Source organism: Phallusia mammillata, chromosome 1 (assembly GCF_965637545.1).
Source record: "Phallusia mammillata chromosome 1, kaPhaMamm4.hap1.1, whole genome shotgun sequence".
In the NCBI taxonomy this organism is placed as follows: domain Eukaryota; kingdom Metazoa; phylum Chordata; class Ascidiacea; order Phlebobranchia; family Ascidiidae; genus Phallusia; species Phallusia mammillata.
The window spans coordinates 1,051,516-1,186,303 of NC_137252.1; the positions used below are offsets into that span (position 1 = coordinate 1,051,516).

At 36.3% G+C, this 134,788-nt stretch overlaps 9 protein-coding genes, 5 long non-coding RNA genes and 1 pseudogene across 16 annotated transcripts; 2 read left to right on the plus strand and 13 right to left on the minus strand.

The window, feature by feature from the left end:
• Positions 1–45,568: 45,568 nt before the first annotated feature.
• Positions 45,569–47,503, plus strand: LOC145209242 (uncharacterized). Its single transcript, XR_013855039.1, has 2 exons — positions 45,569–46,503; positions 46,713–47,503. It is a non-coding gene; the product is annotated as an uncharacterized LOC145209242 (long non-coding RNA).
• Positions 47,504–48,835: 1,332 nt separating this feature from the next.
• LOC145232450 (uncharacterized) lies at positions 48,836–52,885 on the minus strand. 2 transcript variants are annotated; one of them, XM_080097086.1, is made up of 14 exons: positions 52,762–52,885; positions 52,516–52,692; positions 52,242–52,374; positions 52,032–52,156; positions 51,552–51,716; positions 51,276–51,470; positions 51,013–51,113; positions 50,849–50,953; positions 50,593–50,689; positions 50,400–50,500; positions 50,210–50,314; positions 50,049–50,115; positions 49,662–49,729; positions 48,836–49,525 (listed from the first exon to the last, which is right to left on the minus strand). In XM_080097086.1, the coding sequence occupies exons 1-14, from the start codon at positions 52,835–52,837 to the stop codon at positions 49,442–49,444; spliced, it is 1,599 nt and encodes a 532-aa protein (XP_079953212.1). In that variant the 5' UTR covers positions 52,838–52,885; the 3' UTR covers positions 48,836–49,441. The 2 variants fall into 2 exon arrangements, with proteins under 2 accessions (XP_079953212.1, XP_079953204.1); XM_080097078.1 differs by having other exon boundaries at positions 49,922–50,115.
• A 3,485-nt stretch (positions 52,886–56,370) lies between these two features.
• Positions 56,371–57,309, minus strand: LOC145232761 (uncharacterized). The gene has a single exon (XM_080097440.1). It carries the CDS (start codon positions 57,114–57,116, stop codon positions 56,382–56,384), a length of 735 nt encoding a protein of 244 aa, XP_079953566.1. The 5' UTR covers positions 57,117–57,309; the 3' UTR covers positions 56,371–56,381.
• Positions 57,310–58,523: 1,214 nt separating this feature from the next.
• On the minus strand, positions 58,524–62,735 carry LOC145207335 (receptor-type tyrosine-protein phosphatase alpha-like). Its single transcript, XM_080078670.1, has 14 exons — positions 62,598–62,735; positions 62,406–62,502; positions 61,910–62,112; positions 61,266–61,397; positions 60,942–61,081; positions 60,744–60,879; positions 60,490–60,590; positions 60,229–60,317; positions 60,099–60,172; positions 59,737–59,862; positions 59,557–59,673; positions 59,181–59,326; positions 58,910–59,045; positions 58,524–58,842 (listed from the first exon to the last, which is right to left on the minus strand). Exons 1-14 carry the CDS (start codon positions 62,733–62,735, stop codon positions 58,768–58,770), a joined length of 1,710 nt encoding a protein of 569 aa, XP_079934796.1. The 3' UTR covers positions 58,524–58,767.
• A 1,120-nt stretch (positions 62,736–63,855) lies between these two features.
• On the minus strand, positions 63,856–65,257 carry LOC145207463 (uncharacterized). The gene is made up of 7 exons (XM_080078684.1): positions 65,248–65,257; positions 64,853–64,953; positions 64,692–64,796; positions 64,465–64,561; positions 64,250–64,350; positions 64,088–64,192; positions 63,856–64,005 (listed from the first exon to the last, which is right to left on the minus strand). The coding sequence occupies exons 1-7, from the start codon at positions 65,255–65,257 to the stop codon at positions 63,856–63,858; spliced, it is 669 nt and encodes a 222-aa protein (XP_079934810.1).
• Positions 65,258–72,499: 7,242 nt separating this feature from the next.
• On the minus strand, positions 72,500–77,185 carry LOC145207586 (receptor-type tyrosine-protein phosphatase epsilon-like). Its single transcript, XM_080078723.1, has 16 exons — positions 77,075–77,185; positions 76,783–76,991; positions 76,533–76,588; positions 76,305–76,417; positions 76,054–76,135; positions 75,410–75,612; positions 74,767–74,906; positions 74,569–74,704; positions 74,387–74,487; positions 74,081–74,169; positions 73,946–74,019; positions 73,558–73,683; positions 73,382–73,498; positions 72,971–73,143; positions 72,640–72,775; positions 72,500–72,574 (listed from the first exon to the last, which is right to left on the minus strand). Exons 1-16 carry the CDS (start codon positions 77,183–77,185, stop codon positions 72,500–72,502), a joined length of 1,941 nt encoding a protein of 646 aa, XP_079934849.1.
• Positions 77,186–77,300: 115 nt separating this feature from the next.
• Positions 77,301–77,761, minus strand: LOC145232870 (uncharacterized). The gene is made up of 3 exons (XR_013860934.1): positions 77,727–77,761; positions 77,395–77,491; positions 77,301–77,336 (listed from the first exon to the last, which is right to left on the minus strand). It is a non-coding gene; the product is annotated as an uncharacterized LOC145232870 (long non-coding RNA).
• A 4,809-nt stretch (positions 77,762–82,570) lies between these two features.
• Positions 82,571–83,258, minus strand: LOC145232862 (uncharacterized). The gene is made up of 3 exons (XR_013860933.1): positions 83,156–83,258; positions 82,818–83,032; positions 82,571–82,656 (listed from the first exon to the last, which is right to left on the minus strand). It is a non-coding gene; the product is annotated as an uncharacterized LOC145232862 (long non-coding RNA).
• Positions 83,259–90,049: 6,791 nt separating this feature from the next.
• LOC145232754 (receptor-type tyrosine-protein phosphatase alpha-like) lies at positions 90,050–93,397 on the minus strand. Its single transcript, XM_080097429.1, has 12 exons — positions 93,195–93,397; positions 92,502–92,633; positions 92,182–92,318; positions 91,984–92,119; positions 91,731–91,831; positions 91,524–91,612; positions 91,393–91,466; positions 91,032–91,157; positions 90,852–90,968; positions 90,470–90,615; positions 90,197–90,332; positions 90,050–90,125 (listed from the first exon to the last, which is right to left on the minus strand). The coding sequence occupies exons 1-12, from the start codon at positions 93,255–93,257 to the stop codon at positions 90,051–90,053; spliced, it is 1,332 nt and encodes a 443-aa protein (XP_079953555.1). The 5' UTR covers positions 93,258–93,397; the 3' UTR covers position 90,050.
• Positions 93,398–99,093: 5,696 nt separating this feature from the next.
• On the minus strand, positions 99,094–99,401 carry LOC145207815 (uncharacterized). Its single transcript, XR_013854229.1, has 2 exons — positions 99,341–99,401; positions 99,094–99,281 (listed from the first exon to the last, which is right to left on the minus strand). It is a non-coding gene; the product is annotated as an uncharacterized LOC145207815 (long non-coding RNA).
• A 4,261-nt stretch (positions 99,402–103,662) lies between these two features.
• Positions 103,663–105,544, minus strand: LOC145232794 (receptor-type tyrosine-protein phosphatase alpha-like). Its single transcript, XM_080097474.1, has 7 exons — positions 105,429–105,544; positions 105,293–105,366; positions 104,894–105,019; positions 104,715–104,831; positions 104,346–104,491; positions 104,055–104,190; positions 103,663–103,984 (listed from the first exon to the last, which is right to left on the minus strand). The coding sequence occupies exons 3-7, from the start codon at positions 104,945–104,947 to the stop codon at positions 103,910–103,912; spliced, it is 528 nt and encodes a 175-aa protein (XP_079953600.1). The 5' UTR covers positions 104,948–105,019; positions 105,293–105,366; positions 105,429–105,544; the 3' UTR covers positions 103,663–103,909.
• Positions 105,545–105,676: 132 nt separating this feature from the next.
• On the minus strand, positions 105,677–106,856 carry LOC145207884 (tyrosine-protein phosphatase 2-like). The gene is made up of 4 exons (XM_080078817.1): positions 106,456–106,856; positions 106,142–106,281; positions 105,947–106,082; positions 105,677–105,781 (listed from the first exon to the last, which is right to left on the minus strand). Exons 1-4 carry the CDS (start codon positions 106,591–106,593, stop codon positions 105,677–105,679), a joined length of 519 nt encoding a protein of 172 aa, XP_079934943.1. The 5' UTR covers positions 106,594–106,856.
• An 8,453-nt stretch (positions 106,857–115,309) lies between these two features.
• Positions 115,310–116,222, minus strand: LOC145232846 (uncharacterized). The gene is made up of 3 exons (XR_013860931.1): positions 115,901–116,222; positions 115,740–115,807; positions 115,310–115,684 (listed from the first exon to the last, which is right to left on the minus strand). It is a non-coding gene; the product is annotated as an uncharacterized LOC145232846 (long non-coding RNA).
• LOC145232772 (uncharacterized) lies at positions 116,181–120,410 on the plus strand. Its single transcript, XM_080097451.1, has 2 exons — positions 116,181–117,596; positions 117,880–120,410. Exon 1 carries the CDS (start codon positions 116,287–116,289, stop codon positions 117,013–117,015), a length of 729 nt encoding a protein of 242 aa, XP_079953577.1. The 5' UTR covers positions 116,181–116,286; the 3' UTR covers positions 117,016–117,596; positions 117,880–120,410.
• Positions 120,411–123,129: 2,719 nt separating this feature from the next.
• LOC145232721 (receptor-type tyrosine-protein phosphatase epsilon-like) lies at positions 123,130–126,042 on the minus strand (annotated as a pseudogene). Its single transcript, XR_013860926.1, has 12 exons — positions 125,921–126,042; positions 125,652–125,783; positions 125,340–125,479; positions 125,142–125,277; positions 124,881–124,981; positions 124,608–124,696; positions 124,479–124,552; positions 124,104–124,229; positions 123,927–124,043; positions 123,555–123,700; positions 123,271–123,406; positions 123,130–123,204 (listed from the first exon to the last, which is right to left on the minus strand). The product of XR_013860926.1 is annotated as a receptor-type tyrosine-protein phosphatase epsilon-like (transcript).
• Between the last annotated feature and the right edge of the window lie 8,746 nt (positions 126,043–134,788).

Consider the following 134,788-nt stretch of genomic DNA (forward strand, 5'->3'; position numbering starts at 1 on the left):
TATGATTATCTGTAACTTGAATCTGTATTGAGCGCACGTTGGTTCAGGACGATTTCTGTAAAAGCACAGTTTATACTAGTCACTCAACCGTGCTAAATAAACCGAAACCGTCCTGTATAAGGCATTGTCTATTATTACCCATCATGTATGCCTTCTCTATTGTTCGTTTTAGCCGTACTTTTTGTGGGATTTCTATGTATGGATCTGTCAATCAATCTATCGGGTTTTAACCGGCTTTTCAAAACCAATTCGGCATCGGACTTAAATTTTTGGGTAAAGTGTCAAAGGTCAGGGCCTCTTACAATTATGTGGCCTCAAATGTATGCAAACTGCAGGGAAAATAATTTTACAAACCGTGGCTTGTAATTGAATGCGTACGACGTTTAATTTGTAAATCATATTATTAACTTGAGCTAGATTCAAGCCAACCAACTCGCCATATTACTCACGTTTCACTTGACAAGCGTAGTGGGCCTTTCTTTTGCATTTTATGGTTGATTGCATATATATTGTTCTTTTTATAATTACTCACATTTCACTTGACAAGCGTAGTAAGCCGCTACATCACTGCAGTTTATGCGTGACTGCTCCCATCCGATCCCATAATGCAACGCTTTCTGCTGGCAGGTTATAACGTTGGAAACGGAAAAGTTTGCCGGAGATCCGTCGCTCCAATACCAACCATTCAATAAAGTGTTGTAACGAGCTCCAATAATGACATTTATATCTTTGAACATAAAAGTCACAACAGATTACAATAGTCTAAAGAAATCTCTCTAATACTTTGTGGCTAAATATCAAGAGAAACAAACCTGGTGTTCGGAACGATCCTTTGTATGTTGTAAAGATGTCATATGACTCTTTCACACTTCGCAGTTTGTATGCATTTCGTCCACCAAAATAAATGAAAATTCTCTTTTGGCGTTTTCTGGTATTGTCAGCAAATAATGTATATCGTGACGTCCACCCTACAAACCGACATTCAATAAAAAAGTGGATTTTAGTAATATGTAAGGTATTTCATCCTGCATTTGTTTGTAAACTATGTTTATTTTGACTTTAACACAAAAACCTCAGTAGGTTAGGTTTCAAATGTAACTGTAAATGAGTCTAAACGCTAAAGAATTTTAGGAATAAAACGTAATGTATTAATGTGCAAACAAGCTGCTCAACACAAACCGTTCCAATGTCCGTTTTTATCCGAGCCTTCGCAAGTTTTTCCGACAGTTACTCCCCACTTGTAGTTGGGTTGATTTCTCCAACAATCACAAAATTAGATCGGTTGTCTTCTGTTTTGCTGATTGCTAAAAAAATATTGTCAATAGTAAACGTAGCAACCTCCAATAACTACGGTTTAGTTAATAATTCAGCCTTCATTTTATTGTTGACTATTAGTGGATAGTTAATGCCAGATGTTATTACCTTTTATACAAGTCAAAATACCACAGATGTCCGAGTAATTTTGTACTTTTCCAAGTTCCATTTTCAACCGGACTTTTCGAGTATTTGTATTGTTGATAATCAGGTTTGTAAAAAACATAAACCCGTTGCAAATCTGAAAAAGAATCTTAAAAATCACATGATATTTGATCATAAAAATTCACAGAATGAAAAAAATTCATATGTTTGCAAACAGCTGATTTGAAACGAAATTAAATTATCTCGTTTTCTTGCATCCATCTTAACCTGTCGTATATTTGTCTGTCATGAGTTGAGTGAGAGTTGTGTTGATTTGTGGGTCATCAGTCATTGCAAGATTTCCACCCAGCAAAGAACATTTCTTATGTACATTTTCTGCCTTTCTTTGATCGTCAGATAATATCAATATACTGTCCTTCACTGTTTGGAAAGTCTTTCTGCAACCTGTGATATTTATTGGTTTTAATTTGACCTGAAAATTTTAGCGGCGTGTAAATTTGTTTGTAAGCGATTCTGAATGAATAATGTCTGGCACTTTAGATACAATTGTTACTAAATCTAAAATGAAAGTCACAAAGGTCAAAAATCGAGGCCCGTTTTCACTTGACAATCTGTTTGAATATCTGGATTTCAAACACAAGAATACAAATAAAAACAAAAACTTTTCATTATTGGAAACATGGTTGTACTTACTGTTGATTTGTCCTTTCGAATAATAAACCAATAGGAATATTATGAAAATATTGCTTCCTGTCATATTGCTGACTTTAAGCTAAAAATAAAACTAAATCAGTTTGTATATTTCTGCTGGTTTTATTGTTTTTTTTGTGTGCAAAGTCTTCTTGCAAGTAAGAATTAAGTTCGATTCAGTAACATAAACGGTTCTAAGTCGTCCAAGTAGATAAATATAGCCAAAACTTATAAGTCGAACGCTGCCCTGGAAAATACGACATAAACATAGGGAACCACTTTAGAATAAAGTAACTGATACTGGTCCTATTGTTTTCATCTTGCTTGGTGGTTATTTGTTTACTGCAACTACGTCCTGTCAAACTCAAACCGCAAACCTATGTGCTTCTGCAAACCGATCCTCTAACGCAGTGGTTCCCAACCTATGGGTCGCGACCCAAAGTTGGGTCGCCTGAACATTCTGTTGGGTCGCTTGTTTTAGTGACAATTACAGCATCTACTTTTTGACGCCTCGTAGCATTACTTTTATATTACCCAGGGCTTCAAATTGTTGCCCAATAATAACTTCATCACAACTTGTCGTGATAATGGTTAAAACTGTTTGTGACGTCATAAAGTGATGTGTTAGCTCACAGTAGAGCGTTGTCTGGCTAATAATGCCTCGATTCAGCTCCAAGTTCGAAATAAATGGTCGTAAAAAACAATAGCGTTTGTTCGTTATAAGCAGGGTTGTCATCGACTTGAAACCAAAAATAAGGACAACCGAAAAATTAAATTTTTATGCGAAATAAAACAAACGTTTTTGAACAAACGCCGTGACATATCATATGCAATATTTTGGCAGAAACGATCTGTTCCAGCCACTCCTTGTTCGTAAAAAATACTTCGTGCATCTCGCAACAGCTCAGATCTAGGTTTACTTTTACTTGTAGCAGGGATTTGACCAGTAATTGTTGAAAATAAGACAAAAGAAGGACTCAAGTCAAAAATAAGGACATTTCTTAGAAATAAGGACAATGAACTTTTCTAAGACATAGCCCTTCAAAATAAGGACAAATCTTAGAAATAAGGACGGTATGGCAACCCTGGTTATAAGGTTATTGATTTGCTAGCGTAGTAATTTTCAAAAAGCTTTCCTAACTTACAGACAAAAATGCAGCTAAAGTAGCATGTCCATGGGTCGCGAGAAATAATAACATTGTCAACCAATAGTTTAATATACTCTGAGATACCGCATTAATTCAGAACCGAACAGGTGTGGCGCCACACTCTCGGCACCCTACTATGTTTCTTGCTTAATCTTATCAACGCCAAGTGTGATTATACCACATTTTCCATTTCAGGCCCTAGTATGGCGAAACCATGTAAGACCCATAGAAACAAATATGGCGTATGCTATGTTAAGTATCGGCCGATCCTGGCATAAACAATAGATAAACCAGTGTTAGTCGAGCCCGGGCATTAGGTGTAGAAAATGTTTGACTGGGCATCCCCAACGAACTTTGAGCAAACAATTGTATTATTTGTGTTTTCAACAACATGTACATATCGCAATTTTATCGCATGGCTTTGTTAGTTTTTGTTCGTCCAATTACTTAATCTAGTTGTACAAACATTATTCGATGAATGAACTCTCCCCAACGCGCTTGGTCGATCCAATTTGAGGGTCCTGGCAATACAAACCAAGGAAATTAAGCCAACGATTTCCGAGCGCACAGTGACATCAGTTTTGACTACGTCAAGCCCTTTGAGGGGCCTGACAAACACGATTGCCGAGCGCACAGTGACATCAGTTTTGACTACGTCAAGCCCTTTGAAGGGCCTGACAAACACGATTGCCGAGCGCACAGTGACGTCAGTTTTGACTACGTCAAGCCCTTTGAGGGGCCTGACAAACACAATTGGCGAGCGCACAGTGACGTCACAGAACGACCTGCAGGTTCCCATACAAGTGCCCTCAATAGCAATGCAATTCAGGAAACAATTTCCGCAAGCGCGGACAATGGTGAAATATAGCACACCACAAACGTAAAGATTATACCATCTTGGTGTAAGGATATTTGCCCTCTAGGGTTATATCATTCTGGTTAAACAAACATAGAGTTATAAAAAAAAAATCATTTAGGTTATAGTTACGGTTATTCAATCATCTATAGGGTTAGGGTTATTATCGTCAAAACTTAGGGTTATAGGGTTAGCGTCTCAACTCAGGGTTAGGGTTAGCATCAAAACTAAGGGTTATTAGCTCCTAAACTTAGGGTTAGCTCCTAAACTTAGGGTTAGCTCCTAAACTTAGGGTTAGCTTCTAAACTGAGGGTTAAGGTTAACGTTTAAACCTAGGGTTAGGGTTAACGTCTAAACCTAGGGTTAGACCGGAAGCAATACCGGAAGTAATTGTGCATACTTGGTGGGTCAAAGCCACAATATATACTACTCATACGTCTTTTGTAAACCGACCCTGCGATAAATTTCGTGCTGTCAAGGTTTTTTGCTGTGGTTTTACTGTAAGTGAGAAACTTAATAACTAAAAGCTTAACAATGCAATAACACCATGTCTACTAACCTCTGTGTTTAAACATTGCTTACTTAGTCTGACTTTCCTTTAAGGCTGCAACTATATTTCCAGGTTCCAGTGCGACTACAACAAAGCGTAATAGTTAAACAATAGCAATACAGCTATTTACTGCCACCATACGTTAAAAGCATCGTCAAACAACACCAGAAAGTTAATCAGTTAGTAACGTACAACATTAACACAGTTTCAGAAAACAAAAATACCTAAACTAGCTGAAATGACTACTGCAGTTAGTAAACTTGACGCGTATATGTGAACATGAGTATAAGAATATGTCAGAATCAACCACAGAATTTTCGCTAGCTAAAATAAACATGTAAAATTTAACTGCTTAATTACTTCAGTATGTTCAAAGTAACAGGCAAAAAAAATCTATGTCACCAGTTTTGTTCAATGCCACAACTGGGCCTGAACCGCAGAGAAAACTCAAATAAAACAATCCCGAGAAGGATAGAAGACATGACTTTAGATATAAAAGATCAAGTTATAGAGGAGATTAAGTCTGCTACATTTGGCTAATTTTCGATTCTACTGGATGAATCTACTGATGTGGCATCGTGTTCCCAGTTGATGGTATTTGATAAGTAAGCCCATTCAAACGTATTTAAAGCGAAGCTTCTTTTTTGTTCCTGTCTCGAAACAACTACGAAGGCTGTTGACGTATTTGAAAAGTTTCTTCTTTTTTTAAATCCGAAGATATTTTGTGGAAAAACTTATGTGGGTGTGGCACAGACGGAGCCCCAGCTATGTTAGGAAGTAAATCAGGATTTCAAGCTCATAGATTCCATCCTGCAAATATTTGTAAGTGATATCCAAGACATGAAACGAAAAAGAGTTTGTATCATCGTTACGAAGTAAAAAACCTGACAAACCTAAACCATAAAGAGTAGAAAAAGGGTTTGGCTACAATATATTATTGTGATCCAACAAACGTTACTGAGGTAAGTGGAACTCCAACCGTTCCAATTTCCTTTGTTGTCTAGCCCTTTACAATTGCTTCCAATGGTCACATTCCACTTTTCCATTCCGCAGTTTTTCGAAGTCTCGCAGACGTAAATTGGTTCCATCGCGTTTTCAAAATTCCTAATCAATATAAGTCGGTCTAATTAATAGTGACAAGTTTGTAATTAACTGTTTTTCACTTTTTGTACAAGTCGAAATACCATAGATGTCCAAGGCATTTTGTACTTTTCCAAAAATCCACTTCAGCCGATTTATTTGAGTGTTTGCATCGTTCATATGTGACGGGGTCATAAAAAATATAAACCCGCTGCAAATCTGAAACAACGGTTTGTTACATGCAGTTAATTTACACCAGTAGTTTTTTTCTATCCAGTTTATTTTCATTTATTTATATAAGGGTTGTTTTAAAAATATCACAGTTTTTACCAACTTGTTCTGTATTTGTTTGTCATTTGTTGAGCGGGAGTTGTGTTGATCTGTGGGTCAGCAGGCATTGCAAGATTTCCACCCAGCAAAGAACATTTTTCCTGTGCAGTGTTTGCATCCACATTATCGTCAGATAATATCAACACAATGTCCTTCACTGCTTGAAAAGTGTTGTTGCAACGTAGGTAATAACTTATAGTTAACTTCAAATATTTCGCCAAACAAGTCTTCTATCGCATTTAACACGCATTGACACACAACTTTTAGTTCAAATGTAGAACTGAATAAGCTCACCTAGGATATAAACCAAACAAACAAACAAGCGGACAATAACACTTCTAATAGTAGCAGAGAAACTTACATTTAGTTTGTGCGGTCATAAGATGAACCATCATGGAAATAACCACAATCTTGCTGATACAAGCCACAATCATCACGTTTGGTTTGTCACAATAAACAAATATGGTCAGTTTTTTCTTTACTTGTCGTTACCATAAACTTTTAAACGCACAGTTGTATATGCATACGTGTTGTCATTAGCTGCACCGACGAGACCTTATCTGTCTGCAGCTTTCAACTGCAAACGTTTTAAATTGTATTATTCATAGTTGCACTAAATCGTATTGTTTTTCTTCTCAATCACAATTGTTTTTCAGCTGTACCAGGCCTTTACTGTAGCCTACTTAAGCGTTATGACTAATGTAAGTCCATCTACAATAATACCACGCTGTATTGGATAAATGTTTTCCAGACAATGTGCTGTACAAAGCAATATATATAACACATTTACGCGAATCAACTTTTCCATGCTTCCAGTGTTAACCTTACAACAAGTATGACTACACACTGTACGTCAACTCAACCGACATCTGCGCAAGGTGCTGATTTGTCACATCTTGTAATAACAATCAGTTTCCTGTGTGTGTTGAAAGGAACACCGTCTCTAAAAGAAAGAGAGCAGATTGGGAAAGCATATCACAACGCTGCCTGTATCAAATGCATTCATTGCTTTGATTTTCCCAGAACATTTTGTCCTCTATACACTGTCTGACAAAAATAAAAATTCCATTTTAATGACTAATTTTAATGACTTCGCGTGTCAATACTTTTGTTGTGTAGTTAAGGAACTGATATAAACAGTATGTAAGGATTTACGATTTTAGTTTGTCACTTGTATTCGAAAAAAATTGTGATGCGAACGCATGAAAGAAACCAACGAAACTTGCACGAACACAATCACTTTCTAATGTTACCCTTGTCTTTTGGAGACTTTGAGACACATGCGTCAGAATGGTCGACTGAAAGACCGCTGCAGTGCGGACATATAGGGTGAACTTAATGTGGAGAAATGCTTGCTCGCATAAACAATCGATCTAATAGCAGAAAGAAGAGCTTTCATGACTCTTTTCAAACAGCTAAATTTATCTGGCAAGGATTCCCAACATTTTAAAAAAGGGTTTCAGATGTCTTTCCACTCGATTCTAACAACTTACGCAAATCGACACAGTAAAAAGTTGCATTAAAATCAATCAATCGCATTTAAAAGTTATTGATCTCCATCCATTCAAATGCAGATAAATCCAAATCGTCGCTGCTCTCTGGCTTAATAAAAAGGAAAACATTGGACCAAAATGTTTAAAATCCTGGAATCGATCGCAAAATTGAGACGTTAGCTCTGCATATACCCTTCAATTTCGACAGTGTCAAGTACATGGTTGAATGAGTATTGCTGCAGGTGTTTAAAATAACGAAAAGTGACAGTTTGTATATCTCGTGAGTAGACATTTAATTTGGCTCCAAAGCTTTTCGTTTTCTAATTCAAGATAAGCCTCACCCTTACCTCGCAAAAAAATGTGATCTCGGCCAGGCATTCGACAAATCTTAACAGAACCTTACTACAACTAGTCATCTTACATTGCAGTGCAGTTCGAGGCACATCTTGACAGCCACATTCGATATCTTGAAAAACTGAATTCGAAATCTTTGCACACAGATTTTCCTGGTGAACAATGCAATGAATCTTCATTACAAGGTGTTCAATTAAAATCAATTTTTTTAAAGCATGGGGAAAGGTATTTAATATATCCCTTCCTTTAGTAGTACAAGGCATTGGTTTCAAACGACATAGCTCATCATGTACCTTGACATTACAACAGCACCCACAATTGCAAGATGTAAAATGTCGTTTATATCCACACTTAGCCATACAAAAACAACCGCATCTTTCAATGCAACAATCTGTGGCCATTTGTACTGTCCTGGCAGAAACAGACTTATTCCAAATCCTCGAAATAATGGGTTTTTGTTTGGTAAAACATCAAACACTATACAGGTGGTATATGTGAGAGTAATGCCAGTGGTTGCCGAGCCCTTCGTAAAATGTTTGATAAGTAAAGTCAATCTGGCCTTCTTACAATGCACATAACTTTTTCCAACACGAATTATGTAAGTTTTGCTTTGCTTTAATCATATTCGTTGAAGATGAGAAACTGTTCTGCCTGCTGGAAGTTATAAGCAAGATCAAAATTGGGGCACGAAATTTTAAGAAGATAATTTTTTTTACAATTGACATTTTATTTATTTGTGAGATTTAGAACATTTTTGCATCATACGAAACATGTTTTGAAATTTCAAGAGAAGCATGTACCTCCTCTTGCCCCTATACGTTGCTATGAAATTGGCGCAAAGTTGTGTTGTGCAGAGAATTTTTTGTGTTTTTAACCAGTTGCTTGCACTTTTTAGTTTCTCTGTTTTGAAAGTAACTGGATTGTGGGATTTCCTTTCTTTGTTATCAAAAAATCCAAAAGTTGCAAAAAATGATTAAAAATTGTAAAGTTGCAAAACAATGATAAATTGATTAAAAGAAATGTTTTTTTACGCACTAGCGACGTTGCTACCACCTGTACTAAACCGACACATGACAGGTGCAAAATCCCAGCATTGGTTTTGGAACAAGTTGGATATTTTTTGTGCAAATTCAGAAAAAGAACAAAGACTTTATTTCGTCGCAATAACTTGTGTTGGCAAAATAGGCATTGGAAAATAACGTGGAAATATAGGCGAAAATCATAAACCTCCACAGCTACGAAGCACTTATAGCGCAAAAAAAGTTCCATTGTTAAATATAGTTACATTGACTATTACAAACATACACAACGTATTTCATTGCTTACAACAATTATTACATAAACATATCACACAGTACCGACAAACATCGGATAAATATGCAACATAATTTCACTAACAATTAAGCCTGATTCGGGCCTCGTCAAAAATAGGTTTGGCCCGGAATTCGGATAAGTACTTTGTGGTTTGGGTTTTTAGATCTCAGCTTCGGGTTTGCTTGCAGCATTTGAATTTATTACAGAAGTTGTTACTCAGGAACGAAAAGTTGAACGAATAACTGTTACTAAAGAGCGTACACAGATGCCGACAAAAAAAAGATGCTGTACAGGCGTTTTCGTCCACCAGGTTGCATATTTAACAAAAATGTCGTTCAACTGGTGTAATGGTAAACAAAAATACTAGTTGTTTCTGACCATAACTTGTATTTTCGCTAACGTTTCGCCCACCAGATCGGTAGGGCTTCATCAGATCGGTAGGGCTTCATGTTCATCAGTCACTCATTGCTCTGATGAAGCCCTACCGATCTGGTGGGCGAAACGTCAGCGAAAATACAAGTTATGGACAGAAACAACTAGTATTTTTGTGTAACATTACACCAGTTGAACGACATTTTTGTTAAAAAAGATGCCGACAAAAAAAGACGATGACAAAAATTACTGTCGGTAAAGTGCAGGAAATAATTTGCAAATAGTGTTGGACAGCAGTTGCGTGAGTGCAATTAAACCCGTTGGAAATTTATAATTCTTTTCAAAATTTGATTCGCTTTGGTGCTTAGTTTACTTGAAGTTTGAATAAGTGTCAAAATCGGACAGATATTGCATGACGACCGAGTAGCAGTATTTGTAGAGTTCCTGTAAAACCAGAACATTTAAAAATAAACACAGAATTTGGTCTTGCTTGTTCAGAAGTCAGCAATATGAGACCAACTTCAGTATTCCTATTTTGTTAATTACATATACATCACCTTGTTGTCGACCATATTCGGTCTCATATCTCTCAGGTCTTTCACAGTTCGGAATACATCCACCCGCTTTTGTGCCTTCAAACTTTCGAGAATGTTTACCAGAGCGATGAAGGTCCCAGTTCTCGTTGATCCGTTACTGTAAATAAAGAAAGTTGATTGGATCCGGTTATTTTGAGAGTTCACATCAGACAAAACGCCTTTAGAAAAAAAAACGTTTCTGGATAATGTCATACGTGTCTAAATTGATGTTGTTTGCAGGACTTTGTAATTTCGGGCATAAAGCAGTTTGACAATGATAAAGTCGTTTACTTAACCGAAATTAAATCTACTTTTCAGGTAGTTTGGTTTTAGAATTGATGCTGATATGCAGAAATAAATTACAATAGCAACTGCTTAATGAGGAAAACTAATTTGTTCGTTACCTGCATCCCACCAACACACACTTGCAATTCTGTTTGGTCTTGAGTCGTTGCATTTCCTCGATAAGTTTGATGAAATCCATTTCTTTCGGAGGTCGTTCCACGTCACTCCATACCTTGACTTGCAGAAGCATCAGTTGGTGGGCTGCCTAAAAGTACGGAATACAGAGTTTCAATCAGCATTGCTACCTAATACGGTATTTACAGAGAGATTGTCGTATTTTACAACAAAACATAACAATTGGGTTGCTTACAAAAGCGTTGGTTGCAGACCAGACGTCGACAGTCATCAGATTTTGTTTGCTTTTATTTACGTCACATACAGAAACCGAAATGTCTTCATATTGTAAAGTTGCATCGATTGGAATCTGAAAACGATGTATGGTATATAATATAGAGTACGGCTATTATAGGAAAGTGCGAAACGTCAAATTTACTTGAATGCTGTCGTCCAAATCAACGACGAGTGAAGCTCCTCTCTCCACGATCATCTTCCAGAAGTTTTCTTCTTCTCCTGGAGCAGGATTTCTTGCTGCGATAAAAAATTCCGAAGAGCCATGTTCCTGCATGTTTATAAAGCAAAGAAATAGCATTTTTTTGAAAAGTTAACCGTATTGTATGTGAGAAAATGCATGTTAACGAGAAAATACATGTTAACTACCGTATTAAAAATAAGTAAGACACTTCGCGTAAAAGAGCTTGAACCAATGTGAAAGCAAATTTTATTCTCGCCTGAATATATGAAGCATCCAACTGTTGAATGCTTTGGCTTTTATTGTCCCAAAGTTTGACCACCGTGTTCCTGTCTGTAAAATAAAGTTGGATGTAATTTGTTACCGGGTGAAATAATTTCAGTCACCTTTAAATATATTTATTCCGTATTTTTGCACTCGTAAAACGTTTGTTACTTAAAACACTGGGTTGCGTATCACTTGCTACACTGGTGCAAAATAAGGACGCCAGGTGGTACGCGGTGACGACGCGTAGCCTCAAAGTGGTACGCGACCACAGAAAGGTTAGGAATCACTGATCTACATATACATAAGCTTACATGTTCTCAGCTGTGGGTGATTTTCTTGCCATTCCTCGCCAAATCTCCACGATGACAATACTTCAAATTCTTGTTCTTGCATTTTCTGGCTGTAACACAAGTTAAATACTGGGGTAACGTGTGAATTACAACAACAGCTCTTTTACGGTCTTGAATGACAGTCAAATTGCTGCAGTAGAAAAAAAAACCTTTTTAACGTTAAAAAAATAGAAAATGTGAATTGTGAACAGCAACACCAATTATGACGTACTAGCTTGTATAGATTTGGATCGAGTTAATGTACTACAACTGCTCACATTTCACTTGAAGTCATCGACTGTAGTTCGGTCACATCTTTATCTGTTTCCATTAAACTCTCGCGCTCCATAAGTAGTTTGTAGACGTACATGTATTGATTCTGTAGAAAAACAGAATTAGTAAAAAAGATGTGATTAATTCGTTGCTAGACTTGGTCACAACATACACCCTCCACTAGAGAACCAAACGTGGATTGTAATTGAAAACCTATTTTTCTATTTGTTATTCGAGTCAGAATTTGTGCAACAACAGTTTACCGCATTTTGAATCATGTCAATTCGATTCTCTCTCATTCTTAACACAGTTCGTGGCACATCAACTGTCCCTTTGTCGTCAAGTTCATGAAACAAAGAGTCCATCGCTATGTAAGTACCTGTGCGTCCCACTCCAGCACTGCATACAAACATATGCTTCATTTGAGTGATCAAATAAACATAGGGTTTGTCACGTCTTTACCTGCAGTGCACGATGATTGGAGCATTTGCGTTTTGCAAATCATCGACCATGTTACGTAGGTGGATCATGTTGGATGTAGTTACTGGAATCCCATGATCGGGCCAAGTTGTAAACTGCAGCTGTGTTATGGTTCGTTGCTCCTAGAAAATGTAACAAGACTGTTGTGTGGAAAAAAATATTACAGTTTAATTTCGAATTTTAAACAGTAGTTATTGCAACATTGTTTTGTAATTTCTTCTGCGAAGAAACAAATTTGAATGCAACAAAAGGAAGGTTTAACCTGCAGTAAAAATTGAAATTAAAATCAAGTATTGACGAAGTTACAAGTCATTATGCATTTAAAGTGTACATATAGAAGCCAAAATTGCCCAAACCCTTTGTTTGTTTTGTAGTTCACTCACTGTTGTGGTGGATATGACAAACTGTCGTTGAACGATTCCACCGATGGTTGTTTCAAGTTGTGTTCGAACTGTGAAGTTTGGCAACAATTTCTTTTGAGATTCAACGTCGGGCCAGTATTGTTCACACTTTGACTGCAGAAAAACAGGTTTTAAATAAAAACTGAAATCTCGAGTTAACTTTGTTTTAACAAAACATCGGTTGATAATTGGAAAGTGAGGCCTGCTATTTATGGCTGAATAGAGCTTGGATAAAGTGGTTTCAGTTTTGGTTGGAAATGAGTCAGCACACAAAGCTCTTTGTACGGAATAATTATTACCCAATCATAAATGTTTTGTGAAATAGGGGAATTTTTGTACTTTGTGACGAATAGATGTGGCGAGTAGAATGGTAAAGTGACTAATAGCTATAAAATGTAGGCAGTATGAAAAGGTCGTCAAATACCGAACAAGAGTTTCGTCTACCATGTTGCATATTTAACAAATTTGTCATTTAACTGGTGTAATGGTAAACAAAATACTAGCTGTTTTTTTCAAGAACTTGTTTTTTGCTGACGTTTCGCCCACCAGAACGGTTTGGCTTCTTTAGAGCAATGATATATTGCGAACACCAATTACCGTTCTGGTGGGCAAAACGTCAGCAAAAAACAAGTTCTTGAAAAAACAACCAATTATTGTTTAACATTACACCAGTTGAATGACAAATTTGTTTGTTAAATATTATCTTTGTAACGAGTTTTGGCTGGTTAAGTTAGTAAGTAAACAAAGGCAACCTTTCCGTTTTCCACCAAGCCAGTAAGCATTACGATGATGTTGGAGTTTTCCTGCCAAACCATCAACCAGAAATCGTTGATTGTCTCCTGCTTCGGACCCTGAGTGGCGATAAACTTCCTCTCGTTATCGTAACCCGGTATATAAGCGGCGTTGATGTAATCGTTTACACCGCTTCCATGCAAAACCACTCGAGCATGATCGTCTATTGAATAAACACAAGTTATACAGGAAGTCAATTACACACGTATCAGTTACATTTTAATAAACACTCTCAGGGCAAAACTATCCATACATGACCACCTTTCATGCTTTCATTATGGTTTTAATTGTTATCAGACCTTGGTGGCTCAATACTTATTTGTTTACTCTTATCGAAAATTTGCCATGTAAACAATTGATTTAAGTTATCGTAGCAAACCCTACACAAAAATTCCACTAAAACAGACTGAAATTAATAATATAAAATACAAGATAAAACGTACAATCATTGTGGTGGAAAATCAATGTATAAGTAATTATCTGACGCAGAAATGTTTGACTAGAAATGTAAACAAACACCGGTTTTTCTTGTGTGACGTAATAGTGCATGACCCACGTGAGTAACGAGTCTCATACCAGTTGTTACGTCATTACCTTTTAATGCCCGGTTCTCTTAGAGGACAGAAAAAGACGTTATGGGTTATTCCTTGGTCATTTTTACTACAATGAAATAGAAACTAAACAAAGGCAACTGTTTCGGATTTTATTCCGAGCTTGTTATGCACAAACCAGGATCTGTGCAACATTTAAAGTTCTTTGACACAATATTTTTGTATCAAGTTTAGTCGATGTTGCTTACAACAAATTGTATCCAAACACAGAAGTTGAAGTTCTTTGTTGTGAAAATACTGTTTCTGCTTTTGGCTTGTAACTTTTTGGCTTTGATCCAAACATGTGAAGCTACTTTAAGTACATGTAACCCTCGTTTCAACTTTGTGTTTCAATACTTACAAGGGAAAATGTTCTTGTAGCGGTTTCTGACAGCATTTTGCGGCAACTGTGACACGTCCTTTGTTCTGTGGTTGTTTTTGCTTTGGTTTTCGACTTTCTGAAATGAAAGTTGGTACATCAAAAACAATAGAAGTAAATGATTTCCCTTACTTGTGGCATTTGCTTCAAGAGTTAATTAATCGTGTTATGATAACTTGCACGTTGTGATTGTTTGTTAATTGAGGTTTTAACCCAGAACTTGTTTTGATAAGGCATGATTAGAATCAAAAATTTTCATCTGAATAGGCCACAAAATACTAAATGACGTGATCACTACGTGGCATTTGACGTCACATCGGGTATAAATCCACGGTGTGTGTTGTATAAACAGTATTCAGACTTTCCCTTTACGCTTTTCCTTGAGACTTTTCCTTGCAGTTAACACAACAAACCTCAAATTCGTTGGCAAAAAGAAATCCTGACTCAACATTCTTCTTGAACAACTTGAACAAGGTGTAATTCGACCTGGCTTCATGCGCTACGTTTTGGTAGACACTGTTTCCAACTTGAAAACCAGATTTTAAAGGCTTAGTCATTAACAATTGATACGACAACCTATTGATATACATAGGTGCTAAAACTTAAATAGAGGAAGGGCGAGTTTTTTGAAAGAAACCAATAAATGCTTTTTTTGTCGTGTTTTCTGAACATCTCATTAATGAAAAAGGTTTATTTCTGCGGACAAATTACCCTTCCACACCGTTTGGTACCTATGCCTACGTATGCACTTTTTGTAGTAACAGGTCCGCTATTTTACCCTCGTATCTACCTTGCGGTGACCCTAAAGATTGATGATTGGAATCTTCCACTTGTGGAGGTTGATCCTTGCTTGGCCTGTAAATACAATAGAATGTTAGTTTCAGTTCAGTATTTGAACAAAGGTACTTGCTAATATTTAGATATCCATTGCGAGTTAACTTAATTTATATAAGGTTAAATGACTAAGCGGGTTTCGCTTTCTCTTTTTGGACGAATGACTTACAACAAACGACCGTTAACTTTCGAGGAAGTTAAAATCACGATGGTACTTTTGATAACAGTTTGTCATATCATTGACAAAAGCTACAATGCGAATTCGCCTTGAGCCAAATCAATTCAAAACAAACCTATGTCTTCGACGTATAAACATGACCCCCAGCCCAACAATGACAAGTACCAGAAGCAAAAGCCCGATCACCAGACCAGCAATCATTCCAATACTCGTTGCAGGATTGGACGTGTTGTCTCCCGGAAAACAGTTTGAGGGCGGATTACCCGGAGTTGTTACTGTTAGATTGGATATGACGTTTGCGTTGATTGAACCAGTGACAACTACTATAATCTGGAATATAAAATATGGTTGATTCATTATTTGCAGTCAACTACAGCATTGTGCAAATTTCAGCCTTATTGTAAAATATGCTTACCAGAATATCATACGATGTAGTGTGATTAAGACCTTCTATTAAAAGTGATTGAACCGAGTACGGAACGGAGATTGTTTGATTGAAACTCTGGACTTGAATCTCAACCTGTATGTATTCGCATGTAAATGAAACATTAGTTGATTTCATTATTTGGTGGATTTAACGCAAATAATAAACACCAAAACTTGTATTTCGACCTGTGCTGTTAAATTGTTGTTGATGATAAATTGATCAAGTCCAGTCCAATTGACCAGCACAGTTGATGCGTTGCATGGAAATTTTGTCACAGAAGGTTTAACTAAAAGTGATTCCTGACGTTATAGCAAATCATAAAGAAAATTTGGTCACAAATTTGTCGAGTAGCTTTCCCATAAGACAAGAAAATCAGAAACATTGAAGAGCATTTAAAAAACATATGTATTTTTAATCCGTTTTGAAACGATGTGATTACTCACATCGTACTTGGCAAGCGTAGTAAGCCGGTTTCTTACTGCAGTTCATGCTTGACTGCACCCATCCGATCCCATAATGCAACGCTCCTTGTTGGCAAGTTGTAATCTTAGAAACGGGAAAGTTTGCCGGAGATCCGTCGCTCCAATACCAACCATTCAATGACGTGTTGTAGCGAGCTCCAATAAAAACTTTGATATCTAAAAATTATTTGTGTTTTTGCATCCAAACCGACGGTTTGTATTTTTGTGGATTTATTCAAACACTCACTTGGTGCCAGAAATGATCCTCTGTACACCGAGAAGTTTCCGAACGTTTCATTCACACTGCGCAACTTGTCCGAATTTATGGCGTCACTTTTGTAGTTGTATATTTTCTTTTGTAGTTTTTGAGTTTTGGAAAACAATGAAAATCTTACTTCCCATCCTGAAAGTTATAAGGCACGGTTTTGCCGCTATTTCCTATAAATTCTTTCATTAACTAGCTGTGTGGCACAAACCATTCCAATTTCCTGTTTCGTCATTGAATCTACAGCTTGTTCCAATGGTTACACCCCACTTGTCTTTGCCCTGGTTTACCCAACCCGGGGCATTGCAGAAGTAAATTTCCACCATCGTGTTTTCATATTTGCTGAAAAAACATAAAGCTTTGAAAGAAAAATCACAAGTAAACAAATTTTGTTACTATCTTGTTTTCACCTTTTATACAAATCGAAATACCACAAATGTCCAAGAGATTTTGTACTTTTCCAAAAATCCATTTCAGCCGAATGTTTTGAGTATTTGCATCGTTCGTATTTTTTAGATTGATCATAAAAAATATAAACCCGCTGCAAATCTGAAACAAAGTTTTGTTTAAACATTTCAAAAAATATATACTGGCTTCAAATCTAAAAAAAATATGCTGAGTGCATTCAACATCTAATTTATAACACTATCAAGTTTAGAACTGTTTGTTTTCCACAACACAAACCTGTTGTGTATTTGTCTGTCATGAGTTGAGTGAGAGTTGTGTTGATCTGTGGGTCATCAGTCATTGCAAGATTTCCACCCAGCAAAGAACATTTCTCCTGTGCAGTGTTTGCATCCACAAGATCGTCAGATAATATCAACACACGGTCTTTCACTGCTTGCATGTTTTTGTTAAAACCTGGCAAACAACATGTTGTTAAGTGCAAATATTTCGCCAAATAAGTTGTTAAACGCAATTAATTGCCAAAAAAAGCAAAGTTAAATACACCTAATAACAAATATTAACAGTTTTGTTGATAGTTGACTCACCAGGGTTAAAAACCAAGCAATCAGATATTAACTTTTTTGATAGTAAACGTGACACACTTACGTTTAATTTGTGCGGTTATTACATGAACCATCATGGAAATAACCACAACCTTGCTGATACAAGCCACAATCATCACGTCTGGTTTGTCACAATGAACAAATATATGGTCACTTTCTACTTGTCATTACTATTCGCTTCCGATTTAAAGAAAGTGTTTGTTGCTTTGTTTGTTGTAAGACAAGCTGCGTTTCAAACACTACAATTATAACATAAACATCGTGCAGTTGGGCTGTGGGTATTTCGGCCTGTAACTCCTGACAAACTAGTGTACCGAAATCTGGCTATACTAACATACACGGCCTACATATTGTCACGAGCTGCACTGTTAAGACCACATCAGCTTTCGTTTTAAATTAAACAGTATGGTCACTATATTATACTTGTACTGCTCGCGATATTGCTTTGCTTCTGGACCACGATTATTTCACAATTAAACTGGGCCTTATCTGTGCTAAAGCTTTGTAACTAATATTAGTTTGTTCACAGCAGTCTAGCTTAAATGTACAACACTCTATTTGATAAATGTACCTTGCAATGTGCTGTACAAAATAACATACACCAACCGTCTTTTTACGCGACGCTTGTTTGCACATTTTTTATCAATCTTTTACGTGACTCAAGTTTATGTAAACAGGTGTAACTGATGGGGCCTCTCATATCACTGATGATGACATAAGCATTTAGTATTTTTCGCCTGTTTGGGTCGTTATTTTCATCATTGGGTATACAACACATGTACACTTCCTCATGCTTCAAGATGTTAACCTTACATCAGGTATGACTACACACTGCACATCTGCACAACCGACGGTACTGACTCATAACACATTGTTGATTAGCTTCAATGGAATTTTCTGTATGTTGTAGAAATTAACACAATGGTTAAAAGAAAGAGCGCTGTGTCGCAAAGCATGACTGAACGTTGTCTGCCTGTATATCTCATCATCTATTTGTTTATTTAATTCCTATAACCTACAGGAGCGGTTAACGTAAAGAAAACACCAAGCATGGAAGTGGGCCTTTAAAGTAATCAACCCGTCTACCACGTATTTCCGTGAGGTAAACGTAGGTAGTTAATCTGACGTACTGTGATTTGTCTTGGAGCGTCGTTATTGTGAGCACACGTAAGCGCTATGGGAAAATTCCTAGTCAGAAATACATGCGATACCCGATGAATAAAGTCCACCTGGCAAAATCCAATTGTACATAACTTTTTGCAACACTAAATGTGCCTTTTTAAAGGGAATTTTGCTTCCTTTCAATAGAATATCGGTTGCTATTTGCGTAGTCAGGCTTGCTACCTATAGATGAATAGAACTTATACAGCATTGTATCAGTTTTGGTTGTAATAACAAAGACAAAAGACTGTACTTTGGACTAGGTCGTAGCCTAACACGGAAGTAAAACACAAAAGTTGAAATTCTTTGTTTAAAATGCTGTTTCTGATTTTGGCCTGACAAAATCTTCGAACCAAATATTTAAAGCTACGTTTAAGCCCCCACTTAAGACTTTGTGTTTCAATACTTACAAGGGAAAATATTCTTCTATCGGTTTCTCACAGCATTTTCAGGCAAGTGTGACACGTCCCTTGTTCTGGTTGTGTTTGGTTTGTTTTTCGATTTTCCGAATTTAATGTGGTAAATCACTAGCAATAGAAGTAAGTGTTTGTGGCATTTGCATTCAATTTGATTTGATTTGAAACGGAATTTGAAGGACAAGAAATTAATTTCTGTACAAAACCATCTTCAATTTGGGGCGGGAACTTGGCCGAATGGCCTGGCGCGCCTGACCCATATACACCTGATCGGGATTCGTCAGCATATGGGATGATTTAAACGGTGTTTTTTAATCTTTTTGGTGCAGTTTCCCACTAAAGAAAATAATTAAATTCGAATTTCCTCGCGTCATTTTCATAGAATCATGAACTTAGATTATCGAGCCTAACTGACAGCACTAATTCATAAATTTTGGTTGAGTAAATATTTTCAATGCAGTTTCTGATAGATTGTCAAACTTCACCACTTTGCCTTTCCCCTGCTTTGGAGCGGGATCGTAGTGGGGACCCGAACTACAAGCCCGAAACAAAGCCTGATCCCTAATTAAATGGTTTGACGCCAAAAGTTAGAAATTCAACGTATGACACCTGAATAAAATCAGGACACTTGAATCAGACTTCAACCCTATAAGCGCGGCCTATATGTTTAACAGAAAAAGCTTGACACAACTCATAACTCTGCTTTTAACTCATTTGGAAACAAACAATGCGAAGGGTATTTTTTGGCAAAGGGTGATGGCAAGTATTTGCAGTTAACACAACTGGACTCAAATCACCCTCTGACGCCACCTACTGTCCTTGCAACTTACAAATACGAATGTTCAAGTTCTTCAAATCGCAAACATGTATTGCACATCACGCATGCGATTTGCTCTCCTGTGTTTGTGAATCCCAACAATACATGCTCACAAAAATCAACATCTTAAATTAGACAATACCACTTTAAACTCTTAAAACAATTAATAGTGTAATTGAGCATAAGTGTAGTATACGTAGTTGAGATGACAATGCATAAACGATTTACTTCGGTTTGTAAATATTTTTTACCTTTTATCTTTATGCAATAAATTTGACCGGACATCGTGATTTTTTGACCCACTTCCTGATATATCCTGACAAGTTTTCTTTTCAACAGCAAAACTTTTGAATGTTTGTTAAAAAAGATCAAAAATATTTTTTAAAAATAATATATGGTCGTAAAGGAGCAGTTTTAATTTTGGATTGGCCGTAGCAACTATTATACCGATCTGATTTATATGTTTGTAAACCATATCGTGTGCGCATATACTGTGAATAGATGAAAATCTTTTCGATTCCTTGTACACTAAAAATAATGATAATATATGGGAAATGGGCTTTATTTCCATTCTGGCCAAAATACCTGCAAGTACCATACATTATGAAACATACAAGAAATCTTAGTTTATTTACAATTTTATGTATTTGTGTATACATTAGTGCACAAGCATAAATCTAAAAATTCAAAATAACTAAAACAGCGATAAAACATAAATGTAAAGAGGTTGACGCTTTATTCCACAGCAGTTCAATATCAAAAAACTGTCCGAAACAAAAGCTCGCTTTTGTACAGTTTGAAAAGGACAGAAAATAAAAATAAAAACGCACGACACACGCTAATGCAAACATACAAGATAGCTCTACACAAGTATTTCGTTTCAAGTTAAAAAAAAAGCTTATTAGTTTGTGACAAAGCAAATTACTTGTATAAAAATTAACATTGAAATCGTTATGTTTAAAATACATCTAATTGCTGGTAACATATTTCTAGTAGATTGAACTTCAGTTGATTAAAGTTCATTTGTAGTTTGAATAAGTGTCGAAATCGGACAGATATTGCATGATGACCGAGTAGCAGTATTTGTAGAGTTCCTGTACACACATAAACATTACATAAATGTGCAGTGTTTGTTGTATACCAACCATACGCAAAAACGTTACCTTGTTGTCGACCATATTCGGTGTCATATCTCTCAGGTCTTTCACAGTTCGAAATACATCCACCCGCTTTTGTGCCTTCAAACGTTCGAGAATGTTCACCAGAGCGATGAAGGTCCCAGTTCTTGTTGACCCGTTACTGGAAACATGTCAGGAACATTTTATCTTGTTATCTGATTGATGAGTTTTAGCAACTCTTATTTGCTTTGAGAGGCTGATGTCACTTTTAAACATTGACATAACAACAAGTAATTTTATGAAATAAAAGGTTGTTGTATTGAATCTTCATGTTTTGCCAAAAAAAATGTAAACAAATTGTTACCTGCATGTTACCAACACATATTGGCAATTCCGTCTGGTCTTTAGCCGTTGCATTTCCTCAATAATTTTAATAAAATCCCTTTCTTTCGGTGGCCGTTCCACGTCATTCCATCCCTTGACTTGCAACAGCATCAATTGAAAATCAGCCTGAAAACAATTAAATCAAATTTTGATTATGCAACGCTTTAAAACCGGTCTTAAATAGCAAAAAATACGAGATTTGAATAAATAGCTATGTTGTTCTATTTGTTTTAGGACGTTTTCATTATTTACTGCAAAATGGTTTACACATACTAGACCACAATCAAACCTTAATTGTAGGTAGTCATGTGTTTAAAGTTTTCAACTTACAAAGGCCTTAGTTGCAGACCAGACGTCAACAGTTATAAGATTGTGCACGTTAGTTTCATTCATATCGCATACAGAAGCCGAAATGTCTTCAATTTGGAAATCTGCATTTACTGGAATCTTAATACAATTTCATGTTTTAATAAAGGATGCGGCAACGTAAAGTAACTCACTGTTTCAAATAAGACAAACTTACTTCTATGCCATTCTCCAAATCAACGACAACCAAAGCTTTCTTCTCTACAATCATCTTCCAGAAATTATCCTTTTCTCCTGCTGCAGGATTTCGCGCAGCGATAAAACATTCCGAAGATCCTTGTTCCTGTATTTAAAACTAAATTAAACTAGACCAGACAAATAAGGTCACAAACAATGTCACTTCACAAAGGTCAAAGTGCAAGTAAATGTTTGTCAAACCACAAAAACATACTTGATTCGACTTTAAACTAATTAGAAGACAATAATGCTACATACGCATAAGTTTAGATGTGATGGCATATTTGCTGTTTATATTATCACCTGAATATATGAAGCATCCAACTGCTGCATCAGCTCAAGTTTGTCGCTCCAAACTTTCACTGCCGTGTTGTTGTCTAAAAACAATTAAGAGTGTGAAATGTATGTACAATATTCTCAGATATTTAGTTACATGTTCTTAGCTGTGGGCGATTTTCCAGCCATTCCTCACCAAATCTCCAAGATGACAACGTGTTGAATTCTTGCTCTTGCATTTCGTTACTGTAAAACAAAAGCTTTGATGTCGTGGGAATAAAATTTAAAAGGCAGTTTATTGTAAATAGCACAACATAGTGACAACTTTAACAAAAATGTCGTTCAACCGGTGTAATGTTAAACAAAAATACTAGTTGTTTCTGTCCATAACTTGTATTTTCGCTGACGTTTCGCCCACCAGATCGGTAGGGCTTCATCAGAGCATTGAATGACGAATGCAAGCAACAAGCGAAAAGCGCAAGAACAGCGTGATACCATGAAAAATAATTATATTATAACAAAGGCCATCCGAAAAGAGTAGCGTCCGTTGTAAAACGATGAAGCGGCACTAATGTCCGAAATTTGATGGATCGGTTGGGCGTCTTGGGTGGATTCCTTTTCAAACCGTTGGTACATCGAGCTATCCCCTAGGAGCGATTGAGCCTAAGTTCGTAATGTAGTCTATCCAAATCTGATGTGGCCATATTCTTTTTTGATGGTACCGAAATTTTGGACATTAGTGCCTTCATCGTTTTGCAACGGACGCTACTCTTTTCGGATAGCCTTTGTTATAATATAATTATTTTACATGGTATCACGCTGTTCTTGCGCCTTTCGCTTGTTGCTTGCATTCGTCATTCATTGCTCTGATGAAGCCCTACCGATCTGGTGGGCGAAACGTCAGCGAAAATACAAGTTATGGATAGAAACAACTAGTATTTTTGTTTAACATTACACCGGTTGAACGACATTTTTGTTAAATATGCAACCTGGTGGACGAAAACGCCTGTACAGCATAGTGACAACTTTCAAATACGTTTTAAGTTTACAAAGCTCTTCTGGCAAATGTATTTCTATGCACTGCACTGTACTAGTAGCATTCGGTTTTATTTACCCTGATGAAGACGACCTGCATAGGACGTCGAAACGTCGGAACAAAAATACGTTTGCCAGAAGAGCTCTATAAAATTGATACTATGCCTGGCAGCAATAGCTTTTTTATTCTAATATTTCCGTTGTAAAAAAAGCGTTTGAAACGAAATTCTGTTACTCCCACAAACCCGATTGTAGTGTTTGTGTACGATTAGTTTATATAATGCTAGATTGTTTACATCGCAAAGCAAAAAGATTTGTATAATGGCGAACAAAATATGTGATTTGACAAAACAAAATACAATTGCTCACATTTCACTTAAAGTCATCGATTGTAGTTCCGAAGCATCTTTATCTGTTTCCTTTAAATTTTCACGCTCGGTAAGAAGTTTGTAGACGTACATGTATTGTTTCTGTAGAAATGCAAATTAAGTAATACAAATATGATTTCAATTCGTTGCTTGTCCTAATTACATGTGCTCCTTTTTAGAAGCATTTTTTTGAATTTTATGCTAAATTCCTTCTGTCTTTTGTTTTTACGTTGTCAGATCAACATTTGTAACTGGTTTACCAAGTTTTGAATCATGTCTGTTCGGTTTTCTCTCATTCTTAACACAGTTCGTGGAACATCAACTGTTCCTTTGTCGTCAAGTTCATGAAACAAAGTGTCCATCGCCATGTAAGTACCTGTGCGTCCCACTCCAGCACTGAATTTAAATGTGTAATTGATTGTTCGAAATAACACAGGGTTTGTGAAGTCTTTACCTGCAGTGCACAATAATTGGAGCATTTGTGTTTTGCAAATCATCGACCATGTTACGCAGGTGGATCATGTTGGATGTAGTTACTGGAATTCCATGATCGGGCCAAGTTGTAAACTGCAACTGTGTTATGGTTCGTTGCTCCTAAGGATAAAAAATATGTGATCATAATTTCCTTCATGAAATTTTGCATGACAAAACCCTAATGATAGTCAAGGTACTTAGAAAAGTAGGTTTGTTTTTTGTTATTGCTACAAAAACTCAAGAAAATATTGTGTAATTTTCTACCTGTTATTGTTGTTGTCCAATCTCATGCCAGTTTTATTTTGCATGAAAACTTTATACGATACCGTTTGAGTATGACAAATATCTGTTAGACATTCACGTTTTTAAATAAGTTTACATACCTTGGTTGAAGACAAAACGATCTGTCGTTGAACGATGCCACCGATGGTTACTTCATGTTGTGTTCGAACTTCCAAATTCGACATCTTAATTTCGGATTCATTGTCAGGCCAATACTGTTCACACTTTGACTGCATGTAAAACACGTTGAAAAAGGGATAACTGTTTGTTTCTGAGTTGGAATACATTCAAACCCGACATTTTAACACGAAATCAATGCCGATAATTACCTTTCCGTTTTCCACCAAGCCAGTTAGCATTACGATGATGTTGGAGTTTTCCTGCCAAACCATCAACCAGAAATCGTTGATTGTCTCCTTCTTCGGACCCTGAGTGGCGATGAACTTCCTCTCGTTATCGTAACCCGGTATATAAGCGGCGTTGATGTAATCGTTTCCACCGCTTCCTTGCAAAACCACTCGAGCATGATCGTCTATTGAACAAACACAAGTTAAATCGACAAAATAACCTTTTCCCCCGCAATTTTGATGAATGGAAAAAATCAGCCAATTTCACAAACTCATTTATGTAACTACTTTGCATTTCGTGTTTCGCTACTTACAAGGGAAAATATTCTTGTAGCGGTTTCTCACAGCATTTTGCGGCAACTGTGACACGCCATTTGTTCGCTGGTTATTTATGATTTGTGCTTCAATCCCCTGGAAATAAAAAAAGAATGGAATAAAAGGTATTAGGTTACTTTAGTTTATTTAACTTAACTTTGCATGTATATTTTCGCCATTGTTTTAACTCTAACCTCAAACTCGTTGGCAAACAGAATTCCTGACTCAACATTTTTCTTGTACACTTCAAACAAGTTGGTGACTTTACAGTTTCTAGATGCACCAGCAGAAGGAGATAGGTTTTCGTATGTCACGTTTCTTGTTTAAACCGTAAAGTGTGTATAATGAATAGTAGTGTATATCGCTATGTATATATGCTAATTTAATGTACACAATTCCAATACAAGCCAGTTAATGATTGAAAACTTTACCTGTGTGAGATGCAGCGGTAAAATTGTTTACTTGTGGATATTGATCTTTTCTCATTCTATAAAAGCAATTAAACATTACGTATTGGTTCTTTAATTGTTTTCCCTCCCTATTTGTATTTCAATTGCCTGAATTGTCGTATCAGATTTTTAGTAAATTGCCTAGAAGCGTGAATCACTGCTATTATTAATGCAATGATTTGTCTTACATTAATATGACTCAACACGAATTCAATTTATAGCTTTTATCTGTGTTGATTGAGAGGGAGGAATAAACTGAGTGTTTGTCCGATAACTTTTCGCTTAAAATCCCTTTCAAAAAAACTTTCTTTTTAGTGCGAAATCACGATGGCACTTTCAATTTATTCCTCCCTCTCAATCAACATGGATAAAAGCTACAAAGTGAATTTGCGTTGACTCATATCAATATGAGACAAACCACAGCATCGATTAATGCTGCAACGTAAACTTTTAACACGCCAAGAGCATCATACACAAACCTTTGTCTTCGACGTATAAACATAATCACAAGCCCACCAATAACAAGTACCAGAAGCAACAGTCCGATCACCAGACCAACAATCATTCCATGAGTCATTGGAGGCTTGGCCGTGTTATCTCGTAAACAACTTGGTGAGGGTTTATCCGGAGTTGCTACTGTTACATTGGATGTGATGTTTGTGTTTATGGAGCCAGTAACAATCACTGTGATCTATAATATCAAAATAAGAGTGTTTGGGCGCACCAAATTATAAGAACTGTGCTTACCAGGATTTCATACGAAGTAGAGTGAATGATATCTAGGATTGCGATGGAATTATCATAATATGGGACTAAGATGGTTTGGTTCAAACTCTGGCCCTGAATCTCAACCTGCATTTTGATATTGGCAAAGAGAAGTTTAACGTGGTTTTGTTTGACAACAACAAAACAACTTTTATCTTCACCTGTGCAATAAGATTGTTATTGCTGATGAATTGATCAAGTCCAGTCCAACTGATAAGCACAGTTGAAGCGTTGCATGGAAATGTCTCAGCAGTCATGTTTACTGCAATGTAAGTAAGAAAACTCTACTGTATTTGGTTTACAATATGGGCGGGTTGTCAAAAATTTTACTCGTTTCTTGGAAACTATATTCACTATAAAGTGATAAACATTAGGTTTATTTTTACACAACTTAAGTGCAAGATTGAGCCACATAACGTTTAATTTTACCTTTAGGGTAACAGCTTTGAGGAGGATTACCCGGAGTTGTTACTGTCAGATTGGATGTGATGTTTGTGTTGATTGAACCGGTGACAATCACTGTGATCTGCGATGTATCAAAAAATATGTTTCGTGTCCTGGTTGTTTTGATGTATTGCTATGAAAAACGAAGTTTATTACCTGAATTTCATACAAAGTAGAGTGAATGAGATCTTCTATTGTCGCTTTGTCAGAATACGGAACAGAGATTGTTTGGTGTGAACCATGGACTTGAACCACAACCTGCATGTGTTTGGGATTCAAAAACAATTCAACAAAACACAAACTTTGTTTTAAACCTGTGCAATAAGATTGTTGTTGATGATGAACTGATCAAGTCCAGTCCAACTGACAAGCACAGTTGAAGCGTTGCATGGAAATGTCTCTGCAGTCGTGTTTACTAAAAATAGTCATAGATAAGTTATAAAACATCAAGATTATCAAAATTATAAACACGATCGCTTACCTGGAGGATAGCAACTCGATGGGGGATTTCCAAAAGTTGTTACTAGTTTGGATGTCGAGACGTTGGCGTTTATGCATCCCATAAGCATTGCAGTGATCTGTGAATTTTAAATTTGTTTGAATTTTTTATTTGTCAGGGCTTCCAGTACAAACAGTTAAGTTCTGATAAAGCAAATTGTTATTGCATTCAGTGATTATTTTTGCACTACTTATAGTGATGCTATAAGCATATCTTTAGTTTAGTCACATGTTGAAAATGAGACAATCATTTGGAGGCCAATATAATCCAACAAAGCTTTAATGCAACTTAATAAGAGTTTTGGTAAGCCGTAGTATTTTATTTGTGATCGGTCCAAACTTGACGCTTTAAGCACTACTTACAGTGATCTTATATTCTGTTTCAAAACTTAGGTTTTCAATAATTGCGTTTTGATCTGCATACGGTGTTACAGTCCTCTTGTTTATTCCCACAACATAAATTTCAACCTGAATACAGCATTTGTGAAAAGACGTAACACCCACATGTCAAACAAACTTTATAACAATACCTTTGCTTCGAGATTGTTCTTCGTGATGAATGGGTTAATTCCAGTCCAACTGACAAACACAGTTGATGCGTTGCATTTGGATTTCTCCACAACAGCCTTGACTAAAAGTGGGTCAAAAGTTTAAATGGAAGTGACTGCAGATGAATCACTAAACGTTGTAATATTTTGCAAGAAACCTCACGACAAAGTCATGCACTGTATCATTGAAACACAAATCATCAAATTGCAAAAAAAAAATTAGGACCTAATCTGTAATTTGCACACAATTATATTTTTTGGATAGTTAAGTACAAAAACGAATCAAAAATTTAAACAAATACTTATGAATTTTTATCTATCGTTTACCTGGTCTAAATAATTTTGTTTTATAATTGCTTACATTTAGATTGGCAAGCGTAGTAAGCCGGCTCCCCACTGCATTTCATACTTGACTGCTCCCATCCGATCCCATAATGCAATGCTCCCTGCTGGCAAGTTGTAACGTTGGAAACGGGAAAGTTTGCCGGAGATCCGTCGCTCCAATACCAACCATTCAAGGACGTGTTATAACGAGATCCAATCAGAATTTTAATGTCTAGACAAAATTTGCGAATGTTATTCAAAAATATAAATTACAAGGTCGAAACCTTTTGTCTTTGTATTTTTTCAAACCAAACACTTACTTCGTGCCAGAAACGATCCTTCATATTTGGTAAAAGTTTTATACGTCTCATTGACACTTCGTAACTTGCTTGAAATTGGCTGTGTATATCTTCCATAGGTAAATATTTCTTTTTGGCGCCCCAGGGTGTTAATTTCGGAGAACAAGAAATACCGTAATTGCCATCCTGAAAACAGGGCAGATTTGGTTGCAGGTCAACATTACGTAAAACGGTTTTTGTTTGACTACAATAATAAAGATGAAGGTAAGCACGTATTGGTTAAAACGGGATAACAAGATAGTAACATAATAGTATTATTCTTGGAAAACTACACGGTTCAAATAAAACAGTCTAAACAGCATTTTTCCGTTATTGAATACTTTTGGATTGGTTGCTGTTGGAGACTTTTCAGACCATAGTGTGTTTGTTTTAATGCGTAATGTTTTTTTTGTAAATTTGGGCATCAATATGAACAGTTCACATAAAATTTTGGCATTTTTGTGTAAAATTTTAGTGCCATCATTTTGTTTCGGAACGTTAGTAATTACTAAGTTGAGAGAAACGCCTACCTTGGACCCCACAGTTTCTTCCAATGGTCACATTCCACCTCTCCGAGTCACCTCTGATTTCATAATAGCAGAAGTAAATTTCTTGGCTATGAATTCCAGGATTGCTGTTGGACAATAGTTTGTAGAACTAATTTGTATCAATTGGTTACTATTGAAAATTATCACCTTTTGTACAAGTCGAAATACCACAGATGTCCGAGAGATTTTGAACTATTCCAACCCACTTCAGTCGGATTCTTTGAGTATTTATATCGCTTAAGTTTTTTGGGATTGTAATAAACATAAATTCGCACTAAATCTGAAAAATGTTACGATTACTTGCCCTTTCTCTAATGTATTGGCAATAATGATGTACAATGTGTTCATTTAAAGGTATGTTCATGCAGAACTATGTACAGAACACAGTATGTGTGTTGGACTATATACCATATCTACATATTCATTATTTTGCATTCATGAAACCTGTTGTGTATTTGTCTGTCATGAGTTGAGTGAGAGTTCTGTTGATCTGTGGGTTATCAGTCATTGCAAGATTTCCACCCAGCAATAAACATTTCTCCTGTGCAGTGTTTGCATCCACAAGATCGTCAGATAATATCAACACACTGTCCTTCACTGCTTGCAGTGTCTTGTTGCAAACTGAAAAATAAAGATTACGCGTTTTCTAGAGATTGGTGTGTGTTTAAGCTTTTAGTTTAAATTACAAAAATAACATGAGCAAAATTTGCAACATGCACAAGAGCAACACCTTGCAATAATCGATCAGTGATTTTGCTCCATTACCTTTTGTTTTATTACTTGTACCTACAATGCTGTTAGTTATTGTTGGAACTACTTACTTTTGCCTTGTCCTGTTGAATACTGAATCAAAACCAAAACCAAAATATTGCTTAGATAATCTCCCTTCATTGCTGCGCCTGTTTCTGTATCTACGAGAATCAATATACAAACGATGCTTACACTGGTAAGAAATCTGTTTTATGATTATGCTTGTCGATAAACTCCATCATATTACGAACACTAAACTTACTTCCTGCAAATCTTGGCCTAACTTTACAATAGACTTACAAAACAGCCTCTATACGTTTGCTTGCTCGGGATTTGTGACTAACAAACACTTGTTGCTTTCCCTCTGACTAATTGTCTTTAATTCAGTTCTTTGTACATAATAGAAATGATTCACTGCATCGAATGCATCAAGATACCACTGACTGTAATTTGAACTCGTTACCAGGGTTAGCTCTGGAGCAGTTCAGCAGAGCAACGATTTCGTCATACGCGTCATATTTCCTTATGTATAAATCACAGTGCGCAAGCTTGCACAATCTTCAAACTGAATCTTTCGGTTTCTTGTAACATGATTTAGACGAGAAAACTTTGCAGTAGCGGCTGTAATTCGAATATTACCAATCAGTAGCGACTTATTCACCCTGTACCGGTTAATTATGCAGGATGTCTACTTTGTGAAAGGTTGTACCTGCAACGGAAAATATTTAAGACTAGTGAGATTAACACGCAAACAGTAAACTTGTGTTACTCCCATTTCTTTCTTTTCTGTTTTTACCGTTCAAAAAGCTGTATTAAATGTATAGCACCGAAAAAACGCACAGCGGTTTATTGGTTGTGTCTTCCAAGCCTTCAAGCTTTGCATTATGTAATGAATTTTCACTGATGTATTGAAGTTAAATAATTATTACGTCACACACACTCTATGGCGCCCTTAGTGTTGTAATATCTTGAACTTCGATTTTTAAACGTGGCAGTTTCGAGCAGCTTGACATTGGTCTTGTGAAGGTCACACGTAATTTTTCTGATGCTTTTAATAACCGTAAGCGAAACTTGTCATTCAATTGGCTTCATTCTTAAATATGCAATGTTTCATTCTGTCTTTCAAAGTCATTGTTGTACGTTGTTGTTTTCGTTACACGTCAAAACAGTTTGTCTTTTTAGTTACAAAGATGAAATAGCATCCTCCGTTACGACAAAGTACGGGTATAGACACCTTTATTTTGATGTTGCAAATTACATGTCATTTGCCAAGCTGTACAAATACAACACGAAGTCTAGTCCAATACAGGTGATTGAAAGATAAACATTCAACACAACCTTTACTTATATACACAAGTTAATTATAAAACTATTACAAACAGATAGTGAACATAGATGAATTATGTTGGTATTTCGTAAACATGTCCGTCTTCAATGTTTTCATATTCGTGCTCCACGTCATTCAATTCAATTCAATTCAATTCAATTCTTTTATTTGTCACGCATTAGACGAAAGTACACAATAATAATAGGAAAATTTGCATTCTTGCCAGAAGAGGGCGCTGAAACAAAATTTAGTAAAATTACTTGATGAGCTTTTTTCTGTTAGTTCTTTCTTACCTTTCTGATTCACTTGTGGCAACTTTGTGCGTGTGTATCGTTTCTCACGTGATTTATCACTTGTTGGCCTGTGAGAAACATAATAAGCTCAATTTAAATTCAACTAACTTACTCTCCCTAATCTTAGTATCAACCTAAGAATTGAAATTGCGACATAGTTTAAAAATGCTTTGAAACAAAATGACAGATGATCACCTCTCAAAATTGATATGTGACAAATACTTCACTGTTATACAAAAATATTTATCTTAAACTTTAAATAAAAACACTGACCTGTGTCTTCGACGTATAAACATAACCACCAGCCCAACAATGACAAGTACCAGAAGCAACAGCCCGATCACCAGACCAGCAATCATTCCAACACTCGTTGCAGGATTGGCCGTGTTATCTCCAGGAAAACAGCTTGGAGGGGGATTACCCGGAGTTGCAACTGTCAGATTGGATGTGATGTTTGTGTTGATTGAACCAGTAACAATGACTGTGAACTATGATATCAAAAGACTTGTTTGCTTGTATTTGTGTGTGAGCGCACCAAATTATAAGGACTGTTCTTACCACGAATTCATACGAAGTAGAGTGAATGACATCTTTTATTACAGTGGAATTATCATAATACGGGACCGAGATGGTTTGGTTTGAACCCTGGACATGAATCTCAACCTGCATGTTGATGTTGGCAAGAAAAGTTTAACGTGGGTTTGTTTGACAACAATAAAACAACTTTTATTATCTTCACCTGTGCAATAAGATTGTTATTGCTGATGAATTGATCAAGTCCAATCCAACTGACAAGCACAGTTGAAGGGTTGCATAGAAATATCTTTGCAGTCGCGTTTACTAAGAAAATCATGGATATGTTAAGACACACAACGATTGACAAAATTATAAACACGTTCGCTTGCCTGGAGGATAGCAACTCGATGAAGGGTTTCCATAAGTTGTCACTGTCTTGGATGTTGAAACGTTGGCGTTTATGCAACCAATAAGCATCGCAGTGATCTGTGAATATCGAAGTTGTTTAAAGTTGTTAAATATGAAGGGTTCCAGTACAAACAAATAGATTTAGATGAAGGAAACCGTTTACGGCATGCTTTTTTTTCTGGTTGAATCATTCGGTAAATAAAATGTTTGATTGGTGACCTCTCGAATACAATTCTGCCATCAAGCAACATTAATGTCAATAGCAACTGGATGTCTGTCGTTGATTGTATTTGATTCAATTTGATTTGTTCAGTGATTTTTTTGCACTACATACCATGATGGTGTACTCTGTTTCAAAGCTTAGGTTTCCGATGGTTTTGCTTTGATCTGCATACGGTGCGAAAATTCTCTTGTTTATTTCCACAACATAAATTTCAACCTAAATACTACATTTGTATAAGGACGTAACACCCACATGCCAAAAACTTGATAACAATACCTTTGCTTCGGGATTGTTATTCTTGATGAATTGATTAAGTCCAGTCCAACTGACAAACACTGTTGAAGCGTTGCATTTGGATTTCTTCACAACAGCCTTGACTAAGAGAGGATGTATATGACAACAGAGGAATCACACCACGCGTAATAAATTGCAAGCAACGTCACAACATGCACTGTACGTCATACACTGTACCATTGAAAAACAAATTATCAAATCGCAAAATAAATAAGAATCATATTCTGTAATTTGTACGCAACTATGTTGTTTGAATAATTAAATACAAAAACGAATCAAAAATTTAGAGAAATGTTTTATGAAGTTCTGTCTATCGTTTACCTCACCTAAATAATTTTGTTTTAAAATTACTCACGTTTCACTTGGCAAGCGTAGTAAGCCGGTTCCCCACTGCTGGTTATGCTTGACTGCTCCCATCCGATTCCATAATGCAACGCGCCCTGGTGGCAAGTTGTAACGTTGGAAACGGGAAAGTTTGCTGGAGATCCGTCGCTCCAATACCAACCATGCAACGACGTATTGTAATGAGCTCCAATCAGAATGATAATGTCTAGAAATAAATTTGCGAAGGTTATTTGAAAACAAAAGTAACAAGATTGACACTTTTTGTGTTTTTGTGTTATTAAAACAAACGCTCACCTGGTGCCAGGAACGATTCGTCATAATTGTTGAAGGTTTTATACGATTCGTTGACACTTCGCAACTTGCTACAACGTGGGCTTCTGTCGCCATAGTTAAATATTTCTTTTCGTCGTCTTTTGGTGTTACTTTCGGAAAACATAGAATACCGAAATCTCCATCCTGCAAACAGTACGATTTATGGTTGCAGGTCAACCTTATGTTAAAAGGTCTTAGTTTGACCACAGTAACAAAGATGAAAGGAAGAACGTATGAGTTTAAACAAGATGAATAGCGAGATAGTAACGACAAAGTGTAAGATAGTTAAACAGAACAAACGATTTTTATTGGAAACCAGGTTCAATTTAACAGGCTAAACATCATTGTGCAATTTTTAATTATTTTTGGTTGTTGCTGAGGCAATATATGCCAAAATGTTTTTGTAAACCTTACAAGCAAATTTAGGCATCAATACGAACATTTAATGCAAAAGTTTGGCATCTGGAGAAAAATTGTAGCAACAACATTTTTGTTGTGAAACGTTAATAGTTACTAAGCTGAGGGAAACGCAAACCTTGCACCCCACAGTATCTTCCAATGGTCACATTCCACCTCTCTATGGCACCCCTTGACACGAAAGAACAGAAGTAAATTTCCTGACTGTTACTCCCGGGAGTGCTGCTGGATAATATTCTGTTTAACTATTTCTATCAATTGGTTTGTAAGTTATTTAAAATTGTCACCTTTTGTACAAGTCGAAATACCACAGATGCCCAAGAGATTTTGTGCTAGTCCAGCCCACTTCAGTCGGATTCTTTGAGTATTTGTATCGTTTAGGATGGGCAAGATTGTAAAAAATATAAACTCTCTCTAAATCTAAAAGAAGTTACTATTATCTCGCTTTTCTCTTTTCTTTTAGGAACAATGATGCACAGTACAATTTGTTCATTTAAAGCTAAGTGCATGTCTAGCTATAATAGTCTATTTTGGAACTATAAACTACCATATTTACAGTATCGTTATTTCGTATTCACGCAAACCTGTCGTGTATCTGTCTGACATGAGTTGAGTGAGAGTTGTGTTGATCTGTGGGTCATCACTCATTGCAAGATTTCCACCCAGCAAAGAACATTTCTCCTGTGCAGTGTTTGCATCCACAAGATCGTCAGATAAGATCAACAAACGGTCTTTCACTGCTTTCAGTGTCATGTTGCAACCTGAAAATCGAATTACGCGTTTTCTAGAGATTGGTGTGTGTTTGTCATTGTTTTGCGAATTTGTTGTAGCATAAAACATGTTTAATTTAGTTTGATGGAAAATTCATACCATTGCACCTAGATGTTTGGGAACTAATCGTTTGGTCCGTACCTTAGCTTTAAATTTCACATCTTGAGCTTTTAGTTTAAATTACACAAAACATAAGCAAATTTTGCAACATTCACAAGAGCATCACTCTTCAATGATCAATCTGCAATTTTGCTCAATTATCTTTTGTTTTACCAATTTGTACCTACATTGTTGTTGGTTAATGTTGGACCTACTTACTGTTGCCTTGTCCCGTCGAATACCGAATTAAAACCAAAACCAAAATATTGCTCAGATAATTTCGCTTCATTGCTGCGTCTGTTTCTGTATCTACGAAAAATAATAAACATAGGATGTTTAAACAGGTAAACGAGTTGTTTTATAATTATTCGTGTTGATACTTCATCTTAATAAAAACACGACTTCGGAAACATCCTGGCATAACGTTACAATAGGCTCACGAAACAGCCTTCACTTTTGCTTGCTCGGGATTTGTAATTAAAGAAGACTTGTTGCTTTTCCCTTTTCCCTGACTAATTGTCGTTAATTCAGTTTCATGTACATAATAGAAATGATTCACTGCATCGAATGCATCACGATACCACTGACTGTAATTTAAACTCGTTACCAGGGTTAGCCCTGGAGCAGTTCTACAGAGTAACAATTTTTTCATACGCGTCATATTTTCTCATGCATGCATCACAATACGCACGCTTGCACAATCTTCAAACTGAATCACGCAGTTTCTTTTAATATGACCTAGACGAGAAAACTTTTCAGTTGCCTCTGTAATTCGAATATTACCAATCAGTAGCAACTTACTTACCATACACATTGGAATCCCTTTTGCATGGAAATATACAAACCGTAAGTTGTGTCGTTTAATTACCGTATAATTGAGTAAGATGTCTACTTTGTGAAAGGTTGTACCTGTAACAGAAGATATTTAAGACTACTGAGATTAACACGCAAAGCAGTAAACTTATCTGACCCGATTTTTTTTTTCTGTGTTTATACGCGTTCAGAATTCACATGCGGTTTGTGCACTTGTTCAAAGCCTTCAAGCTTTTCATAATGCAACGAATTGTCACTGAAGTATTGAAGTTAAATATGCATTTTTTTTAATATGTCTGTTTGAAATCATTTGAGTACGTTGTTGTTTCGTTGCATTCGAAAAAAAAAACATTTTACTTCTGCTTGTTGTTACCATTTGCTAAAGGATGCACTTTGTTTCAAAAAGCACACATGTAACATAAACATTGAACAGTTATGTAGAGACTTTTTTAGCCTGTTTCATCTGACAGTTTGCCGAAGTCTGGCTATATAATTATCACCAGCTGCGTTGATGAGACCTTATCTGTCTGCAGCTTTCAACCGCAAACATTTGAATCTGTATAGTAACTATATGTCCCCCTCGCCGTACTGCTTTTGTTCCTGAGCCAGAGTTACTTTGGAAGTGAACTGGGCCTTTTCTGTTCATTGACTTTGTAACTACATTCTGTCGTTTGTAATAGTCTAGATATAACTTGATAAGTGTTTACCAGACAGTGTGCTGGGATTTATTCGCAGTAAGTCTAATTTGATTGATTTTGCTTCTGTTTACTATGCCTCAAAATTTTAAGCTTGCAACAGATTAAAACATCCACGATTACACATTGCTCACTTGCCTTAACGACCCTACTGATTCACAACACATTGTTGCTTTACTTCAGTAGAGGCATGCGTGTGATTAAAATAAACAACTTTTACTGAAAGAAAAACCGCTGCGTGGAAACAAAGCTAAATCTGTCTCAACATCTATTTGCTCTGGTTAAAATCCGGTAACATGTAAGAAGCGTTAAACGTATACAGGCCAGTCTCCCTGTCACTTCCGGGTGGTAAACGTAGATATTGGATTTGACGTAGTTAACAACCTTAAAAAACTAAACGTATATCTAAATCAGTGGGAAATAAGCAATGTGAGTAGGATTTTTTGGCCAAGCAACGCAACCGGTCACAAATGACCCTCTTACGCCACCTACTGTCCTTGCAAGTTAGAGAAAAGCATTTCAAAATCTTAAAACGAGTAATTGAGCAGCAGTGTAATTTACATAGACCCCATGACAAGTGATTACTAAATATATGAATTGTGGACAATTTGCTTGGGTTTCTAAACACTTTTATCTTAATATTCTATCTTAATACAATAAAATAGACAAAAAAATTTCAACACGAATGTAACATGCTAAGGAGGTCGCCACAAGTAGTTTGTTTCACGAAAAAAAACTGTTCAACTCATAACTCACTTTGCTCATTTTGTAGAATAAAAACTCTAAAATCGTCATATATATATATACATATATTTAGGTAACATATTTAGGTAACATATATATATATATATATATATATATATATATATATATATATATATATATATATATATATATAGGTAACATATTTCGCTCGTAACATATTTCTACAATAGTTAACTTCAATTTAAAGTTCATTTGAAGTTTGAATAAGTGTCGAAATCCGACAGATATTGCATGACGACAGCGTAGCAGTATTTGTAGAGTTCCTGTAATAACATAAACATTATTAAAAGAGGATATATGTAAATACAAACCTTACTTGAATTACCTTGTTGTCGACCATATTCGGTCTCATATCTCTCAGGTCTTTCACAGTTCGAAATACATCCACCCGCTTTTGTGCCTTCAAACGTTCGAGAATGTTCACCAGAGCGATGAAGGTCCCAGTTCTGGTTGATCCGTTACTGCGACATTACACGAAAGAATTTAGTAAGTTTAATTTAAGTGAATAAAACTCGAACGAATTTGATTAATGTAGTTTTCAATGTAGAGCTAATAGTAAAAATGACATTGTATGAAGCGTTTTATTAATTTAAGACATTTAATGAAGGTCGGTTGATTTTGAACCTAATATAATAAATTGTTTTTCACCTGCATCCCACCAACACACACTTGCAATTCTGTTTTTGCCGTTGCATTTCCTCGATAATTTTGATGAAATCCATTACTTTCGGAGGTCGTTCCACGTCACTCCATCCCTTTACCTGCAGAAGCTTCAATTGTTGGGCTGCCTGACAAGAAAATAAAGGTTGTATTCAACATGCGAGAACAAGAACTATCGCAACTGCTTTGTTTTTATTATAGGTAAACTAAACTCACAAAGGCGTTGGTTGCAGACCAGACGTCGAGAGTTATCATATTGTAAACGTTGCTTTCATTCACATCACGAACTGATACCGAAATGTCCTCATATTGTAAAGCTGCATTAAGTGGAATCTAAAATGGGTAACATGTTTTAAAAGTATAAAACCATTTTCGGCAAAATTGTTGACAAACTTACATCAATGCTGCTCTCCAAATCAACAACAACCAAAGCTTTCTTCTCCACAATCATCTTCCAGAAATTTTCATGTTCTCCAGCTGCAGGATTTCTTGCCGCGATGAAGTCTGAAGACCCATGGATCTGTATGTTAAAAGAAATACATAGTGTTTTATGGAAATGTCGAAAACAGTTTTCATTGATCATTATAAGCAAATGTTAGTAATTTCACCTGAATGTATGAAGCATCCAACTCCTGAATGTTATGACTTTTGTTGTCCCAAAGTTTGACCGACGTGTTCTTATCTAAATTCATTTTTTACAGGATAATTATATGTCTAACATTGTAAGACATTTATTTACATGTTCTCAACTGTGGGTGATTTTCCTGCCATTTCTCACCAAATCTCCAAGATAACAATGTTTTGAATTCTTGTTTCAGCATTTCCTCTCTGTAATTATACTTTCAATATAAGATGCCAGTTGTACATTGCAAGATCAACAACTATCAGTTATCGTGTTATTCGCATCCATCACTATATTGTGAGTTGACATTGTGAACTATTTAACTTCTTATTAGCTGGTTTTACAATTAAGTCAATGCTAGAAACGTCATAGGATTGCTCACATTTTCACTCGAAGTCATTGATCGTCGTAGCATCTTTATCTGTTTCCTTTAGACTCTCGCGCTCCATAAGCAGTTTGTAGACGTACATGTATTGTTTCTGTAACAATATTATCTTTTACAATTTGAACCCCTGCTGCAAAAGTACATCCATTCAGCATTCTTTGCTTTACTTACAAAGCAACTTACATTTAAATAATTTTGAATATCAAGGAAAATGTAACAAAAGCCGACATAGTTTGTCAAGCTCACCGAATTTTGAACCATGTCTATTCGATTCTCTCTCATTTTCAGAACAGTTCTTGGCACATCAACTGTTCTTTTGTCGTCAAGTTCATGAAACAAAGTGTCCATTGCTATGTAAGTACCGGTGCGTCCCACTCCAGCACTGCATATAAGACATATGTGTTATTGATTATTCAAAATAACATAGGGTTTGTCAAGTCTTTACCTGCAGTGCACGATGATAGGAGCATTTGTGTTTTGCAAATTATCGACCATGTTACGTAAGTGGATCATGTTGGATGTAGTTACTGGAATCCCATGATCAGGCCAAGTTGTACACTGCAACTGTGTTATGGTACGTTGTTCCTGGCAAACGAAACAATTGTTCATTTTTCAAGGTTAAATGTATTTCTTTTTATATTTGCAATGTTGTATATGGGATCATATGCGTGAATTTGTGCATTTCCAATTAGCAGCCTCATGTGTTTGCACCTTGCTAACCAGTTAAACAGTGTCTGCATTTAAACATGAATACCTGCAAGTAACATTGTGCTTCTAATTATTTCTAATGTTTAAGGAAACAGAATCATCAAAAACGACCGTATTATCAACCAACTGACTAGAACCTATTCGTTACAAACATTTTACTTACTGTTGTCGTGAATATGAGGAACTATCGTTGAACGATTTCACCAATAGTTATTTCCAGTTGTGTTTGAACTGTAAGGCCAGCGGTCAAATTCCTTTGAGATTCGACCTCGGGCCAGTATTGTTCACATTTTGGCTGCAGGAAAACAGGTTTTGCAACACCAACAAAAGTTAGTAAACCATTAGACTATTATGTTTACCGAAACATGGTTTACAATTGAAACTTGTGCAGTCACGTAAGACCATTTTGATAAATTATTTACTTTTTAAATTGAACTAAGTGGAATGGAGTTGAATATTTGTTAAATAAACAAAAGTGCAATCATGTTGCCTTTAGGTAAAGGTTAATTTTCTGCTTTAGGTCGCTCTGTTTTAGCAGTTAAAAATAACCTTTCCGTTTTCCACCAAGCCAGTGAGCATTACGATGATGTTGGAGTTTTCCTGCCAAACCATCAACCAGAAATCGTTGATTGTTTCCTTCTTCGGACCCTGAGTGGCGATGAACTTCCTCTCGTTATCGTAACCCGGTATATAAGCGGCGTTGATGTAATCGTTTCCACCGCTTCCTTGCAAAATCACTCGAGCATGATCGTCTATTGAACAACCACAAGTTGTGCAGAAAGTCAATTGTACACGTATCAGTTGCATTGTAATAAACGGCTAGTACAGGAAAGTAATAACCTCTTAATGCTGGCCGTTCGTACACTTTTAGATTTTCGTTTTGGCTTGTGTTTCTTGAAAAACATGTTGTGACTTTCACAATCAGATAGTTAATTGACTTGTCTCCAGCACAAATTAAACAAAAAAGAACAAACGTCTGATATAACCACCTTTGGGTTGCCTATTAATTCCTGATTTAAACTAGAAAACTATAAGAATGCAAAAAGCAGTGCACTGTTTATATATTATGAGTTATACCGTCAGATCTATTTAAATTTCATGTGTTTGCAGGAAGAAGTAGAAATAAAATGAAACACTGTCAAAACATCTGTCTGTTCCAATAAAAGTCTGTCTTTAACACAGGTATGTTTGAGCGCAAGTGCAATGCAAACAACATCGATTGATTGTTTGTCCTTCTTGTTTGGAAATCGGGTATCTATTAAACTGACAATATTGACCTTTTCACTATATTTACACAATGTGTTTAAAGCATTCGTTGTAATCCAGCCTTCAGCCATTTATTTGCTGATCGATAACAAAACATACACGTTTAGAATTTCTGTACTGGAATAATGTACAAGACATAATCCGCGAAACTTTATTATTGCCATTGTGTGCAATAAAATTGTGACAAAATACTCTCGCATGTAATGTTGGGTACAGTTGCTTACAAATAACCGTGAAATTGAACAATTTTTTGTCATAAAAGTTGCTTAGACCCAAGTTGCTGTGAGACCAATTTACTGATTATTGTTATTCGACTTTACCAACTTTAATACTTACACGGGAAAATATTCTTGTAGCGGTTTCTCGCAGCGTTTTTTGGCAAATGTGACACGTCCCTTGTTCTCTGGTTGTTTTTGCATTGGTTTTGGATTTTCTAGATTAAAAATAAGTATTGTGTAAATGATAACATACCAAAATATCGGTTTTATTTTACGGCATCTTAAATTTTACGAAAATAACGAAATTAACCTAGGAAAAAAATTATCGGCGAAAGCGAAACCACCATGACATGTTATATAGCCTACACAGTACGTAACATGTTGGCATTGATTTGCATCAAAACAAACCTCAAATTCGTTGGCAAAAAGAAATCCCGACTCAACATTTTTCTTGAACAACCCGAACAAGGTCGAATTCGACCTGGCTTCATGCGCTACGTTTTGGTAGGCATCGTTTCCAACTTAAAACAAGTTTTGTTTAATATTCGCAAAGAAACGACTCTATCCCTATGATTTAAACATTTGCACGATTGTAAGAAATAAAAACCCACAGTATCTGCACATTTTTGTGCGTGAAAGTGTTTAGCAATTTACAAGTTAAAGCAGTTTTTATGTTTTTTTATTGTTGGTAGCACACAGGAAGAAATCGTCAAGTAAGAATGTAAGTAGCTACCTGGTGGTAATCGTGAAGAATGATGATTAGAAACTTCTGCTTGTAAAGGTTGATCCTTGCTTGGTCTGTAAACGCAATAGAACAGTTTCACTTACTATAAAGAGTTTTTATTTCCAATGAAAATCCCATGCAAAAGTTTCCATTTTTTAACCACACATTGTTTTATCTTTCTGTTGGTGCGTGAGGATCATTGGATAACAGTATATCATGCATCGACTGAAGCTATTACCCAAATGCGTGGTGAGCCAAATCAATTGTTGACAAACCTTTGTCTTCGACGAATGAACATGACCACCAGCCCAACAATGACAAGTACCAGAAGCAACAGCCCGATCACCAAACCAGCAATCAATGCCACATTCGTTGCAGGATTGGTCGTGTTATCTCCAGTAAAAAAGCTTGAAGGGGGATTACCCGGAGTTGTTACTGTCAGATTGGATGTGATGTTTGTGTTGATTGAACCAGCGACAATCACTGCAATCTAGAATACAAAGAGTACAACAGCAAATTGACAATTACTGTGACCTGCGGTACAAAACATGGTTGGTTTAGTATTTATGATTTGTTTTGTTAGCTTAATACTGAAAGAAAACTAGACTTACCTGAAATTCATACAAAGTAGAATGAACGAGATTTCCTATTTCTGTAGATTTATTGAAATATGGAACAGAGGTTGTTTGATTCAGTTCATGGACATAAATCTCAACCTGTATGTGGTTTCAGAGGTTCAAGTCAAATTATGACAGATTGTAACAAAACTTTGTTTAATGTTTAAATGCACAAGAATTAAACATCAACACAAACGTTCTTGCACCTGAGCTGTTAAATTGTTTCTGTGGATCAACTCATCAAGTCCAGTCCAACTGACAATCACAGTTGAAGCGTTGCATGGGAAAATCTGTGCAGTCGCGGTTACTACAAAAGTCGTTGCATTGAAAATGTTAATATTATTTGGAAATTTACATGAACGATCACAGTACGCCAGGCCCATTAAAGGCATCATACCGAATTAGCCGGTCACCAAGCATTCACCACCATATGGCAAGGCGTGGGCTAGAAAAATCTAGCCTGCGGTCAGATTCGAACGATTTATGTTTTGCTCTTCATCGTTTATGTCTGGTATATGCGTTTGGATTACAATGTATTAAAGCAATACCGCTCAAATTTCTTGCTCAGAAATACTAGAATAATCAGGACAAGGTTAGAACCGACAACTTTGTGAGCACTGACCAATCAGCCATCAAGTAAACACTTTACTCGCTGCTCAGAAAGAAATATTACCCGGATATTTAACCGGTTTTATTTCCGTAAAGAAAAGGAGATTTACCTTTAGGATAGCAGCTTTGAGGGGGATTACCCGGAGTTGTTATTGTCAGATTGGATGTGATGTTTGTGTTGATTGAACCATTGACAACCACTGTGATCTTAGTAAAAAAAACAGTAAAAAATAAACTTTATGTTCCACATTCTTTTTAATAGACAATAAGTTATTTTTCTGTTTAACCACTTCTAAAGTAGCTGACCTGGAATTTATAGAACGTGGAGTAAGTAAGATCTTCTATATACGTGGAATTGTCTGAATAAAGAACAGATATTGCCAAATTAAAATCCCTGACGCAAATCTCGACCTGCATGTTTGTGACATATTTTTCATTTGATAAGAAACAACGACAAAAATGTATGTTTTACTACCTGAGCTGTTAGATTGTTAATGTTGATGAATTGATCAAGTCCAGTCCAACTGACAAGCACAGTTGAAGCGTTACATAGAAATGTCTTTGCAGTCGTGTTTACTATAAACAACGTTGTTAAAGGTGAAGGTAGTAAATGGTTGCTTATGAATGATTGGAATTGAATATACAACATAACACGTTGGCTTGCACACGTTTAATAAAATATATTTTTTTAGCATATTAGGCCTACTAATTTTAAACGAAACTTGAATCGACAACAGTAATAGAAAAACCACAATCCAAGCAGCGTAGTGAGCGATTACTGGTTTTGTTGTTTTATAATTACTCACATTTTACTTGACAAGCGTAGTAAGCCACTTCCCTATTGCAGTTTATGCTTGACTGCTCCCATCCGATCCCATAATGCAACGCCCCCTGCTGGCAAGTTGTAACGTTGGAAACGGAAAAGTTTGCTTGAGATCCGTCGCCCCAATACCAACCATTTAACGACGTGTTGTAACGAGCTCCAATTAGAACATTGATATCTTAAAAATGCTTGTGTTGGTGTACCCAAATCATCATGGTTGTTTTTTGCGTTTCTTTTAAAATACAATCGCTTACTTGGTGTCAGAAACGATCCTTTGTAAATGTTAAAACTTTCATATGAGCATTAACACTTCGCAATTTATACGAATTTATGCCACCGTTGAAGTTAAATATTTCTTTTTGGCGTTTCCTCTTGGTAGTGTCGGAAAACAAAGAAAACTGTAATGTCCATCCTGCAAATATCACATATTGTAACAAATGTGTCTGTTGTTGCTGACTAAATGAAACAGCTAAAACTATTAATTTGCAATGGGCTTCTTTGCGATATCTAAAGTAACTGATTTGTTTCAACACACACCGTTCCAATTTCCATCAAGATCCAGCCCTTCACATGTTGTCCCAATGTCTACTCTCCACTTGTAATTCGGTTCTGTCCAAGCATCGCAGAAATAAATGGATTCCATCGTATTTTTGACATTACTGTTGGACAAAAGTGGTTGTGTTAATTTTGACAAACAAATTTGAAACATTATTTGTCGTCAAATAATCTGATAAAGTTTTTAACCTTTCATACAAATCGAAATACCACAGATGTCCAAGAGATTTTGTACTTTTCCAAGGATACACTTGAGTCAAATTATACGAGTATTTGTATCGCCTATTTTCGTCTTCGTAAAAAATATAAACCCGCTGTAAATCTGAAACAAATATTTATTTAATATATTAAAAATTACAATTAAAATTGTTTTTTTATTTATGAAAAGCCACCACAAACCTGTTGTGTATTTGTCCGTCATGAGTTTAGTGAGAGTTGTGTTGATCTGTGGGTCATCAGTCATTGCAAGATTTCCACCCAGCAAAGAACATTTCTCCTGTGCAGTGTTTGCATCCACAAGATCGTCAGATAATATCAACACACTGTCCTTCACTGCCTCCATTGTGTTATTGTAAGCTAAAAATTCATTTCGCGGTTAGAACTTAATTTACATTTTTCCTAAGTAATGATTATGTTCTTTGTAATCCAGAGTGATTACGCTCTGAAGCAAAAACACAAACAATATTTATGGTTTTTACTGTTATTAAGCAGGACGAACGTGACTTTGAACAACATTAACATGGTCCATCCCAAACTGTAATTCGAAAGCAAGATACTTCAGATGCTTTTGTATTTGTTTCATGACCAAAATGCGTAACGTTTGTTTCGTGAGCAAAACGATTCTTTGTCGACCAAGTTAAATGTCCGATGTCTCTTTTCATAACTTGCTTTTCTTTAGTTTGTTTAGAGCTCAAACAAGGCTCGGTTACGAAACTACCGTACGATGATTTATAACAAGGATGATTTTAACAGATGTAACCAGCTGAACTTATTATTAAAACACTATTTTTGTACAGTAAAAAACTTCAAAAAACCTTTATTTCATGTATTTTTAAAACAACGCTAATAGGCTACTTACTGTTTGCTTGTCCCATCGAATACTGAATAAAAGTTAAAACCAAAAATGTCCTCACGTCATTACTCTTTATGGCTGAGAGCATTTCTGCCGTCTTTTGGAAAAACCTAGTAAGCGACATATTTTTCAAAATGCGTTTTTTTAGTGGAATGGTTACTTAATGTTGGCTAGTTTTCTGTGTTAAAATTTGGAATTTGAAAGATATATAGTTATTGATATATTTACGGTTAAAAAACCCTAGTAAGTGAAACACAACGCTAAAAGTATTTGGCAAAACCTAGTATTGCTGTTTGACCAATCATGACGGTCGAGTTCGTCACGTGACAACTTTTTTCTGACAGCTGCGTGTTGTCGCCTTGTTTACATATCTATTGGCGTTGTGATTTAGTTTTGTTTGCTATTAAGTAAATACCGGTATTTTAAGTTTGTTTAGCTGTAACTATACCATCCAGTTTCAGTGTTTGTTTAATATGGCTACCACAAGAGGAAAACTAATCTTGGCCCTTCAAAGAAAAACAAAGAATGAAGCTCCAGTTTCCAGGTAGTTTGGATTAAGAAACTTGCTTGCCAGGTTACACTTCTGAAGGCATTAAGGTAGAAATTTAAGTTGAGATGAGAAACACATTGTTAATGTCCAAGAGAATAAAAGTTTGAAATATTATAGTTCATGTAAGTACACTTTGATTTCAGCATCATAGCCATAAGCAAAAAATAACACATAGATTTGGCTCAGAATCAGACTCAGAAACAGGTTATTGTGCTGAAATTAAAACCGCAAGTGTGGATGATATTAATCATAACGTGAGTAGTTGTTGTCATTTGTAGTCTTATCTGACATGACTACTGAGCATCATTTAACTCATCAAATGATCAGGATTCAAAACTATTTCAGCTCCAAAATGACAGTTCTTGGTTAGGAAGAATTGTGCCACTGGACCAAGATTCAGATAGTTTAACCAAAGAAAATCCATATGTTATAATTTCATCTAAGCTTGAAAGTTTACATGCTGAACCTATTAAAGGTATTTTTCTTTCACGCTTGAAACCTTGCATGATGTTAATTTATGTTGTTAAAGGTTAATGATGATTTTTAGCTTATAAAATATAAATGTTCACAAACAAATAAACATAATTGTTTAAGTTTGCTCATCTCAAAGTTAACCATTCCAATGTTTTATTAATATTGATAAGTTTTCATGTCTAAAAATATTATAAAAACTGCTGGTCGCAGGACTTTGCTGGAAGAAGGAAATATATGAAGGGCACTATTCATAAAACTGCAATGTTGGAGCAAAGATATCCTGCTGCTGTCTGAACTGCCTGGTTGCTGTGGTGCCAAGCTCACAGTTTGCAAAGTGTTTTATATAAACAAATTTGGGAATAAAAACTGATTGTTTATAACTGAACATACGAAATGGTGCAAATCTGGATTGATAGTGTATTTTTCCTCTCTTTTTGACTAGTTTTGTAAATATATGACAATTTAACAATGAAAAAAGAATATTGACAAAACCTTTTTAAGGCAAACAAGCCTTTTTTCCAAAATTACTGAAAGCTGCATGGAGCTTTATTCTTTTTTTTCTTTCTTTAAAAGGTCCAAGATTAACTTTCCTTGTGTGGTAGCCATATTAAACAAACAATGAAACTAGATTTTGTAGTTTAACAAACTATATTTACCAGTTTTGCGACAACATGCTGTTGTAAGAAAAAATGACATGTGTTTAGTAAATCTGTAAATAAAACATACATAAAGAAGCTACCTTTCTAGATGTTATATGTTTTTATTTGTTATGTAAAAGCATCTTTTTGGGTGCCAATCAATTGATGGTTAAACTGCTTGATGTTTTCATGTTAGACTTTTGTAGCATGGTAAGTTAACCACATCAAGAACTCACAAAAGTTTATGACATGTTTTGTAAAAGTATCTTTGCCATGTGCTTGTGATGTTGTTGAACAAATATACTTTTTATTGGTCCTCAGCACTAGCATGTTGCTATTGCTAATAAAAGGTTTTTGACTGAACATTTGTACTCCAGCATTCTTCAAACAGCTTGAAAATTGGTGACTTAAATGTAATAACACAGTTTATGAAAAAAATAAAAAGCTTCTGTTTGATTTGTGAAGGTGATAAAGCAAAAAAAATCCATCTATTGTTCTGAGCCTAGACTTTTCCAAATTATATTTTAGTTAGTTTTGCATTTCTTATCCGGTAAAACCTAGTATATCGTTTTTTCATGGATAATAAACAAACTAACAATATGTCGTGAACTGTAGGTATGGCAAAAAATTTTTACTGTAACATGTTTGTGAAAAACACCAAACAGGTAGACAAAAAAAATATTTTTGGATGCTAACCAACATCAAACGCGTTTTGTGCTTTTTCTCGAAAACTTGAAAATTGCAGTTACTAGGTTTTACCAAACGACGGCAGATTTTATTCAATTTTCTGGTAAACAAGATGTTTGAAAAACAACTTTGCGTAAATCCAAACAAACATCGTTTTACGACAGATGACAAGTATTTATTTCTTTTAGAAGAATAGGTTATTCCTAAAATCGCCTGAAATCTTTTTCACCTTCCAATAGTCTTACTTAGCTGTCCCCATACACTGCACATATGCAAGTTTGCTACGCCTAATTAGCAATGCCTTGTTGCTTTGCCTCTGATTCATCGTCTACATAGCAGTTTCCTGTGCCTAGTTGAAATCATCTAGTTGCGTTGCACAAGCGCTGCGTGGAAAACATGACATAATGCTGCCTTTATATCCAAACATTTATCAATCATTAACTTCGAAATGAATTTATTACTTATGCTGTAAAACTGCATTGTTAAGCACAGTTTAGTGTATACTGGTGAAGACATCACAACCAAACAAGTGAACTTCGTATTTCCTACGTATTTCGGTGCAGCAACATCGCATAGTGTGCTTTATGACAAGCTTACTTTTATAGTCTGTAGGTTGCGCAACTATGTCCTGCTTGGTATTTTTTTTTCTGTAAAACTGTTCTTCCACCTTTTTTACCAACAGAAATAATGCAAACTAAACTCAATCTACTAATCCCACTATCCCACAATCTACTACTCCAAGTCGAGTTTCACTAAATTCTCTCCTATGCAAGATTCCGTCATATAACTCATTGTAACGACGATGTTGCTTAAACAAATCCTGAATTTTATCAACTACCCTTAGTTTATCTCTTCCCAATACGTCATCTCTCTTATTAATACGTCTGTTGTCCAGATCTGCGGTTACAGGTGTTAAAATGATTTTATGTGTGACAAAATCGATTAGACAAAGCCGTTTATTTGCTCACAAAATGAAAGTGATTACAAAACAATTCTTACCATCTGCGGTGTCTTCTAACAAACTAGTTAAAAATATCAGAAAATTGAAAGTGACAGTGATTATAAGACTCGGCCGCTCATCATATAAACCGATTTGATATAATAATGATACATAGGATCAAACACAGAAGGAAACATCAATGTGATTACATCTTTTTCATGTTTTTTGTTTATAATTTGAGAGAGTGGCGACTTTTGAAAAGACTTGTTGTAAATTTATACGAGACTTTACTTAGATACAAACAACGATCAGTATTTATATATTTGTAAGCAATTGATCGACACTCTGGCGTGGAGAATTATATATCAACCTTTACTTTCGCAAATGTGCAAATGTTATACCTTTGGCATCCAGCAAAGCAAACACAATCATAATTTTAAGCAATTCATTTCGCTTCATTTCTCTTGAAACTTTACGACCTTTTTTGGCTGCACTTGTAAAATAAATTGCGTTATATACGAGTTTCTTTTACCGGTGACATTTTATAATTGCGTTAAAGCAGAGTCTAATTACAAAAATCTTAGGTTACGTTTGTAAGCGCGTTAAACCTGCAATTCTTATGAAAAATAAAGAAAATAAAAACTACAAGTGGGTACAGCCGATGACTAGTTATGTTATTGTTTCGTATGTAGGGTTTTCATTTGTTGATTTATAATTTTCGTATTCATGTTGATCTGTAGTTTTGTCGTCAGAGTTTGCTGCAAAACAGATGGTAAATCCCATTGTTAACAGTTTAAAGGTTTTAACTCATAGAATAAGTTATTGGATGTGTAATGTGCTGGGTTCAAACTTTGTACGATAAACTTGAGTCATTGCAGTAGAAATATTCCTTACCTTCATTGCTCTGATGCGGAAACTGTTCCTTAGTCGCTTGTTTTCCAGATGCTTTCTTATTTGAAGTTCTGTGGAAAGAAATTTTGCTTATTATGTTGCTCTGTGGGAAAAACGAGTGTTTGGAATTGAAATTAAGTTGGGACAGCAATCGGACCTAGAGTTTGTGGTTCTAATCTCTAACTGTTTCGAGTTTAAACAAAGTAAACAAATTGCTCAGCTGGTGGAACAAAGGTAATTAAAACAGCTGCGATTGCAGGCACCTGCGTCTTCGGCGAATAAACATAACTATTAGCCCAACAGTGACAAGAAGCAGAAGCAAGAGGCCGATCGCCAAACCAGCAATCATTCCAACACTCGTTGCAGGTAAACCGCACGAAAGGGCATTACTTAAAGTGGTTACTGTCAGATTGGATGTGATGTTTGTGTTGATTGAACCAGTGACAATCACTGTGACCTGGAATACAAAGATGTTTTGTTGTTGTAAGTGATAAACTATAATGGCATGTGTCAAAAACCGATGGATTATAATTCTACAAAAAGTTACTTACAACAATATGGTATGAAATAGAAAGCTGGAGATCTTGTATTATTGTCGTGTTATCTGAATACGGGACGGAGGTAGTTTTATTCAAACTCATGACAACAATCTGAACCTGCAGCAAGGTATAAGTTTGTTTCAACAATTTATGTTTGTCGACTAGAAATCAAACCAAAAGCAACACACAATATATTTTGTACCCGTGCTGTTAAATTGTTGTTGTAGATGAGTTGGTCAAGTCCAGTCCAACGAACAAGCACAGTTGAAACGTTGCATGGAAATGTCTCCGCAGTCGCGTTTACTGCAAAAATCGTTGTTAAGGTTTGGACACGGTAAATGTTTCCCAACTCTTGGAATTTAATATACCACACAGCACGTAGAACGCTTGCTTACCTGGTGGATAGCAACTTGATGGGGGGTTTCCATAAGTTGTTACTGTTTTCGATGTTGAGACGTTAGTGTTCAAGCATCCGGTAAGCATTGTAGTGATCTGAAACGTTAAAGCTGTATCACTTAAATTATGCCTTCAATTGAAGCATTTAAAATTAATAATCAAGGTCTGGACTTTTAATTTTTTAATTTTTTTATAGGCACTGATATGATGCTCTAACATGACAAATAATTTGTACTGCTACTATACATTGCTTACGGTAATGTAGTAATTAGTTGCTAAACTTAGGTTTTCGATGGTTGTCGACAGAATAGCATATGGTGCAATGAATTTTCTGTTCATTTCCAAGACATAAATTTCAACCTAAACGAAACATTTGTTAAAATCAAGAAGTTAACGGACGTATATAAACTGTATGTCACTTCTGCATAAAGTTTGTTGTTGCGGATGAATTGATCAAGTCCAGTCCAACTGACCAACACAGTTGAAGCGTTGCATGGAGTTGTATCCATAGTCGCTTTAACTAGAAACAAGTTTAAATTAAATATTCATGAAAAGCATATTGTCTAGCGACACGATATAAAAGTATGTGCAAACATATTTGCAAAAAGATCATTGGAACACAAAGTAATGTCAAGAAGACATTTACTTGTTTTTGCTGACTGATTTACTTGAAATTACTCACATTTCACTTGACAAGCGTAGTAAGCCGATTCACCACTGCAGTTCATGCTTGACTGCTCCCATCCGATCCCATAATGCAACGCTCCCTGTTGACAAGTTGTAACGTTGGAAACGGGAAAGTTTGCCGGAGATCCATCGCTCCAAAACCAACCATGCAACGAAGTGTTGTAACCAGCTCCAATTAAAACGTTAACGTCTGTAAAAGAAATAGCAAATACTATTTATGCACAACGTTAGGTTTTGCCTGTCTGGTAACAAAATGTTGTTGGGCACTCACTTTCCGCCAAGAACGATCCCTCATATATGGTGAAGTTTTGAAACGTTTCGTTGACACTTCGTAACTTGCTTGAACGTTTTGGTTTTCCGCTTCTATAGTTAAATACTTTTTTTCGGGTTTTTCTGGTGTTAGTGTCGGAAAACAAGAAAAACTGTAATGTCCATTCTGTAAACAAACATAAATTAATCAAATAACAATAAATGAGCCTGAGAACTTTTTCATTGACATGGTAATAGAGTAAAAATCAAGGTGTAAAACATGGCAGTTACGTTTTGTATTGAGTTTTTGTTCTTTGTGAATGGCTGTATATACAAACCCACTTTTTACGTACCAGTTTGTTATTTTGGTTTTAAACAAAAAAATGTTACACACAAATTTTGGGTTATTTTTTCATACACACATTTTTTTAAATATAATTGATATGTTTGACATCTGCCTTATATAACGGTCAACTAAGTTACTAAGTTTATTCACACTAACGGTTCCAATTTCCATTGGGCGCGAGGCCACTGCAATTTCTTCCAATAGTGACATTCCACCGCTCATTGACAGTGTTTGTCCCATAGTCGCAAAAATAAATTGGTTGACTTTGGTTTTTAGGATTGCTGTTAAAAAAATAAAGTAAATATATGTATATCTATTTACATATGTATGGTTACGATTTCCCTGGTTGCTGTTAAATGTGTTTACCTGATTAGCAGATCGAAATACCACAGATGTCCGAGAGATATTGTACTTTTCCATAAATCCTCTTCAGCCGAATTGTTTGAGTATTTGTATCGTTCATGTTTGTCTTCGTAAAAGATATAAACCCGGTGCAAATCTGAGAAGTTTTTTTTTGCAATGGAGTTAAACATGAGCATTTTTCAACATAGGGTAACTACTCATTTACAGCTATTCACGGTTTTTAGTGCCGTTGAAGTATATCTGTCTGCTCACAAACGGAATAAACGTAAGTACAAACCTGTCTTATATTTGTCTGTCATGAGTTGAGTGAGAGTTGTGTTGATCTGTGGGTCATCAGTCATTGCAAGATTTCCACCCAGCAAACAACATTTCTCCTGTGCAGTGTTTGCATCCACAAGATCGTCAGATAATATCAAGACACTGTCCTTCACGGCGTTCAGTGTCTTTGTGCAACCTGTCAATAAGTTTTACATGTTTTCTTTGTATTTCTTTTCAAAATATAGTTGGTTTCGATGGAACTTACTGTTGTGTTGCGTGAGTGAGCAGTGAACAAGAAACAACAACACCACAACCTTGTGACCAGAGATCATGACTAACATTGACAGACCAAAATATCAATAAATGACTTTTAGGTTTTAAATTAAGCAATCTATTCTTCAATCATAAAGCTTTTTGTTAGGCACACTTTGATTATAATTTTACAAATAAATACAAATTAAAAAAGTTTAAACGCTGTCTTGCTTCTGAACTTGAAACACTGAAAAGCGTTGCTCAATTTGCACTGACAGAAGAAACGAAAGTCCTTGTGTTTCTTAAGAATCGTCCGACACTTGGGTGTTTACCAACTCGTTAAAGCGCTTTTATGTTTTACTGCAAACATTGGCACCTTCACCTTTATTGAAGTCTTAAAGCATTGTCAAGTCAAGTGATTTTTTGGCATAGGCACTTTATGATAACAGTGTAGCGCTGTTTATTTGCGCGAGTTCAAATATCGAATGACACAAGACAGAAAGGGCGAGACAAAACACGTTGCAAATAGAAAAAGGCACGTGACGTATTGTGCGGTTCGGTTACGCATGACTGGTTAACGCAGTTGGGGAAAACACCCAGTTGTCGCCACACAGCCCCCCCCCAGAATCGTACAATGCGCGACAATAATGATTGCAATGGTTGACGTCTGGTCGCATTCTCGCGAAGGCATTGCATGCGTTTTTCTTCGGGGGCCGTCCTCTTCTTGGAGGTTGTGCAACCTGAACAGGCATAGTTAAATGGACCTGTGCTGGTTTGAGTCTGTCAACCGAAACGGTTTGTGGTCGCCCACCCAAATCCACTATGAAAGACTTTGCGCCGGTCTCAATGACTTTGTAGGGACCCTCATATGGCGGCGTTAATGGCGGACGATGGGAATCTTTTCTGATAAACACAAACTTTGTTGTTGACAAATTAGCTGGAATAGCTGACTTTTTAAGACCATGGCGGGACATACGGATCGGAGCCTGCTTTAAAATGGTGTCTTCTAGAGTAGGGAGAAGTGTTGCTAAATCCGACGAAGGATTCTTCAGTGGAACGATGTCTCCCGGTATCCGTATCGGCGCACCATATACAAGCTGAGCGGACGATGCTTGTAAATCTTCTTTAGGTATGGTTCTAATTCCTAGAAGTACCCATGGTAACTCATCAAGCCAATTTGAACTGCTCATACGGGCCATGAGAGCACTTTTTAAGTGTCTATGAAATCGTTCCACGAGGCCGTTTGCTTGCGCGTGGAAAGCCGTGGTTTTATGAAGCTTAATGCCTAAAAGCTGATTCATCATTGACCACAGTTCTGAAGTAAATTGCGCCCCACGATCTGAAGAAATATCTGCTGGAATGCCAAATCGGGCAATCCAGTTGCTAATGAAGGCTCTAGCACATGTCATTGTCGTTTGATCCTTCATCGGTATGGCTTCTGGCCATCGAGTAACACGGTCGACAATTGTAAGGAGATAGGTATATCCTTGTGATTGCGGCAGCGGTCCTACTATATCTATATTCAAGTGACTGAAACGTGTCGCTGTGGGTGGATATTCAGCCAATGGAGCGCGAATGTGTTGCTGAATTTTCGCCCTTTGACACGACAAGCATTGCTTTGCCCATGTACTAACATCTCTTCGCATTCCATGCCACACAAACTTTGATGCAACTAAGTTGCTTGTGGCCCGTATGGAGGGGTGTGACAGTCCGTGGATTGCATGAAAAACGCGTTTTCGCCAAGCTTGAGGAACTAATGGTCGAGGATTCCTGCCAGAAATATCACAGAGAATAATAGTTTCTTCGTGGTCGTAAGCAATATCTTTGAACTTCAGCTTAGTAATAGAGGTGCGGTAAGCTTGCATCTCGTCATGAGCTTCTTGTTGGGCTGCAGCCAATAACTTGTAATCAAAATTAACACAGTCAGAAACACTTGCGAGCAAGGACCTGGAGAGTGCATCAGCAACAGGATTGTTTTTACCATCGATATGTTTAATATCAGTGGTAAACTCTGAAACGTATGAAAGGTGTCGTTGCTGACGTGCTGACCACGGATCTGTAGCTTTATTAATGGCAAATGTGAGTGGTTTATGGTCCGTGTACGCTGTGAAAGATCTTCCTTCCAAAAAATATTTAAAATGGCGGACAGCCAAATACAATGCCAACAGCTCGCGGTCAAAGGTGCTGTACTTAAGCTCAGCTGGCCGTAGGCATTTGCTAAAAAACGCCAAAGGTCTCCATTGACTGTCGATTTGCTGCTCCAAAACTGCGCCAACAGCAAACTGGGAAGCGTCCACAGTTAAAGCGGTTTTTGCCTCGAGCCCTGGGTGGTTAAGTAGCGTAGCATTTGCAAGTGCGTCTTTAGCTTCATCAAAAGCGGTCTGAAGGCTTTCTGTCCACGTTAAATCCTTTGGCTTATTAGACAGAGCTTGTATATGGGTAACATTATGGTAGCAGCTGATGGTATGAATCGATGATAAAAATTTATCATACCACTAAATTGCTGTAAACCTGCAATTGTTGTTGGGCGTTTGAATCTTCGTATTGCCTCCACTTTTTCCGGCAAGGGCTTGGCCCCATGGACATTAACTTGATGTCCAAGAAAATCAATTTGTGTCTGCCCGAACCTGCACTTCGCAGTGTTAATAATAAGACCATGGCTGTCTAATCTTTTGAACAGTTGTCGCAGATGGTCAATATGCTCACTTGAAGTTTTGCTTGCCACAAGAATATCGTCAAGATAAACAAAAGCAAAAGGTAAATTTGTGCAAACGGAATCCATTAAACGCTGGAAAGCTTGTGCTGCGTTTTTTAATCCAAATGGCATACGCAAGAATTCGAACAAACCGAATGGGGTAATTACAGCAGTCTTTGGTACATCAACTGGCGCAACAGGCACTTGGTGATAACCACGAACCAAGTCTATTTTTGAAAAAATTGTGGCACCTGTTAAATGCGCAGAAAAGTCCTGGATGTGGGGAATAGAATATCGATCCGCTTCAGTGATCGCGTTCAAACGCCTGTAGTCACCACAGGGCCTCCAACCGCCGGATGCTTTGGGCACCATGTGTAAAGGCGATGACCAGGGACTCGAAGAACGCCGCACGATTCCTAGGTCAAGCAAATGTTGAAATTCCTGTTTGGCAATCTTCAATTTTTCAGGGGGCAGACGCCTTGCCCTAGCATGGACTGGTGGCCCATGTGTGATAATAAAGTGCTCTACCTGATGCTTGGGTTGTGAGTCAGAAAAGCTACTTTTGGTCAGATTGGGGAATTCTGAAAGTAGTTTGGTGTAAGTTGGTTGTGCTGCAAAAGACATTATGTCACGCGGTGAATTCGCTGTCTTAGAAGAATTCACATTATCTGCAGAATTCGGATGCCACAGTCGATGGCGCTTGAAGTCGACAAGCAACCCATTTGCATGCAAAAAATCGATGCCCAGCAGAGGCCGAGATACATCGGCTATTACAAATTTCCAAGCAAATCTACCAATGGAAAGATGTAAAGTTAAAACTTTGAAGCCGTACGTACGTATAATAGTTCCATTGGCTGCTTTAAGTGAAACACCAGGTCTGTTTGAGCGACGATCCCGTCCAGTTGCAGGTAGCACACTTACTTCAGCACCACTGTCGATTAAGAAGTTGGCTCCTGTGTTGCAGTCTGACACGAAAAAGAGTCGGTTTTGCCTGCCGGCCGTCGCAGCCAATCTGGGCGGCCGGCTGGCTCGTTTCCCTGACAAATACATGGTCGGCGGCAACGACGTGCCTTGGGCCCAAAGCGCTGATGAAAAAAACAAAGGCCGTCTCCACGTGGATCAAAAGCAGACTTGTTGCTTTGACTCTGCACTTTTGAAACAATAAAATTTGGGTCGCGCCTTGCTTGCCATAAAACATCTGCTCTCTTGGCGAAACTTCGAAGGTCGTCGATGTTCTCTTTTGCCAAAATAATTCTGATGTCTTCAGGCATTTGTTGTAAAAATAGATGCTCAAAAAGGAAACACGGCTTGTGATCGCCTAACAAAGCCAGCATTTCATCCATTAGGGCTGAAGGTTTTCGGTCTCCTATCAAATCATTTATCAAATCAGGCAAATTTAAAAGACGAGCGGCTCTCTCTTGCTTTGAAAGAGAATATGTGTCCAACAGTTGCTGCTTAAGCGCTTCATATTTTCCTTCTGCAGGCGGATGTTCCAACAAATCAATTAGACGTAGTGCTGCGGTTTGATCCAATGCAGAAACCACATAATAAAACTTTGTTTTGTCGTCAATTATCTTCCGCAAAGCAAACTGTGCTTCTGCTTGATTAAACCAAACACGCGGTTGCGCGGTCCAAAATGTCGGCAACTTTAAAGACACTGCATGCTCTTCCATCCTGAGAAATTCGTTCTCAGGTTACGGGGTCACCACTGTAGCGCTGTTTATTTGCGCGAGTTCAAATATCGAATGACACAAGACAGAAAGGGCGAGACAAAACACGTTGCAAATAGAAAATAGCACGTGACGTATTGTGCGGTTCGGTTACGCATGACTGGTTAACGCAGTTGGGGAAAACACCCAGTTGTCGCCACAACAGTTCCGTTTTTGTTAAACAGATACGGAAAAGGCAAGGACACCGAAAGAATCCATATATTTCCGAGTCAAGTGTTGGTTAAATTTGGTTTTCTGGGTATGTCGTACCGTAGAATCGCAACCGACCGCACGATCCTGGCGGGGTACGTCCGGTTGCATAAGACGGTAGTTGAACTCGCGAGTTTTGTTGGTCCAATGAAACCCGCCTTAACAGGAAACACCACCTCGAAACGTTTCCTGTGATCCTGTAAACAGGCCTGGGTGCACGAGGACATCCTTTAGCACGATGAAAATGTTGCCATCGAACATATATTCCCCAGGGTTTCTAGAATCGACGGCGAGGATCTAGTTCATTGTTATAATACAAACGAGTAAAAAGAATAAAAGTGAAAGAACGCTAAGATAAAACTAAAACAGACATAAAAAACAGAAAAGGTAGCTAAAACTAGGGTAATTTTTGGTATAGAAGATCAAGCTGTATTATATGTATTCTGGTATAAGCGATGGCACAGAGGTTTTTTAGTTATTGAGTGGTCATATTGCCTCAATAAATGCAAGCAATACTTTGTGTTTTGAAAGAGGACGAACGTGGCCGAGACTTTATGTCGTGTGGTAATTCTTTCCATACTTTTGGACCTCGATGGCAAATTAATCGTTTGATAGACGTGGTGTTAATGAAAGTAATTCTGGCTTTCAGCCCTTTGTGTGTTGTAATACTGTACTGACTCAATAGGTGTGAAAAGGGTGTTGTATGAGAAAGGCAGTGTACAAGAATGACAGTCGTGTAATAGTTTGGCTACCTTAAGCTTGTAAAAGTCTTTAAAAATTAGAACACGCAAGTCACGATATCGTAGGGTAGCGCGACAACGGCAAGTGCTGTGAGTAATTCGCCGCGACGGCGTATCGCAGATAGGAATACGCAAAGGAGTAGTAAATAATACGGAGAAACTTTTGTCCAAAGTAGTCACGCAACTTACGGTTATCATGAGCTTGTGACAGAAGGTTTGTCCGACCCTCAACATTTTACAGCAAGTTTTACTGCATGGAAACCGACTCAACAGAAAATGCTTCACTGTCGTTGTGTTGGCTGCTTGTTTTGTAGATTCTTTTTTACTACTTTACTTAACAACTGAATAACACCTGTTTAAATATCTCAGATATTTAACTTGAATTTAGCAACTAACGACAAGCATAGATTTTAGTGGGTTTATTATTGTATAGGCCTATCTTTCAAATAGCGCTAACGCAGAAATGATTTAAGAAAAAATTCTGGGAATTAAAGTTTCAACAAATCTTACACATATAATTATTTTCGGAAAACGGGGCAACACACAAGCAGCAGATTGCAGATCAGCATGATCAAACAACAAATGTTTCAAAAATGACAGAAAATCTATTAACGGACAAAAGCAAACGCTCAGATTTCTTAATAATGCCGTTGTCTGTTTGCAGATCATTGGAAGTTTGAATAAGTGTCGAAATCAGACAGATATTGCATGACGACCGAGTAGCAGTATTTGTACAGTTCCTGTCAAAAAAAACTTTATTTAAAGAGATGTCTACTTTTCTCGCCTTAGCCCAAAGAAAAACGTTACCTTATTGTCGACCATATTCGGCCTCATATCTCTCAGGTCTTTTACAGTTCGGAATACATCCACCCGCTTTTGTGCCTTCAAACGTTCGAGAATGTTCACCAAAGCGATAAAGGTTCCAGTTCTTGTCGATCCGTTGCTGGGAACATATCAATATTATTTTGTCTTGAGAACATGTTTATGATTTTTAGAATTTTGTTGGCAAATTGGCTTGATATCAATTTGTTGTAGCAGATCTCCTTGTTTTGTGTGTAAAATGCAAACAATACATTACCTGCAGACAACCAGCACATATTGACAATTCTGTTTGGCCTTTAGCCGTTGCATTTCCTCGATAATTTTGATGAAATCCATTTCTTTCGGGGGCCGTTCCACGTCATTCCATCCCTTGACTTGCAGAAGCATCAATTGAGTATCAGCCTGAAAACAATTAAAGCTAAATTTCATTATACACGTTATAAAACTGGTGTTTAAATGTTAAAAGTCGGTATGTTGATCCGAGCAGTTACGCAAATTTTGAAATAATGCTATGTTGTATGGTATTTTTGGGTTGTTTTTTGATAGATTATGTACTGATTTATTTTTCATACACTAGACCACAACAAACTTTGTAGCTTAGAAGCAATGCTGTTTTAAAGTTTTCAACTTACAAAAGCGTTGGTTGTTGACCAAACGTCAACAGTTGTCAGATTGTGGACATTGCTTTCATTTACATCACATACAGAAACCGAAATATCTTCGTATTGTAAAGCTGCATTCACTGGAATCTAAAAACAATTTTATGTTTTAATACGTAAAGAAATTGTGATTTGAAAAAATGACAGTCTTACATCAATGCTATTCTCCAAATCAATGACAACCATAGCTTTTTTCTCCACAACCATCTTCCAGAAATTTTCTTTTTCTCCAGCAGCAGGATTTTTTGCAGCGATGAAACATTCTGAAGATCCTTGTTCCTGTATTTGAAACTGGATTAAAGTAGACTAAAAAAATCAGCTAATAACAATGTTTTGTCACAAGTGTAAAGATCGTTTACATTCTCACTTGAATGTACATCATTAAAACTTGTTGACATTGTACCTGAACGGTTTGCTACTGATCTATGAGTGTAAAAGTATTAATACAATACATACGCCACCAATTGTAATTGAAACCGTGATGTGATTTGAAACATTGTATTTTGTAATATCACCTGAATATACGAGGCATCCAGTTGCTGTATAATCTCAAGTTTTTTGTTCCAAATTTTTACTGCCGTGTTCTTATCTGAACACAATATTTCATGTGTCTAAGGTCAAACATTATTTTGAGAATAAACTTACATGTTCTCAGCTGTGGGTGATTTTCCTGCCATTCCTCGCCATATCGCCACATTGACAATGTTTCAAATTCTTGCTCTTGCATCTTTGTGCTGCAAAACAAAAGCTTAATGCGCGCTCACGTGTGAAAGCTATTAGCGCTTCAAACAATAATCTCAACAATGTGACAACTACCAATGTGGTACACCAACAAAATGCTTGCAGGGAATTAAAATTGTATACTAGAAATGAGCCATGTGTTGTGATTAATGACAAATGTGTTACATTTCACTTGAGGTCATCGATTGTAGTTCTGTCACATCTTTATCTGTTTCAATTAAATTCTCACGCTCCATGAGAAGTTTGTAGACGTACATGTATTGTTTCTGAAGAAAAACAAATTTAGAAAAAAAACACATGATTGGCGTTAGTCTTAGTTGCATCATATGGCCCCCTATAGAGCAGTTAACATGTGGAATTTGTGCCGAATTCCTTCTTGTCGTTTTTTTATAGTTAAGTTAACATTTGCAGCACATTACCGAGTTTTGAATCATGTCTGTTCGGTTTTCTCTCATTCTTAACACAGTTTGTGGAACATCAACTGTTCCTTTGTCGTCAAGTTCATGAAACAAAGTGTCCATTGCTATGTAAGTACCTGTGCGTCCCACTCCAGCACTGCATTTAAACATTGGGTTTACTGATTGGTCAAAATAACACAGGGTTTGTCAAGTCTTTACCTGCAGTGCACAATGATTGGAGCATTTGTGTTTTGCAAATCATTGACCATGTTACGTAGGTGGATCATGTTGGATGTAGTTACTGGAATCCCATGATCGGGCCAAGTTGTAAACTGCAACTGTGTTATGAAACGTTGCTCCTGATAACGAAAACACGTAATTGCATCAATTATTACGTCATTTTTACTGAAAAAGGAACGTGTCACCCACACGCCGTGCAATGTGTGAGTCAAGAAAACATTAGGCAACGAAATTTTAGGAAGACAAATACTAGTTTGTTGGTCATTTACGTTTCATGGTTACATTTTCGTTATTTACACAAACCCTGGTTGTGGATAATTCGAACTGTCGATATGTGATTCCTCCGAGACTTGTCTCATGTTGTGTTCGAACTTCCAGATTCGACGACAATTTGATTTTGGAGTCCATATCAGGCCAATATTTTTCACACTTTGTCTGCAGTTAAAATATATTTTGTTATTTCTAGACCAGTGGTTCTCAAGCCGTTTCAGGCCATGGACCACCGACGCAGCAAAAACAATATCGTGGACCATTACATTTTTAAGCAAGATTGAAGTAGGCCTATAAAATAATCATGTTTGCAACCTATTTACAATAACATAAATGTTATTGTCCACGATCACTGAGTCAAAACTTATTCACTAAATAAATAATTAGGAAGCAAATGCTTTTGACTCAAATCCAGTAGACACTGAAAAGAAGTGAGATTAAATAACTGACAACAAACACGCTGACCGTTTTTCAAAATACAATATGCGAAAAACAGTTTTTCACCAAGCTTATTGGATGTCCTGTGGACCACCAAAAAGTCTTCATGAACCTCTAGTGGCCCAAGGAACACCAGTTAAGAAACACTGCTTTAGACAACAAATAACTCGTTTTCTATTCACTCCTTGGGAGAAATGATTTGGCCAATCAAAGAGTAGTTGCCACAAAAAAAACTCAACTCTTCCTTTTTCCACTAAGCCAGTGAGCATGACGATGATGTTGGAGTTTTTCTGCCAAACCATCAACCAGAAATCGTTGATTGTCTCCTTCTTCGGACCCTGAGTGGCGATGAACTTCCTCTCGTTATCGTAACCCGGTATATAAGCGGCGTTGATGTAATCGTTTCCACCGCTTCCTTGCAAAACTACTCGGGCATGATCGTCTATTGAATAAACGCCATTAATACTGAGATTTTATCACACGTGCAGAAGTGTTACAACAAATATCCACTGTAGCCAATAGTGTAATATTTACCTAATACTAGTAAAATAGCAAAACCAACTATCTTAATAAAAATAATAAAAATAAAACAATACTGAGGATTTGAATTATGTTATGTGGCGGAAACAAATGTGCAACAACTATGCCAGTAATAAATCAAGGGATTTACAACACAACAAAGTGACTTTTCCCGAAACTTTGATGAATAGGAAAAATCAACCGTTTAATACTCACAAGGAAAAATATTCTTATAGCGGTTTCTCACAGCATTTTGTGGCAATTGTGACACGTCCCTTGTTCTCTGGTTGTTTTTGCTTTGGTTTTCGACTTCCTGAAAAATGGTTAATACGGAGTTTTTAAGGTTTGGTTGTTTTCTTCTCGAATTGCTTGGACGTAAATGTTTATTATAACTTAGTTTTCTCTAACCTTAAATTCGTTGACAAATAGAAGTCCTGACTCAACATTTTTCTTGAACACCTCATACAATTTGGTGACTCTGCAGTTTTTTGAGGGGACAACAGAAGGAGATAGGTTTTCGTATATCACGGGTCCTGTTAAAACCATGATGTATATTTCAGCATGGCTCTATGGTATTGTTTTCATCAATTTTGTGAAACTCTATTAGTTAATTAGCAATTTTCGATAGTAAAAGTTACCTGCGGGTGACATTTGCGATGAAAATTCCACATGTGAAGGCGGATCTTTATTATTTCTGCAAAAACAGAACAGCTTTGAGTTAAACGTTTTTAGTTGGTCATGTTTCTATTTAATTGTACGTGAGTGTTTAATCTTTGCTTTAATAAAAAAAACAAGTTTGAATATTTATTCGTGATCTAAATTTCAGTCGGTGGTAAAAATCTGGTTACCGGGCATCATGAGCAGAAGATTTTGTCCAAAATGTTTTGATCAAAAATATCAAAAATATATTTATGTTTTGTGAGCCAAATCAGTTAGTGACAAACCTGTTTCGACGTTTAATCATAACCACCAGCACAGCAATGACAAGTACCAGAAGCAACAGTCCGATCACCAGACCAGCAATCATTCCAACACTACTCGCAGGATTTGTTCCAGGATAACAGTTTGGAGGTGGATTTCCCAGAGTTGTTACTGTCAGATTGGATGTGATGTTTGTGTTGATTGAACCAGTGACTATGGATGTAATCTTTGATACAAAAATATACTTTCAGTTTAATTTTCAACAAAACGATTTTTAAGATTTTTTTCCTTTTATTTTTGCTTGGTCAAATATGAAAGAGAACAAGTCCTTACCAATATTTCATACAAAGTAGAGTGAAGGAGATCTTCTATCATAGTTGATTTATTGCAATAAGGAACAGAGATTGTTTGATTCAAACCCTGGCTTTCAATTTCAACCTGTATGTAATTTGGATGCAATGATGAATATAGTTTTTTTTTCAGCAAAATTGTCACACTTTCAGGTTCGTTTATCAAACAATGAAGACTCAAAAAACAACAACAAAGAGTTTCCAATAGACCTGCGCTAACAGATCGTTGTTGATGAGAAATTGATCAAGTCCAGTCCACCTGACAAGCACATTTGAAGCGTTGCATGGAAATGTCTCTGCAGTCGAGTTTACTGGAATAAAAAATTTACTGTTTCTGTTTTACAAAACTTGCAGTAATTCAACAAATATTGCAGGCGTTTTAAATATCGTGTTTGTTAATCACTTGTCTGCATTTCATATGTCTGTTTAATTTTACGAAAAATGTTACCTTCAGGATAGCAGCTTTGCGGGGGATTACCCGGAGTTGTTACTGTCACATTAGATGTGATGTTTGTGTTGATTGATCCAGTGACAATTACTGTGACCTGAAAGACATCAAACACGTAACTAGTCTTGTAGGTTTCACCTTAAATGTGTTAAATCAACTCTCAATGGAAAAAAATTCACCTGAATCTCGTACAACGTTGAGTGACTGAGATCTTCTATTAAGGCCGAATCGCTAAAGTACGGAACTGAAGTTGATTGGTTTAAACCCTCGATGTTTATCTCAACCTGCATGTAGTTTGGTTACAAATATTTGTTTGAGAAACACACAAACTTGCTGTCAACCTGCGCCACGAGCTCGTTGTTGTTGATGAATTGATCAAGTCCAGTCCAACTGACAAGCACAGTTGAAGCGTTGCATGGAAATGTCACTGCAGTCGTAATTACTGCAATACATAATAATAAGCCACTGATTATGGATTGCAAAGTTAGAGAAACACTTTGCCTGTTTCTTACGAATTGGGGTCGCTAAATACTTAAAAAATTGCATCAGTGTTTACCTTCAGGGTAACAACTTGAAGGGGGATTACCCGGTGTTGTTACTGTTGCATTGGATGTGATGTTTGTGTTGATTGAACCAGTAACAATCACTATGACCTGAAATCACAAACATACCTTTTGTTTATGTACATGTTACGTTCCGGTTTCCGGAAAAGTTTATTAACGTTATTTTTCTGCTAAAACAGTGATTACTCAATTAACAAAAACACAGGCGACAGGCTCTTACCTCAATGACATACGAAGTAGAGTGAGTGAGATCTTGTATTGTTGTGGAGTAGTCGAAATATGGAACAGAGACTGTTTGATTCAAACCGTCCACTTGAATTTCAACCTGCATGTATATTGACATCAAATAACTGTTTAGCCACATACAAACTTGGTTTATACCTGAGCTGTTAGATTGTTGTTGTTGATGAATTGATCAAGTCCAGTCCAACTGACAAGCACAGTTGAAGCGTTGCATGGAAAAGTCTCGGCAGTCGTGTTTACTGTAATGCAAATAGGAAAGAAACATTGTGTCAGGTTTTTAAAGTTTGTGTTTGCTAACATAGGTTGCTCGCTTCTTCGGAATTGTTCTTGCGAAACACTGGTATGAACTATGATTATTTTCCATACCTTCAGTGCAACACTAAACCAAATTACGTTTGGTTTCTGCGACAATTTTTACCTTTAGGGTAACAACTTTGGGGGGGATTGCCCGGAGTTGTTACTGTCAGATTGGATGTGATGTTTGTGTTGATTGAACCAGTGATAATTACTGTGACCTGAAATACTCAAATTACTTAAATGCATTCCGATAAAAAAGTAGTTGATTGTAAATAAAAGGTGTCCTGCAACTACTTCGATTAACTCAAATAGGAAAAAAGTGTTTTCACCTGAATTTCATAGAATGTTGAATACTCTAGATCTTCTATTAAAGTCGAATTGTCAGAATATGGAACAGAGATTGTCTCACTTAAACTCTCGACTTGAATCACAACCTGTTTTAGTTTCGTTTTAAATGGTGGTTTAACAAACACAAACTCGGTTTAAACCTGCGCTGTTAGATTGTTTTCGTTGATGAATTGATCAAGTCCAGTCCAGCTGACAAGTACAGTTGAAGCGTTGCATGAAAATGTCTCTGCAGTCGCGTTTACTACAAAAAGGTGTTGTTAAAATTTAAAATTCAAATTTCACAGGTGACTTGTTTGCTTACATGGAGGATAGCAACTTGATGGGGGATTTCCATACGTTGTTACTGATGTGGAAGTTGAGACGTTGGAGTTTAAACATCCAGTGAGCATTGTAGTAACCTGTTTTTATGTTTTCTAGTTAAGCTATCTTTGTTTAAATATATTTGAAACTGTTTTCGTATCCGTTATTTCCTGGGTAAATTAGAAAACTACGTTGTAGTCCAATAACTTGATTCATATTTAAGCATACTATTTACAGGTTAGAACATTTTGTGCAAATATAATAGTTCAATAGCACTTGTCGAAGCGTAATCATGTTTTGTACAAAAATTCTGGCTCTGATTTTTTTTGTTATTGAACTGACCATTCATACTCCCCAATTAAATTTCAATAAATTGTGTTCAAATACTTTCAAACACACTTCACCTCAAAACTATATTGTGTTGCAAAACTTAGGTTTCCAATGGTTGTTGATAGATTTGCATACGGTGCCATAATTCTTCGGTTGAGCTCCAAAACATAAATCTCAACCTAAATACAACATTTACAAAATGTTCAAATCGGGGATATTAGAAAAACGATTGCGGTTTTGCAACTCTACAGAACAGTGATTGTCGAAGGCCTCTGGATTGTGCCATTCTTCCTCATAGCTGATGTACTATCTCCATTCTCGAAGATTTGTTTCAGTATTGAAGCGATATTTAAGAATAAATTAACATGTAGTTCCGAGTGCATTAAAATAGAGCATTTGTTTATTCGCAGGAACTTGCTTTAGCCTCGCTTGACCCCTCCAAACACAGCTCCTATCGTAGTTGTGGACAAAACTTACGTAATTTAAATTGGGTAAAGAAAATGTCTTGACAGATCCGCTGGGTAGAGCTCTGTAGCGAATCTACATACCCGCGATTGTGCCTTTTTCTCGCATTATCCCTTTGATCGTGTTTGTCGCGCGTAAAGTCTTGTTCTTTTTTAATTTTGCCTATAAACAACGAACTCTCGCCATTGCGGTATATAATCTGTTACCTCTGCGAGTAGATCATAGCTTTCGATGAACTGATCAAATCCAGTCCAATTGACCACCACAGTTGAAGCGTTGCATATATATTTATCCACAGTAGCTGTGACTTAAAAGTAAATCATCTGGTCAAATGTCTATTTCGAAAGAAAATAAAATTAAATTTCAAAATTTCAAATTAGCTATAATATTACCAGGGAACATTGCAACTGTGTTTCAAATAAATCAAATCAACTTAAACAGATTGTTTGAAGTTTACTCTCAATTTCGAATCAATTAACTACTTACATTTCACTTGACAAGCGTAGTAAGCTGGTTCCCCACTGCAGTTCATGCTTGACTGCTCCCAGCCGATCCCATAATGCAATGCTCCCTGTTGGCAGGTTGTAACGTTGGGAACAGAAAAGTTTGCCGGAGATCCGTCGCTCCAATACCAACCATTTAACGACTTGTTGTAACGAGCTCCAATTAGGACTTTAATGTCTGAAACCATTTTTGCGATGATTTTTAATGACACGAGCGACAGATTTTTATGGTTGCAAGTTTTTGAAACCAAACGCTCACCTGGTGCCAGGAACGATCCTTTATAAGTTGTAAAGTTTTTGTACATTTCATTAACACTCCTCAACTTGCTTGAACGTAATTCAGTGTTATCATAATTGAATATATCTTTTTGGCGCTTGTTAATGTTAACATCGGAAAAGAAGGAATACTGAAACATCCACTCTGCAAATAATTAGATAGCCTTATACAAGGTTTTGATTTGACTAAAAAGGAATAAATATGAAAAAAACGTGTACGTTGGTGTGATATATATAGCAAACTCGTGAAGATTAAATGTGTAAAAACCGGTTGGTTTCATGGAATTTTTGACTGCCGAACTTTTATTCGATGCTTGACACAATGTCCACTTCACAATGCTGTTTGTCCTCCTGCTTTTGTTCTATTTTTGGTAACCACACAAGTGCTTATTAGCCCTGGTCACTTATATTAATGTAATAGTTCTATAGCTTTGTTACGGTCCTTAGCTACAAGATTCATTTTTGCGGTTGCCCAGTTACATTCCGCTACGTGGACATAATAGTCTTTTTTATTGTGCGTTGGTAAGGGTTCTTAAAAACGTAACGTTGGTGGTGTGATATACTAGCAAGTGTTTAGCGCCGAGCATTCATTCTATATTGTTATCCTATGGTACAATCGGATTTACTCCACGTTGAATTCTCAAACCTATTTCTGCTGGTGTGGATATTGCTCAGTTCTGAATCAATAAACGGTTCTACGGCAGGGGTCGGCAACCTTTTAGGCGACGCGTGCTTATTGACTTGTTATTTCAATGTCTTAATGACCTCGCGTACCAACCTTTTTTCTATATAACAGTGGTTCGTGCCAGCTGATATCAACAATAAAAAGAAAGCAGAGCGTTTTGTGCATGTAATGCCAAATTTTAAAAGGCGAAAACCTTTATACTTACGGTGTATCACACAATCTTCTCCAATAGTTGCAATCCACCTCTCAGCATTAGGACCACTTCCATAATTGCAAAAGTAAATTTGTTGCATGGTATTGTTAGGATTGCTATTTAACAAATTGCACGTTTTTATGGTTACAGATGTGTTAATGTTAAAATCTATTACCTCTTATACAAGTCGAAATACCACAGATGTCCGAGTAATTCCGCACTATTCCAACCGTCTTCAGTCGAACTATTTGAGTACTTGTATCGTTCATGTTGGAACGTGTCGTAAAAAATATAAATTCTCTGCAAATCTGAAAAGATATTTGTTATTTATTTTTTCACAAATATTTCTAAAATAAAATGTGCAGCCATGAGTAAAGTCGTCTTTGCAATAATGATTTAAATCCTTTTTTGTGTCAAAATAAGTTTATTGTTAGATTTGTGGAATACAAGTTGGGGAAATAAACTATCATCAACTTGAACCTGTTGTGTATTTGTCAGTCATGAGTTCAGTAAGAGTTGTGTTGATCTGTGGGTCATCAGTCATTGCAAGATTTCCACCCAGCAAAGAACATTTTTCCTGTGCAGTGTTTGCATCCACAAGATCGTCAGATAATATCAACACACTGTCCTTCACTGCTTGCATGGTTTTGTTACAATCTGACAAAAAATGAATGTTATAGCGTTGCTGTGATTGTTTACAGTATTCTACTTCTTACTTGCAGCTGATGACCATTGTGCAAGCAGCATCACGAAAAACGCCACAGTCCTGTTTATCATGTTAAAAAAGTTCTGTGCTTCCAATGCTTCTTTATTCATGCAACAAACGTCTAATTGGAAATAAATGACACCATTTACTAGTTCAACTAGTTTAGCAAAACAGAACACACGAGACAGTTGCACCTGGCACATATCACCGTCCATGTGGCAACTCGAACTAAACTGAAAATTACTATTAACATTGGCATTAAACTGCTTTACGTCAAAATAAAACGTCAGTTATTTCGCCTATTTTGACGTAAGAAATATCTGGTGCAAATTAACTGACTGGTTTTAATGGTACACTACCATCAAGACGCTCGTTATTGCGAAACCTCTCTGGCTAAACAAAAATCCAAACGAATATGACAAACTTGAATTTTTAGCTGTCAACGTACCGGTGCACCTACAGAAACGAAAGTAATTTGGCATTTTTCAATGTTCGCATTGACGTTGTCTGTTTACCGTCTTGTTTAATCGCGTGTGACCTATCGCAAACATTATGTTGGCGAGTGACAAATATTTACTGAACCTAAAAAAAACGGGTTCATTTCACTTTGCGACCTAAAAGCTCATCGTAATATGTGTTCGGGCTAACGTGTATTTCGTTATTCATTAGCATCAGATAAACAACCGTATAAGCAAGTCTGCGCACGACAGATTTTACTTTCCTTTTTACAAAATACTTTCCTTGTTGAAAGTCTACGAACATCACGTATTAAGTAGCATGGATTAGATACAGAAACAATCATATGAAAACGATTCAACGTGAAACAGTCATTATTTTCTCTTTTTCAAAATAAGAATCAGCATTTAAACGTGAACAAGAACAACCAAAAATGATCGAATATTTCAATACATTTTTCTTAACAACTTTACAAACTCCTGCTTAAAATATTTGCTATTTAATAGAAACTATGCTTGTTACTCCTGGTATGAGTGCAGTTTGCTATGAGGATTAAAATTCGACATTGCTAAATCTTGCATAATTGATTTTTTATGATGTGAATTGATATGTAATGGTAATAAGAAAAAAAACCTTTCGCCTTACAGCAATTTTACACATGTTTTGACTTTGAACACCGCAGAGAAACGCAGGTGGTTTCTTATTCGGCCATTGACGTTGCTTGATCATTGTCTGCTCCAACTTAGTTTGTTGGCTTTGTACAAACAATTTGCTGCTGGGTAATAGTTTTTTACCGCAGCCGTTACTGATTTTTGTTGAACTAGTGCTACATGGCTTTCAGCCTTTTATGCTCAATGTGTTTTAACGTAGTTAATGCGGCCTATTTTAATGCGGCATATTATTGTCACCAGCATGCAGAGGTTGCTTATCATTTATTGCTTTAGTTCTTTTGTAACTTCACACTCCTGCTTATGATGCATACGTGGATACTCGAAACTTGATTACTCGTTTAAAGTGTGGTCCTGAGCGCTTTTTTCGTTTTAGGTTTTGCACCATTGCGAGGCAGCGATCATTTGTAAAAATGCAAAACCAAATGTTTTTGTTTGACTCGAATCACAGATCACATGAAAAACAATAACTTCCCAAGCCACTCTAGACGGGTTCTTTGCTGCAGCCTAACTGAACCAATCTCCATGATAAAATTGACAACAGCAGTTGGTTGTATTGTAACTAAATGTGTCATATATGTTTGCTAAAATAATAAAACTGTTTTCTGTTGTTTTTTTGCACAACCAATCTTTTAACACTTGAATGACCTTGTTTGTATCAACTACAGTGCACCAAATGGCTTTAAATTGTATGTCAGTTCTACGATGTCATAGTTTTATATGACACACAAAAAAAATCTTTTTGTAACTATTGTTTTTGTACAGACTATACTGCTTTTGTTTTAAATCGACGACTAAACATATACGGCCATAAAAGCAAGTGAGTTTGCGCAAAGACAGACGCCAACTTTGTGTAAAAGTACAAAGGTTGGGTGACCACGAATTTTTAACAGTGCGTAAACACATCTCCTAAATCAGTCACTCGTGTTTGATAAGTGTGTAGAGGTAAGTAGTAAAGCACAGCACACTTGCATTGGCGTAAGAATTCACGTCACAATCCTCCCAGCAGGCACCTATACAAACCAATTCCTATTTTTTTAACCTAAATACTTCAGGTTATTACTAATTTTAGAGTGTTGTCAGTGCATGTTTTTTTGTCATGAGTATGATTGAAGTTGCAGTGTTGGACCAAAATGATTGTATATGATGTCTTGTGAAACCTAAAGTTAGCTTCAATTGGTTACATTGTCAACGACAAGCGAAGCGTTAAAGTGGTTTAATATTAGATTCTCTTCTTTTAACATTAACTCATCCAAATTTGGTTTTTGTTGGAGCAACAACGAAAAGTCTTCCACAATAAAAGTGGTTAAAGCTAAAAACATAAATCTAAAAGAAACTCAGCTCGCCAAAAAATTTTTCTTCGGCTGGTTTGGTGTCAAATTGAAAGCGGTTGAAAATCCCCATCAACCCAAAATTGGTCTTAAAATCCCCATCAACCCAGACTTGGACATGTAAGTGTAAAATAAAAGATAGAATAAGGCGAAAATAGTGACGGAGTTAAAAATATCCACTGATGCGAACAAAAAATCTGCAACCCACAACAAACTATTTTATTTTTATTTCTGATTTACAAAAACACTTCTACTGATCAGTTATTTTCTACTTACATGAAGTTCTGACTTGTCAACAGAAAGAGACAACTTTAAAATGAAATAAACGTTATCTGCAATAAAGAATTGTGCGTTGCTAAAGTCATATTTGTCAAGCGCAGTTTAGGTTGTTCTTCCTACATCAAAACAAGCGATAGTACACAGGTGATAGTCAAATTTGTAATAACCGAGATATATATTTTGCCTGCAAAGGCATCGTCGAAATCTGCAATCGCCAGGGAAAAATGAAGAGGGGCAGTTTCAAAAACAAAAAAGAAAAACATTGAATACATGTGGGGATTGGATCCAACACGTCACAGAAGCTATTGATTGTACCGAGAACAAGCCCATACATCAGTCAGATATATAAAACGTAAGTTACCACATTATTTTTTGCCACATTATTGCCAAAAAACATCATGAATTTCCTAGGTTTTCATTTAAATTTGGTTATTTGGTTCGGTATCTTAGAATTGAACATGATCATTTGGCTTATAATATCAGTTTTAATGAAGCAGCTACCCGACAAAATTACCAGTGTTTTCAACAAATGCCACAAAAAAATATTTTACTGTTTCTTAATTGAACAGAATCAAAACACTTATTTTAGCAGGTAAAAAAAACAAGTAGCACTGAAACTTGTTAAACAAAAAAATACTTCAAAATTGGATACAAATTTCCAACAAACAATAGCCAACACTCAACATGTCTACATTGAACAATTCTGTAATGTCGTTGTCGTTGCGTAGTTCACTTATGACCTGAACAAATGTCAAAGCCTGAGAAATCGTTCACTGCCTCGAAGGAAATTATAACAAAAACAATACTGAATTGAGTACAGAAGTAACAACTTTGACAATAACATGTGTAATTAACAAATGTTATAAAAATGAGACAAAAACTATCAACAAACGAAAAGCAAACGCTTGTTTCTTTATTTTCTTTAATGTCGTTGTCTTTCAGCGTGGATCACTTGTAGTTTGAATAAGTGTCAAAGTCGGACAGATATTGCATGACGGCCGAGTAGCAGTATTTGTAGAGTTCCTGTAAAACCATCAACATTGTATGAAGAGTCAGTCTTCATATCTCAATCTAAAGTAAAACGTTACCTTGTTGTCTACCATATTCGGTCTCATATCTCTCAGGTCTTTCACAGTTCGGAATACATCCACCCGCTTTTGTGTCTTCAAACGCTCAAAAATGTTCACCAGAGCGATGAACGTCCCAGTTCTTGTAGATCCGTTACTGAAAACATGACAACATTATTTGATCTTCTTAACAGATGTATTATTTTCAGCAAGTTTTATTGGAGGTTTTTCGCATATCTTCGAATTAAAATATTCATGATTTTTAGTAGCACTTTTTGACAGGCCTATGGCACATTTTGCACGTTGGCTTAACAACAATAACGTTAGAAAATTAATAAGTTAATTGTTTTACCGAATCTCCAGAGTTTCTGTAAAATGCAAACAAAGCATTAACACATATTGGCAATTGTGTTTAGACTTCTGCCGTTGCATTTCCTCCTTAATTTTGATGAAATCCATTTTTTTCGGGGGTCGTTCCACATAACTCCATCCCTTGACTTGCAAAAGTATCAATTGCTGGGCAGTCTAAAAAAACAAATTTTCATTTTACCATGTTTAAAAAATATATTACGAAACGTCTTTATATTTAAAAAAGTTGAATCATACTGTTACCAGATTCACCGTTTTGAAAGATTTTAGGCCTACATTTTTGTGTTCTAATGCACTCCAAAACATTCTAATACGTGTAAATTGTTGGGACATACTAGTGTGCAAAGAAAATTAGGTAATCAATAGAAATCCTCTTTAACTTTTTTCCACTTACGAAAGCGTTGGTTGCAGACTGGATGTTAACAGCTATCAGATTGTAAACGTTACGTTCAGTCACATCACGTACAGAAACCGAAATGTCTTCATATTGTAAAGCTGCATTTCTAATAACCTAAACGAGAAACAAATCAATAAAAAGATAATTAATAACGAGTTGGTTTTGAGCTATACTTCAATGCTGTTGTCGAAATCAACTATAACCAACGCCTTTTTTTCCACAATCATCTTCCAGAAATTTTCCTTTTCTCCAGCAGCAGGGCTTCTTGCAGCAATAAAACATTCTGAAGATCCATGTTCCTGTGTACAATATAAACGTAAACTAAATTAAACTTAACTAAACTTGTGAATGACTTTATGAAACTAAAAAAAATACATTTAGCCAATGTTAAAGCCTGTAAAGCATTCATGCTGCCAAACCCTATGTGTAACAATCCTTGTTTAAACGCCTTAAAACCAATTATTATTAGATTATAGGTTTCTGAGAAAATGTTATCATTGCATCAGCCAAGACAAGATGATATATATGGACAGATGGAAACTTAGTGGTTTCTTATATCACCTGAATATACGAAGCATCCAACTGTTGTAGAGTGTGACGTTGGTTGTCCCCAATTTTGACCAAAGTGTTCTTGTCTAAAAACAAAAGTTTGAGTGATAAGTTAAAATGTCAAACATTTTTCAATTATTTAGTTACATGTTCTCAGCTGTGGGTGACTTTCCTGCCATTCCTCACCAAATCTCCACAATGACAATGTCTTGAATTCTTGCTCTTGCATTTCCAAGCTGTAAACAAATTCTTCATTGTTGACTAAGGTTTTAATGATCATTCATTTACATTAAAAGCAAACAAAGACACTAAAAGAGAGACAGTGTTTGTGTACATCGCCAAGATAGCGCGTGTCGAAAGCTTTTAATCGATTTATAATTTGAAAAATTAAACAAATTGAACAGTCCTCTGCCATGTACCTACATTTAATGCATTAAACCTACAAATGCTCACATTTCACTTGAAGTCATCGATTGTAGTTCGGTCACATCTCTATCTGTTTTCTCCAAATTCTCTCGCTCCATAAGCAGTTTGTAGACGAACATGTATTGTTTCTGTAGATACACAAGGTACGATAGACATGATACAATACACATTGTAATTGAAACGCCAGAGTATGAGTTATCAAAGATTACCGCATTTTGAATCATGTCTGTTCGGTTTTCTCTCATTCTCAACACGGTTCGTGGCACATCAACTGTTCCTTTGTCGTCAAGTTCATGAAACAAAGTGTCCATCGCTATGTAAGTACCTGTGCGGCCCACTCCAGCACTGCATACAAACATATGCTTTATTGATAGAACAAAACAACATAGGGTTTGTCAACGCTTTACCTGCAGTGCACAATGATTGGAGCATTTGTGTTTTGCAAATCATCGACCATGTTACGTAGGTGGATCATGTTGGATGTAGTTACTGGAATCCCATGATCGGGCCAAGTTGTAAACTGCAACTGTGTTATGGTTCGTTGCTTCTAAGGATAAAACGCAATTGATCATGCTATTGAATGTTTCCAAAAATTTGGCGTGATAAATACGCTTGTCAAAAGGGTTTTATTACCAGACCAGGGATATATCTTAGTTTGTTTAACATTTACGTTTTTTTGGTTTACACATACTTTGTTTGAGGACAAAATTAATTGTCGTTGAACGATTCCACCGATAGTCATTTCAAATTGACTTCTAACTTTCGACAGCAATTTAATTTCGGATTCAATGTCCGGTCAGTATTTTTCACATTTCGACTGCATGAAACAAGTCAAAAAAGTTACAGTTTATTGAAAGTTAGAGATTGAAAATTAATTGTTAGCAAGCAGCTCTGTATTTTTGTCCGTGTAAAAACATGCCTAATCAAGAAATTTTTAACCGAAATGCGGTCCTGGTTTATACAATCAAACATCTCCGAGTTAATGAGGTTTTCCAAACATACTAACAAATGTATATTGACGTTAAAAGAAAAGCAAGTCCCAGAGTTAACCTTTCTTTTTTCCCTCAAGCCAGTTAGCATTACGATGATGTTGGAGTTTTCCTGCCAAACCATCAACCAGAAATCGTTGATTGTCTCCTTCTTCGGACCCTGAGTGGCGATGAACTTCCTCTCGTTATCGTAACCCGGTATATAAGCGGCGTTGATGTAATCGTTTCCACCGCTTCCTTGCAAAACCACTCGAGCATGATCGTCTGTTGAACAAATATTAGGAATAGCGAATATCTTTTTGCTCGTGTTGCAGTTTCATGGCAGATGGCATTCATTAAATTTTTTAAAAGAAATTTTATAAGCATGTAGAAATACCAATACATTATCATGTTTGACTTTGTACGTTGTTTCCGTTTAATCTTTTTTGTCATTATGAGGAATTTTATTAGTTATAAACAAAACCATTGAAATTAAAAATTAACTATGAATAAAAATAATTTGCTTCTGCTTATAGGCTTTAGCTATCATGCTGTTTTGCTGCATTCTTTTTTGTCACTGAAACAATATTGAACAATCGATTCCGGCAATCAATTAAGTGTTCTTATTCTCGTTGTGTAAATGTTTACCTAATTTCTGCCGAAATGAAACATTCAGCAAATTTTGTAATCAGCACTTAACAGTTTAATACTTAACCGAATACTTACAAGGGAAAATATTCTTGTATCGGTTTCTCACAGCATTTTCTGACAACTGTGACACGTCCCTTGTTCTTTGGTTGTTTTTGCTCTGTTTTTCAATTTCCTAAAAGAAAACATACAACTTTTTATTACGATAAGCGTTTTTTCATGTCTTTGATAAATCTACTCTCTGTTTATCAAATCTGACCAACGAAATTAAAACCTGTACCATATAAGGGTGTGAAAAAAAGTATAAATTGCAACGTTGCCAAACAAACCTTGAACTCGTTGACAAATAGAAGTCCTGACTCGACATTTTTCTTGAACACGTCAAACAAGTTGCTGACTCTGCACCCGGGAGAAGGAGATAGGTTTTCATACGTAACGTTTTCTTTATAAACCAAAATACAAGGTGTTGCAAGCATGAATTTGTATGCCCTTTTTTTCAATAAAGTTCTTGAAAACTTTGTAGTGACTGAGGAGCATAACATAAATGCAAAATTTACCTGAGGAAGAAGTTTCGGTTGAAAACTCAACTCGTGAAAGCTGATCTTTGTTCATCCTGCAATCCCAGAAGCTTTGTTTTTCATGTTTTATTTTATGCCTTCTTAAACTCAAGCCATACAAGACATTCTTTGTAATAGCGCATAGCGGTTTTGATTTAGTCAACTAAAGGTGTGAATCGATTTTTTCAACATCAGTTAAAGCTACAACGTATTTTCGCCTTAAGTCATATTAAGTTATATCTGGACAAACCTGTGCCGACGTATAAAGGTAACCACCAGTCCAACCATGGCAAGTAGCAGAAGAAACAGCCCGATCACCAGTCCAGTAATCATTCCAACACTCGTTGCAGATTTTATGTTATCTCCAGGAAAACAACTTGGAGGGGGATTATCCGGAGTTGTCACTGACATATTGCATGTGATGTTTGTGTTAACGGAACCAGTGACCATGACTGTGACCTGAGATATCAAAACCCATTTTTGTTTATTAGTTGCAAAGAAATGTTCGATTGAGAAGCATGCAAAAATGTAAATATGCTTACCAGAATTTCATACGAAGTAGAGTAAGTTAGATCTTGTATTAAGGTTGAATTATCTGAGTACGGAGTAGAGTATGTTTGATTCAAACCCTGCCCGTCAATTTTAACCTGCATGTATTTTGCTTTTTAAATAACCTTTAAACAACACACAAATTCGCTTAAACCTGTGCTAGCAGATCGTTGTTGTTGATGAATTGATCAAGTCCAGTCCAACTGACGAGGACAGTTGAAGCGTTGCATGAAAATGTCTCTGCAGTCGCGTTTACTACAAAAATCGTTGTCAGATTTAAGGTTTAAATTCCATACGCGACATGTTCGCTTACGTGGAGGATAGCAACTTGATGGGGGATTTTCATAAGTTGTTACTAGTTTGGATGTTGAGACGTTAGCAGTCAGACATCCCGTTAGCATTGCAGTGATCTGTTAATTTTTATTAGATGGTAAAATAGAATACTAGTTTGTTTAGGTTTTATAGTTTCGCTATCTTTGATGAAAGTAATTCGATACTGTTTTCGTCTCCGTTATTTTCAGTGGAAAATAAGAAAAACTAGGTTGTAGTCCAATAACTTGATTGATACTAATATTGAGCTGGTCATTCATAATGAACAAACAAATTCAAGTAAATTATGTTCAAATAGTTTCAAACACACTTTACCTCAAAACTATATTGTGTTGCAAAACTTAGGTTTCCAATGGTTGTTGATAGATTTGCATACGGTGCCATAATTCTTCGGTTGAGCTCCAAAACATGAATCTCAACCTAAATACAACATTTACGAAAAGTTCAAATCGGGGATATTAGAAACGATTGCGGTATTGCAACCCTACAGAACAGTGATTGTCGAAGGCCTCTGGATTGTGCCAACCTCTTCCTCATAGCTGATGTACTATCTCGATTCTCGAAGATTTGTTTCGGTATTGAAGCGATATTTAAGAATAAATTAACATGTAGCTCTGAGTCCATTAAAACAGAGCATTTGTTTATTCGCAGGAACTTGCTTTAGCCTCGCTTGACCCCTCCAAACACAGCTCCTATCATAGTTGTTGGCAAAACTTACGTAATTTAAATTGGGTAAACAAAACGTCTCGACAGATCCGCTGGGTGGAGCTCTGTAGCGAATCTACATACCCGCGATTGTGCCTTTTTCTCGCATTATCTCTTTGATCGTGTTTGTCTCGCGTAAAGTCTTGCTCTTCTTTAATTTTGCCTATAAACACCGAACTCTCGCCATTGCGGTATATAATCTGTTACCTCTGCGAGTAGATCATAGCTTTCGATGAACTGATCAAATCCAGTCCAATTGACCACCACAGTTGAAGCGTTGCATATATATTTATCCACAGTAGCTGTGACTTAAAAGTAAATCATCTGGTTAAATGTCTATTTCGAAAGAAAAACAAATTAGGCTATAATATTACCAGGGAACATCGCAACATAAGAGAAGCTGTGTTTCAAATAAATCAAATCAACTTAACCAGATTGTTTGAAGTTTACTCTCAATTTCGAATCAATTAACTACTTACATTTCACTTGACAAGCGTAGTAAGCTGGTTCCCCACTGCAGTTCATGCTTGACTGCTCCCAGCCGATCCCATAATGCAATGCTCCCTGTTGGCAAGTTGTAACGTTTGAAACGGGAAAGTTTGCCGGAGATCCGTCGCTCCAATACCAACCATTCAACGACGTGTTGAAACGAGCTCCAATTAGGACGTTAATGTCTGAAACCATTTTTGTGATGATTTTTATGACAGGAGCGACACATTTCTATGGTTGTAAGTTTTTGAAACCAAACGCTCACCTGGTGCCAGGAACGATCCTTTATAAGTTGTAAAGCTTTTGTACGTTTCATTAACACTCCACAACTTGCCTGCACGTGTGTTAGTCCGTTCATAATTGAACATAGCCTTTTGGCGCTTGTTAATGTTAACATCGGAAAACAAGGAATACTGAAATATCCATGCTACAAATAATTAGATAGCCTGATGTGAGGTGTTTGTTTTGACTGAAAAAGGAATATATATGAAAAAAAACGTGTAGGTTGGTGTGATATAGATAGCAACTCGTGAAAATTAATATTTTTTTGTATACCGGTTGTTTTCATGAAATTATAGACTGCCGAACTTTTATTCGATGCTTTACACAATGACCACATCACAACGCTGTTTGTCCTGCTGCTTTTGTTCGATTTTTGGTAGCCACAAAAGGGCTTATTAGCCCTCTGGTCACTTTGATTCACGTAATATTTCTAACGCTTAACGCTTGTTACGGTCTTTAGCTACAAGGGTATTTTTTGCTGTTGCCCAGTTACATTCCGCTACGTGGACATGATAGTCTTTTGTATTGTGCGTAAGCAAGGGTATTCCAACCATCTTGAAAACGTAACGTTAGTGGTGTGATATATTAGCGAGTGTTTAGCGCCGAGCACTCATTCAATATTGTTATTCTGTGGTCGGATTTACTCCACGTTGAATTCTCAAACGTATTTCCGCAGGTGTAGATATTGTTCGGTTCAGAATCAATAAACAAAACCAAGAAATTTCTAAGCCGAGGTCGGCAACCTTTCACCCGACGCGTGCCAATTGACTTGTTATTTCAATGTCCTAATGATCTCGCGTGTCAACCTTTTTTCTATATAACAGTGATTCGTGTCAGCTGATATTAATAATAAAAAGAAAGCACAGCACTTTGTGCATGTAAAGCTGAATTTTAAAAGACGAAAGCCTTATTACTTACAGTGTATCACACAATCTTCTCCAATAGCTGCAATCCACCTCTCAGCATTAGGACCACTTGAAAAATTGCAGAAGTAAATTTGTTGCATGGTGTTTTCAGGATTGCTATTCAAGAAATTGCATGGTTTTATTGTTACAGATGTGTTAATGTCAAAATCTATTACCTCTTATACAAGTCGAAATACCACAGTTGTCCGAGTAATTCCGCACTATTCCAACCATCTTCAATCGAACTATTTGAGTATTTGTATCGTTCATGGTTGACCAATTTGTAAAAAATATAAATTCTCTGCAAATCTGAATTAAACGATGTTTGTTATTTATTTTAACACAAATATTTCAAAAAATAAAATATGCAGCCATGAGTAAAGTCGTTTTGCAATAATGATTTAAATCCTTTTTTGTGTCAAAATAAGTTTGTTGTTAGATTTGTGGAATACAAGTTGGGGTAATAAACTATTATCAACTTAAACCTGTTGTATATTTGTCTGTCATGAGTTGAGTGAGAGTTGTGTTGATCTGTGGATCATCAGTCATTGCAAGATTTCCACCCAGCAAAGAACATTTCTCCTGTGCAGTGTTTGCATCCACAAGTTCATCAGATAACATCAACACACTGTCCTTCACTGCTTGCATGGTTTTGTTACAATCTGACAAAGAAATGAATGAATGTTATAGCGTTGCTGTGATTGTTTACAGTATTTTTCTTCTTACTTGCAGCTGATGACCATTGTGCAAGCAGCATCACGAAAAATGCCACAGACCTGTTTATCATGTTAAAAAAGTTCTGTGCTTCCACTGCTTTTTTATCCATGCAACAATGAGCATTTACTAGTTCAACTAGTTTACTTTAGTAAAACAGAACACAAGAGACAGTTGCACTTGCCACATATCACCGTTTTTTTCCATGCGGCAACTAAACTGAAAATTACTATTCACTTCAAAACAGCCCATTGGCATTAAACTGCTTCACGTCAAAATAAAACGTCAGTTATTTCGCGTATTTTGACGTAAGAAATATCTGGTGCAAATTAACTGACTGGTTTTAATGGTATACTACCATCAAGACGCTCGTTATTGCGAAACCTCTCTGGCTAAACAAAAATCCACGCGAATATGATAAACTTAAATTTTTAGCTGTCAACGTACCGTTGCACCTACAGAAACGAAAGTAATTTGGCATTTTTCAATGTTCGCATTGACGTTGTCTGTTTACCGATTTGTTTAATCGCGTGTGACCTATCGCAAACATTATGTTGGCGAGTGATAAATATTTACTGAACCTAAAATTAACGGGTTCGTTTCACTTTACGACATAAAAGCTCGTATAATGAGTTTTGGCCAACGTGTATTTCGTTATTCATTAGAATCACATAAACAATCGTAAAAGCAAGTCTGCACACGACAGATTTTACTTTCCTTTTACAAAATACTTTTCTTGTTGAAAGTCTACGAACATCACGTATTAAGTAGCATGGATTAGAACAGAAACAATCATCAGAATACGATTCACGTGCAACAGTTTTATTTTACCTTTTTAAAAATACGAATCTAACATTTGAACGTCTACTTGTGCCGTTTAATTAACAAGATCAAACAAAAGGCTTGATCATTTAAACACATTTTTTGTGATCAAACAATTTATATGTTATATGCTGTGAAAAAAACTTTCGCTTAACAGCAATTTTAAATCTGTTATGACTTTAAACACCGTACTGCTTCACCTAAAGAAACGCATGTGGGTTTACGATTCTGCCATTAACGTTGTCTGTTTATTGACTGTTTATTGGTGACTAAACTTAAGTTTGTTTGTCTTGTGCAAACGTCTTGTTGCTTAGTAGTAAATTATTGCAGATTTTTTTACTGATTTCGGTTGAACTTGTGCTAACTTCTAGCTCATCTTCGGCCGTTTTCACTGGCAAGTGCAATACAATAGTAAAACTTGTCACAAACTATCAATACTTGTTATATATTGGAGAACTACGAGTGTCACGTTTACGAAAAAAACTTGTTCTGTTGGTCTGTTTGTTCAAATAGATAAATCACAAACTTGCAAACTCCTGTTTCCACTATACGGGTTTTTATCAGTGCAACTTATAACAAATCATAGATCGTTTTGGTTCGTGTAGTCCTCTAACGCCATGACTTTTCAGCTTTTCATGCTCGATGTGCCGTCAGATTCTTATTGTAGTCAGTGCAGCCTATGTCTTGTCACCAGACGGCTAAAGTTCTTTTTTTGTTCTTTTATAATAGCAAACCCCTACCAGACGTATTTGTGGATAAAGAAACTCAATTTCCCGGTTATTTTTGTTTTAGGTTTTACACGACGAATTAAAAAAAATGCAAAACCAAAAGGTTTTTGTTTGCCTCCAACTACCGATAAAAACTTTTATCGTGTGCAACAACAACTGCTTCAACAATTAATAAATGCATCACGTCACATAAAATGCAATAACTAGACACTCCAGACAGGATCGTAGCTAGTAGCTTAATTAAACGAATTTATATGATGGTATTGAGAACATTTCATTTGGAAAAAACAACGGTAAAATAAACCAAACAAGACATGCAACACATAAAGCCAAATGACAATGGTCAGATTTGACAAAATTATGTTATTGTTTCGTATGTAGGGTTTTGATTCGTCTGTTCCAGGTTGATAACGGTTTCGTATTCGTGATCACCCCTTTCGTATTCGAACAGGTTTCCGTTGGTAAAGGGCACTACAACTAAAGAATCAAATGATTTAAACTGGAAGTTTATTCTACATTACGATTTTCTTACCATCTACTCTTTTGTGTGGAAACGGGGCTTGTGTCGTTTGCTTTTCCGGTTGTCTATTCTGATTTGTTCTGAAAAAAAAAAAAAAAAAAAAACAATAATAAGTTATTTCTTCACTATTTTTCGCTGAAAACACATAATTGTGTTTTTTCACATTTTTCTTCCCCAAGATCAGACGTAATGCATTCAAAAAAATACTGAATTACTAACATTTACGGTGTAAAATTCGTACCTGCGTATACGACGTATAAAGATGACTACCAGCACAACAATTACAAGTACCAAAAGTAACAGCCCGGTCACCAGACCAACAATCATTCCAACATTCGTTGCAGGAGTGGCCGTGTTATCTCCAGGAAAACAGCTTGAAGGGGGATCACCAGGAGTTGTTACTGTCAGATTGGATGTGATGTTTGTGTTGATTGAACCAGTGACAATCACTGTGACCTACCATCACAAACATACGTATTGGTTGCGTGAATGTTATGTTGCGGACAAGCTTTTTACGTTATTTTTTCTGGTAAGCCAATGCTTGTTCAATTGACACCAAGAAAGGCATTAGTCTTTTACCTCAATGACATACGAAGTAGAGTGAGCGAGATCTTCTATTGTTGTGGAGTAGTCAAAATACGGAGCAGAGACTGTTTGATTCAAACCGTCCACTTAAATTTCAACCTGCATGTATAGTGACATCAAATAAACGTTTCGCAACATACAAACTTGGTTTAAACCTGAGCTGTTAGATGGTTGTTGTTGATGAAGTGATCAAGTCCAGTCCAACTGACAAGCACAGTTGAAGCGTTGCATGGAAATATTACTGCAGTCGTGCTTACTGCAATACAAATCAGAAAAAACGCTGTTTCTGGTTCCTGAAGTTTGTGTTTGCTGACATAGTTTTCTCGCTTCGGAATTATGGTTGCGAAACACAGGTGTGTTTTTTTGAACTATGTTTATTTTCCAAAACTTCAGTGCAACACGAAACCAAATCACGTTTGTTTTCTGAGATATATTTTACCTTTTGGGTAACAGCTTTGAGGGGGATTGCCCGGAGTTGTTACTGTCAGATTGGATGTGATGTTTGTGTTGATTGAACCAGTGACAATCACTGTCACCTAAAATACTCAAATTACGTAAATGCATTGCGAAAAAAAAGTTTAAACTTAAAGTTGATAGTAAACAGAAGGTGTCCTGCAACTATACTTGTTTAATTGACTGAATTAAGAAAAAATGTTTTCACCTGAATTTCGTAGAATTTTGAATAAACCAGATCTTCTATTAAAGTCGAATTGTCAGAATATGGAACAAAGATTGTCTCACTTAAACCCTCGACTTGAATCACAACCTGTTTTAGATTCGTTTTAATTAACGTATTAACAAAGACAAACTCGATTCAAACCTGCGCTGTTAAATCGTTGTTGTTAATGAATTGATCAAGTCCAGTCCAACTGACAAGCACAGTTGAAGCGTTGCATGAAAAAGTCTCTGCAGTCGCGTTTACTACAAAAATCGTTTTCAGATTTAAGGTTTAAATTCCACACGCGACATGTTCGCTTACGTGGAGGATAGCAACTTGATGGGGGATTTTCATAAGTTGTTACTAGTTTGGATGTTAAGACGTTAGCAGTCAGGCATCCCGTTAGCATTGCAGTGATCTGTTAGTAATATTAGATGGTAAAATAGAATACTAGTCTGTTTAGGTTTTATAGTTGAGCTTTCTTTGATCAAAGTATTTCGATTCTATTTTCGTTGTTATTTTTAGTGGAAAATAAGAAAAACTAGTTTGTAGTCCAATAACTTGATTGATAGTAATATTGAGCTGGCCATTCATAATGAACAAACAAATTCAAATAAATTATGTTCAAATAGTTTCAAACACACTTTACCTCAAAACTATATTGTGTTGCAAAACTTAGGTTTCCAATGGTTGTTGATAGATTTGCATACGGTGCCATAATTCTTCGGTTGAGCTCCAAAACATGAATCTCAACCTAAACACAACATTTACGAAAAGTTCAAATCGGGGATATTAGAAAAACGATTGCGGTATTGCAACTCTACAGAACAGTGATTGTCGAAGGCCTCTGGATTGTGCCAACCTCTTCCTCATAACTGATGTACTATATCGATTCTCGAAGATTTGTTTCAGTATTGAAGCGATATTTAAGAAGAAATTAACATGCAGCTCTGAGTCCATTGAAACAGAGCATTTGTTTATTCTCAGGAACTTGCTTTAGCCTCGCTTGACCCCTCCAAACACAGCTCCTATCGTAGTTGTGGACAAAACTTACGTAATTTAAATTGGATAAAGAAAATGTCTTGACAGATCCGCTGGTTGGAGCTCTGTAGCGAATTTACATACCCGCGATTGTGCCTTTTTCTCGCATTATCTCTTTGAACGTGTTTGTCGCGCGTGAAGTCTTGTTCTTTTTTTTAATTTTGCCAATAAACACTAAAATCTCGCCATTGTGGTATATAATCTGCTACCTCAGCTTGTAAATTGTTGTCTTTGATGACCTGATCAAGTCCAATCCAATTGACCACCACAGTTGAAGCGTTGCATATATTTTTCTCCACAGTAGCTGTGACTTAAAAGTAAATCATCTGGTTAAATGTCTGTTTCGAAAGAAAATCAAATTAGGCTATAATATTACCAGGGAACATCGCAACATAAGAGAAGCTGTGTTTCAAATAAATCAAATCAACTTAACCAGATTGTTTGAAGTTTACTCTCAATTTCGAATCAATTAACTACTTACATTTCACTTGACAAGCGTAGTAAGCTGGTTCCCCACTGCAGATCATGCTTGACTGCTCCCATCCGATCCCATAATGCAACGCTCCTTGCTGGCAAGTTGTAACGTTGGAAACGGGAAAGTTTGTCGGAGATCCGTCGCTCCAATACCAACCATTTAACGACGTGTTGAAACGAGCTCCAATTAAGACGTTAATGTCTGAAACCATTTTTGCGATGATGTTTAATGACACGAGCGACAGATTTTTATGATTTTAGGTTTTTGAAACCAAACGCTCACCTGGTGCCAGGAACGATCCTTTATAAGTTGTGAAGCTTTTGTACATTTCATTAACACTCCACAACTTGCTTGAACGTGGGTTAGTCCGTTCGTAACTGAATATATCCTTTTGGCGCTTGTTAATGTTAACATCGGAAAACAAGGAATACTGAAATATCCACGCTACAGATAATTGGCTAGCGTTATACAAGGTTTTGTTTTGACTGAAAATATAATATATATGAAATTAGAATATATATGAAAAAACGTGTATGTTGATGTGATATAGATAGCATGAAAATATCTATGACTTGAATCTCAACATGTATGCTCATGAAAAATAAATGTTTATATACCGGTTGTGTTCTTGGAAATTTCGACTGCCGAACTTTTATTCGATGCTTCACACCATGACCACATCACAACGCTGTTTGTCCTACTGATTTTTTTATATTTTTGGTAACCACACAAGGGCTTATTAGCCCTCTGGTCACCTATATTCATGTAATAGTTCTAACTCTTTGTTACTGTCCTTAGCTACAAGGGACCTTTTTTGCGGTTGTCCAGTTACATTCCGCAACGTGGACATGATAGTCTTTTTTTATTGTGTTTATTGTGTGTTAGTTAGGGTACTTGAAATGGTACAATCGGATTTACTCCACGTTGAATTCTCAAACCTATTTCTGCTGGTGTGGATATTGTTTAGTTCAGAATTAACAAACAAAATCAACCAAGTTATACGGCACCAGTCGGCAACCTATTAGGAGACGCGTGCCAATTGACTTGTTATAGCAATGTCATAATAACCTCACGTGCCAACCTTTTTCTATATAACAGTGGTTCGTGCCAGCTGATATCAATAATAAAAAGAAAACAGAGCGTTTTGTGCATGAAAGGCTAAATTTGATAAAGCGAAGGCCTTTATACTTACAGTATATCGCACAATCTTCTCCAATAGTTGCAATCCACCTCTCATCATTAGGACCACTTCCATAATTGCAGAAGTAAATTTGTTGCATGGTGTTTTTAGGATTGCTATTTAACACATTGCCTATTTTATGGTTGCAGGTGCGTTAATGTCAAAATCTATTACCTCTTATACAAGTCGAAATACCACAGATGTCCGAGTAATTTCGCACTATTCCAACCTTCTTCAGTCAAACTATTTGAATATTTGTATCGTTCGTTTGGAAACGTGTTGTAAAAAATATAAATCCTCTGCAAATCTGAAACGCTGTTTGTTATTTATTTTTTCACAAATATTTCAAAAATAAAATATGCAGCCATGAGTAAAGTCGTCTTTGCAATAATGATTTGAATCCTTTTTTGTGTCAAAATAAGTTTATTGTTAGATTTGTGGGATACAATTTGGGGTAATAAACTATCATCAACTTAAACCTGTTGTATATTTGTCTGTCATGAGTTGAGTGAGAGTTGTGTTGATCTGTGGATCATCAGTCATTTCAAGATTTCCACCCAGCAAAGAACATTTCTCCTGTGCAGTGTTTGCATCCACAAGATCGTCAGATAATATCAACACACTGTCCTTCACTGCTTGCATGGTTTTGTTACAATCTGACAAAAAATGAATGTTATAGCGTTGCTGTGATTGTTTACAGTATTCTACTTCTTACTTGCAGCTGATGACCATTGTGCAAGCAGCATCACGAAAAACGCCACAGTCCTGTTTATCATGTTAAAAAGTTCTGTGCTTCCAATGCTTATTTATTCATGCAACAAACGTCTAATTGGAAACAAATGACAGCATTTACTAGTTCAACTAGTTTACTTTAGTAAAACAGAACACAAGAGAGATTTGCACCTGCCACATACCACCGTTCTTTCCATGTGGCAACTCGAACTAAACTGAAAATTACTGTTAACTTTAAAACAGCCTGATGCATTGCTTTGCTGCGGTTTTTAAAATCTGGAGAACATAACAAGTTCTAGAACCTGGACAACTTTACAAGTTACAGAACCTGGACAACTTAACAAGTTACAGAACCTGGACAACTTAACAAGTTAGAGAACCTGGACAACTTAACAAGTTCTAAAATCTGCACAAGTTAACAAGTTCTAGAATCTGGACAACTTACACTTCCTAAGTTCTGAACTCTTGCGTTTCAGGCAACTCCAGTTTGTAGAATCAAACCTGAGGTTAAATGTGTAGCACTGAGGTGCAAAGTGCGAGTTGAAAAATTCTGCTGTTGTTTTCCTTGTGACAACATTCGGAGCAAACGTAATCTTAAGTACACCTGCGTGAGTGGTAGCATATTTGTTTTACCCTTTGTAATTTATTAACCTGTATAAAAATGTTGACTAGTTTTTTGTATTGGTATTTTGTCCATTGTCACTCGGTGGACAGTGTTTGTTGTTTATCATAATAACGAATGTTTGACTAGATTACCAAGATTTTAAACAAATTATGATTACTGTGTCATTACTGTTTATCTTATTCACCTATCTGTGTCAAATCATAGTACGCCAGACCTATTGATTACATAATATCTTATAGTGCGCTATCAATGGCGTTATATTTTAAGGGGCTGGCGTACAATGACTTATAAATGAGTACATCGTGATCGCTGGTCTGCACGAACGCCTACAAGCTGATTCCAGTACGACTGTGTGTTCACCTTAGCTATCTGTATTAACTTATTTGCTGGTGCATTGATTATTATTGCTGTTATTGCAACGTTACTTTTACTTGATTTATTCAACGCATGGTTAAGTATTGATCAGCTTGGTTACGATTGGTTGCTGTTAAATGTGTTTATCTGATTAGCAGATCGAAATACCACAGATGTCCGAGAGATATTGTACTTTTCCATAAATCCTCTTTGGCCGAATTGTTTGAGTATTTGTATCGTTCATGTTTGTCTTCGTAAAAGATATAAATCCGCTGCAAATCTGAGAAGTTTTTTTGCAATGCAGTTGAACATGAGCATTTTTCAACAAAGGGTAACTACGCATTTACAGTCTTTCACCGGTTTTTAGTGCCGTTGAAGTATATCTGTCTGCTTACAAACGAAATAAACATAAGTACAAACCTGTCGTATATTTGTCTGTCATGAGTTGAGTGAGAGTTGTGTTGATCTGTGGGTCATCAGTCATTGCAAGATTTCCACCCAGCAAAGAACATTTCTCACAAGATCATCAGATAATATCGACACACTGTCCATCACGGCGTTCAGTGTCTTTGTGCAACCTGTCAATAAATGTTATATGTTTGCTTTGTATTTCTTTCCAAAATATATTTGGTTTCGATGTAACTTACTGTTGTGTTGAGTGAGTGAGTAGTGGACAAGAAACAACAACATCACAACCTTGTGACCAGAGATCATGACTAACATTGACAGACCAAAATATCAACAAATGACTTTTGGTTGCAAATCAAGCAATCTATCAATCACAAAGCTTCTTTTTAATCCTTCTATGACTATAATTCTCCAACAAATTACGTAACTAAAAAAAGCTCTTAAACGCTCACTTACTTCTAAACGTTAAACACTGGAATTGCTCAACATCGGTTAATGCTGTGAGTGATTATTTTATGTTTGCTGTTAAAGGGTATAAATTGATGCAGCGTATCCGCTGCCCCACGCAGCGACAGCATATTGCAGATAGGTGTACACAAACAAGTAGTAGATAATACGGAGAAACAGTTGTCCAAAGTAGTCACGCAACTTGTACATAATAGGCTTGTGCTAGTGCTAACTACTGACACTGCCTTGCTGGTTTTAGTGCTTTTCATGTTTCGTGCATACAGGTGGCGTTTTGTACTACTGATGCTTTCTTAACTTGTTTAACGTATTTGGCAAATCAATCTAAAGTCAGTAGTCTATCTAAAACTTGTTTTTTGCTCAAAGTATTTTTCTAGGCCAAAATTTTAAGCCTATGTACCCAATACAAGAAAGGAAAAGGTTTTGTTCAAATACCGAGTCAACACATAAAAGTTCATCAGCTTGTGACAAATAGCTTGTCTGACCCTCCGCATTTTTCAGCAAGTTTTACTGCATGAAAATCGGCTCAACAGAAAATGCTTCACTGTCGCTGTGTAGGCTGCTTGTTATGTATTGTTATGACTACTTTCATTTCTGACATGTAAACTGGATTTAGCAATTAACGACAAGCAAGACATTTCAGTGGGTTGATTATTCTAGCGGTATATATAACGAGAGTCCGTCAAATAAATTAATTATGTATTGTATACACTTCTATTTTTTCTGCACAAGTTTTCTGTTCATGTTGTTGCTTCAAGGCAACATTGTGGGAATTTAAGTTTCAACAAATTTTTCACATTCAATTATTTTACGGAAACGGAGCAGCACATGAGCATCAGATTGCATTTGAGCATGATTAAACATCAGTTGTTCCAAAAGTTACAAAAAAATTGTAAAGGAACAAAAGCAAACGTTTAGATTGCTTTAACAATGTCGTTGTCGGTTTGCAGATCATTGGAAGTTTGAATAAGTGTTGAAATCAGACAGATATTGCATGACGACCGAGTAGCAGTATTTGTAGAGTTCCTGTAACAAGATAAACTATAGTGAAAAAGATTTCCATTTATCTAGACACTATGTCTTAAGTAAAAAGTTACCTTGTTGTCGACCATATTCGGTCTCATATCTCTCAGGTCTTTCACAGTTCTGAATACATCCACCCGCTTTTGTGCCTTCAAACGTTCGAGAATGTTCACCAAAGCGATAAAGGTTCCAGTTCTTGTTGATCCATTGCTGGGAACATATCAAAATATTTAACTTGTCAACATATTTATGATTTAGAAACTTTCATTAGCACTCTACTTTTGATTTGTTAACAAATAGTTGTAGCGAATCTCCTTGTTTTGTGTCAACTGAAAACAGAATTTTACCTGCAGGCAACCAGCACATATTGACAAATCTGTTTGGCCTTTAGCCGTTGCATTTCCTCGATAATTTTGATGAAATCCATTTCTTTCGGGGGTCGTTCCACGTCACTCCATCCCTTGACTTGCAGTAGCATCAATTGAGTATCAGCCTGAAAACAATTAAAGCTAAGTTTCATTATACACGTTATAAAGCTGGTTTTTGAATGCTAAAAGCCGGTAAGTTGATCCCAGTAGTTACGCAAATTTTGAAATAATGCTATGTTGTAAACGGTATTTTTGGGTTGTTTTTTGATAGATTATCTACTGATTTGTTTTTCACACACAAGACCACAGCAAACTTTGTACTTTGTTCTGAAGCAATGCTGTTCTAAAGTTTTCAACTTACAAAAGCGTTGGTTGTTGACCAAACGTCAACAGTTGTCAGATTGTGGACGTTGCTTTCATTTACGTCACATACAGAAACCGAAATATCTTCGAATTGTAATGCTGCATTCACTGGAATCTAAAAACAATTTTATGTTTTAATACGTAAAGAAATTGTGATTTGAAAAAATGACAGCCTTACATTAATGCTATTCTCCAAGTCAATGACAACCATAGCTTTTTTCTCCACAATCATCTTCCAGAAATTTTCTTTTTCTCCAGCAGCAGGATTTTTTGCAGCAATAAAACATTCCGAAGATCCTTGTTCCTGTATTTAAAACTAGATTAAAGTAGACTAAAAGAATCAGTTAATAACAATGTTTTGTCACAAGTGCAACGATCATTTACATTCTGACTTGAATGTAAATCATTAAAAATTGTTGACATTGTACCTGAACGGTTTGCTACTGATCTATGTGTGTAAAGTATTGATACAATACATACGCCACCAATTGAAATTGAAACCGTGATGTGATTTGAAACATTGTAGTTTGTATTATCACCTGAATATACGAGGCATCCAGTTGCTGTATAATCTCAAGTTTTTTGTTCCAAATTTTTACTGCCGTGTTCTTATCTGAACACAATATTTCATGTGTCTAAGGTCATACATTATTTTGAGAAGTAAACTTACATGTTCTCAGCTGTGGGTGATTTTCCTGCCATTCCTCGCCAAATCGCCACACTGACAATGTTTCAAATTCTTGCTCTTGCATCTTCTTGCTGCAAAAAAAGCTTAAGTGACAGCTACCAATGTCGTACACCAACAAAATGCTTGCAAGGAATTAAAATTGTATACTAGAAATGAGCCATGTGTTGTGATTAATGACAAATGAGTTACATTTCACTTGAGGTCATCGATTGTAGTTCTGTCACATCTTTATCTGTTTCAATTAAATTCTCACGCTCCATGAGAAGTTTGTAGACGTACATGTATTGTTTCTGAAGAAAAACAAATTTAGAAAAAAAAACATGATTGACGTTAGTCTTAGTTCCATCATATGGCCCCCTATAGAGCAGTTAACATGTGGAATTTGTGCAGAATTCCTTCTTGTCGTTTTTTTATAGTTAAGTTAACGTTTGCAGCACATTACCGAGTTTTGAATCATGTCTGTTCGCTTTTCTCTCATTCTTAACACAGTTCGTGGAACATCAACTGTTCCTTTGTCGTCAAGTTCTTGAAACAAAGTGTCCATCGCTATGTAAGTACCTGTGCGCCCCACTCCTGCACTGCATTTAAACGTTGGGTTTACTGATTGGTCAAAATAACACAGGGGTTGTCAAGTCTTTACCTGCAGTGCACAATGATTGGAGCATTTGTGTTTTGCAAATCATCGACCATGTTACGTAGGTGGATCATGTATGTAGTTACTGGAATCCCATGATCGGGCCAAGTTGTAAACTGCAACTGTGTTATGAAACGTTGCTCCTGGGAACGAAAACAAGTAATTACATGAATTATTACGTCAGTTTTACTGGAAAGGAACGTGTCATCCACATGACGTGCAATGCGTGAGTCAAGAAAACATTAGGCAACGAAATTTTAGCAAGACAAATACTAGTTTGTTGGTCATTTACGTTTTATGGTTACATTTTCGTTATTTACACAAACCCTGGTTGTAGATAATTCGAACTGTCGATATATGATTCCTCCGAGACTTGTTTCATGTTGTGTTCGAACTTCCAAATTCGACGACAATTTGATTTTGGAGTCCATATCAGGCCAATATTTTTCACACTTTGTCTGCATTTAAAATATATTTTGTTATCTTTAGACTAGTGGTTCTCAACCCGTTTCAGGCCATGGACCACCGTCGCAGCAAAAACAATATCGTGGACCATTACATTTTTAAGCAAGATTAAAGTAGGCCTATAAAATAATCATGTTTGCTTGAAACATATTTATTCAAAACCTATTTACAAAAACGTAAATGCTATTCACAGGATCTGTTCCTCTAATAGTAGGCATGTTATTGTCCACGATCACTGAGTCAAAACTCTTTCAGTAAAGGAATAATTAAGAAGCAAATGCTTTTGACTCAAATTCAGTAGACACTTACAAGAAGTGAGATAGAATTGCTGACAACTAACACGCTGACCGTTTTTTAAAATACAAAAAACAGTTTTTCACCAAGTTTATTTAACGTCCTGTGGACCACTCAAAAAGTCTTCATGAACCTCTAGTGGTCCAAGGAACACCAGTTAAGAAACACTGCTTTAGACAAACAAAAACTCGTTTTCTATTCACTCTTTGGGAGATTTGATTTTTTCAATCAATGTATATTTGCCACATAAAAAACTCAACTTTTCCTTTTTCCACCAAGCCAGTAAGCATTACGATGATGTTGGAGTTTTCCTGCCAAACCATCAACCAGAAATCGTTGATTGTCTCCTTCTTCGGACCCTGAGTGGCGATGAACTTCCTCTCGTTATCGTAACCCGGTATATAAGCGGCGTTGATGTAATCGTTTTCACCGCTTCCTTGCAAAACTACTCGGGCATGATCGTCTATTGAATAAACGCCATTAATACTGAGATTTTATCACACGTGCAGAAGTGTTACAACAAATATCCACTGTAGCCAATAGTGTAATATTTACCTCATACAAGTAAAATAGCAAAACCAACTATCTTAATAAAAACAATAAAAACAAAACAAAAACTGAGGATTTGAATTATGTTATGTCGCGGAAACAAATGTGCAACAACTATGCCAGTAATAAATCAAGGGATTTACAACACAACAAAGTGACTTTTCCCGAGACTTTGATCAATAGGAAAAATCAGCCAATTTCATATACTCATTTGTTAAACTCATTTGTATTTCGTGTTTCAATACTTACATGGGAAAATATTCTTGTAGCGGTTTCTCACAGCATTTTGCGGCAATTGTGACACGTCCCTTGTTCTCTGGCTGTTTTTGCTTTGGTTTTCGACTTCCTGAAAAATGGTTAAAACGTAATGAAAGGAGTTTTTAAGGTTTGATTGTTTTCTTCTTGAATTGCTCGGACATAAATGTTGATTATAGTTTTCTCTAACCTTAAATTCGTTGACAAATAGAAGTCCTGACTCAACATTTTGCTTGAACACCTCAAACAATTTGGTGATTCTGCAGTTTTTTGAGGGGACAACAGAAGAAGATAGGTTTTCGTATATCACGGGTCCTGTTGAAACCATTATGTATATTTCAGCATGGCTCTATGGTATTGTTTTCATCAATTTTGTGAAACCCTATTATTTAATTAGCAATTTTCGATAGTGAAAGTTACCTGCGGGTGACATTTGCGATGAAAATTCCACATGTGAAGGCGGATCTTTATTATTTCTGCAAACACAGAACAGCTTTGAGTTAAACTTTTTTAGTTGGTCATGTTTCTATTTAATTGTACGTGAGTGTATAATCTTTGCTTTAATAAAAAACAAGTTTGAATATTTATTCGTGATCTAAATTTCAGTCGGTGGTAAAAATTTGGTTACCGGGCATCATGAGCAGAAGAATTTTGTCCAAAATGTTTTGATCAAAAATATCTAAAACATATTTATGTTTTGTGAGCCAAATCAGTTAATGACAAACCTGTTTCGACGTTTAATCATAACCACCAGCACAGCAATGACAAGTACCAGAAGCAACAGCCCGATCACCAGACCAGCAATCATTCCAACACTACTCGCAGGATTTGTTCCAGGATAACAGTTTGTAGGTGGATTTCCCAGAGTTGTTACTGTCAGATTGGATGTGATGTTTGTGTTGATTGAACCAGTGACTATGGATGTAATCTGTGATACAAAAAACTACTTTCAGTTTAATTTTCAACAAAATGATTTTTAAGATTTTTTTCTGTTTATTTTTGCTTGGTCAAATATGAAAGAGAACAAGTCCTTACCAATATTTCATACAAAGTAGAGTGAAGGAGATCTTCTATCATAGTTGATTTATCGCAATAAGGAACAGAGATTGTTTGATTCAAACCCTCGACTTCAATTTCAACCTGTATGTAATTTGGATGCAATGATGAATTTAGTTTTTTTCAGAAAGTTTGTCACACTTTCAGGTTCGTTTATCAAACAATGAAGACTCTAAAAACAGCAACAAAGAGTTTCCATTAGACCTGCGCTAACAGATCGTTGTTCATGAGAAATTGGTCAAGTCCAGTCCAATTGACAAGCACATTTGAAGCGTTGCATGGAAATGTCTCTGCAGTCGAGTTTACTGGAATAAAAGATTTACTGTTTCCGTTTTACAAAACTTACAGTAATTCAACAAATATTGTAGGCGTTTTAAAAATCGTGTTTGTTGATCACTTGTCTGCACTCCATATTTCTGTATAATTTTACTAAATCTATTACCTTCAGGATAGCAGCTTTGCGGGAGATTTCCCGGAGTTGTTACTGTCGCATTAGATGTGATGTTTGTGTTGATTGAACCAGTGACAATAACTGTGACCTGAAAGTCATCAAACACGTAACTATTCTTGTACGTTTCACCTTAAATGTGTTAAATCAACTCTTAATGGAAAATAAATTCACCTGAATCTCGTACAACGTTGAGTGACTGAGATCTTCTATTAAGGCCGAATCGCTAAAGTACGGAACTGAAGTTGATTGGTTTAAACCCTCGATGTTTATCTCAACCTGCATGTAGTTTGGTTACAAATATTTGTTTGAGAAACACACAAACTTGCTGTCAACCTGCGCCACGAGATCATTGTTGCTGATGAATTGATCAAGTCCAGTCCAACTGACAAGCACGGTTGAAGCGTTGCATGGAAATGTCTCCACAGTCGTGCTTACTGCAATGCAAATAAGAAAGAAACGCTGTGTCAGGTTCTTAAAGTTTTTGCGATAATTTTTACCTTTTGGGTAACAGCTTTGAGGGGGATTTCCTGGAGTTGTTACTGTCAGATTGGATGTGATGTTTGTGTTGATTGAACCAGCGACAATCACTGTGACCTGGAATACCCAAGCTACGTAAATACATTGCGATGAAAATGTTTAAACTTGCAGTTGATTGTAAGCAAAAGGTGTACTGCAACTACTTCGATTAACTCAAACAAGAAAATAAATTGCACCTGAATTTCATAGACTGTTGAATAAACTAGATCTTCTATCAAAGTCGAATTGTGAGAATATGGAACAGAGATTGTCTCACTTAAACCCTCGGCTTCAATCACAACCTGTTTTAGTTTCGTTTTAATTAACGGATTAACAAATACAAACTCGGTTCAAACCTGCGCTGTTAAATCGTTGTTGTTAATGAATTGATCAAGTCCATGCCAACTGACCAGTACAGTTGAAGCGTTGCATGAAAAAGTCTCTGCAGTTGCGTTTACTACAAAAATCGTTGTCAGATTTATGGTTTAAATTCCACACGCGACATGTTCGCTTACGTGGAGGATAGCAACTTGATGGGGGATTTTCATAAGTTGTTACTAGTTTGGATGTTGACACGTTAGCAGTCAGGCATCCCGTTAGCATTGCAGTGATCTGTTAGTAATATTAGATGGTAAAATAGAATACTAGTTTGTTTAGATTTTATAGTTTCGCTATCTTTGATGAAAGTATTTCGATACTATTTTCGTCTCCGTTATTTTCAGTGGAAAATGAGAAAAACTAGGTTGTAGTCCAATAACTTGATTGATACTAATATTGAGCTGGTCATTCATAATGAACAAACAAATTCAAATAAATTATGTTCAAATAGTTTCAAACACACTTTACCTCAAAACTATATTGTGTCGCGAAACTTAGGTTTCCAATGGTTGTTGATAGATTTGCATACGGTGCCATAATTCTTCGGTTGAGCTCCAAAACATGAATCTCAACCTAAATACAACATTTACGAAAAGTTCAAATCGGGGATATTAGAAAAACGATTGCGGTATTGCAACTCTACAGAACAGTGATTGTCGAAGGCCTCTGGATTGTGCCAACCTCTTCCTCATAGCTGATGTACTATCTCGATTCTCGAATATTTGTTTCAGTATTGAAGCGATATTTAAGAATAAATTAACATGCAGCTCTGAGTCCATTAAAACAGAGCATTTGTTTATTCGCAGGAACTTGCTTTAGCCTCGCTTGACCCCTCCAAACACAGCTCCTATCATAGTTGTGGACAAAACTTACGTAATTTAAATTGGGTAGACAAAACGTCTTGACAGATCCGCTGGGTGGAGCTCTGTAGCGAATCTACATACCCGCGATTGTGCCTTTTTCTCGCATTATCTCTTTGATCGTGTTTGTCGCGCGTAAAGTCTTGTTCTTTTTTAATTTTGCCTATAAACACCGAACTCTCGCCATTGCGGTATATAATCTGTTACCTCTGCGAGTAGATCATAGCTTTCGATGAACTGATCAAATCCAGTCCAATTGACCACCACAGTTGAAGCGTTGCATATATATTTATCCACAGTAGCTGTGACTTAAAAGTAAATCATCTGGTTAAATGTCTATTTTGAAAGAAAATCAAATTAGGCTATAATATTACCAGGGAACATCGCAACATAAGAGAAGCTGTGTTTCAAATAAATCAAATCAACTTAACCAGATTGTTTGAAGTTTACTCTCAATTTCGAATCAATTAACTACTTACATTTCACTTGACAAGCGTAGTAAGCTGGTTCCCCACTGCAGTTCATGCTTGACTGCTCCCAGCCGATCCCATAATGCAATGCTCCCTGTTGGCAAGTTGTAACGTTGGAAACGGGAAAGTTTGCCGGAGATCCGTCGCTCCAATACCAACCATTTAACGACTTGTTGTAACGAGCTCCAATTAGGACTTTAATGTCTGAAACCATTTTTGCGATGATTTTTAATGACACGAGCGACAGATTTTTATGGTTGCAAGTTTTTGAAACCAAACGCTCACCTGGTGCCAGGAACGATCCTTTATAAGTTGTAAAGTTTTTGTACATTTCATTAACACTCCTCAACTTGCTTGAACGTAATTCAGTGTTATCATAATTGAATATATCTTTTTGGCGCTTGTTAATGTTAACATCGGAAAAGAAGGAATACTGAAATATCCACTCTGCAAATAATTAGATAGCCTTATACAAGGTTTTGTTTTGACTAGAATGGAATAAATATGAAAAAAATGTGTACGTTGGTGTGATATATATAGCAAACTCGTGAAAAATAAATGTGTAAAAACCGGTTGGTTTCATGGAATTTTTGACTGCCGAACTTTTATTCGATGCTTGACACAATGACCACTTCACAATGCTGTTTGTCCTCCTGCTTTTGTTCTATTTTTGGTAACCACACAAGTGCTTATTAGCCCTGGTCACTTATATTAATGTAATAGTTCTATAGCTTTGTTACGGTCCTTAGCTACAAGGATCCTTTTTCGCGGTTGCCCAGATACATTCCGCTACGTGGACATAATAGTATTTAAAAACGTAACGTTAGTGGTGTGATATATTAGCAAGAGTTTAGCGCCGAGCATTCATTCTATATTGTTATCCTATGGTACAATCGGATTTACTCCACGTTGAATTCTTAAACCTATTTCTGCTGGTGTGGATATTGCTCAGTTCTGAATCAGTGAACGGTTCTACGGCAGGGGTCGGCAACCTTTTAGGCGACGCGTGCCTATTGACTTGTTATTTCAATGTCTTAATAACCTCGCGTACCAACCTTTTTTCTATATAACAGTGGTTCGTGCCAGCTGATATCAACAATAAAAAGAAAGCAGAGCGTTTTGTGCATGTAATGCCAAATTTTAAAAGGCGAAAGCCTTTATACTTACGGTGTATCTTACAATCTTCTCCAATAGTTGCAATCCACCTCTCAGCATTAGGACCACTTCCATAATTGCAAAAGTAAATTTGTTGCATGGTATTGTTAGGATTGCTATTCAACAAATTGCACGTTTTTATGGTTACAGATGTGTTAATGTTAAAATCTATTACCTCTTATACAAGTCGAAATACCACAGATGTCCGAGTAATTCCGCACTATTCCAACCGTCTTCAGTCGAACTATTTGAGTATTTGTATCGTTCATGTTGGAACGTGTTGTAAAAAATATAAATTCTCTGCAAATCTGAAAAGATATTTGTTATTTATTTTTTCACAAATATTTCTAAAATAAAATGTGCAGCCATGAGTAAACTCGTCTTTGCAATTATGATTTGAATCCTTTTTTGTGTCAAAATAAGTTTATTGTTAGATTTGTGGAATACAAGTTGGGGAAATAAACTATCATCAACTTGAACCTGTTGTGTATTTGTCAGTCATGAGTTCAGTAAGAGTTGTGTTGATCTGTGGGTCATCAGTCATTGCAAGATTTCCACCCAGCAAAGAACATTTTTCCTGTGCAGTGTTTGCATCCACAAGATCGTCAGATAATATCAACACACTGTCCTTCACTGCTTGCATGGTTTTGTTACAATCTGACAAAAAATGAATGTTATAGCGTTGCTGTGATGTTTTACAGTATTCTACTTCTTACTTGCAGCTGATGACCATTGTGCAAGCAGCATCACGAAAAACGCCACAGTCCTGTTTATCATGTTAAAAAAGTTCTGTGCTTCCAATGCTTTTTTATTCATGCAACAAACGTCTAATTGGAAATAAATGACACCATTTACTAGTTCAACTAGTTTAGCAAAACAGAACACACGAGACAGTTGCACCTGGCACATATCACCGTCCATGTGGCAACTCGAATTAAACTGAAAATTACTATTAACATTGGCATTAAACTGCTTTACGTCAAAATAAAACGTCAGTTATTTCGCCTATTTTGACGTAAGAAATATCTGGTGCAAATTAACTGACTGGTTTTAATGGTACACTACCATCAAGACGCTCGTTATTGCGAAACCTCTCTGGCTAAACAAAAATCCAAACGAATATGACAAACTTGAATTTTTAGCTGTCAACGTACCGGTGCACCTACAGAAACGAAAGTAATTTGGCATTTTTCAATGTTCGCATTGACGTTGTCTGTTTACTGACTTGTTTAATCGCGTGTGACCTATCGCAAACATTATGTTGGCGAGTGACAAATATTTACTGAACCTAAAAAAACGGGTTCATTTCACTTTGCGACCTAAAAGCTCATCGTAATATGTGTTCGGGCTAACGTGTATTTCGTTATTCATTAGCATCAGATAAACAATCGTAAAAGCAAGTCTGCGCACGACAGATTTTACTTTCTTTTTACAAAATACTTTCCTTGTTGAAAGTCTACGAACATCACGTATTAAGTAGCATGGATTAGATACAGAAACAATCATATGAAAACGATTCAACGTGAAACAGTCATTATTTTCTCTTTTTCAAAATAAGAATCAGCATTTAAACGTGAACAAGAACAACCAAAAATGATCGAATATTTCAATACATTTTTCTTAACAACTTTACAAACTCCTGCTTAAAATATTTGCTATTTAATAGAAACTATGCTTGTTACTCCTGGTATGAGTGCAGTTTGCTATGAGGATTAAAATTCGACATTGCTAAATCTTGCATAATTGATTTTTTATGATGTGAATTGATATGTAATGGTAATGAGAAAAAAAACCCTTTCGCCTTATAGCAATTTTACACCTGTTTTGACTTTGAACACCGCAGAGAAACGCAGGTGGTTGCTGATTCGGCCATTGACGTTGCATGTTTATTGACTGCCCCAACTTAGTTTGTTGGCTTTGTACAAACAATTTGTTGCTGAGTAATAATTTTTTACAGCAGCCGTTACTGATTTTTGTTGAACTAGTGCTGCATGGCTTTCAGCCTTTTATACTCAATGTGCTCAACGTAGTTAATGCGGCCTATTTCAATGCGGCCTATTATTGTTACCAGCATGCAGAGGTTGATTATCATTTATTGCTTTAGTTCATTATAGCTTCACACTCCTGCTTATGATGCATACGTGGATACTCGAAACTTGATTACTCGTTTAAAGTGTGGTCCTGAGCGCTTTTTTCGTTTTAGGTTTTGCACCTTTGCGAGGCAGCGATCATTTGTAAAAATGCAAAACCAAATGTTTTTGTTTGACTCGAATCACAGATCACATGAAAAACAATAACTTCCCAAAAGCAACTCTAAACGTGTTCTTTGCTGCTAGCCTAACTAAACCGATCTCCATGATAAAATTGACAACAGCAGTGGTTAAATCATGTGCGGTAAAATGTGTTTCTTATACAAGATCTTAATTTGTTGTTTTTAACATTTCTTGGTCAAACATTGATTTTTTTGTTCAAATGTAACTAAATGTGCAATATGTGTTTGTTAAAATGGTAAAGCTGTTTTGTGTTGTTTAAATTTTGCACAAACAATCATAAAACACTTGTATAACCTAAAAGGCGTGTATGATAAGCTTCACAACATAAAATACGGCGTTGGAAGGGCAAAATTTGGACGTGCTTCCAAAGGTAATATGGGAATTATGTTTCTAGTTTGAAGACTGAAAATCCGTTTCAAAGTGCTAAATACAAACGTAAAATGAACTAAATAAAACATGCAAGACGTAAAAAGGCAAAACGCAATGGTCAAATTTGACAAAATTACGTTATGGTTTCGTATGTATGGTAAAAGAGATTCTTCACACTTCATACGTTGCAAATATTAATTATTTGTTTCTATCCCCACCAGTGGTCTATGTGGCTATAGTTTGAATGTCAGTTGTACATAGCTTTTGTTTGTGTTCATATCGTGGTCGTATATTCAAAAACCACATTTTCCTTTTCATTCTTACTGTTCTTTGCACCAACTTTACTGCATTTGTTTTGAATCGACGTCGACTAACTAGGCAATCAAAGCGAGCGAGTTTGCGCAAAGTCTGACGTCAACTTTATGCAATCAATACATCCCTGGCACAAAGGTTGGTCAGAGCGCGAATGTGTAACAATGCGCAAACACAACTCCTAAAATTCCTAACTTAATGTACGTGTGTACTGGAAGGTGTATTTTTAAAATTATGCCGTCAAGCTCTACACACCATTCGGGGTAATTCGTTTTTTTTAACACATTTGTCGTTCATTTGGTGTAATGTTAAGCATAATACTAGTTGTTTTCAGGAACGTATATTTTTGCTGACATTTCTCTCACCAGAACGGTAGGGCCGCGAGTAATGAATAATATATTGCGAGCACACGGGCAAAATTGTGCATAACTAATATCCAATTGTTGGTGGGGAAGTTGGACGCAATAAACGGCAGAAAACGGGGCTGAGGCCTTTGTCATCTATGTGATTTTGAACCTTCGCATTTGAGTTCATACATTAACTTTCAAAGACCAACCTCTTCAACCTATTGAGTTCCTGTTTCAAAATTTGGGCATCTTCCCAATTAATGCGGTGATCAAATTCCAAAAAACTTGTTCGCAAAATGCAGACTTTTTAGCTTCGATATTCTTGACAGCCACTTCCTGTTCTTTGAGGCGTGAATTTAGATTCCGTTTGGTTTGGTCAATGTACACCATATCGCAAACACGGCAAGGCACCTGGTAAATAACTGCTGTACGATGTTGTGGTATCTTTTTGTTTTGGTAGCATTTGGCCAATTGTTTCAAGAGGTTTCATTGCCACGTTTACCCCAGCATCGTTCAATATAAAACCTCGATAAAGACTTAACGCGGGTTTAAGGATAGACTTGTTACACGCCTCTAAATTTTACAGCTGGCTGTGTGCAGTTAATCAACGCCACCACGAGACAAGGCCACTCGTACCAACCAACATTTACGTCATAAGGCACTTTGAGTTAGCGGAATCGAAACAAATGCGAGCATTTAGGGTTGTCGCTAATCAATAAAGACCGCATTTGGTCACGGGGCAGACATTTGTGGGTACAAAGGTGTAGTAAATGGCCTTCGTAACCTGCTTAGCAACACCGTGCTTATGTTGGTAAACTTGCGTATAGCGTATAGATCGTGATAAAGATCAGCCTCGTCTGGATCTCTGATGATTAGTTGATTGAAGCTATACGTTGTAGTGATATAACTTCTGTTGGTATTGAATGAACTTATTTGCACGGCAATGTCTCTAGGCAAAACACCTTCGATGAACTCTTCTCTAGGGGGGAGTTCGAAATAGTCTACTAGATCAAAGAATCTAGCGCACCAGTCTCTGTATACGTTTCTGTAGAAAACCAGCGGACGGCGCGGTGGCACGCCAAGCGGTATTAAGTGTGGCAGGTAAAGACTACCTGTACTTTCGTCCTCACTTTCAGACTGTACCTCGTCAATCAATGTCATGAGTCTCGACAAACAAGGGTTTTGTACCTCAAATTTGTTTATTATTATTCACATAGAATGTCTTATTCAAATAGACTTATTCAAATAGAATGTTTGGGAAACAAAAACATATCGTTAGAAATTAATAGTAATAACGTTTACATATAAATTAAAGTTTAACTAGCAACCAACACATTATTTCAATGCAAGTAATTAAACAGTAAGTCAAAGAGTTAACTGCGGTAGGACTAAAACTGCTATGAGCCATTACATCAGCGGTACGTTTTATAAATTCATAGCACGTGACATTAACTGTACAACTATGCCTTTGCCGTTGGCGCTTGCACATTTTCTCACACACAAAACAGCGCCAAATTTACCACACAATACCAAAACATACGATTAAAGCGGGTAAACACCAGATAGCAAGGTCGAACAACCTCCTAATTTAACTGTAACAGGGAATATTATCAACTCGAGCATTTTAGCAAGTAAAACCAGCTAATTTGGTAAATAACTATTGCAAGGTTTGCACAAATTATGACGTAATCGCTACACATTTTTACTCAACAACTCGGATTTAGCAATTAACTACAAGCAAAGATTTTATTATGTTTATATATTATAGTGAGGACGCAGAAATATATGCCCCAAGGCAAATATCTGGGAATTTAAGTTTCAACAAATCTTACATACTTAATTATTTTACGACAAACGCAGAAGCACATAGACATCAGATTGTAGCTAAGCATGGTTGACAACACATGTGCAAAAATTATAGAAAATTTATTATTAAACACAAGAAACAGCTCATTTTTTTATAATGTCGTTGCTTGGTAGCAGATCATTGGAAGTTTGAATAAGTGTCAAAATCAGACAGATATTGCATCACGACCGAGTAGCAGTATTTGTAGAGTTCCTTAACAACATAAACTTAAGTTAAAAAAATGGTCACTTATCTCGCACCTAAACCTTAAGAAAAACATTACCTTGTTGTCGATCATATTTGGTCTCATATCTCTCAGATCTTTCACAGTTCGGAATACATCTACCCGTTTTTGTGCCTTCAAACGTTCGAGAATGTTCACCAGAGCGATGAATGTTCCAGTTCTTGTTGATCCGTTGCTGGAAAAATATCAATCTTATTTTTTTAATACTATTTGTCCTGCCAACATATTTATGTGTTTTACAACTTTTCTTCAGTTTTCCACTTTTGTACATTGACATAATAAATTGTAGCGAATCTCCTTGTTTTGTTATAAATTTAAACAAAATGTTACCTGCAGACTACCAACACATAAGGGCAATTCTGCTTGGACTTCAGCCGTTGCATTTCCTCAATAATTTTGATGAAATCCATTTCTTTCAGGGGTCGTTCCACGTCACTCCATCCCTTTACTTGCATAAGCATCAATTGAATATCAGTCTGAAAACAGGTGAAACTATGTTTGATTATGCAACGTGTTAAATCCGGTCTTGAAAACCAAAAAAAAACCACGTGGTTTTCATTCAATTGCTATGTTGTGCTATTTGTTTCTGGGCGTTTTCATGTTCTAATACATTATTTAATGCCAAATGGTTTACACACATTTGACCACAACTAAAATTGTTAATTTATGAGTAATATTATTTCAAAGTTTTAAACTTACAAAGGTCTTGGTTGCAGACCAGACGTTGACAGTTATCAGATTGTGAACGTTGAATTTATTCACATCACATACAGATACCGAAATGTCTTTATATTGTAAAGCTGCATTCATTGGAATCTAAATAAAATTTAATGTTTTATTACGTAATGAAACTTTGCTTAAAAAAAAAACGAATTTACATCAATGATATTCTCCAAATCAATGACAACCATAGCTTTCTTCTCCACAATCATCTTCCAAATATTTTCCCTTTCTCCAGCAGCAGGATTTTTTGCAGCGATAAAAAATTCTGAAGAACCTTGTTCCTATATTCAAAACTAGATTAAAGTGGATCAAAGAAAAGTTAGTTCACGAAAAAATGTTTTGTCACAAACACAAAGATCATTTACATTCAGACGTGTAAAGCAAATACATTTTTGACATTTTACATGAACGGTTTGTCAATGATGTCTGTGCGTAAAAGCGTTTATGCAAGCACTTAAAACCTATTCGACTTTACTGCAAAACACATTAGTACATGCGCCAACAATTGCAATTGAAATCGCGATGTTAAGGAATTGCGTAGTTTATAAAATCACCTGAATATACGAAGCATCCACCTGCTGTATAATCACAAGTTTCTTGTTCCAAATTTTTACTGCCGTGTTCTTATCTGAACAGAATATTTAATATGGTTCAAGATCAATATTTCTATATTGTGAGAAATTCACTTACATGTTCTCAGCTGTGGGTGATTTTCCTGCCATTCCTCACCGAATCGCCACACAATGTTTTGAATTCTAGCTCTTGCACTTCTTTGCTGTAAAACATAAGTTTGTACGCGTGCTTACATCATTTCCAACCTAGTTGTTAAAAGCGGTTTGAACAATAATCTCAACAAAGTGACTACCATTGTGTAACACCAACAAAATTCGTGCACTGGAAAAAAGGTCATGTAATTTGATTAACGAAAACAAAACGAGTTACATTTTACTTGAGTTCATCGATTGTAGTTCTTGCACATCTCTATCGGTTTCTGTTAAATTCTCACGCTCCGTAAGAAGTTTGTAGACGTACATGTATTGTTTCTGCAATAATGCGAATTAAAAAAACACATCTACAATTAACAATGTGTTTCTGGTCTTAGGTACACTTTATGACCCTCTTCTTGCAAAAGTAACATGTGTTTTTTTACCAAATATATTCGTGTGGTTTTCCATTAATTAGTTTAGTTAACGTTTGCAGCACATTACCGAGTTTTGAATCATGTCTGTTCGATTTTCTCTCATTCTTAACACAGTTTGCGGAACATCAACTGTTCCTTTGTCGTCAAGTTCATGAAACAAAGTGTCCATCGCTATGTAAGTACCGGTGCGTCCCACTCCAGCACTGCATTCCAACCTTAGCTTTATTGAGTGATCAAACTAACACAGGGTTGATAAAGTCACCTGCAGTGCACAATGATTGGAGCATTTGTGTTTTGCAAATCATCGACCATGTTACGTAGGTGGATCATGTTGGATGTAGTTACTGGAATCCCATGATCGGGCCAAGTTGTAAACTGCAACTGTGTTATTGTTCTTTGTTCCTGAGAAACAAAACAAGTAATTGAACCAATTATTACGTAATTTTTACATCAAAGGAACGTGACACCCACATGTCGTGCAACATTGTGCGAGTCAAAAAACGTTACGCAACGAAAGTTTAGCAAGACAAATACTACTTTGTTAGTGGTTTACATTTTTTGCCATTTAGCACATACTCTGTTTGAGGATAATTCGAACTGTCGATATATGATTCCACCTAGACTTGTTTCATGTTGTGTTCGAACTTCCAAATTCGACGACAATTTGATTTTGGACTCAAGTTCAGGCCAGTATTTTTCACATTTTGTCTGCATTTCAAAACGATTTAGTTATCTCTAGACAAACAAAATACCTGTTTTCCATTAAATCGTTGGAAGAATTGATTTTGTCAATCAATGTATAATTGCCATAATGTAAACAACCAAACCCAACTCTTCCTTTTTCCACCAAGCCAGTAAGCATTACGATGATGTTGGAGTTTTCCTGCCAAACCATCAACCAGAAATCGTTGATTGTCTCCTTCTTTGGACCCTGAGTGGCGATGAACTTCCTCTCGTTATCGTAACCCGGTATATAAGCGGCGTTGATGTAATCAAAACCACTCGAGCATGATCGTCTGTGAAACAATGACACGAAAAAAATGTTTAACCTTGTTAATCTAACTACTTCACATTTTGTGTTTCAGAAGTGTTACAACAAATATCCAGCGTAGTAATTAGGGTAAAAGTTGACTAATACTAGTCAAATAACAATACCTCTTTTTGTTAGTAACTATTACAATCAATAAAAATAAAACAAAGTCTGCTCAAATTTTACCGTGGATGTGAATTCTGTTATGACGCGAAAAAAAATGTACAACAACTATGCCAATTATAAATAAAAGGATTTCTAATACTTACAAGGATAAATATTCTTGTAGCGGTTTCTGACAGCATTTTGCGGTAATTGTGACACGTCCCTTGTTCTCTCGTTGTTTTTACTTTGGTTTTCGACTTCCTGAAAAATGGTCAAAACCAATGAAAGGAGTGTTAAAGGTTAAAGGTTTTTTTCTTGAATTGCTCGGAAATAAATGTTTAATATAGTTTTCTCTAACCTTAAATTCGTTGACAAATAGAAGTCCTGACTCAACATTTTGCTTGAACACCTCAAACAATTTGGTGATTCTGCAGTTTTTTGAGGGGACAACAGAAGAAGATAGATTTTCGTATATCACGGGTCCTGTTAAAACCATGATGTACATTTCAGCATGGCTCTATGGTATTGTTTTTATCAATTTTGTGAAACCTTATTAGTTAGTTAGCAATTTCGATAGTGAAAGTTACCTGCGGGTGACATTTGCGATGAAAATTCTACTTGTGAAGGCTGATCTTTATTATTTCTGCAAACACAGAATAGCTTATTTGATTTTGTTTAGAAACCTGCTTAGTGTGCCTTCTATTCAAATGTACGTGAGTGTTTAATCTTTGCTTTAATAAAATACGTTTATATTGTTAACCGTTATCTGATTTTCAGCCAATGGTCAAAACTAATGAGTGGGGATTGCCAGCAGTAGGGAAGAAATCAACTAAATGTAAATCCAAAATGTTTTGCTTTGAAAGATCAAAAACATATTCATGTTTTGTGAGCCAAATCAGTTAATGACAAACCTGTTTCGACGTTTAATCATAACCACCAGCCCAACAATGACAAGTACCAGAAGCAACAACCCGATCACAAGACCAGCAATCATTCCAATACTCGTGGCAGGATTAGTTTCGGGAAAACAGCTTTGAGGGTGATTTCCTGGAGTGGTTACTGTCAGATTAGATGTGATGTTTGTGTTGATTGAACCAGTGACAATCACTGTGATCTGTGAGACAAAAATTCTTTTAGTTTGAGAGTTTTAACAAAACGATTTTTAACATTTTTTTCTGTTTGTTTTTACTTAGCCAAAAAATGGAAAAAAAGGTCCTTACCAATATTTCATACAAAGTAGAGTGATGGAGATTTTCTATTATAGTTGATTTAAGAAAATAAGGGACAGATATTGTTTGATTAAAGCCATGGACATCAATTTGAACCTGTATGTAATTTAAAGCAATGAAGAGTAAAGTTCTTTTCAGCACATTGATGCACTTCTAGGTACGTTTAACAAAATTAAAGACTCAAATATAAACAACAACAACGAAGAGCTAGTGTTATACCTGCGCTAACAGATCGTTGTTTTTGATGAATTGATCAAGTCCAGTCCAACTGAGAAGCACAGTTGAAGCGTTGCATGAAAATGTCCCTGCAGTCGCGTTTACTGCAACAAAATATTTACTGTTTTTGTTTTACAAAACTTGTAGTAATTCAATAAAGATTGCAGGCGTTTCAAAAATTGTGTTTGTTAATCACTTGTCTGCACTCCATATTTTGGTTTAAATTATACGCAAAATATTACCTTCGGGATAGCAGCTTGGAGGGGGATTGCCCGGAGTTGTTACTGTCAGATTGGATGCGATGTTTGTGTTGATTGAACCAGTGATTATTACTGTGACCTGAAATCACAAACATACGTTTTGGTTACGCGAATGTTAGGACAAGTTTATTAACGTTATTTGTTTCTGGTAAACCATTGCTTGTTCAATTGACAGCAAGAAAAGCATTAGTCTTTTACCTCAACGAGATACGATGTTGAGTGAGTGAGATCTTCTATTGTCATGGAGTATTCAAAATACGGAACAGAGACTGTTTGGTCTAAACCCTCGAATTGAATTTTAACCTGTATGTGTATTGGTTCAAATAATCGTTTAGCAACATACAAAATTGATTTGAACCTGCGCTGCTAGTTTGTTTTCGTCGATGAATTGATCAAGCCCAGTCCAACTGACAAGCACAGTGGAAGCGTTGCATGGAAATGTCTCTGCAGTCGTAATCACTGCAATACAAATAGGAAAGAAACGCTGTTTCTGGTTATTAACGTTTGTGTTTGCTAATATAGTTTGCTCGCTAATTCGGAGTTATGGTTGCAAAACACTGGTATGTTTTTCTAATCATGTTTGTTTTCCATAACTTCGGTGCAACACTAACCCAATTTAAATTTATTTTCACCTTTAGGGTAACAGCTTTGAGGGGGATTACCCGGAGTAGTTACCACCAAATTGGATGTGATGTTTGTGTTGATTAAACCAGTGACAATGACCGTGACCTGAAAAAAACATTGCGATGAAACAGTTTAAACCTGTAGTTTTGTAAATAGAAGGTGTCCTACAAGTAATTGTTGAATTAACTCAAATAAGAAAAACATGTTTTCACCTGAATTTCATACAATGTTGAATAATCAAGATTTTCTATTGAAGTCGAATTGTCAGAATATGGAACAGAGATATTCTCACTTAAACCCTCGACTTGAATCATCACCTGTATATAGTTTCGATTTAATTACCGGTTTAACTTACGTAAATGAAAACCAAACAACACAACGTTTCACACAAACTCGGTTTAAACCTGCGCTGTTAGTTCGTTTTCGTTGATGAATTGATCAAGCCCAGTCCAACTGATAAGCACAGTTGAAGCGTTGCAAGTAAATGTCTTCGCAGTCGTGATTACTGGAATAATTGTTGTTAAGATTTGAAATACAAATTTTATACGTAGCACGTATACTTACCTGAAGGATAACAACTCGATGGTGGGTTTCCATAAGTTGTTACTGTTTTTGATGTTGAGACGTTAGTGTTCAAGCATCCGGTAAGCATTGTAGTGGTCTGTTAATAAATATTAAGTTATGAAATAGCATAACATTTAAACCAGTTTGTTTTGGTTTCTGGTTAAGCTACGTTCGATTAACGCATTGTGAAACTGTTTTCGTATTCTTTGTTTTGTTAGGTAAATTAGAAAACTATGTTGTAGTCAAATAACCTGATTCATATTTAGGTACACTATTCACGGTTTTGAATAATCTCTGCAAAAAAATCAGATCCAGTATTTGCGTATAATTTCTGACTACCTGATGACAACAACAGCACTTGTAGAAACGCAGTCATGTTTTATACGCAAATACTGGTTCTGATTGTTTTTGCTTTGGTTCATGGTGTTATTGAGCTAGCCATTCAAACTCAACAAATAAATTCAAAATACTGATATTCAAACACCTCAAAAGTATATTGTGTCGAAAAACATAGGTTTCCAATTGTTGTCGATAGATCCACATACGGTGTCACTATTCTTCTGTTCAGCTCCAAAACATGAATCTCAACCTAAATAAACCAGTAGTCAAAAACTGAAAATCCCAGACATATGAAACCATTTTGCGACACGCTACCCAACATCCATCAGTGCCCACAGCGCTATTAACCACATACTAAGTGTTTACTAATGGTATCGGCCTCCCTCAACGTTTCCGCACACAGGTTCTTTTAGAGTTTTCGATCTGGGTGACAAAACCTACGTAATGCAATAGGCAAAGCTAAACGTCTTGAACAAAGCGCAACTTGACATTCACCGCCCTGATGTAGAAGGCCAGAAAATTGTCGCATAAACGGACCCATCGCAATAAACGTCCGCCGTGGGGACTCTTTATCCGCTCTATAGGCAGCGATGTGTGCCTTTCTCTAGCGTTCTCTTCATGTCGTTTTGGTCGCGCGTTGGGATTCATACTTGTTTAGTCTCTGCGAATAAAGCAGCCTGAGTGGTATATTAAACATTACCTCTGCTAGTAGATTATTGTCTTCGATGATCTGATCAAGTCCAGTCCAACTGATTACCACAGTTGAAGCATTGCATACAGTTTTCTCCACAGTGGCTTTCACTAAAAATAAATTATACGGGTAAGATTCCGGTACGGAAAAAAGCAAATTTAATTACTCACATTTCACTTGACAAGCGTAGTAAGCCGTTTCCCCACTGCATTTCAAGCTTGACCGTTCCCATCCGATCCCATAATGTAACACTCCCTGCTGGCAAGTTGTAACGCTGGAAACAGGAAAGTTTGTCGGAGATCCATCGCTCTTATACCAAAATTCCAACAGCGTGTTGTAACGAACTCCGATAAAAACGTTAATATCTAGAACACATTTGCAAATACTATCTATAAAGCGAGTCTGCCTTTTGTTGTTTTGAAGACCAAACGCTTACGTGGTGCAAGAAACGATCCTTCATATACGTCGAATTTCCCAAACGGTTCATTGGCACTTCGCAACTTGCTTGAAATATTTTCTTTTCCTTTCCTTCTGTAGTTAAATATTTCTTTTTGATGTTTGCTTGTGTCATTGTCGGAAAACAAGGAATACCGAAATGTCCATCCTGACCCTTTGTGAAAAGATGTTTGTTTGATTTGCAAAGAATTTAAGTGTAAGTTGAAACGTGATGATGAACAACGAAAACTGGTTGTAGCGCTGCTTACTTGCGCGAGCCAAAACATAGAATTCCTACAACACAATGAAACAAGACGTTGCAAATAAAAAAGTGTACGAGACATATTCTGAGTTTCGGTTACAGAAAAATATTTGAAGCAAAACACCACGTTGTAAGGTGTTAAAAATGCAATTTATAATTAGTTGTTTGAGAAATTGTGTATTCTTCCTTGTTTCGGTGCTGTTATTTAATATAACCGGATGTTTTTGTAATTGTTGTGCTAGTTTAAACGTAACATTTTAGCAACAAAACAAAAAAATTAACATCTGAAAACGTAATTTAGGCAGAAATGCTTTTGCTCTGTCAAAATCACTGAATAATGTAAAGCTTAAACCTGGAACTGAACAATTTGTTCCGATGGTCACATACCACCTCTCCGACGTCGTTCCTGTTCCATAATCGCAGAAGTAAATAGTTGAACCCATGTTTTGAGGATTGCTGTTGAACAAAACCAATATTTAATGGTTACGAATTTGATTCCGTTCAAAGCTGTTACCTCCTATACAAGTCAAAATACCACAAATGTTCAAGAGATTTTGTACTAGTCCAACCCACTTCAGTCCAACAATACGAGTATTTGTATCGTTGTGTATTTTTTTTTCTTCGATAAAAGATAAAAACCCGCTGCAAATCTTAAATAATTTACGATTACATCACAATGTCTTTTCTTCAGAAACGAAAGATGCATCCATGTAAACAATGAAACTGAAGGTTGTTTGTGCAACAACGATAAAAATCCTTTTATGTTAATAGATTTTTGTTAATAGGTTAATATTTTTATGTCAATAGTTTGTATTTAAAGTATGCGGAGTAAATTGCCATGTTCCTAATGATATTCCTTTTACATTCAAGCAAACCTGATATGTATTTGTCTGTCATGAGTTGAGTGAGAGTTGTGTTGATCTGTGGGTCATCATTCATTGCAAGATTGCCACCCAGCAAAGAACATTTCTCCTGCGCAGTGTTTGCATCCACAAGATCGTCAGATAATATCAACACACTGTCCTTCACTGCTTGCATGGTTTTGACACAACCTGGCAAAGAAATGGATTAATATTGTAGCATTTCTGTGATGGTTTTGTTGCAACCTGACAAACAAGTTGGGGATTGCAAGTGTGTTTCTGAAATATTTTACAATATAATACATCTTACTTGTTTGATTTGATGACCATTGTGCTGACGACCACAGCATAATGAAAAACGCCAGAGTCCTTTTAATCATATTTAAAATGTTCTGTGCTACCAAGTTATATTTTATTTATGCAACAAACGTCTTACTGAAACAAATGGTCTTAGTTAACTTTAGAAAAACAGAACATAAGAGACAATTGCACTTCCCACATATCATCGTTCTTCCCACATGGCAACTAGAACTAAACTGAAAATTACGATTCGCTTCAAAACACTTCATTGCTTCGCGTCGAAATGAAACGTTAGTTATTTTTCCATTTTTGATTTTGGAAGCATCTGATGCAAATTAATTGTCCTGTTTTAATGGTCTACAGTCTACACCTTCATGGTGCTCGTTATTTGCGAAATCCACCTGGCAAACCAAATCTAAATGAATATGAAAACCTCGATTTCACAGTCCACGGAACCGTTGCACCTACGGAAACGAAAGTAGTTTGGCATTTTCCGATGTTCGCATTGACGTTGACTGTTTACCGACTCGTTCAATTACGTGTGATCCACCGCAAGCATTGTGTTGGCGAGGCGTAAATGTTTACTAAGGCTAAAAATAACGTGTTCGTTTCACTTTACGACCTAAAAGCTCATCGTATATTGTGTGTTCAGGCTAACGTTTATTTCGTTATTCATTGGCATCAGATAAACAATCGTAAAAGCAAGTCTGCACACGAAAGATTTTACTTTCTTTTGTTGGATGTCTACGAACATCATGTACGAAGTAAAATGGATTAAAAAAATGTTTCGATTCGTATTTTTTTTTCAAAATGCGAATCAAACATTTGAACGTCTACTTGAGCCGCTTTAATAAACAAGTACAAGCCAGTATGCTTGATTATTAAAACACATTTTTCTTCACAAATATACAAACTCAGGCTTGTGGTATTTGCTGTTTAGCAGAGACTAGACTCATGGTTTGAGAACAAGAAAAGAGTGTAATCTTGTCTGTTGCCTTTGCAAAAACACTGCTAAATCTTGCACAATTGTTTTTATTTATGATGGTAATTCATATGTTATGTTGATGAGCAAAAACAACTTTCGCCCTACAGCCATTTTACACCTGTTGTGACTTCTTACACCGCACCGCTGCATCTATGGATACGCAAGTGGTTTTACGATTGGGCCATTGACGTTCCCTGTTTATTGACTGTTTATTGACTGCTTAAACTTCGTCTGTCGTCTTTGTACAAACGCTTTGTTGCGGGAGTGTAAGTCATTACAGAACTAGTGCTGACTGCTCAGTTCTGTTTGTGAAGTTTAGCTTATCTTTTAGCCGTCTTCACTAGCACGGACAAAGCAATGGTACAACTTGTCACAAACTACAAATCAAATATGTACACTTAATATATAACGGAAGTCTACGAGTGTCACGTTCACGAAAAACACACGTCGGTTACTTTGTTTATTCAGGTAGAATTATCACAAGTGTACCAATTCCAGTTGCGACCTACATTTACGGCCTTATCAGAGTAACTGGTGATTCAGATTGCATTGGCTTTCAGTCTCTTACAAACTAGAGTGTCTATAGATAATTGCAATAGCCAAAAGGGCTTATATCTTGTAATCAGTTGCACTGAGACCTTGTGGGTTGAAAATGTGTGCAATGCCTGTCTTACTTATCATTTATTTGCTTTATGCTCTTATATTGATGTCTGTTTATTGACTGCTCAAACTTAGTTTGTTGGCCTTGTACAAACGCTTTGTTGCTAATAAATCATAATAGAAGAATTTACTGATTTTGGTTAAACTGGTGCTGACTGCTCAATTGTGTTTGTGAAGTTTAGCTCATCTTTAAGCGGTCTTCACTAGCACGGACACAGCACTAGTAAAATCTGTCAATTACAAATTACAAATCAAATATTTACATACATTATATATTGGACGTCCACGAGTAATCTATTAGAAAATCTAGATATTCATTCATTCAAGTAGATGGATCACAAACTTGCAAACGCCTGTTTCGACCAACAATTTTTTTTGGTGCAACTGGTGACAAGGCATATATCGTTTTGGTTCACGTAGGCTCCGACATGGCTATTCAGCTATTTATGCTTTTTAGATATTCATGTTAGTCAATGCGGTCTGTGTCTTGTCACTAGCAGTCTGAGGTTGCTTATCATTTTTTGCTTTGGTTCTTTTATAGGTACAAACTCATAATTAAGATGTTTTTGTGGATATAGAAACTCAATTTCCCGTTTTCAGTGTTTTATCTTGTGCAACGACAACTAATAAAAATTATAATAAATTCAGCACATCACATGAAGTGCAATAACTTTCCAAGCCAGTCTTGACGGGTTCTTAGCTATTTGCCCAATTAATCCAATTTGCATGATGATATTGACAAAAACAGTTGTTAAATCTTGTGCAGTATTATGTGTTTATTTTACATGGATACTAGTTTTGTTTTTTAACACATTTCTTCGTGAAATATTTATTTTTTGTTAATATGTAACTAATCTTATCTGTCATATTTGTTTCACATGGAGAAGCTCTTTTGTATTGTTTAATAAACTTTGCACAAACAATCATCAAATACGTGTAAGACCTCAAAAGCAAGTATGATAAGCTTCACAATTAAAAGACGGGTTTACTAGGTCGATTATGATTTCATCGGTAACACGGGAATAACTTTTCTGATTCAAGTGGTGCAAACTTTTTTTATTTGGTAAAAGAAACGTGAAATGAACTAAACAAGTCATGTGCAACACATAGAGACAAATGACAATGGTCAAATTTGACAAAATTACGTTATTGTTTCGTATGTGTGGCGTTGATTTGTCTGTTCGAATTTGATAACGGTTTCGTATTCGTTAGCACCTGCGTTTCCGTTGGTAAAGGGCACTACAACTAAAGAATGAAAGGATTTAAACTGGAAATTTATTCTACATTACAATTTTCTTACCATCTACCCTTTTGTGTAGACTTTGGGCTTGTGTCGTTTGCTTTTCACGTTGTCTATTCTGATTTGTTCTGAAAAAAAAAAAACAACAACAATGATAATATTGATAAATCGATTCTGGGAATCATTCCCTGTCCTATTGCCATTGTTGCAACGATTTCCACCTTTCATATTTTATATATCACAAGTTTGGGAAATCTTTATTTCCAGGCTGAAATCAGTTGACAATTTTTTAAAAAACAAATATATTTCGCGAAAAAAGCATCTTCAGTGTCTACAGAAAGCAATAAAAGGGATTAAAATTAAAAAAGCCAATAATAGTTCTTTAACAACCACGGTCACTCCACAACTGAAAGCCTAGCAGACTAAACTAACTGTGAACACGCAATACAATGTAAGATAAGAAACGCGCGAAAGATAAAAACCGCAAAAGTGTAAAAGGCGAAGGAAAACACACGTCACTTACACCTGGGTAAATCCGTATCCGGATTACAGCAACAGTCTGAAGAGGTTGCAGCTAAAGGCGAGCTGCTCTGGGTTTTGTAAAAGAATGACCGCTGCAGTAATAGAGGAGGCAAAAGCTTGGAAGGAACAGCGCCATCAATACGCAAGGCATTCCAAGGACAGTACAAGTAAAAAAGCAAGGAAACTCGTTTGGGCCACGCAATTTCCAGCGCTACTGCGCCTCTCAGATAAAGAAAAGGTACTCAAACCCAACTGTATGGTGACTTACAAACGACCACCCTCACTCCAAGAACTGTTTTTATGCCCCAGGAAACTCGCTTTAGGGCGACTAAATCATTGCGCCCCATCAGGATGCTACCCCTGCGGGCGTTGTGCCCTGTGTGGCAACCATGGTAGCCACAAAATCGGCATGGTTAAATGTAGCGCATATCTACAAACCTCGATGCGCAGATTTAAGATCTCCCAACATCTAACATGTAGGAGTTATGGCATTTATGTCGCCACTTGCCTTTTATGCCATGAACAATATGTAGGCCAAACAAAAAATCGGTTTGCCACCCGGTGGTCGGGTCACCGCGCCATTTGGGCGAAGTTTGACACTTCGCAGCGCAATGACGGGACGGCGCTTTTGCACCACTTTAAAGACCGTCACCCCAACGAGTTTGCAAAAAAAACACCTATGGAAAGTTGTTATTGTGTCGCCTTTGTTGAACAACCACGTACTGCGGACCTGGATTTAGCCGAAGACAGATGGCTGAATAAAATTGATGCAAAAATTAACATTAAAAAAATGGTTTTACCCAGGTGTAAGTGACGTGTGTTTTCCTTCGCCTTACACTTTTGCGGTTTTTATCTTTCGCGCGTTTCTTATCTTACATTGTATTGCGTGTTCACAGTTAGTTTAGTTTGCTAGGCTTTCAGTTGTGGAGTGACCGTGTTTGTTAAAGAACTATTGGCTTTTTTAATTTTAATCCCTTTTATTGCTTTCTGTAGACACTGAAGATGCTTTTTTCGCGAAATATATTTGTTTTTTAAAAGATTGTCAACTGATTTCAGCCTGGAAATAAAGATTTCCCAAACTTGCAATGATAATATTGCTAACAATATTTCTCTGCTGAAAACACATTATTTGCTTTTTCAGATGTGTTTTGAAGTTAGATTATGAAAAGTCTAATAAACGAACCCACACTTCTGCAAGATCAAACCTAATGCATTCTTATATAAATACCGTATCTTTTGCATTTAAAGTGTAAATTCGTACCTGTGTTTACGACGTATAAAGATGATCACCAGCCCAACAATGACAAGTACCAGAAGCAACAGCCCGATCACCAGACCAGTAATCATTCCAACACTTACGGCAGGATTTGAGTTATCTCCAGGAAAACAACGTGGGTGAGGATTACCCAGTGTTGTTACTATTAGATTGGATGTGATATCTGTGTTGATTGAACCAGTGACAATTACTGTGACCTTTGATATAAAATAAGAGTGTTTGGGCGCACCAAATTATAAGAACTGTGCTTACCAGGATTTCATACAAGGTAGGGTTACATTCTTTGGTAATTATTTTACACATAGTTGTTTAGTGGCCTATCGGATTCAATTCTGCCATCAAACGAAAAGCATTGAATTCATGAATGAAATAAATGATTGTCTGTCGTTTAAAATATTTCAGGCAAAGTGGCAGGCGACCCCAATTGGACAGATATTGCATGACGACCGAGTAGCGGTATTTGTACAGTTCCTGCACAGTTTAATCAAACCTTACAATCTACGGTTTCTTGCGCAACAATACAATAGAAAAATAAAAGTGAAAGTGGTCATATGAGTCAAGCGCTCATCGTAATAAAATGATACCATATGTTACTATGTCATATGAAATGTCAAAAGCAACATGCAAAGCAAACAATATTTCAACTTTAACCTCAAACTCATTCCGCTTTATTTCACATGTAACCTAACGACATCTTTTTCACTGCTTTCTCCTAAAACAAATGAATAGGGTCAGCTTCTAAAATTGTGGTTTGTTTCAACGCTTGTTTTGCATGTTTACCTGTATATTACCCGTCTTCTTTATTGAAATTGGTCGCTGAAACAAACAAACTAAATCGATTAATTGATTGACTGGAGTTTACTTACGAGAGATCTGTGAAATGAACAACATTATTTTAGTTTGTTTTCCGCTGACATTTTATAATTAAAACGTTCAAGCAGTGATTTATTTCGCAATGTTTGGTGATTATTCTAAGCGTTTTCAGTTATTGCTCTATTCAGCGTTTTCAGTTCAGTTCAGTTGTTCGTAAACATTGTTGACATTCTACCTAGACTGGCCTTGGAAAATCTCAAACTGTGACATGCACAATCTTCGTGCGTTCCTCATTTTTATTTCAAAATGTAGTTGCTCGTAATTAAGTTGATGCAAACCGTCACAAAATCTGTAATTACTGCAACAACAATGACAACAAATTGTTATTATCTTGGAAAAAGTTACACTTTGCAAACCATTGACAAATAATGAAACAAAGTAAATACAAGCAATGCAGCTTTGGAACTTTACATAACTTAGTTTCCTAGCCATTTAACATAATGCAGTTTATTACAAGGAATAAAAATGAGCGACACTACACAGACATTTAAACTGAAAAATTAAGCGGTTACAACAAATAACAAAATAAAACAAAAATAAACTAGTTATGTTATTGTTTCGTATGTAGGGTTTTCATTTGTTGGTTTGTAGTTTTCGTACTCATGTTCATCTGTAGTCTTGTCTGTAGTGTTTCTGCAAAACAGATTGTACAACCCATTGTTAACAGTTTGAAGGTTTTAACTCATAGAATAAGTTATTGGATGAGTAATGTGCTGGGTTTAAACTTTGTACGATAAACTTGAGTTATTACGGTGCAAATTTTCCTTACCTTCGTTACTCTGATGTGGAAACTGTTCGTGAGTCTCTTGTTTTCCAGATATTCTGTGGAAACATATTTCGCTTATTATGATGCAATGTGGGAATAACGAGTGTTTAGAATCGAAAGTTAGTTGGGTGGAAGCGCAATCTGACCAAGGGTTTGTGGTTCTAATCCCTGACCGTTTCGATTTTGAACAAAGTAAAAAAAAAATAGCTCAGTTGTTGGAACAAAAATAATTAAAACAGCTGCTGTTGCATGCACCTGCGTCTTCGGCGAATAAACATGACTATTAGCCCAACAGTGACAAGTAGCAGAAGCAACAAGCCGACCACCAGACCAGCAATCATTCCAACATTCGTTGCAGGATTGGCTCCAGGAAAACAGCTTTGAGGGGGATTACCCGGAGTTGTTACTGTCAGATTGGATGTGATGTTTGTGTTGATTGAACCAGTGACAATCACAGTGACCTGCAATACAAAGATGTTTTGTTGTTGTACGTGAAAAACTATAATGGCATGTGTCAAAAACCGATGGATTATAATTCTACAAAAAGTTACTTACAACAATATGGTATGAAGTAGAAAGCTGGAGATCTTGTATTATTGTCGTGTTATCTGAATACGGGACGGAGATAGTTTGATTCAAACTCATGACAACAATCTGAACCTGAAGCAAGGTACAATTTGATTCAATAATTTATGTTTGTCGACTGGAAATCAAACCAAATCAAGACACAATATATTTTGTACATGTGCTGTTAAATTGTTGTTGTTGATGAATTGATCAAGTCCAGTCCAACTGACAAGCACAGTTGAAGCGTTGCATGCAAATGTCTCTGCGGTCGTTTTTACTGCAAAATTTTGTTTGGAAATATTTAGAAATGAAATCCAATAAGTAGCACGTTTGCTTACCTGTGACCTGAAAATATTAAACAGTAGACCTAAATAACTATGAAGCGACTGCATGTCTTCACTTCAAACATTAGATTATCAAGGTCTGGGCTTCAAAGTATTTCGGAAACTGATACGATGCTCCTGCATGTGAAAAACAAACAATTTGTACCTACTATACTGTGCTTACGGTGATGTTATAGTTAGTGGCAAAACTGAGGTTTTCAATGGTTGTCGACAGAATAGCGTATGGTGCCATGAATTTTCTGTTCATGTCCAAAACACAAATTTCAACCTAAATAAAACATTTGTTAAAATCAAGAACGAATGTAATAAACTATATATCACCTCGGCATAAAGTTTGTTGTTGCGGATGAACTGATCAAGTCCAGTCCAAGTGACCACCACAGTTGAAGGGTTGCATAGAAATGTATGCATTGTCGCTTTAACTAGAAAAAATTTGAATTATTCGTTCATAAAAAGTATATTGTCTATAAAAATATGTGAAAAACATATTTGCAAAAAAACCATTGGATCACAAAATAATGTCAAGAATACGTTTATTTGCTTTTGCTCACTTAACTGGTTACTTGAAACTACTCACGTTTCACTTGGCAAGCGTAGTAAGCCGATTCACCACTGCAGTTCATGCGTGACTGCTCCCATCCGATCCCATAATGCAACGCTCCCTGCTGGCAAGTTGTAACGTTGGAAACGGAAAAGTTTGCCGGAGATCCGTCGCCCCAGCACCAACCATTTAACGACGTGTTGTAACGAACTCCGACGAAAACGTTAATGTCTGGAAAAAAATTACCAATAGTATTTTTAAAGCGAACGGTTTTGTCGGCGTTTCCAAATGTTTGGAGACCGAACGCTCACTTGGTGCCAAGAACGATCCTTCATATCTTGTAAAAGTTTGATACGTCTCATTGACACTTCTTAACTTGTTTGAAAGTGGCTGTGTGGTGCTTCCATAGTTAAATATGTCTTTTTGATGCTTTCTTGTGTCAGTGTCAGAAAACAAGGAATATTGTAATGTCCATCCTGCAAACAATCATTATCATTTAAGGTTCAAAAAGCCTTCTTAAAACAGCTTTTGACTTGGCTAACGTAATAAAGTAAAAATTGAAATGTGTAAGTTAAAATGAGATCGATGACAAACTGGTAACAGTAAAGAGCTTACTGTTTTAGTTATTGACCTAAAAACAGAAAATCATTTTCAATTTTCACCATTTGTTTATTCTGATATTTAGATGCTTGATAGGCACAAACGATTTGCAAATGTTGATTTGTCTTTTGATGTTTAGCATCAACGTTTCATAGTGTGTCAGAAAAAAATGCATAGCTTTTAAAAACGCAAACCATTCCATTTCCCGTTGGCCATAAGTTCTTCACAATTGCCTCCAATTGTCACATTCCACCTCAGGTCATTGGGATTAAGTTCATAATTGCAGAAGTAAACTGTTTGACTCGTGTTTTCGGGATTGCTGTTGGAAAAATCGTATGGTTTGAGCTTAAATTTTGTTTCTGTCCAAGGTGTTACCTTTTGTACAAGTCGAAATACCATAGATGTCCGAGAGATTTTGTACTTTTCCAGAAGTTCACTTCAGCCGAATCATATGAGTACTTATAATGTTTACCGGTTTCTATTCCGTAAAAAATATAAACCCGCTGCAAATCTAAAACAACAATAAAAGTCTGTTTGTAAAACATGTGATGATTTAGTGACAATGCAAACAAGATTTTGACTTGACTTGACTATACCGTGTTCCTAAAAGTGTTATCTTGCATCAAATTAAACCTGTCGTGTATTTGTCTGTCATGAGTTGAGTGAGCGTTTTGTTGATCTGTGGGTCATCAGTCATTGCAAGATTTCCACCCAGCAAAGAACATTTCTTCTGTGCAGTGTTTGCATCCACAAGATCGTCAGATAATATCAACACACTGTCCTCCTCTTCTTGATGAGTCTTTGTACAACCTGACAAAAAATATTTCTTACAGTTTTCGTGGATTTCATAATATAGTTGGTTTCGAGGCAACTTACTGTTGTGTTGAGTAAATGAGCATCGAACAAGAACCAACAACACCACGATCTTCCAACCACAAATCATGGCTAACAGTGAGAGATCAACAAAATCTTCTAGTTATATACGGTGTCACTCTTGGTAAAAAGGTTCCAATTATCTCAAATACCTTAACCCTCCCTTGGTTTTATATCTGATAGGCATTACGTGATTTCCACTCACAGTAGAAACGAAAGTCCTTGTGTCCTCCGACGAGGCATCGTCTGACACCTTGGTTTTTATCAACAGGTCAAGTGGTTTTTGTTTGATAGCAAGGAGTGACACCTCGACCCGCTATTGAATAAACATTGGCTTGTTGGTCGCAGTGATATCATGTTTAGTATAGACACGCAATGGTTGAAAGATTTATTTTTGCTGTGTTTTGTACCAGCCATATTGTGTGAACTCTGTAGATGTTATTTGGAAAATCAATATAAGCTCCGTAGTTGGGTTTATCTGAAAGCCCATGTGCCCAATATGAAGAATAAAAGGATGTTGTGAGGGTTCCAAAAACCTGCTCAATGACCTACAGCCAAATTCAAACATCAGCCATCATGATTTGCCACAAAGGGCTTGTCTGTCTCTCAACGTTTTACAGCGAGATTAACCACATAAAAACCTCAACCGAAACATTAGATTGATTCTATCTTGCTGCTTTACTCAACTAAGTTATAAATACCACCAGTTTAAATTTCTGACATGAAAACTTGATTTTAGCTTTTACCGGCAAGCAAAGATTTCATTGCGTTGATTATTGTAGCGGTATATCTTACGAGCAAACCTCAGATTAATTAGTTATTGCATTGTATACAACAATAATTTTCTGCACAAGTTTTTTTTTGTGGTGATGACCCAGAAATGTTTGCCTCAAGGCAAAATACTGGGAATTTAAGTTTCAACAAATCTTACACAGTTTAATTATTTTACGACAAACGCTGCAACACATATCCCGGAGATTGCAGATCAGCATTGTTAAACAACAATTGTTGCAAACATTACAGAGTACATTGCAACAAACAAAAGCAAATGCTTAATATCTTTGATAATGTCGTTGTCGGTGTGCAGATCATTGGAAGTTTGAATATGTGTCGAAATCAGACAGATATTGCATGACGACCGAGTAGCAGTACTTGTACAGTTCCTTAACAACATATCACAAGTTAAAAAGATGTCCAATTGTCTAGCCACTCAGCCTTAAAAGCATTACCTTGTTGTCAACCATATTCGGTCTCATATCTCTCAGGTCTTTTACAGTTCGGAATACATCCACCCGCTTTTGTGCTTTCAAACGATCGAGAATGTTCACCAGAGCGATGAAGGTTCCAGTTCTTGATGATCCGTTGCTAGAAAACATGTCAATATCATTTTTTTTTGTGTACTTATTGATGATTTTTAAAAACTGTCATTAGAATTGCACTTGTACATTCAATTCATAACTAAAATTGTTGCAGCGAATCTGGTTGCTCTGTGTAAAATGTAATCGAATGTTACCTGCAGGCAACCAGCACATAAGGGCAGTTCTGTTTGGCCTTTAGTCGTTGCATTTCCTCAATAATTTTGATGAAATCCATTTCTTTCGGGGGTCGTTCCACGTCATTTCATCCCTTTACTTGCATAAGCATCAATTGAATATCAGTCTGAAAACAGGTGAAACTATGTTTGATTATGCAACGTTTTAAAGCCGGTCTTGAAAAGCAAAAAAAAAAACACACGTGGTTTTCATTCAATTGCTATGTGGTGCTATTTGTTTCTGGGCGCTTTCGTATTCTAATACATTATTTAATGCCAAATGGTTTACACACATTTGACCACAACTAAAATTGTTCGGTTATGAGTAATATTATTTCAAAGTTATCAACTTACAAAGGTCTTTGTTGCAGACCAGACGTTGACAGTTATCAGATTGTGAACGTTGAATTTATTCACATTACATACAGATACCGAAATGTCTTCATATTGTAAAGCTGCATTCATTGGAATCTAAATAAAATTTAAAGTTTTATTACGTAATGAAACTTTGCTTTAAAAAAGCGAATTTACATCAATGATATTCTCCAAATCAATGACAACCAAAGCTCTCTTCTCCACAATCATCTTCCAAAAATTTTCCCTTTCTCCAGCAGCAGGATTTTTTGCAGCGATAAAAAATTCTGAAGAACCTTGTTCCTATATTCAAAACTAGATTAAAGTGGAACAAAGAAAAGTTAGTTCACGAACAAATGTTTTGTCACAAACACAAAGATCATTTACATTCAGACGTGTAAAGCAAATAAACTTTTTGACATTTTACATGAACGGTTTGTCAATGATGTCTGTGCGTAAAAACGACTTTACTGTAAAACACATTAGTACATACGCCAACAATTGCATTTGAAATCGCGATGTGATAAGGAATTGCGTAGTTTATAAAATCACCTGAATATACGAAGCATCCAACTGCTGTATAATCTCAAGTTTCTTGTTCCAAATTTTTACTGCCGTGTTCTTATCTGAACACAATATTTAATATGGTTGAAGGTCAAACAATGTGAGAAATTAACTTACATGTTCTTAGCTGTGGGTGATTTTCCTGCCATTCCTCACCGAATCGCCACATTGACAATGTTTTGAATTCTTGGTCTTGCATTTCTTTGCTATAAAACAAAAGCTTTATTGCTGCTCACACGATTTCAAAGCTAGTTGTAACTGCCGTTTAAATGATAATCTCAACAAAGTGACTACTAATGTGGTACACCAACAAATCGCTTAACAGGAATTAGACTTGTAAACTGGAAAACAAGTCATGTTATTTGATCTACGAAACACAAAATGAGTTACATTTCACTTGAGGTCATCGATTGTAGTTCTTGCACGTCTTTATCTGTTTCTGTTAAATTCTTACGCTCCGTAAGAAGTTTGTAGACGTACATGTACTGTTTCTATAAAAATGCAAATTTAGAAACAGTTATGGTTAACGCGTTGCTGGTTTTAGCTACATTATAAAACTCTCCTCTCGAAAAGAAACATTTTGATTTTATACCAAATTCTTTCGTGTCTTTTGGCTGTGTCTTAGTTAAGTTAGCGTTTGTTGCACATTACCGAGTTTTGAATCATGTCTGTTCGGTTTTCTCTCATTTTTAACACAGTTTGCGGTACATCAACTGTTCCTTTGTCGTCAAGTTCATGAAACAAAGTATCCATTGCTATGTAAGTACCGGTGCGTCCCACTCCAGCACTGCATACAAACAAGTGCTATGTTAACTGATCAAAATAACATATGGTTTTTCAAGTCTTTACCTGCAGTGCACAATGATTGGAGCATTCGTGTTTTGCAAATCATCGACCATGTTACGTAGGTGGATCATGTTGGATGTAGTTACTGGAATCCCATGATCGGGCCAAGTTGTAAACTGCAACTGTGTTATGGTTCGTTGCTCCTGAAACACAAACCAAGTAATTGCACGAATTATTGCGTCATATTTACATACCAAAAACGTGGCGCCCACATGTCGTTTAAAATTGTGCGATTCAAGAAAGTTTTTCCAAGACAAATACTACATTGTTGGTGGTTTACATTTTATGGTTACATTTTTGCCATTTAGCACATACCCTGGTTGTGGATAATTCGAACTGTCGATATATGATTCCTCCTAGACTTGATTCATGTTGTGTTCGAACTTCCAAATTCGACGACAATTTGATTTTGGAGTCCATTTCCGGCCAATATTTTTCACACTTTGTCTGCATTTCAAAACTATTTAGTTATCACTGGTCAAACAATATACCGTTTTCCCCATTAACTTGTTGTAAGATTCGATTTTGCCAGTCAATGTATATTTGCCATAATGTAAACCACAAAAAAACAAAAAAAACTCAACTTTTCCTTTTTCCACCAAGCCAGTAAGCATTACGATGATGTTGGAGTTTTCCTGCCAAACCATCAACCAGAAATCGTTGATTGTCTCCTTCTTCGGACCCTGAGTGGCGATGAACTTCCTCTCGTTATAGTAACCCGGTATATAAGCGGCGTTGATGTAATCGTATCCACCGTTTCCTTGCAAAACCACTCGAGCATGATCGTCTGTAAAACAATGACACGAAAAAAATGTTTAACCTTGTTAATCTAACTACTTCACAATTTATGTTTCAGAAGTGTTACAACAAATATCCAGCGTAATAAAAAACCGTTAACTAATACTAGTCAAATAACAATACCTCTTTTTGTTAGTAACTGTTACAATCAATCAAAATAAAACAAAATTTACTCCAGTTTTACCGTGGATGTGAATTCTGTTATAACGCGGAAACAAATGTACAACAACTATGCCCATTATAAATAAAGGGATTTCTAATACTTACAAGGATAAATATTCTTGTAGCGGTTTCTCACAGCATTTTGCGGTAATTGTGACACGTCCCTTGTTCTCTCGTTGTTTTTACTTTGGCTTTCGACTTCCTGAAAAATGATCAAACCAATGAAAGGAGTGTTAAAGGTTTTTTTTTCTTGAATTGCTCGGACATAAATGTTTAATATAGTTTTCTCTAACCTCAAACTCGGTTACAAATAGAAGTCCTGACTCAACATTTTGCTTGAACACCTCAAACAATTTGATGATTCTGCAGTTTTTTGAGGGGACAACAGAAGAAGATATGTTTTCGTATATCACGGGTCCTGTTGAAACCATTATGTATATTTCAGCATGGCTCTACGGTGTTGTTTTCATCAATTTTATTAGCAATTTTCCTATTAGTTAATTAGCAATTTTCTATAGTAGAAGTTACCTGCTGGTGACATTTGCGATGAAAACTCTACTTTCGAAGGCGGATCTTTATTATTTCTGCAAACACAGAATAGCTTTAAGTTAAACTTTTTTATCTTTTTTGTTTCTATTCATTTGTACGTGAGTGTTTAATCTTTGCTTTAATAAAAAACAAGTTTGTATATTTAATCGTGATCTAAATTTCAGTCGGTGGTAAAAATTTGGTTACCGGGCATCATGAGCAGAAGAATTTTATCCAAAATGTTTTGATCAAAAAGATTAAAGAAATATATACGTTTTGTGAGCTAAATCAGTTAATGAAAAACCTGTTTCGACGTTTAATTATAACCACCAGCACAGCAATGACAAGTACCAGAAGCAACAGCCCGATCACCAGACCAGCAATCATTCCAACACTAGTCGCAGGATTTGTTCCAGGATAACAGTTTGGAGGTGGATTTCCCAGAGTTGTTACTGTCAGATTGGATGTGATGTTTGTGTTGATTGAACCAGTGACTATGGATGTAACCTGTGATACAAAAAAATACTTTCAGTTTAATTTTCAACAAAACGATTTTTAAGATTTTTTTCTGTTTATTTTTGCTTGGTCAAATATGAAAGAGAACAAGTCCTTACCAATATTTCATACAAAGTAGAGTGAAGGAGATCTTCTATCATAGTTGATTTATTGCAATAAGGAACAGAGATTGTTTGATTCCAACCCTCGACTTCAATTTCAACCTGTATGTAATTTGGATGCAATGATGAATTTAGTTTTTTTTTTCAGAAAATTTGTCACACTTTCAGGTTCGTTTATTAAACAATAAAGACTCAAAAAACAACAACAAAGAGTTTCCATTAGACCTGCGCTAACAGATCGTTGTTGATGAGAAATTGATCAAGTCCAGTCCAATTGACAAGCACATTTGAAGCGTTGCAAGGAAATGTCTCCGCAGTCGAGTTTACTGGAATAAAAGATTTACTGTTTGTGTTTTACAAAACTTGCAGTAATTCAACAAATATTGCAGGCGTTTTAAAAATCGTGTTTGTTAATCACTTGTCTGCACTCCATATTTCTGTTTAATTTTACTAAAAATGTTACCTTTAGGATAGCAGCTTTGCGGGGGATTACCCGGAGTTGTTACTGTCACATTAGATGCGATGTTTGTGTTGATTGAACCAGTGACAATCACTGTGACCTGAAAGATATCAAACACGTAACTAGTCTTGTAGGTTTCACCTTAAATGTGTTAGATCAACTCTCAATGGAAAACAAATTCACCTGAATCTCGTACAACGTTGAGTGACTGAGATCTTCTATTAAGACCGAATTGCTAAAGTACGAAACTGAACTTGATTTGTTTAAACCCTCGATGTTTATCTCAACCTGCATGTAGTTTGGTTACAAATATCTGTTTGAGAAACACACAAACTTGCTGTCAACCTGCGCCACGAGATTGTTGTTGTTGATGAATTGATCAAGTCCAGTCCAACTGACAAGCACAGTTGAAGCGTTGCATGGAAATGTTTCTGCAGTCGCAATTACTACAATGTATAAAAATAAGCCACTGATTATAGATTGCAAAGTTAGAGAAACACTTTGCCTGTTTCTTGGGAATTAGGGTCGCTAAATACTTAAAATTTGCATCAATGTTTACCTTCAGGGTAACAGCTTGAAGGGGGATTACCCGGTGTTGTTACTGTTGCATTGGATGTGATGTTGGTGTTGATTGAACCAGTGACAATGACAGTTACCTGAAATACTCAAACTACGTTATTACATAGCGATGAAAAAGTTTAAACGTGTAGTTCAGGGGTCACCAAGCTACGGCCCGTTATTTCATCCGGCCCGCGACCACATTTTTTAGGTTGCCGAATTGTATTAAAAACTTTGTAAAATTAGAAGTGAATCTACTCCTTACAATTTTTATCTGTGGGGATATTGAGAATTGATATTACCGAGTTTCATAGGATTTTAACGCCCAGGATTAACCCAAAGCCAATTTGTTACGTCACAGACAAGACTACAAGTGGTAATTGTGCGCAAACAATTGCCTTCTTTTGGCACTTGAGGCGTAATATACAAGTATTGAACGTAAGATGAGACTAATTATAGGGGTTAAACAGTCACAAGACCAGTTTTTGAATGGCATAGTAGAAAGACCATTTATCTTGGCGCCCCTATAAATGTTGTCTCGCTGGCTAGGGCATCAGCTATGCGGCCCGCGCGAATCATTGTTATCACTCATCCGGCCCGCAGTGCAAAAAGTTTGGTGACCCCGTGGTGTAGTTAATTGTAAATAGAAGGTGTCCTGCAAATACTTCGATAAACTCAAATAAGAAAAAAATGTTTTCACCTGAATTTTATACAATGTTGACTGCTCTAGATCTTCTATTAAAGTCCAATTGTCAGAATATGAAGCAGAGATTGTCTCACTTAAACCCTCGACTTGAATCACAACCTGTTTTAGTTTGGATTTGAGTAAAGGTTTTACTGATACAAACTCGGTTTACACCTGCGCTGTTAGATTGTTGTTGTTGATGAATTGATCAAGTCCAGTCCAACTGACAAGCACAGTTGAAGCGTTGCAAGGAAATATCTCTGCAGTCGTGTTTACTACAAAAATCATGATTACATTTGGAATAAAATACCCTAGAATAATATACCCTAGCGCATAATCATTGTTAAGGTTTCAAATCCACATTCCACACGCGTGTTTGTTTACCTGGGGGATAGCAACTAGATGGGGGATTTCCAAAAGTTCTTATTGATGTGGATGTTGAGACGTTCGCGTTTTGGCATCCATCAAGCATTGTAGTGATCTGGTAGCAAATATTAAGTGATGAAATAGAATAACTTTTAACTTAGTTTGTTTAGGTTTTCTAGTTATGCTATGTTTAATTAAATCGTTTACAGTGTTTTCTTTTCCGCTGTTTTGTTAACCTGATTCATATTTAGGTATACTGTTTACAGGTTTAAACAATCTGTGCCAAAAACGTCAGAGCCAGTATTTGTGCATCTGATTTTTTTTTTGTTATTGAGCTGGCCATTCAAGTTCAACAAAAAAATCAAATAAATAATGTTCAATGATTTTAAAAAAACAATTTACCTCAAAATTATATTCGGTTGCAAAACTGAGGTTTTCAATGGTTGTCGACAGATCTGCATATTGTGCCATGATTCTTTGGCTTAGCTCCAAAACATGAATCTCAACCTTAAACAAAATTGTCAAAAGCCGCAAAACCAAGACAAACTAACTGTTGCGATGTAGCGACCCTACATACCAGCGATTGGCGAATCATATAAGTGTGCCTAACCTCTTCTGCAGAGCTTTTGATTAGGAACCCACGTTTTAAATCGTCACCCAACAATTAAAGCACCATGTACGTTTGGGTTCACTGCAACGAGTAACCATGTCGCGACACGGTATCCAACATCAGTGCCCACAGCGTTACTAACAATAGACCAAGGTTTTATAGAGCTATTTTCCGGCCTCCCTTTACATCTCCATACACGGGGCATTTCGGGTTTGGATCTGCTTGACAATACTTAAAAGGTGCAAATTGGAAAAAATAACGTCTAGCACAACGTGACATTCACCGCCCTGGTGTGGAAGGCCATAAAATTGTCGCACACGCTGACCCGTCGCCTACCGTGTGGGCTGTGCATCAACTAGCGATTTGTGCCTTTTTCTTGCGTTCTTTTTATGCCATGTTGTCGTGCGTTGGGATTCATGGCTCAATAAATAAAACAGCCATCGTGGTATAATAAACTGTTACCTCTGCCAGTAGATTATTGACTTCTATTATCTGATCAAGTCCAGTCCAACTGACAACCACAGTTGATGCATTGCATATAGTTTTTTCCACAGTAGCATTAACTAAAAGTGAGTCAAGTAGTTAAATTTTCATTTGCAAAGTGAATGAAATTATCTCTCATTATTAGCATAAAGACTCTACATCATAAACAAATCACAAAAATAAATGATGATTGTTTAAAGTTTAGTCTGTAACTTAGCATATGGTTAAGAACACTATACACGGTCTTGAAAAGTAAATTAATCACGATGTATTTTGTATACACCAGTACCTTGACAGTAATGTTTATGATTAAATTAGCATATATAGTTTCTTAATTACTCACATTTCACTTGACAAGCGTAGTAAGCTGGTTCTCCAGTGCAGTTCATGCTTGACAGCTCCCATCCGATCCCATAATGCAACGCTCCCTGCTGGCAAGTTGTAACGTTGAAAACGGGAAAGTTTGCCGGAGATCCGTCGCTCCAATACCAACCATTCAACGACGTGTTATAACGAACTCCAATTAGAACTTTAATGTCTGGGACTAAATTTGTGATGATTATTGTTACCACGAGCGACTGATTATGTAATTGTCAGTTTTTGAAACCAAGTATTCACCTGGTGCCAGGAACGATCCTTTATATTGGTCGAATCTTTGATAAGTTTCATCGACACTTCGCAACTTGCTTGAAATTGGGGCTCCGCTTCTGTAGTGAAATATTTCTTTCTGAGGTTTGCTTGCGTTGTTTTCGGAAAACCAAGAATACCGAAAATACCATCCTACAAACAGTTCATATGTGAAAAAGTTTTTGTTTGGCTTACAAAAAATAAAATATTTCATTAAAAAAGAGATGTCTCATAACAAAAAGGAATAGAAAAGTTCGATCAAGTGCAGAAATTGTGTTTGAAATTAAAAAATACATAATTTCTTTAAACAGTTCGACTTTAATCGCGTATTTGTTTGTGAAAGTATGATTTTGATGTTGTTTCGGTGCTTTAATAGACCTAAATCATTCTGTAAATGGTAGTCTTGATTCGATTAAACATTTAAGCATCAAAGGCGAACAATTAGCGCTCGAAATTTTTTTATGCATCAACAAATCGTTATGCTTTATTAAAAGATATCGCAAGTTAAATCCTTAACCTCCGACGGCACAAGTTGTTCCGATAGACACATCCCATCTCTCACTGTCAGTGTCTCTTGCATAGTCACAGAAGTAGATTGGTTGTCTCTTGTTTAAATCATCGCTGTTGGATAAAGCGTGTGTTATTATTGTTACGAGTTTGATTTCGTTTAAGGTTGTTACCTTTTATATAAGTCTAAATACCACAGATGTCCGAGTATTTCCGCACTTTCCCAACCCACTTCAATCGAATCATATGAGTATTTGTATCGTTCATTTCCATTTGTTTGGTAAAAAATATAAACCCGCTGTAAATCTAAACCAATTAACTATTACTTTATTTCAATTACATACATTTTTCATACATCAAAGTTGCAGTTGTGTTAACTGTAGGTACCAAAGATTTTAAAATAACGATAAAGAGTTGTTAGCGTTGTCCGTGTTTGAAACTGCCATGTCGAATATATTTTTCACTTGCATTCACACAAACCTGCTGTGTATTTGTCTGTCATGAGTTGAGTGAGAGTTGTGTTGATCTGCGGGTCATCAGTCATTGCAAGATTTCCACCCAGCAAAGAACATTTCTCCTGTGCAGTGTTTGCATCCACAAGATCGTCAGATAATATCAACACACTGTTCTCTACTGCCTCCATGGTCATATCGCAACCTGACAAACAAATTAAGCATTACATTAGGGTTTCTGAAACTTTTAACAGTATAATACGTCTTACTTGTTGTTTGAGCTGATGACCATTGTGCAAGCAGCATCATAACGAACGCAAAAGTTCTGTTTATCATATTATTAAAGGTTCTGAGCTACCAAAATTTTTTAAAATATACAAACTTCTTTCTAATATAAGTCACAATTTCCATTCAACAGTTTAGTGACACTAAACACAAGAGACAAATGCACGTCTCACATTTCACCGTTCTTCCCAGCTGGAGGAAGAAACTGAAAAATATTACTAAATTCAAAACAGCGCATTAAACTGGTTCGCGTCGAAGTAAAACCTTAGTTATTTTGCCTATTCCGGTCTTATACACATCTGATGCAAGTTAATTGTCTAGTTTTAATGGTCTTCTACCATTAAGGCGCCCTTTATCTGCGAAACCCATCTGGCAAAACAAAAATCCAAAAGAAAAGCAAAAACTCGATTTAAAAGCTGTTCACGGAACCGCTGAACCTACAGAAACGAAAGTGGTTTGCCATTTTCCGATGTTCGCATTGACGTTGACTGTTTACCTACTCGTTCAATTACGTGTGATCTAGCGCAAGCATTGTGTTGGCGAGGTGTAAATATTTACTAAAGCTAAGAATAACTTGTTCGTTCCCTATACGACCTAAAAGCTCAATGTATAATGTGTTTCGGCCAACGTTTATTTCGTTATTCATTAGCATCAGATAAACAGTCGTAAAAGCAAGTCTACACACGACAGATTTTTCTTTCCTTTTTCAAAATTCTTTTCGTTGTTGGACGAATATCACGTAGTAAGTAGCATGGATTAAAACGGAAACAATCATATGAAATGGATTGAACGTACAACAGATGTTTTTTTTTATGTTTTACAATATATGCACCAAGGTTTTCAACGTCTACTTTTGTCGCCTTAATAAATAAACAAGTACCACTAACAGGCTCAAATATTCAAATACATTTTGCTTCACAAATTTACGAAAACCGACTTGTGATTGTGATATTTGCCGTTTAGCAAAAACTACACTTCCGGTTTAAGTCGCTTTTAAATTGCTTCAGAGCGATTTTACACCTGCAGTGACTTAAAACACCGCACAGCTGCACTTGGAGAAACACAAATGATTTTACTATTCGGCCATTGACGTTGACTGTTTATTAACTGCCCCAACTTCGTCTGTTGACATTGTACAAACGCTTTTTTGTGGGATTGTAAGTCATTGCAGAACCAGTGCTGACTGCTCAATTCTGTTTGTGAAGTATAGCTTATCTTTTTGCCGTCTTCACTAGCACGGACAAAGCAATAGTAAAACTTGTCACAAATTATTATCAATCAAATATTTACACTTGGGATGTAACGGAAGTCTAAGAGTGTCACGTTCACGAAAAACACACGTTCGTTTACTTTTTTCGTTTATTCAGGTAGAATTATCACAAATGTACCAATCCTGTTTCGACCTACATTTAAGACCTTGTCAGAGTAGCTGGTGATTCAGACTGCATTAGCTAGTGTAGTTTTCTAACCGTTTTAGCCTCTGACAAACTGGAGTGTCTACAAATAATTAAACGTTGTGTTTGGTATGTACAAGATCTTGGTTTTGTTTTTGTAGACATTTCCTCTGAGGTATCAATTTTTTTGTTCACTTGTTAAGTTTCTTAAAATTTTTACTTCTAAATATATAAAATAAAATATAACTTCCTAAACGCAGAACAAGAATTATGACTTGTAACTGACCTTGTCTGTAATATTTATTTTTAAAATTATATTTGCGGTTTTTAAATTTCGAAACAATTAATTACAATAAAAGTACATAAATGACAATTGTACCGAAGCAATTTAAACTATGATTTAATCGCGTTATTGTTTCGTATGTAGGGTTTGAGTTGGTCCCATCGAAATTGATAACTGTTTCGTAATCGTCTTCGTCCGCGGCTTGGTCAGTAGTGGGCGCTGCAAAAACGTGAAATCAATTTGTGCAATTTTATTATTAAGGGACAGGAACTTGGCCGAATGGCCTGGCGCGCCTGACCCACATACAGACATAAAAAACCTGATCGGGATTCGACCCTGGGAAGTTCCTGGGTTCAAACCCCGTGAAAAAAGAAGAAGAAAAAAAATATTATTAAGGATTTCGGGCAGAAACTTGGCTGAATAGTCCGGCATGCCTGACCAATTTCCAGACATAAAATATCCTGAAAAAATATATCGTTAAGGATTTTCTTACCGTTTGTTGTTTTACGTGGAAACTGCTTTTGTGTCATTACCGTAGCAAGATGACAACTTTGGTTTTTCCTGTAAAGAAAGTTACAAATATTCATAACAATGTTTCGCTCCAGTAAACAACAGATGTGAGTTAATAAATGAATTA

Bases quoted from the DNA above. Each gene is read 5' to 3' on its own strand.
- LOC145232450 (XM_080097078.1), bottom strand. From the start codon at position 52,837: ATGTTAGTCATGATCTCTGGTCACAAGGTTGTGGTGTTGTTGTTTCTT. The intron at 50,315-50,399 runs GTACAAAATATA...ACCTTGCTGCAG, and splicing joins ACAACAATTTAACAGCACGG to GTTCAGATTGTTGTCATGAG. The intron at 49,526-49,661 runs GTAAGGAATATT...TCTGTTTTGCAG, and splicing joins TCCGCATCAGAGCAATGAAG to CAAACTCTGACGACAAAACT.
- LOC145232761 (XM_080097440.1), bottom strand. From the start codon at position 57,116: ATGGAAGAGCATGCAGTGTCTTTAAAGTTGCCGACATTTTGGACCGCG.
- LOC145207335 (XM_080078670.1), bottom strand. From the start codon at position 62,735: ATGGTTTTAACAGGACCCGTGATATACGAAAACCTATCTCCTTCTGTT. The intron at 59,046-59,180 runs GTAATGTATTGT...ATATGTTCCCAG, and splicing joins TATGTGCTGGTTGTCTGCAG to CAACGGATCGACAAGAACTG. The intron at 58,843-58,909 runs GTAACGTTTTTC...TTTTTTTGACAG, and splicing joins CGAATATGGTCGACAATAAG to GAACTGTACAAATACTGCTA.
- LOC145207463 (XM_080078684.1), bottom strand. The intron at 64,797-64,852 runs GTATAAACCAAG...ATATACATGCAG, and splicing joins ACAACAATCTAACAGCTCAG to GTTGAAATTCAAGTGGACGG. The intron at 64,193-64,249 runs GTTGACAGCAAG...AACTACATGCAG, and splicing joins ACAACGAGCTCGTGGCGCAG to GTTGAGATAAACATCGAGGG.
- LOC145207586 (XM_080078723.1), bottom strand. From the start codon at position 77,185: ATGCAGGTTAAAATTGACGGGCAGGGTTTGAATCAAACATACTCTACT. The intron at 76,589-76,782 runs GTTTGTCCAGAT...CTGGGATTGCAG, and splicing joins ACCTTTATACGTCGGCACAG to GATGAACAAAGATCAGCTTT. The intron at 74,170-74,386 runs GTGAGCATTTGT...ATTTGTTTACAG, and splicing joins TCGATGACTTCAAGTGAAAT to CTTGGAAATGCAAGAGCAAG.
- LOC145232754 (XM_080097429.1), bottom strand. From the start codon at position 93,257: ATGGTTTGGCAGGAAAACTCCAACATCATCGTAATGCTTACTGGCTTG. The intron at 92,120-92,181 runs GTAAAGACTTGA...GTTTAAATGCAG, and splicing joins CCAATCATTGTGCACTGCAG to TGCAGGAGTGGGGCGCACAG. The intron at 90,616-90,851 runs GTAAGTTGAAAA...AATTGTTTTCAG, and splicing joins GGTCAACAACCAACGCTTTT to GCTGATACTCAATTGATGCT.
- LOC145232794 (XM_080097474.1), bottom strand. From the start codon at position 104,947: ATGATTGTGGAGAAGAAAGCTATGGTTGTCATTGATTTGGAGAATATC. The intron at 104,492-104,714 runs GTAAGTTTAAAA...ACCTGTTTTCAG, and splicing joins GGTCTGCAACCAAGACCTTT to ACTGATATTCAATTGATGCT. The intron at 104,191-104,345 runs GTAACATTTTGT...ATATTTTTCCAG, and splicing joins TATGTGTTGGTAGTCTGCAG to CAACGGATCAACAAGAACTG.
- LOC145207884 (XM_080078817.1), bottom strand. From the start codon at position 106,593: ATGCAGACAAAATGTGAAAAATACTGGCCTGAACTTGAGTCCAAAATC. The intron at 106,083-106,141 runs GTGACTTTATCA...GTTGGAATGCAG, and splicing joins CCAATCATTGTGCACTGCAG to TGCTGGAGTGGGACGCACCG. The intron at 105,782-105,946 runs GTAATGTGCTGC...GCATTATTGCAG, and splicing joins CAGACATGATTCAAAACTCG to AAACAATACATGTACGTCTA.
- LOC145232772 (XM_080097451.1), top strand. From the start codon at position 116,287: ATGACCGCTGCAGTAATAGAGGAGGCAAAAGCTTGGAAGGAACAGCGC.